The 144,179-nt window shown below is 40.9% G+C and overlaps 3 protein-coding genes across 3 annotated transcripts; 2 read left to right on the forward strand and 1 right to left on the reverse strand.

Annotated features, from left to right (window-relative positions):
- Positions 1 to 42,838: 42,838 nt before the first annotated feature.
- On the forward strand, positions 42,839 to 66,758 carry FAM180A (family with sequence similarity 180 member A). The gene is made up of 3 exons (XM_005144398.2): positions 42,839 to 43,015; positions 65,252 to 65,352; positions 66,342 to 66,758. Exons 1-3 carry the CDS (start codon positions 42,940 to 42,942, stop codon positions 66,681 to 66,683), a joined length of 519 nt encoding a protein of 172 aa, XP_005144455.1. The 5' UTR covers positions 42,839 to 42,939; the 3' UTR covers positions 66,684 to 66,758.
- Positions 66,759 to 70,989: 4,231 nt separating this feature from the next.
- SLC13A4 (solute carrier family 13 member 4) lies at positions 70,990 to 99,167 on the forward strand. The gene is made up of 16 exons (XM_005144397.3): positions 70,990 to 71,103; positions 76,970 to 77,098; positions 82,112 to 82,248; positions 82,793 to 82,971; positions 83,706 to 83,760; positions 85,412 to 85,451; positions 86,126 to 86,203; positions 87,746 to 87,936; positions 88,712 to 88,831; positions 91,701 to 91,802; positions 92,949 to 93,050; positions 94,022 to 94,119; positions 95,632 to 95,762; positions 96,559 to 96,720; positions 98,259 to 98,396; positions 99,030 to 99,167. The coding sequence occupies exons 1-16, from the start codon at positions 71,005 to 71,007 to the stop codon at positions 99,165 to 99,167; spliced, it is 1,899 nt and encodes a 632-aa protein (XP_005144454.2). The 5' UTR covers positions 70,990 to 71,004.
- Positions 99,168 to 113,098: 13,931 nt separating this feature from the next.
- STMP1 (short transmembrane mitochondrial protein 1) lies at positions 113,099 to 119,560 on the reverse strand. Its single transcript, XM_005144396.3, has 3 exons — positions 119,420 to 119,560; positions 115,912 to 115,965; positions 113,099 to 113,561 (listed from the first exon to the last, which is right to left on the reverse strand). Exons 1-3 carry the CDS (start codon positions 119,432 to 119,434, stop codon positions 113,481 to 113,483), a joined length of 150 nt encoding a protein of 49 aa, XP_005144453.1. The 5' UTR covers positions 119,435 to 119,560; the 3' UTR covers positions 113,099 to 113,480.
- Positions 119,561 to 144,179: the final 24,619 nt, after the last annotated feature.

The following is a 144,179-nucleotide window of genomic DNA, read 5'->3' on the forward strand; positions in this document are numbered from 1 at the left end:
TTCCCTTAGAAGGTCAGATTGCTTACACTTGGCATTCTCAAATATTAATGTAACACTACTACACAGCAAAGCTTATATATACCCAATTACTCAGAGAAGATGATAGCTGGGAAATGTGCCTTCTTTTTCTCTCTCTGGCCCTTAAATGGACAAAAGCAACAGGGACAGGTTGCAGCCTCCAGAGAGTGAGATAAACAGAAATCCCAGCTATACCCAAGGTCTTCTTAAGTATTTCTTAAGAAGGTGCTGGTACCCATACATGACTTTGAAGTCAAGTGCTGCTGCTGTCACAACTGGTGACTGACCAGCAGCCCTGGGTTGCATGGTGCTGGCTTGCAATTGGCTCAGGACAGTGACTGGAGCTACTGTGTCTTAACAAAGATGGCTGTGGTTCTCAGAGTCACTAGGACTCTCTCCTATCTTCTTCTGCTTAACACTCTGGACCACTATACCCCATCTTTCTCAGCTGCTTCCTCCAATCCCCTGTATGCCTAGGCCCAGAAACCTGCACCTCCATGAGTGAAAATGTTCTCCCATCTTGGTTTCTGTCCTAGATTCCTTCCCCTGGAGGTCCAGCAGCATTGAATCTGGCTCCCCCAGCTGTTCCTCTTCCCATTGGCCCCACATAAGCATTTTGCTTCTGGGAAGTTGGGAACTTTCAGTGTGGAGACAAGAGTGTGTAAAAGCACAGGCAATTTGGAAGTCCTTTGGAGCTCCATGCCTTCCTGCTCTGCAATGCCCAGGATGCATCTTGAACTGCTCTTCCTTTATATCTCTTGTGCCTGCTTGCTGACTTTACCATATTGATCCAGTCATCCAGCCCCCCTAATCAAACACTTCCAATCTCTTTAAAGGTAAGCTCCGTCAGGAAGCTGTCTTCCTCCAGATTGCCCACCACCAATGCCCATTAGATAGGTTTCCCCTGCCTTTTTGCTATTCCACTCTGACATACATCTTGCTGGACACTGGGTCCTGCTGTAAACGTGAAGTGATAAGGGGAAAAGATGAAAAAAATAATAGAGTTTTGAACTCCTTTTTAAAACAGTTTGGCCTCCCACTATCTCACAAGATAAATTCTGCAGGAATGCACTCAAGCTTCCTCCTAGCAAAACAACCCAGAGCAGCACAATACAGGCTACAGCAGAGAGTATTGCTGCATGCACATGCCTGTCTGTGGATTTCTCTGCAACTGCTTACTCCAGCAGGCTCTGGTTTTGTTTATCTCAGAGCAGGATGACTGGACAGATGTATGACTGAGAGATGCATTAACTTATGTAGTGTATACTGACTACTCTTTTCAAGGACCAGGCATTGTATGTAACAGTAAGCTATCACTCTGGTGTGAAAATACACTCATGGTTTTCACCCTTTGTAGAAGGAGTTTCCTTAACCAGGCTTGGAAATGACAAGTCCAATAAGGCAGTACTTTTTTGCTCTCCCAAAAGTAAGAATGAAAGAGTTATGACTGTGTATACTTCCCTTCTAATATAAGCCCATTTTATGAAATCACCATAACAACTTGGGTATGCTGGACTGTGCCTGCTGATTGTTTTCAATTCTACTGTCTTAGGTAACTGCATTGGTCTATGGCTCAGCTGTGTGTACATCTATTAAGAAGGCAAGTTGTATATGTTAGAGAGCAATCAAGCCAGTGGTTGGTGATAGACAGCCTCCCTGGTAGCTGAAACCACAGTGACTGCTGTTTTATGCTCTGCTCCCAGTCACTGCATTTGCTCCCTGCTCTCTTCCCTTTACATTTGTTTGTCCAGCACTCTTTTCTGAATGCTGTCAACTCCAATACAGCAAATGTTTAATGTACAGGAGCAGCAGGCTTGTTTCAGGAAAACTGTCCATCCTGGAAGTAATGACTACATCTTACCAGTTTAAGACCAAAATATTCAATACCTTTCAGGTTGTCACTGTCCTAATGTGATCCATGTGTTTGCTGATAAATTCAAGGGTCTATTACAACTACAATAAAGAATCAGATCTCTGATTTTTGCACAAAGAAAGGTAGGAGCTGAGCAAATATATAATAAGCAAGGAGGAGTCAGGAATTTGCCCTGGGATTAACTGTTAATTTCTAAGTATATCTTTGAAAATTCTGAGTTTCATTTCCAGATCATACATCTCCAGGAACTGCAACCACTGCCTGTCAGCACCACAGAGCCAGGAGAAATTCTATTTTCCCTCATATCTTATTACTCAGCAGAAAGCTAGTCATAGCTGCCCAAAATAAATGTGACTTCATAGTGTAAGGCCTTCACTATGCCTTGCAATCCATCTCTTTCTTTGGGTTATTTCATTATTTCCTTTTCTACCTCCCTTCTCCTTTTTCCAGCATACAGAATTTAAGTGACAGTGCCTAGGGCTACGCATTCATGTAAAATAAAAACCACTTTAGTCTCTTATTTTTAAGTGAATAAAAAAAAGCACAATTATAAAATTTAAAACAACTATCAGAAGCAAAAACCCTCACCAAGACAAAAAAAACCCATACACTGCTAATTTTCCTTCATTTACACCACCATTATTAATCTTTGACCATATTGGCAGAGAAAACCAAGGGGTAGAAACGCTCATTAAGGAAATAGAACAGGAAAAATACAGCCCTGGAGGTCAAAGCAAAGGTGCTCATTGACAGACACAGAACTGATCTGAATTTCAGGAATGAGAAGTACGCAGGCAAGACATTAATATATTTTGATATCCCACCTCGCAAGACGAGAGAGATAAATTGCTGCATTATCCTGGGTATTTCCAATATTGAAGAAAAGCATAAAAAGCAACAGTTTCAAAGCCCAAGCAACTTTACCTTCTTCAGTACATGAGATATTGTTCCTTACATGAGGTTTTTCACCATGGTTTCTGTATTGCTAAATTTTCCCCACCAGGACAGTAGAAGATTGAATTAGCATTTGGGCTGTAGTGTTGAGTACCACACAAGGGATGTTACAATGCAAACTATTTCCTGCTATACTATTATTTATTTTTTTTAGGGCTTTTTTTTCCCCTATTCATTTGGCTTTGTTCTAGAAAGATGATTTGAAAAACAAAACAAAACCAAAACAGAAAACTCAAAAAACCAAAACCCCAAAACCAAACACCCCCTCCCAAAAAAAAACCCAAAACCAAAAAAAAAAAGCCCACAAAAATAATCAAACAAAAAATATAAACCTCCCCTCCCACTCCATGGAATATGTTCTTGAATGTAAAACTTAATTTAACTTCACTATAACCCTAGTTAGAGCGGCTCTCAGACTGAGCATCCTACGGGAACAGTAAGAAACTGTATGGCAATGCACACTCCTCAGCTTATAGAGGGAAAGAGACATTGGAAATGCATACTCTTTAAAGGTAAAATCTACAGGGACAAGTATTAGCATTTACATTATTCCAGTGCCCTTTAGTTGAGATCCAAATGTATCTTACTAAATTACCACCTTTAGGCAATCTGTTCTCTCTGCAAGTCTGAAAATGCTGTTTCGTACACCCAATAAAATGTTGTTTAGCCATAAATGTTCACAACAATATCACAGTTATTATTTGACACAATTTTAGTTTTCTTTCCTCTCAAAGTTAGAGTCACACTGGGAAAATTAGGATGGCATTTGGGTATGATCTGTTTCACTCAGTATCCAAATAATAAACTCCATATAATATCAATCTTATGCGACTTAGAAATGTAGATTTTGCAAAAAAGTTTTTGAAGGTACATATCGACACATCTTCCTTCCAGAGGAACATTGCATCAATAATAATTAACAACCATCATTGGTATGATGCAGTACTCTAAAAGTGGATCAACATTTCAGTGCTCCAATGACTTCTGATTTGCCCCTGAGAAGCTGCCATGACAGTGTGGGTCTGGAGCTCTTCCTTTGGGACAGAAGTTCTTGTGCTGCCAAATGGCCACTCATCCACTATATCCATTCATCTTTGCCCAATGTGCCTACAAATAATTTGCCTGAGTGAATGGTGTTTGCACTTGAAAACTCAAATAAAATGAGATTATACAGTGAGGTCTTCCCTGTTGTAAAATGAGATAATTTCATTGTTATCTAAAAAATCACATTTCATACTCCTTTGTACCTCAAAAATATTAGTATTTAATTTAGTACTCTGGATGCTCTAACAACCTGACACTGCCAATGCATCATTCTTGCTCCAAGAGCCTCACTCAAGACTGCCTTATTTCTTCAGCTTGACAGAGCCTACTTGTTTCACCAGGTGCCTCCCAGTGATCAAAACTAGATTTCAGCATGGACCAAACTCTCCTCCCTGCGATCTGGCCTGAGGTCAAGAAGCCAATCACTATACATTTAAGCATTTTGTTTCTAAAAAAACTATCACCAAGAGATTTCCTTCTTATACTATGTTACTAAAAGCAGCAAAGTGATCTGGAGGCTGGCTTCCCCCAGCTGCAAGGAAATTGCTAGATGCAGTGTCATAGATAGAATTGATGGCTGCAAGAACTGAAATCCCTGCTAATCACCCAGCATGTTGGATGAAACCCTAAACTCTATGTTTGACATCCCTTAGGGCAGAAGTTAAGAGATGCTCCTTTCACCCCTCTCCTCCTCTGGAACTTACCGGTTTCTTTAGACCACCATTTTTTCTCCCACATGAGTTGGCATCAGCAATTCACCAGGAGAGCCCCTGCCCCAGTTCTGCTTCCCTGGCCCTGGTGGGAAGTAGTCCAGCAAACTGATACAGCTTCTCAAGTGGAATTAAGGAGCTGACACACCCACAGTCACCTTGGATGGCCAAGGGTTCCCTGGAAAGGCAGGCTTGTAACCAGGAGGAGTGTGCTATGAAAAAGGGCATTTCTTCACAGCACCAAGTGCTGCCTACTGCAAAGGCCAGTCTTGCTGCTGGTCCTCCTGTAGTATCATCTATGTCCTAGACAAGTCTTTGTTTCCTTGGGCTTAGTAGATACAGCAAAAAATCAGGAAGGTGAATGCAGTGCAGCAGAATTGGGGAAAGACAAGGACTAGCAATGTGGGCAGAGCTGGAGTCCAGGGGTTATGGGAACAGAGGGGCTTTCAGTGTGCCTGACAGGTACCCCATGCAAGAAAATTAAATATCTCCCTATCCTTCCACACCTTAAAAATAATAACCATGCTCAGGAGGAAGCTCACTTCTTGTCCTTGAGAAACAGGAGACATGATATTACAATCACATTCATTCTTTTATCTCTCCATGACTTGAATGCATTTAAATCCCAAGTGGTTAGAATGAAGAGCAGAAAGAAAAGATCATTTAAGGCAACTTAAAAAAAAAAAACAACAAAAAAAAAACCCAAAAAACAAATCCCCCAAATCTCTCTAAAATTCAGATGCTTTGAAGGAAAGTTAAAAATGGCATTTTATTCCCTCTGCAGCCACCATTCTCCTCGAGAGCTTCCTGGGTAGATCGTGTAGTAACAGGAAGTTAACTAGCTGTAGTGGGCTGACCCTAGCTGGACACCAAATGTCAACAAAAACCCTTCTATCAGTCCCCCTTGCTAACTGGGCAAGGGACAGAAAATATAACAAAAGGCTCATGAGTTAAGAACAGGGAGAGATCATTCACCAAGGACCATCAGGTACAAAACAAGCCCTGCTTGAGGAAATTATTTTAATACCAATCAGAGTTAAAAACACATTCCTGCCCAATTTATTAAGTCTTCTGTGGCTTAACTTCACCCCAGATTTCCCTACCTCCTCCCCCTAGCAGAACAGGGGAATAAGGGGTGCAGTCAGTTCATCACCTGCCGTTTTTGCTGCTCCTTCCTCCTCTTCCCCATCTCTAGCATGGGGTCCCTCCCACAGGAGACAGTTCATGAACTTCTACAGCATGGGTAATTCCCACAGGCTGCAGTTCTTCATGACCTACTCCACTGCAAGTCCCTTTCACATGGTGGAACCCTTCAGCAACAGACTGCTCCAGTGTGGGTTCCTACTGGATCACAGGGACAAACAAACCTGCTCCAGCATGGGCTTCTCTCTCCATGGTCCTACATAGAATCATAGAATAGTTAGGATTGGAAAGGACCTTAAGATCATCTAGTTCCAACCCCCTGCCATGGGCAGGGACACCTCACACTAAACCATGTCACCCAAGGCTTCATCCAACCTGGTCTTGAACACTGCAAGGGATGGAGCATTCACTACCTCCCTGGGCAATCCATTCCAGTGCCTCAACACCCTAACAATAAAGAATTTCTTCCTTATATCCAGTCTAAACCCCTGCTAAGTTTCAACCCATTACCCCTTGTCCTATCACTACAGTCCCTAATGAATAGTCCCTCACCAGCATGCCTACAGGCCCCCTTCAGACACTGGAAGGCTGCTATGAGGTCTCCATGCAGCCTTCTCTTCTCCAGGCTGAACAGACCCAACTTTCTCAGCCTGTCTTCATATGGGAGGTGCTCCAGTACCCTGATCATCCTCGTGGCCCTCCTCTGGACTTGTTCCAACAGTTCCATGTCCTTTCTATGTTGAGGACACCAGAACTGTACACAATACTCCAGGTGAGGTCTCATGAGAGCAGAGTAGAGGGGCAGGATCACCTCCTTCGACCTGCTGGTCACACTCCTTTTGATGCAGCCCAGGATACGGTTGGCTTTCTGGGCTGTGAGTGCACACTGCTGGCTCATGTTCATTTTCTCATTGATCAACACCCCCAAGTCCTTCTCCGCAGGGCTGCACTGAATTTCCTTTTTGCCCAACCTGTAGCTATGCCTGCGATTGCTCCCACCCAGCTGTAGGACCTTGCACTTGTCATGGTTGAACTTCATGAGGTTGGCATCAGCCCACCTCACAAGTGTGTCAAGGCCCCTCTGGATGGCATTCCTTCCCTCTAGCGTATCAACAGAACCACACAGCTTGGTGTCATCAGCAAACTTGCTGAGGGCACACTCAATTCCATTGTCCATGTCACTGACAAAGATATTAAACAAGACCAGTCCCAACACCAATCCCTGAAGGACACCACTCATTACTGATCTCCAGCCAGACATTGAGCCATTGACCACAACTCTTTGAGTGCGACCATCCAGCCAGTTCTTTATCCACTGAGTGGTCCACCTATCAAATTGATGACACTCCAATTTAGAGACAAGAATGTCATTTGGGGCAGTGTCGAACGCTTTGCACAAGTCCAGGTAGATGACATCAACTGCTCCACCCCTGTCCATCAGTTTTGTAGCCCCGTCATAGAAGGCCACCAAATTGGTCAGGCAGGATTTTCCCCTAGTAAAGCCATGCCGGCTGTCACCAAGCACCTTGTTTTTCATGTGCCCTAGTGTGCCTTCCAAGAGAATTTGCTCCCAGATGCCAGGCACAGAGGTGAGACTGACTGGTCTGTAATTCCCCGGGTCATCCATTTCCCCCTTCTTGAAAATGGGGGTTATATTTCCCTTTTTCCAGTCATCAGGAACTTCACCTGACTGCCATGATTTTTCCAGATATGATGGCCAGTGGCTTTGCAGCTTCATTCTCCAGCTCCTTCAGGACCCGCAGATAGATTTCATCAGGTCCCATGGACTTGTGTACATACAGGTCCTGCTGAGAGCCTGCTCCAGCTTGAGAATCTCACAGAGTCACAGCCTTCTTCAGGCATTCACCTGCTCCAGCATAGAATCCTCCATGTGCTGCAGGTAGTTGTCTGCTCCACCATTAACCTCCATAAGCTGCAGGTGGATGTCTGCTCCACTATTAACCTCCATGGGCTGCAGAAGTATAGCCTACCTCACTGTGTTTTTCATGTCAGGCTGCAGGGGAATCTCTGCTCTAGCACCTAGAGCACCTCCTCCTACTCTTTCTTCACCAATACTGGTGTCTGCAGAGCTGTTTCTCATACATTCTCGTTCTTCTTTTCATCTGCAGTTGCACAGCTCTCTCACCCTTCTTAAATATGTTGTCCCAGAGGTGTTATCACCATTGTTGATGGGCTTGACCTTGGTCAGCAGTAGGTTTGTCTTAGAGCTGGCTGGCAGTGACAGTATTGGATATAGGGGAAGCTTCTAGCAGCTTCTCACTAAGGAATGCTTTCCTCACTTTGGACACAGGACTGAAAGCTTACTTTCATACAAGGTCAACAGGGACACTGAACAGAGGGGCAGTGTAGACCAAGGTTTGGGAAGCATGTAAAAAACCAGTGTGCTCTAGAAGCTCTGAGCTGCTAGTCTTCAACAGCTGGGGCATAAGCCAGTGCAGTGCTGCTTAAGGGCTGGGGTTGTCCATGTCAATGGAGTGGAGTAGATAGGGCCCAGTCTGGTGAAGATCCTTTGTGAAGTTGGCCCAGCTCTCCTGAAGTAAAAAGTCTTCCCTGATCATACAAGTGAATGCATAAGTCAAAGCCTTGCAACAGAAGAAAGGCTGGAACAAAGGCAGACATGGAATAACTCTTGTCAGCTATAGTTATTCAAAGATTTAAGACAAAAGCACTAACAGGAAAACCTATAAAACCCCAAGAAAATGAAAGCAATGAGTCAGAAGATGGCAATTTAGCAAGACCAAGAATTGGACTACTCTAAGCAGCAATCAATAAAAGCCAACATCCCACTGGCTTCTTCCTGGGTGGCAGACTTGTGAGGATGAGATAGTGATGTTGCATACATGTCCAAAAAATATTCAGGGGGTTGTATGGTGACAGCTCATGCCTGTATAAGTGCCAGAGACTATTAAAACCTGGACTGCTGATATAATTTTATCATGTGGCATTATGCATAATTATTTGGTGGCTTTGGTACCGTTTTCCATATTTGACCCTCAGGGTTTGAACATCAGGGCTCTTTAACACCTCTTGATTTGGCTCAGAAGAGCTTTTCCTATCACATTCACACACTATGCCTATAGATAGACTGTGAATCATAATTTCCATTCTAGAAGGGTTGCTGATGTGTTATCTTTTTTTTTAATAATATTTTGGATAGTTGACGTATTTTGTTTTAACATTTTTTACTGAAATTAATATTGTTGATGTTCCCAAATTAGAGTGTTTGGTTTTCTGGACTCAGCTGAAATTTTATTTGAAGTCAATTCAAAATGAACATACCTCTGCCAATGCTGCTGCAGGCCCTTGGCTTGCCACTTGCTTTGAGATGAAGCTGCAGTGACCTAAGGGAAATACAGGGTAGAATAAAGGACCTTGGCCTGTAATGGAGCATGAGAAATAAGTCATGTGAATTCTGACATAATAGAACTTGAAATATTCAAGTAGAACATATTTCTGAATAGATAATTATGCCCTATGTCTAAGAGACAGGATGCACTGGCATGACAAAGGCAAAGAAATGGGACATTCTCACTCAGAGAGAAGCAGTGTCTGTAACAGCGAAACCTGTTGGAGCAGATTCACATGTGTTTTGTTCCAAAAGGCATCCACAGCAAATTTTAAGGAAGAAAAGACATGTTCATAGTATGCAAAAAAAAAAACCCCAATGCTACAAATAACGCTGATAGTGAGCCTGGTTTTCAGTATCTGTTATCAGTTCTGAGGGAACAAAAAAAGATTGTAAGACAGCAGGAGAGCAGTTGGGTAGCTTGTTCTCCTCCTCCTTCTCCAATAAGTACATTGAATGTATTGATTCAACATACTTATACATAGGGTAGGGTGCTGAAACATTAAATCCCTCTTTCTCATCTGATTTGGTTACAATAATCCTATGTAACAACTGCACAGATTCATTAGTATGCTTATGATGCTGCAAGGATATGATAGAAAATATTTCCACTAGGTTAATAAGGTAGGCTAGCAGCTTATTTTATGATTATTTCTATTAAATTGATCTCAGTGAGGTCTATCTTTATTTTCTCTGTACAACAGAATGAAACTTTAGTGCCATTTGCCACATATTAAAACCAGAGATATATGCCCAGCATATGAGGAGTGTGTACAGTAGAAGCATGCTTTGCATTATGTTTTATTACATAATATAGAGGCAGAGCTATGCAGGAAAAAGCATTTGAGGAATGTTGGCTGGCTACCAGTAACACATAAAAAACCCAAAGAAAGCAACCAAACCAACCCTCCACCTAAAGATATTAAAGACTTTGATTAAAATTTAAGATAGAACTATCTTAGGTCTGAAAACCTTTCTCACTCAATGTAATTGACTCTTTTTTTGTCAGGGAAAATTAAGTCTTTCTGGAGGCTAAAGGCAGGGAAAAATGGAGCAAACTATGGAAATGGATGATTTAATAGATCCTCTCTCTTGAATATTGATGCTACTGCAGGGTTCTGAATTTGCAGTAATAGGGCTACTCAATGTGTATGGTCAGTTAGTAACTCGCTCAGAAAAGTGTCAGACACTATTCTATGAAACATTCATGTTTTTCTCCCATTCCACAGGGAAAAACAGTTTCTGGAAGTTCCTGTGGGCATTTTCATGTCACCAGAACAATGCTTTTAAAAAAATTCTTAAAACTAAGCTGACCAAGGGATTTCATTCTGTGAAGTTCCTTCATAGACCACAACCCCTAGGACATCTAAGTTGTCTGTAGACGCAGGAGTCATGGAGAACGGTTCTCTAGCACCCAGTCCAAAAGTTTATCTATGATGATACACCAAAGTTTTATTTATGAGGTGGTTCAGAGTATTAAGCCAGAAAGAAGCAACTCCAATGGATGCTCAGTAACAGAAACCAAAAGTTATTTCAAACCTATTTTTGCTTTGAAGTAGAGCATACCACAAAAAAAAAAAACAACCAAAAAGCAACTAAACAAAAAAAAAACACCAAACCCAAAAAAATCCAGTTCTGTCGACCAAATTGTGCATTGATCATTGGAAAAAATACTGGATGCCAGCACCTTTCTGCGTAGACTGGAACTAGTCTGTCAGTAAGCCTGGAGTATGTCAAGTACATTGCCACAGATGGGAAATACTGGTGGCATGTTTTGCACTAAAAAAAAAAAAAAAAAAACCTCCAAGAAAAGCAAAACAAAACAAACAAACAAAAAAATCCCTCAGAAAATAATTCCAGATTTTCTAAACATATTTTGATGAAAGACACCCTTTTCTCTGCTCTTCTTCCTGGGCTCATCACGAAGCTCAAAGTACTTGCCTCATTGCACACCAGAAATGGTGTTTCCTTTACCTGCAAGATAAAGTAGCCCCAGGGTAAAGGGCACAGTTCCCAAAACGGGCTCTTCAGTCATCACTCAATAAAGTTCAATCCTGTGGGAAGCCTAACTTATGATGGCATGGGTACAGGTCCTCCGTGGCCTGAGAGAGGAAGCAATGGGAGGAGAACAGGAAGTAAAGAGGGAAGGCAAGATTCTCTGAGACAACTAGACAGGGTAAATCAACTAATTATGGGCAAAATAAAGCAATGGACTTCTATGGAGTAAATGCTCTATTACTGTCATATGCAGACAACATTACACTGTGTTTTAGCGTGCACTGTATAGCTATCATAAGTGTGCCATCTTGTGGGAAAATGTGGAAAATAGCAAACCAGGTCTTCACATACATTTTGCATTATTATGCAAAATAAAGGGCGGGTACCTCCACAAACAAACATTTGTGGGAATATTCAGGAGGTCACTATCCAAAGGAAAGACCCCAGCCTGAACACTGGTGGACCAAAACCTTCATAGACAAGTTCAACTTTCTAATCTAAAGAGTTATGTGAACTTTTAGTTCTAAGGTTGAGAAAATAAACTCAGCCAGATTTATTATTATTATTATTAAATAAAAAGTGCTTCTCCCAGCCAGCTGTGGACTTCCACAGCAGGCTAATACTTACCCAAAATCAGTCAGCACAGCCCAGCTAACTCATACCATACAAATCTGTGAGCTTTTCAAAGAAAAATTATCCAGGTTGATCAAAAGAGATGGAAATGAAAATTAATGGAAAAGAAGAAAATCAGAACTTGCAGAACAAATATCACAAGGGCTTCAGTCTATGTGATTCTTGGCAAAGAACAAGTCAGCAAGACTTTACATCCAAGAGAATGCATTTATATTAGCAGTACAAAATGAAAACTAGACAATAGCAACAAATGTCTTGGTCAGAGATCAAATACTCTACAGCTAATCCTTGGATTATTTATACAGTTCAGGATAGTGATGCTTTTCAAACACACATTTGATAGTATTATAGGGTTGCTGTTGCTCAGGAGTCCTGTTGTGAGAGAAATCCTGAGGCAGAGAAGATGAGAGAAGAGTAACATGCATCTGTGGGATCAAGACATAAAGAAGAAAGGTGGGAGAAGTTGTCCTTTACCGAAGAAAAGGAGAGGTACAAGAAATCTGATGTGCAAAAAGAAGGCTATGCTGCATTCTTTTCTTCCCCAGTGGCTGGAGTCAGTGCTTTCTCCTCTGTTGGAGCCTGCCCATGGCCCTGCTGTTGTGAAAGGGGGCTCAAAGCCACCTCTTAGCCTCTCTGCTCACACCAGCTTCAATAATTGTGGCACACAGCTTTTAAAGTAAGAGGTTAATCAGCTCTGTACAGCCCAAGCTGCTCAAGCTTCACAGCTGGGCTTACCCTTTGACAGGAAGGAGTGTCAGATGTGTCTCATTAGTCCCTCTGCTTTCCCACAGCCATTTAAATATTGCAAAATATGAAAGAAAATTCCACTGACAAGAATGCAAAACTAAAAACTGAACCAAAACAAAATCCCAAACACAGGTCAGGACAAGATGCATTGTTATAAAATCATATTTGAGACACACATGCTTTAAATTAAAAATGGCTGAGAGATGCTAGACAGTGGAAGAACAATGGATACTAAAAAAAAAATAAAAAGACTGTTAGAAGTCTTAATAAACAACAAAAAGGGAAATCTGAAAACTTTTTATATATGCTGCTTGGAAAGTTTCCTTTGTTACTAACAGTCCCTTCAGGTATAACAGTGTCTGGTGTAGCAGGGAGATAATTTTTAGTTCGGTTTGTTATTTTTGAAAGAAGAACATTAGTTACAAAATAAGAAGAAGGTCAAGACTCAAAACAAACAGCATGTTCATGTGATATGTCCATAGTGTTAGCAGAACCTATTTTGAATGAGAGTAGGTCTGTGGAGTAGGGCAAGATTCACATGACTGAATTGAAAGCTCAGATGATGAAGTGTGCAGCTTGATTTCATTCTATTCCCTTGAAGTCAATAAGGAGAGAAGGGCTCCAGATAGAGAAGTTAAGGACTCCTGTTCAATGCATGAAATGTGGCAGGTTAAATTAGGATTTTGCTGTGTCCATATTATGTTAGTGATGTTTAGCTCAGTACACCAGACTATATCTAGTGCAAAGTAAAATTGTATGCAGGATAGTTAGAGTGCCCACAGCAACGTATTCTTCAACCTATTGACCTGTCCTGATTGTGCCAAACTGTAGCTTCTGTAAACACTCGCATGTGTTTGCTCATGCAGCACTCAATGAAGTCAGCTTGGGCAGAGTGCTGAGTAAACACAGTTATACTGTCCCTATGCTAACTCATGCAGAGATAGCTCAGAAGGTATTTTTGCAGAGCATTTCCTTTACCTGCTAGAAAGATCAGGGAACGGCAAACATCAATCACACTGTCCAACACCCTGCCTTGTGCCATGCAGGTTTACATGCACATAGCTGCAGCCTTAACACTCAGGGCAACCATGAGGATGCTGTTTTGCTGATGAGAGAAAATGACAGCCTCTAGCAACAGTAAGGCCTCTGCAGCAGAGCGCTTCATGGCTTTGGTAAAGTGGACGGAAGGGAAAATGAGCCACAAAGTTGGGATATGGCCCTGATACTGAGAAGAGAGAGAGAGAAGTAGCAAGGAGTCAAGATCAGTATCATGTTACAGTAGGTTTTCATGCATGTGAGGGTGGATTATGTAAACCTGTGCTGATCACATCGTGCCACTGATAAGCTTCACTTGGGAAGGCTCAGACTTTCAGTTTCATTAAGTGAGGCTTCCTTTGAAGACAGCACCAGCTCCAGTGAAGGATAGGGGACTGGAGACTGTATTTTAATAAAAGCCAAATCAGGCCAGCAGCAGCTTCATGTTAGTACTGCTGAATGACCTCTTTGTCAGTTTAGTACAGATGTGTGATTGTATCCTGGTTTCTTGATATCTTTTTATACTCATACTAACTGCTGTAATAAAAAAAAAAATAAAAAAGCAATAACATTCTTCTTTCATATTTACTCTAAATTCCTCTCAGATGATTTTGACCTTTCTAAAAATAGGTCAAAATGTGATGTCACATGTGATTTTTGACTAAGGAACATTTTTATTTCTTCTCGTCCTTGACTAGAACATGACATTGTGATCACTCACTGAATTTATGGAGCCCATGAGAAGTTCTAGCAGTGCTGGGTAGCAAACAGAAAGCACTTTGGAGGAAAAAAGATGTTTACAGGATGGGAACCCCTCCTTCCTTCCATTAGCTAAGCAGTCATGGGCCAGAGGTGATATGTACTGGCTGCACCACATACCTCTTGTTCTTCTTTGTTTCTCCTGGCCTCTTTCCTGGTCCAAGTTACTGAATTTGAGATAGTTCCAAACTACCAAATTTGATCCAATTTTGATTTACCAAAGCTTGGGATAGGATTTTAGTCCCATATTTTGTTAGAAGGTTCCCTCTTGTAACAAAATAATTTCTTTCAAATATGTAGAATATATAAAAAGTTGTTGACAAATCTCCACATGACACTATTTCAATTATTTTTCTTCGGGCTTTTTGCAGCCTAGCCCAGACTGCCAAGAAGAACTAACATATATTTCCACTTACACTTGCTTCCTCTGACTTTCAGCTGGATTTATTGCTTAATTTCCTCTGGAGCCTTGAAAACTCTCAGCCATAAGATTTTTGATAGGATCACCTCTGAGGTAGATCATCTCTCCTCCCTGCCCCATCTCTCTAGGAAACCTCCCTTCTGCTCTTTCTAGTGACAAGTTCTGCCTGCATACCAGGGTGCCTAAACAAAATAAACACAACACAGCAACTGTATCTCTTTTACATGGGGTGGACAGTATCCCCCTTCCACAACCACACAGTGAGGTGGAGGAGGGAGGATATGAGGCCATCTTCATAGCCCATGCTCACAACGCAGGAGAGACAATTAAGGTCCCAGAGAGTGGGTAAAGGTGTGTTACTAATCACCTTGGGCCACTATGAACTTACGTCAGTGACCAGCAGATGGAGAGAAGTTGTTACTGCATGGTTTAAAACTAGTCCTTGGAGGTTTTAGGTCAGAATTCCAAAAACCCTGGATGACAATTTTTCATCATTTTTATTTTACAGAAAGAAGCAGTAGGTGACCTTATTTCAGCTCCTAAAAGTTTTCTCATGTTACAGTACATTGTGTAAAAAAGCTTTCCCCTGTTCTGCACTGGTGACGGCATCTGTTTTCTGAAACTGGATCTACTTGGTGCTAGGCTATGTTGTGGTTGAATTGCATAGACAGTTTTATGTCTCTGTCCTTTAAAACACATCATTTTTAAGAAGTAGCCCACAGTATTTTTTTTGGCTGGATCTTGCCAGACTCTTTTGAGATTTTAGTCTTGCCAGATACTGCTATCATGATCGGTGAAATTTTTCATTACACTCATTCCCCTCTGTAAATAAAAGAAGCCCTGGGCTGTCACTTTTCTAAAGATTGAATGTTATGTAGGATTTGCACTGAAAACTCTATGCTGGATTATATGTCATACGGACATTTTTATATTGTGTCATATCCACATTTAACCTTTGTGTTATTTGGTGCTGTTCTGTGCCATTCTCCAGACCACATAGTATTTCCTTGACATTCTCCTATCAAGACATACACTCCTATCAAGACATACCTGCCAAAATTTTTGCTTGCTGGTTAGACATTTTTCCTCTGGATCCCTGTTTCATCCACATGCCAGTTTATTGAGCCAAATCCGTCTGTACATAAGTAGAGGAAAAGGAAAAAGGCTGCACAGCAGTGCTGCAACTGTTCCCCTAAGAGGCCCTGAGATGATTAAAGCTAAAAGGAGAGCACTCTCTCTTTCTCTTATTACCTCAGTGAAAGTGAATGCTCTCAAGTGTCCCTTCTCCATTACCATAGCATTTGTCAGAGGCTGAGGTTTGTTCAGGAGCTGGCATGTCAGGTATGGTTATCTCTGAGGCTTTTGAGGGAGCCAGCAAAAAAACAGTAAAGGAGCAACTAAGAAGAAGCTACTAGTTGCATTGCCCTGAAGTATACATTATGAAACTTGAAGAAACAGGGACATAAACAGGGAAACTCTGTGACCAGACTCTTAGTAAAGTCACCAGTGGACAACTGTTCTTTAAAACCAGGCCAATTCCATTATAGCCCTTCATTCATTATTCTTACCATGCTTCATGAGTGTTCGGGTCAGCCTTACTTTTATAAATAAATGAATTCAACTGTGTCTTTGGTACCACATATTCAGGAAGGACAGAAGAAGTGTTGTAAGAATCCTCTTGCTAACTAATAACAAGTTGAGTCAGAATGACTGATCCTCAAAGCCAGTTCAGATCAGGAGCTGGGTTAAGAGAAGAATCTGACAGAAAGCTGCAAATAAGCACTGGAACTGCAGTGGGATTCTGGCCCAAGGAACAGCTTCTGGATTTGGTCCAAGCAATTTAAATAATGCAAGGCAGCTAAATCATTTTATCAACTTTTAGTTAGACAATCGCTTCACATTTAACCCAGCTTCATCAAAGATATTTTCTCAGGAAGGCCTGGAAATTGGGACAGCAAAATAAAACTTTAGAGATGTCCTCTCATCAAAATGATCAGTGATTGTGATTCTGATTAGCAAATCTCTAACAGACACTCGAAGAAGTGTCCATCCTTGTTTAGACAAGACCTTGAGCCACCTGCCCTTGTAATTGGTACTGCTTTGAACAGGTTGAACTATGCAATCTCAGAAAATCTTCAACCTTAATTTTTCTGCAATTCTGTGAATCTGGTGGTACAAGAAGGCTGTAGCACAATATTAGTCATTCTTTAAATGTTATTCATTAATTTTAAATGATGAGTACACCATTTCAGAGCCTGTTCCAGTATTCAGTACTTCTGTACTGAATTCCAGACTTCATGAATTTCTGGAGAATTACTGAGTACTATGAGGCAAGGTACATGGTGTACCAGCTCAGACTTTAGTGGGATGAAAGAGTAGGCCAAGTGTTTAAGACTGTAAATACTAGTTTCACATAAGCATTTTTAATTTAACTAACATGGCCATATAAAGCATGTGGTTTAAAGAATGTGGTCAAATTTAAAAAGGCCTTTCTGAGGTTTGCCTCAGAAAGAGAAGACATTTTGTCTTCTCATATATCTTCTTATCCTAAGACACCTCTGAGCAAGTGTCCTGATCTTAGAGATGTTCCTTAATATGTTTGCATATGCAATTTCCCTATTTAAGGTGCAATGACAACATGCTGAATGTTCAGTCTGCAGGATCAAAGACTGGACAATCATGAGTTGTGTGACAAATGTGAAAGTGTCAAAACCATTTACATGACTTCAGGCTGAACTTGCCAAGTTATTTAGATAAGAAAACATGCAGAGGTGGCCAAAGACAATTTTGAAAGCCCCTCTATTTGTTGGGAAAGTCAAAACTTATGGTCTCATCATCTGGTAACTGTTTGAAGAAGCCCCAACAGAGCTTTGTTAAAGGGGGCAAAGTGAATTCACTCAGGAAAAAAAAAACATAGTTCCCTCCTAAAAGAGTGAATGCTGAATCCTTTTGGTTACTTTATAGAGGAAGAAGTATGTCATCAAATTTGCCTTTGAACTATTATGGAAGTATAAGCACTCAGCTAAACGAGATGAGGCTTCAGTTCCTAACTCCAGGATTATTTCTGTTTACTTTAACAGGTTAAATTAATGATGTTTTAGGCTGAGTGAGCCAAAGGAAGGCTCTTCTGCCCATGTGATGAGGACACATGCTATCAATTTTCCTATATCACTGGACTGCTGTTGCGCCTGGGGCATGATGGGGTTTTGCACCCAGGCAATGAATAAGTGCCCAGCTCATATGCAATAGACCTGACTCTTCCCAGAAGTGTTGTTCTTTGACATGCATGCAATAAATCAACCGTCAGCTTTCAGGGTTTATTTATGAGAATGTTGACAAGCAGATTCTTATTGGATTTACAGTTTATGATTTATTGATTTTCTGTTTAGTTCATGAGGAGATGAAGTTTATTTTCTCATGGCTTAGTGTCACTGAGAAACTATCATTGAAAACTTTATTAGAAATCTTTTCATATCTTTCTGTCTATATTTATAACAATACAAACTGTAACAGTCAATAAGTCCATACCTACATAATATTAAGGGCTGCTTTTTACTGTTGCTTTTTAAGCTACAGCCAAGTTAGCAATCCACATTTAATAGCCAGTCTCTATTGTCCTGATCTCAGCAGGTAGGTAGAGTGAAACATTTGCCTCCGAGAACTCAGATCTTCACATTCGTTACAGACTTACACAGACTTTGTAATGAGCAATTGTAAAGTGAGGGGAAGCTGGTTTTTTTTTTTTTGTAATTGCTGGTGGGGTGCTATAGATAAAGGAGCAAGAGTTTATTATCAGTGAACATTCGCAAGGCAGGCTGCTGATGACTGTGTGTGGGTTGAGGATGCCTTGTTTGTTTTTAAGAGGAAGCAGATGCAGAGTTCAAATATTAATTTCCAGGCTAATCTGTGCATGGCAGAGAGCAGGCTCTTGGCCTGGCTTATTGCCCTGCTAGATGAAACCTCGTTGTTGCATTCCCCTGGCAGGGTGGTGCTGCTGTCCTGCATGGCTGACAGCATAGTAACTGGCACCAAGTGTGGCAACTTCAGAATGAGAAATTCTAGGGACAGGGATCACTGGAGGTGGCATATTAAACGCTGTAAATGCTACTTTTTGAAAAGCAAAGCTCTCTCTCATACTGCTGCAGTTTAGACCAGTAATCTTATCCCTCCCCAGGTGGGAGGGATGCTTTTGTAATCAATATGAATACCCAACAGTAGGAAGGGAAAATGTGACCAAGAATAATCCTCTGCTAAGGAGCTTGCAAATTAAATACAAGCACATTGTTTCAGGATTTAAAGAGATTAGTCCAATGTAACATGGACACTGGGCTGGCTAACTCCAGCTTTCCCAAGCTCACCCTTCTTAGCCATCACTTCACTTAAATGACCACATGTGGAGGTGAGGAACCACAATTTTCTTTTGCTCTCTGACAGGTCTGTGCATTGCACTCCTTGTATTAGCGGTTGCAGTTATCTCAGCAGGTACAGCACAGGCTGAGCAATGCCTTTGTCTTCCCTCCAATAGCACTTACAGGGTTTTTCAGTAGGCAAATTCCTTCCCTAAACCAAAATGTTCAGGTTGTATTCCTTAAAGCTCATCAGCCTGTATGCTTAGCTGACACCTGAGGACTTGCAGTTTCCTGTTTTTCCTTCAGGTTACCCCTGGGTGACACTGCAAATCCTATGCCCTCCTCACCCTTTTAATGAGATTCCTCAGTTTCATGGCCTTTTTGATGACTGATTACAGCACTGGTAGAGCAGATGTCTCACTGTAGTTTGGTAACTGAAAATAGACTATCATCCTGTAATTACATACACACACTCCCTCTGCCAAGCTGCTGAGAACTTTTCCATAGCATCACATTTTTCCAGCTTATACCTTTCTCATCCTCCATTAAAGCAGAACAGCATATTCACACAAATGTCTTTCAGTCTTTTATACCTTTATAAACCAAAACTGATGCACAGTATTAAAAATTGTCACACTTGGGTTGCTCCATATTGACTTCATGTCTATCATGGTAAAAGCAGCTACATTTACTTTTATAAATAGATTACTTCAGTCTGTTGACTACAAGTATTGCCCTATTTAAGGCTCTGCTTAAGTAACAGCTCTGTCAGTCATACTATCCAAGAAGCTATTCTTATGTGAAGCATCAAGTACCATTTCTGTGTGAAGAATATCAGTATTTTTTTCAGGATGTGAAAATGAGAATATTATGTGTTCAGTTACACTGACTGAACTCAATGGAAAAATCATATCTTGCCTCAGTCACTCTGTTCTACATCCCTCTCCTCAATGTACATCCTATTATTTGCTGTCTTTTCAGACGAAGCAGTTATAGGTTATGTTTTCTGTATTGGTTGATTCAGTAAAAATTAATAATCTTATTAAGTTCCTGTTCAAGGGTCTTTCCAGCACTATTTTTCCCCAGAAGCTGTGTTTTTAGAGTTCCTTTGCTCTGTAACAGGTGGAGTCTATGTTCTGTAGGTAACTCCCCATATAATTTAGTTGAGTTGAAGTGGCCACCCAGGAAAACACAGCAATATTTGTTAACAGTGCTTCAATTAAAAGAGTGTCTAGGTTGACTACTTAATTACCAGCATGGGTATCAGCAGCACTTGAATGACAGCTCACATCCTCAAGCAGGTGAGCAAGTCATAGGAAAAAGTCCTTCTGAAGTGATGTCCCTACCTGAGGTCCAGTGCAAATTAATGTTGCAGCAAAGACAAACTCTCCATGCGACAATGCAATGATGGTTGTCCAGCCCATTAATTTCAGTGTATTTATCTGTGACAGACTGGCTATAACATAATAAATAAATATTAAAGGAGTAAACAATTTAGTATATAGCAGTACATGCATACATAGCCATAGAACTATTTATGTAACAATTAATACATTGAATTACTTCTTTGTGTTTAAAAAAGTAACATTAGCTTCAGTTCTTCCATGCACATATTTCCATGAGATATTAAGACTAGTTTAATGTAAAAGGCTGATGTTGGACTTCCCAATGTAAAAATCAAAAGGTAATTGCAGAGCAGCACTCTGTTTATGTATAATTACTTGAAATCAAGGAGCTGTAAAAAACAGTTATTTCCAGCTTTGTACTGCCTTCATTTTCAGTACTGAAAGGACAGGCACAACATGTCAACAACATTTTGACAGCTGTTTCAAAATCACAAGAGGGGATGTCCTATGTTATTATTGTAATGGGTCTTACAGATCCTTGACTGAACATAACAGGTATTATATCTTCTTTCATTTCATTGCTTCATTTACTGAAACAAGAGTTTTATGAGAATTTGATATTGTTGTCATTGACCTTTCCTCCAGAAAACATTTACTACCACGTTCTCCATCACTAATCCTTTCAGTGGCACCTATGTATAAGGAAAAATAAGTCTTTTATTTACACTTTTTATCATACCAATCTTTTTTCCTGTTATATTATGACTTAATTAAAAGAAAAGTTATCAGTAAACCATAAAATGTACCATCTAGGAGCAGAAATAGACCTGGAATGAAGATGAATCTTAAAAGAGAGAAAAAAAGGGAAGTATTTTACATAATGAACCAACAAAACAAAAATAAAAATATTTCTTTATGTTTCTTCATTTTATCATATAAAATATGAAAACAGCAAGCCTGGGGCAGGGGTAGCTGCTTTCTATTAAATGGCAGAAAGAAGGGAGAACTGAAGAAGATACTACACTAGTGAAAGAAAAATAGTTACCTTCCTGTAACAGGAATGTAATTTTCAAATCCTTTGCTATACTGCATCTGTATTTTGTTCTTAATTTGTTGTGGAGTTTGTGCCAACAAAATTTTCACAGTAAGATACTTCTTTAAGACAGCACTGTCTAACTTGGGACTTGAATGTCTTCAAAAAGCAGTAAGATATTTTTCAATTAATGGTTTACAAATTAAAATGAGAGTGGGTTTGAGGATAAAATTACACTTAAGGCTTACGCTGATATAATGACTTCCTACCACTGAGATTAAAAGGTCTCCTTTCCTTTCCCCTGCCTCCAGAGCTGCACCTCTCAGCTGCATACTCTCAACCCCATACTACAACAGTAGGGACTGCATACCTGCTGACAATGTAGAGGACCAAAGATCTCATTTGGCTTACCAAAGGGTTCAGTACACACCAGAAGGATCAGAAGAAGGGAAGCAATACCATTCACTCAGAAGCAGTAGGACTGGGAGTCAGTCCTCCCCATGTTTCAGCCTGGAGTGAGCAGTTGGATGGACACAGCTACACATACTGTGTAACTTACATTCAGGGTTACGATGCAGGAAATACTTAGCTCTGCTGTGAAGCAAGGTTCATATGAAAACAAGCAAGCCCTCTAATTTAAAAATAAATAAATCACTTTAATCCCAGTTTATAAAGTGTGGCAGTGATGGGGACATGCTCTCTGTTTCTCCATGTATAATGGGTTTTTTACATCACTATAAAAGAACTGTTAGGCTATCAACAAGACAGTATGTGGCAGGCAACAAAAATAATCTTGGAACACAGAAGGACTATAGGGAAAAAATGGCCTCACATAAAACTGGCTATAGCATCCTGGATTTCTGTCTAATTCTGCAGCATCTGAGACACCCCTTAAGAGGTGTCTCATATTTAATGCTTTGCATAACCTAGTGCTATTACAGTCTGAGAGGTCTGAAAATGCTTTTCACTGTTATACATTCAGCAATTACTGCTATCACTAAAAAGCAACCATTCCTGACATGAAACACTAAGACCATTTTGTGCCATTAAGAAAAGCATCTGTTTAGTTGGAAGGGTTAATAAGGGTTTGCTGTCATGGAATAGTTCTGCACAGTGAAGTTAGCCTAGGAATTATTGTAATTAAAAGCAACCAATTGATCCTGTGGATAATTACTAACAACTTTTATGCTTACCATCAACCTTAAGAATGCTGTCGTGAACTGTCTTGAGAATCACAGAATCAGCTAGGTTGGAAAAGACCTCTAAGATCATCAAGTCCAACCATTACCCCAGGACTGCAGAGACCACCACTAAATCATGTCACTGAGGGACTCATCTACATGGTTTTTTAACACTTCCAAGGACAGTGACTCCACCACTGCCCTGGGCAGCCTGTTCCAATGCCTGATCACCCTTTTGGTGAAGAAATTCTTCCTCATATCCAATCTAAGCTTCCCCTGGTGCAGCTTGAGGCCATTACCTCTTGTACTACCGCTTGTTACCTGGGATAAGAGATCAAGCCCCCTTCACTCAATTTTCCTTTCGGACAGTTGTAGAGAGCAGTAAGATTCCCCCCCCCCCCCCCCCCTCCCCCCCCCCCCAAAGCCTTTTCTTCTCCAGACTAAAAGAATGACTTTAAATAGGTCATGAGACTTCCTGTGTTTGTGGCTATAATTCCCATGCTTCAGAGGCCCTGCATCCCATGTTTCAGAAGGATCCTTCTCAGAAATAGAATGTGAGGTATTTGAGGTGTACCTCGATAAAAGGGGTATTTCCCATGCAGGAAGCATTTTTCTAGGTCACAGTAATTTGCTCTTTGTGCTTATATGATTCCTCTATAATACAAAAGTGTGTGAAACCAAAAGATTTGCCAACTATATCAACAGCTAAAAAGTAAGAAAAAAGGATGTGTAACCTGACAGTTTAGACACTTAAGTCGGGTCTCCCCACACCTTTTGCCCAAGAAACTGAGGTCATTAGAATCATAGAAAAATTCAGGCTGGAAGGGACCTTGGGAGATTATCCAGACTGAACAAGTCCAGTTTCCTCAGCCTTTCTTCCTGTCTCATGTCCTTCAGGCCCCTTTACCTTCCTCTGGATGCTCTCCAGTTTACTGCTTTCTCTTGTACCAGTGTGCCCTAAAATTTGACACAGATTAGATATGGCTCCACCGGTACTGAGAAGGAAATAACCACTTCCCTCTACTTGCTAACAACTCTTCTGCTGATTCAAACCAATAAATAATTCAGTGTGTATCTCATGTTTTTCTTTCAAACCATCTAAACTGGAGATTCCTTATTTGTGTTGAAAGCTGGTATTTCAAGTTTTATATTCCCATTATGACTGCAGAAATGGTGTGAATTGGCTTTGGTTTATTTTCAGATTAAGGAAAGCTGGATCCTCAGGAGAACATTAGACTCTGAAAGCTTTTTTTAGGGGAAGGTATTAAACATCTCAGATATAACTACTGGAGCAGACACTAAGACACATCTGCTGCTATAGACCTCATAATAGGGAAAAACAAAAAGCACGTTGGAAGGAAAGTGAAACTATATATGTAGTTTGAAAGGTACCATTCACCTACTGGGGATGCCATTTGATCCAACATAGTATTCTCTCCTAGAATCATGGCCAGCCAAGTTGTTCTGTTCAGGGATGAGTCTCTAGATCCTGACACAAACCTTCTTGCTGGCAAACCAAAAAACATAGCAAGTCCCTAACTCAAAATTCCTCTTCACCCATTCTTTGCCCCATAAGTGATGTTTTCTTTACTGGGAACTGCATCAAAATGCCAGTACACACTAGGTAGAAAAAACTAAGAAATAGCCTTACATGAGGCTTGGCCTTCAGCCCAGCATAACAAAAGCTCTTCTCATCATTACAACGCCCCTTTTTCCTAGCTGAAAAGTGAAACATTTCAGTTTTTTTTACACAGACAGGTTTGCTGCTGCTTAGAAATTTTTTCAGAGCCTCAAAGGTAGTAGTAATGTAGCTTGATAATGACTCTTACAATGTAAATCAATACTGGAGTATCTGTTCAACTGAGGTACAAAAGGATTAAGCCTTGTCCTCCTCTTACCTACCAGCATTCCACCTTTCCTATGCTCTAGCATACCTGCAAACCTTCATGTCGAGGGGGTTTCCTGTTGTGGTTTTAGCTCTACCCTGTTGCTGTATTTTTCCTGTCTTGCTGAAGAGCCCCAGGATAATGATGTTTTAAAGGCAGGGCAATATGTCTGAAGTTATGTCTATGGTCCCGGTTCAGAGCCTTAACCACCACAAAATTACTATTCCTCCAAGCTGATAGGTAAGCTCAGTGTTAGATGTACACCTTCTTCAATGAAAATAGATTGCTTCTAAGTTCCTTAGCAAATTTTTTGGCTTTCGGTTAAACTTTTTACTTTTTGCTTATTGCAAATCACAGACTAAATTACCACAGATGTCCTAGTATACCAGAAATCCATGGGAAATTATCTCTCTAATTAAATGGTGTAATTACATAGTAAATTAAATAGTAATCACAATACAATAAGTAAATAGAAAATGCAGACTTTTTGTGTGCATCTACTCAATTATAAGAGCAGTTAATGAATTTGAGAGATTGAACATAAGGCATTAACAAATTAAATAGTGCATGTGGAAGGGAGAAAAACACCAAGTACAATGCTTGATGCCATTTTCAGCACTGAACCATTTCTAAGCTTAACTTGCCTGTATTTGGGTTAGCAAACAAAGCAAATATTAAAACACTGGACACCTAAGTAATTCAATAAACCAACATGAATACAGCTTTTTCTCACCTTCAGGAGTTTGTGATTAATACAAACCCCACAACAGTTTCTTCCTGAAACAGACCCGGGACTCTTTTATTTGGGCATTCTTTTTCTAGGAAACCTTAGGAAACCTAATATTGGGTTAAAGGTAATGGACAAAAGCGAGAATATTCTTTTTGAAAAGTATGTGATTTTTTAATCATTTTATTCTTTCCTGGGTGGCATCAAATTAAGGAACTGCAGTCTTGATAATGAGTTTGAGATTAACTAATTTCAGCTGCACTATCTGAGAGTACAGTAGTTGTGGTTAAGGCCCGGTTTGCTTTGCATAGCCATAAAACCAGTACAAAGCTGGCGTAATGTATTATTCATATGTAGAATCAGAGCCAAGGTTGTGGAGTATGAATTCCTGTGAACTCAGAGAGTATTATGGAACTGAGTTCTCCCTTTCACTGTACAACTGTGAAGGGCACCTTACCTGTGCCCATTTGCCAATATGACTGTCCTCTGCCTTTTGGTGTCCTCCTTAGCCTTTCATTTCAAATTAACACTCATAGGGCTATGTAATTTCCATTTAAGCAGTGATTTTCCTTATTTTCACAAAGGTTGAAAGCTTTGGCATGTATGAGATTAGATGTAGCCAGAGATATTCTGGTGGGTAATACATTCCTTTATCTTTAGCACTGCTTCATTTTGGTAAGAAATTCTGTTTACCTGGAGGATGTACAGGGTAGCTGGAACAATGAGAGCAATGAATTTTGGAAAAAATTCACAAGAGAAAGCAAATTCACCGTAAAGTTGCAGAATTTTACCAAGACAGGACAGCTTCCCAGACATATAAGTCAACAATCCCTTAGCTCAGTGGAGCAAATAAGCGATTGGATTCAAATTTGTGACTGGTGTTTTGCTATAGATCAGCTTTTATGACTTTCATAGTTCCTTTTGATGTTTTGATAGAATGGTTAAGTTCCAAACATGAAGATAGCCCCATCCAACCACTCAGCATCTGTGGAGAGGTACAGAGAGCAGTGGGGAGTACAGCAGTAACATTGTGTGGCTGTGTCAGCAGTGCTAGCACACTGGATTTCATAGAGCAGGCTGTACATAGAACACCCCCTATTTGGTTGTACAGCAGTGTGGAGGGCATCCTAGAATATGTAGTGATGCAGCAACAGGTATGTTTGAACCAGCTGCAAAATACCATTTTCCTTTTACTTCAGAACACATTAAAGCTTCAAAAACCTTAACAAATCTCACCTGTAGCCAAATCCACACTTTATGTTTTCTGTTTTCATCCAGCCACAAGGAATATAAGGTAAATTCTTGTATCCTTTAAGTGTTTATGAAAGAAATTGTATGAACTTGCAAACTTAGCAGAACAGATTTTTTATAGTCCAAGTGTCCAGAATATACTTGCATGACAGAGAAAGTATTTCAGATCAAATCATTCCATATTTAATGATGATATTTTTTTAGAAATACTTTTAAATATTTTTTTTCATGTTTTCAGAAAGCCTCTTTACAGCGGTAACCAAAAGAGTAATTCAAATATCTTCTTTTCCTCTTTTTCCTCAAAGCTTCAAACTGATCATAGAATTATAGAACCATAGAATCACAGAATGATTTGGGTTGGAAGGGACCTTAAAACTCATCCAGTTCCAACCCCACTCGCATGGGCAGGGACACCTTCCACTAGACCAGGTTGCTCAAAGCCGTGTCCAACCTGGCCTTGAACATTGCCAGGGATGGGGCAGCAACAGCTTCTCTGGGCAACCTGTGCCAGGGCCTCACCACCCTCACAGGGAAGAATTTCTTCTTAATATCTAATCTAAATCTCCCCTTTTTCAGCTTAAAGTCATTCCCCCTGTCCTATCACTACATGCCTTTGCAAAAGGCCCTCTCCTTATTTATTGTAGCCCCTTTTAGGTACTGGAAGCTGCTCTAAGGTCTCCCTGGAGCCTTCTATTCTCCAGGCTTAATAAGCCCAACTCTCTCAGCCTGTCTTCATAGGAGAGGTGCTCCAGCCCTCTGAGCATATTCATGGCCTCCTCTGGACCTGCTCTAATAGCTCCACATCCCTCTTGGATGTGCTTCATGGCCCTCTGCCCTGTGCGTGAAGACAAGAGCAGCCACAGCCCCAAGGCCAGCAGGCAGTCTCCAGGGCCAGCTGGTAGGTCTGCCCACGTGAGGGCAAGGCCCAGTCCCACTGTCTGTATCATTCCACGGATACAGGCATCACAAGCTTTGAAAGGGATGCGAAAAGTTTGCAAAGGCTGTGGGCTTCTACATGAGGTTTCCTCTTCCTCTAGTGTCACAAGATTCAGGTGTCTACTGACCAAGGTCACACCTGAAATCTTAGAAGCAGCTGCTGAAGGTAGAAACACCAGCATTTCACCCTTTTTTGGTAGCAGCCGTCCACCCCATCAAGGCATTAGAGATATTCCCAGTGCAGTGTCTGCTCACTCAAGATGTACTAATTTTATTCTACCAAATTGAGATTTGCTTTTATAATTTTTTTAGAGTGTATATGAATTTCTTAAACTTTTCCAGTGCTTCTCCAAACACTGATCTGTATTCAGGAAATACTTTCTTTATTCTGATTATATGTAGTCCTCACATATTTGCAGGTACTATTAGAAGGGCTTTTACATTGTTTTCATAGTTTTAGTCTTGCAATCTGTCATAAACTGAAATTTTCTTTCAGAAAATAGGAATTCTTTGCCTGCAATTGGGGAACAATACATTTTAAATATAAAAGTAACTCCAGGCTCAACCAAATGATCCATAAGGTACTAAAGAATATGATACTAATTTTCTCCAGACAATTTAAACCAAATCCAGTTCATATCAAACAGCAACATACCTTCCTAACTATTGCAGGTACCAGACATCGGTGGTGTCATTTTCTCACCAAGTTGTATTCCTTGCTTAATACAACTTTCCTCATTTTGAAGAAGGAGCCTATGAATTACAGTAGAGCTTCTTCCTGTGTTCTCCCAGTTGACCTGTCATGGTGACAGTGGGAACACATGCTATGGGTTCCCTTTCCAGGAGTTATTGTGGCGGCAGAGAACCTATGCACAGCTAGCTTCTTCAGAGAGCTTGTTTCTCCAGTGGAGACTATTTGTGCCACTGAAGGGTTACACCTCTCCTTCCATCATTCTTTACCCCAGTTACACCAGCTGAAATGTGAACCAGGACACAGCAAGCATTTGTTTTAACTCCTAGGTGTGCAGTTTTTTGTTAGCCTATTATGGGTATCAGCACCCCTCAGCAGCACCCATGGCCCTAACTCTATGTCTTTTACAGGGGAGTGGTCTAGAGCATTTTCCCAGATGGCTGCAGGAAAACTATTCTGCCTTTTTTTTGGGGACAAGAGCAGAGAGTGAGCTGCTGAGAAAAGGCTTGAGGGGCTGCAGATGGACTCATATAGGTTGGTCTGTCCCCTCAAAGCAAGGAGATGGGATGCCAGCCCAAGTTTAAGCAGATCCCAGGGTATGACCACCAGACATAGAAATCTGCTAATCCAGGTCAGAGGCTGCTTTAACTGTGCACAAAAAATTCAGGCTAAGGCATAGCCACAAGCTAAATAAAACACATTTTTCCTTTCCCTGTCACGATGGTGAAAACTAATTTTAAAAGTATGTGCTCATTATGAGGCTGACAAAGAGCCCTTTGGGCATCTTCCTAATTACTGCAATAGCCTTGGGTGGGGTCTTGGACATTTGGCTACCTTTTTCTGCCAATGGGGTCAGCTGCCTCCTCTGTGGTGATGTATGTGCATGTGGGAGAGAAAGACAGCATTGGGAAAGCATTGGCCTCTCCTTGAATTCAGTAACGCCTCAGCAGACTATTTGGCAAGCCACAGGGAACTACAGAGAGTAAGCACTTGTGGATATTATAATTGGGAGCAAACTAATGAGAGCAACTGGACAAAGAAGGAGGCAGACTAAACAACTACAGGTAAACTGCTTAAAAACACAAATTTGTCATTACAACGTTTGGCTTCCAGCTCTCCTCTCCTCCTGCCATTTCCCTACTCTAGAGGTTTACATCAAGAGGAAGCAAGAGACTGGGTCACTATAAGAGGATACTGTGAGACGGGGAGGTAGAGAGAGGCAAGAACAAGCAGAGCAACTGCAGCTGCTGGAGAAAATGTAAATCCTTCCTGCTTTGTGGATGATAGTGGGTCAACACAGTGGGGGAAGCAGTCTCTGCTTCAGCATCTGAATGTCCTATTTCCTTTCTGGCAGTCAAATACCAAACATAAAGTTCCTCCCCATTCAGCTATCCATAAAAATCTAATAGCTGTTGCAAATATTACCCTGTGGTTAAAATGGAACTCCTGAAATATGCACCCTCTCCTAGAGCGTGTTTCAGGACCAAGCCCTAATTTACTAGGAGAAAATTGGAATAACGTCAGAGCTATTATCTCCCCAGGACACATGCTTGAACCTATTTATCTGTTAAGTTTCTTTCTGCTTTACAGCTAAAGACAGCAGGACATGTGCATCCACAGAGGGAGGGAGTGAAGGGAATAAAAGAGGTTATTGTCACAGAAGCAGTAACCTGCAAGATGTGCAAAGCTGCCTTCATCTTTTCCCTTTGTTGTCCAGTGTTTCAGAAATGAAGCTCAGCTGTTGGTGTTTTTTATTAGGCTTACTGTCAAAATGAAAATAAGAAAGGAAGATACTGGTTGAAAGAGAGAGAGGGAGAAGAGATCAACCACCTTTATTTTATAATTTCAAAAATGATTATGTTAAATTCCTTTTTTTAATCTGCTTCTCCAGTTTGCTAACATTTACATTTAATCTCACTTTGATATTTACCAGCATCTGCTTCAGCATAATCTGTGTCTTTCCCTTATTCCCCCATTTTGACAAAACTGTGGCATAACCATTAGATCCAAGCTTTTAAAGGTAAAGGGTCACATTTTGCTTTTTCTTCAGTTATGCTGCCAACAGCCAACATTGTGTGAGGAGACAGAAGTACCATTTAAAAGGGAATTTTACATAATTTTGGAGCACTTCACTCATCTTGTTTGGTTGATCAAGAAGTTATACAGTTTATACAATGATCAAGAAGCTATACAGCTCACAAAGGGATTATCTAATAATGCTCTTAATAGTGATATAGATCCTAATTCAGAGATTACTGGGGCATAGAAGTGGTATCAAGAAGCCTCTGTCTGAACACTTTTTCTGCTCTTTTTTCCAAGTGTTGTTTGGTTCCTAACCAGCCTGCTAGCACACACTATGCACAATAATTACAGTGCTGTTGCCACTGTAGTTGATAAACAGCATCTACCTGTTTTCAGATAAAATCTGATACACATATTTTCCATATCCAACCAGCCTTCACCCCTTTGTTAGCACAAGGCATGAGATCTGTCCTAGAGGGGAACCAGCTCTAGGTGACTGAGACCAAGTAGATCCCAACTGCACCAATCTGACCAGCAAAATTGCTGGGAAGACAGATCAGTTAGGGGCCCAGAGTTGTAATAAGGTTTCAGGAGTGAACGAAGCCATGCTGGCCACAGCAAAGGAGCATGTCCTCATCCCCCAGCATTGAGTGCAGGCTTTCCCTGGTGTCTAAGAGAGATGGTGAAGTTCATGGCCCAAAAAGCCCCTCACTAAATCAGCTCCTGTCAGTGGAAACATGAGGCTGGGAATGCCCAGTATCCTGAGGCTATAAAACTCTTGAGTCATGTTGTGACTAAATCTTCAGAACACTGTGCTAAATTGAATTTTCTTTGTAGGTTTTTTTATCATCTCCAGAAATGCTCTGCAGTTTGGCTCAAACCTGTGCTTCCATGCTATAAATGCACATGCATTTGTCAGGACATTACCTCTACCACATTCTTTCTCTTGTGCTCTCTTCCTCCTTTTACTCTCTGCCCTGCAGCACTGTCCCAGTGGGGTTATTCCTTATCTCCGCATACTCTCCTGACCACCTTATTTCTGCATGAGAGCACTCTAAGAGCTTTCCAGCTCTGCCGCATCCGTTAATCCCAGCAAGCCTGTTGTGTTTTACAGCTGTCCTACTGTGGGTCCTATAAGTGTGACCCTTTACAAACCGTGAGGTGGGTGTGGTGTGGTTTTGCCCAACTCCTATCATACTTTCCTCTGACTCTGTCGATGGCACCTGGCCTCTGCAGCCTGAGGCCCAGATACATTTGCTCTTAACCACTCCAGATAGCAATGCCAATGCACCCTCTTGATGCTGAGCTCTTCCAGGCAGATCCTCATGATTAGAGATAGAAATTCTGCCTGATTAAACTTAATATCTAAAGCCTGGTTTAAAGACAGGATGTCACAGCTGTGTGAACACAGATATACAGAAGAGAGTTAGACAGATAGGCATCTTGTTTTGCATTATGCATTTGCATGTTTCTCCAAAGAGGATATTCATAAAACCTGTATCTGCAGATAAAAACCTACCACTGCTTTCTGTGGAGGCTCACACTATGATATGGCTCTGAGAGAAACCAAACTGGAAACATTTCTTCAACTCTTTGCATAATCCTTTTGAACTTTATGAGCTCAACTAAAAGTACTAAATTCAAGCCATTCTTGGTTTGGATTTTAGTACTCAAACCTCAGTTAATGAGGTTTGTTCTGCTTATCGTATCTCTTGTTACAAGGGCAAATTAATGCTGAGTGGAAACCTAGTTTCCTTCCCTGCAAAAGTTTTCTCCATTGTCAAAAATGTTCTGTCTGTGTTTAGACAAATCCAATGCTTCCCCTCTTTTGTTAAAATGGTTTCATGCTGTGTAAGTGATTAATCATTAAGAACAGTGAAGAAGGGTTAACCAGGGTCATAAAATGCCCGTGGGATGTGGAAGAGCCAGGCTGAAACCCTGCCTCAGTTGATGCTTGAAGAAAATGGAGCGCTTACAGCAGAGGAACCTGAAGAACTCTCTCCTCATGGAGGCAATAAACAGATACAGCTCTTGTCTCAAATGATGTGGGATTCACAAGGACTTGAATTCAACTTTTCCATTCTTTCTAGCAATGAACTGTAAGATTTCATATGCCTGCTGAGGACTGACCAACAGTACCCTCTGGGGTTTAGAGATGTTTCCTCCCAGAACTGGTACACACATTTTCCCCTACCTGCAAAAATTTCAGTTTCATCTAGCTATTGTTTCATCAATACAACTCTTGTATTCCAAGAAGACACACACTCCTACAGTTCCCTACCAACTCCACATTACCTGAATCTCATTGAGTATACTGTTTAGAAAAGGGGTACAGTGCTTTCTCCTTCTCTTCTGTAGTTTGGCTGTCTGTAAACACTTCTCTTGTTTTAGCCACAGGTAATGTACAAGAACTGGGGTCAGTCTGCCCTCCATGACAGTTTTTGCTGTTGCATGTGATAAAAGCAGTTGGGAACAACAGTTCAAGCCCCATTGAACTAAGGCAACTTAGCAATAGGTAATTGTTCAAGTTATAGATACGAGCTAGGACTCTCTCAGTGTGGCTGGTACCATTAGTACACTGTAAATTTGGTGCAAGTTGAGCTCATCAGACTGTTCTCTTGCCCTCTTGGCACTTGATAACATAGCCCAGGATGCAAGAAGCAGCTGACAGAGCTTCTGACAAAGAACAAGTACAAATGTCAGAGAGGTAATTTCACTTCAGTGGAAGAGATTCCTTACTACCATGCTTCACAGATATGAAAGACAGCTTTCCCTCTCACTGAGGGAGCTGCTCTAAGCTGTAACACTCCCTCCCTATGCATACACACACACATGCATATACTCTTATAGGCATAGCTCTTCAATGAAAAAGAAGTGAGAATTTGCTGGTTTTAACATTATATTTGCTTTCAGGCTTTTTTTGCCAAGCTAAGGAAGGAAGAAAGTGAGAGCACTTCAGAAAGAAACCAGCCCATACCGTTCTCAGCAATGAGAAAGGTAATTTGGTTGTGTTTTCACCCATTCACCGTGCCACACACAATGAAGAAATATTGGCAGATAATATGAACACTATGCTCTTAATTTTGACGGTTTGTGGGTGCTAGGCACAAAAGAGGAAGCCTGTTCTGGAAGGGGTCAGAGAAATGTAGCAGGCAGCAGCACCACAAGCTGAATTTTCCCTGAGGCAACACGTCTAACACAATTGGCAGCTCATTTCTCCTGCCCTTGGATGTGAGCTGCTTCTGAATGCCTCCCTTGTGCTAGCGCTGGTACTGAGCTAAATGTGGGCTTGGTTCCAATGATTACAATTCCCATTAGCTGGAATATACATTAACTTCAGAGGCTGTGGACTTCTCCAGCAAGGGAATAGGCTGCTGTATACAGACATTATTTTTCTGGAAGAGAAGGAACTCTGTTGTGTGCCTTTTATTCACTTACACAATCTGTTTGTTTAGTTTTCTTTTGTTTGGTTGGTTTTGATTTGGTTTCAGTTGGTTTTTTTTTGAAACTGGCACTATTGAAAAAGTCTTATAAGGGCCCTGGGCCAGATTCATCACTGCACTGTAGCATTTTAGGTTGTCAAGCAACGTGGCACTGGGCGTCTGCAGCCTGCTGGGGATGAGGACATACCCCAGCAACAGGCGGCTCCTCCAGCCTGGCAGAATGGCTGGGAAGTTTGCATCTGCCTCTGCCTCACCACGCACGTACACACAAGGCAAGAGGATGCCCTGCAAGCCTGAGCGGAAAGAGAGGGGTCACATCTGGGAAGAAAGTCTCTTGAAGATGCAATGTTTTAAAGCAGCTGTGAGAGCACTTTTGAATGGAGGGCATTTCCCATGGTTTACACTTACCTTTGCTCCTTTATCCTTGAATAAACTTGCTATCCTGGTCAGATTTTCACTGTAAGTATAAGTTGTTAATCAGCTGTCTCTCCTCCTGAACCCTAAGATACAGTCTCTGGCGTTAAGATTCACTTTACAGCTGTTTATCAAGAAAAATCCTGCTTCACAAGTGGGAAAAGTGTGTCTTGAACAACCATCCAACACTTCATTTGTTCAAGATATTGATTGTTACTTTAGTCTGTGCAGCCTGAGATTTAATTGGTCCTGCCCTCCTTTTCCTCTACAAAGAGTGTGTTATTTTCTGGGCTGTCAGTAAAACTGTGTTCCAGCTTGTACAATCAAGTTGCTGTTTCACAAAAGGGAGCCGAGGAAATACCTGGAAAACTGAGGAGCTAGCATCTGCTCTTGAGTGTCCTCAATCTCTCCCACCACTGAAACAGGTGTCTTGATTTGTAGCATTGAGGAGCTGGTCCTTTTTTCAATCTCTTAAGTCTACTAAGCAAATTTGTGTGATAAATGTCTCTGTTGGTTAGGTCCTTGGAGAACGAACCAAGATGTGACCTGTTTGAATTAAATAAAATCCAAATTCCTTTGTCTCTAGCTCACTTACAGAGGCACAGTATGGTGGATAGACAGAACACCTAAAGTACCCCAGGGCCTCAGCAGAGGTGAGGGCTCATATGTGCTGAATATGGCATAGACAGTCTCTGGCCAGAAGTTTTTACAGTCTAAAGTAATAAACAGATGAGGAACAAGAGCAGCATTGTCTTCTCCTTTCTGCACACCGGGAACCAAAGCAAAGTCTATGGTTTTGCCTGAAGCCTGCATCACACAGAGAAAGAACCAGAGGGATCCCCAGATTCCTCTTGAAGACCTTTGCTACAATGTTGTTCTCATATTTGAAAACTCCGATACTTCAGAAAATTATTATTTGCTTCCTGAACCTCTCACAGCCAGGCATACTGGTAGCATGGAAAAAGTAAGTCTTACATCTGTGAAGATCTGCACATTCTCAATAGATCCAAGGTGTCAGGCACACATCAGGCCTTCTGTTCTTTTGAGAATGTTTTGACTCCCTGCATCCTCCCTGCCTGCAAACTGGTTTAAGGGGCTTATTTAGGCAAGTAGAAACTGGCCCACACGGCTGCTCAAAGGGAAAGGAAGAGCTGAACCACTCTTCTGCTTCCATCTGAAGGGTATGGGCTGAGCTGTCCTCTCACCTTGCTCCTTTTTTAAATTACCTGCATTCCCCTGAAAGGCCCCACCAATGCTACACTGGGGTAAACAAGTGGGAATGTCAGCTAACCAGCAGAAGCTCTGAAAACTTCTTCAGGTTTTCAGAGCAGGAACAAATGGATCTAACTTTCACTCTGAACCTCTCATTGACTCAAATTTTATCTCAGGCCTTTTAAAAAAGAATCCAACTTTGTTCATTTCCTGTGCCAATATGCTTACACCATAACCCCATCTGTATCTGACACTCATTCTTAATCCCAACCCTCTTCTGTCATCCTCTTTGTATGATCCAGCCTCATCCGGCTCCCATTTGACTCTTTATGTAATGCCACTGCATTACACCCCTTCTCTAATACTATCACCACACAATCCATCTTTACTGTGTCTCTGATATCCTAGTTTTATAAATATTAGCCAGAGCCTTTGCTTTTTTTTACCCAAGACAATTTCCATCCACAGTTTCAACAAACTGATGAATCTAGGATTATATTCTAAACCATAAAATCTGTAGAAAGCTCTTCTCTGGCTCTTCTTGATAATAACGTGTGGTAACGAGCTTATGTTTATTGTTTAATATTTCTCTTTGCACCAGAGATGGTATCAGTTATTCTTGAGTTTGTATTTTAATGGTCTGGTTTTGTTTTGTATTATTTTGTTTTTTATTTAGCAATTCATGTCTTTATTTATTGAGGAGAATTTTTTTCCTGCTATTCTGATGATTTAATCATAAAACTCCCCCTGTGAATGTTTGCTACTGTCATTATTGACTTTCTAGGCTGAAAGACAGGAAATTCTCTGCATAGCTGACCTTCCTTTATGATATTAGCAGCAATTTGTGACAGAAAATTCTTGTCTGCTTCATTTCAGACCTTGTCCTGCAGTAGCAATACTAACAGCATTTTCTGTTGCTTAACTGCAAGTCATAGCCTTGATGTTCGCATTCGCTGTGTGCCACTTGAGCTTACATTGGCAGCCAACAGGTTGCAAAAAAGCAGAACTGATGAAACCTTTGAAAAGTTTAATTTTCCAAAAGGGTTATGCCCAGTATGAATTACATCCTTATAAGCTGGTATAAATCAATACAGATTCTCTAAGGTAGGCTACCTCTAGTGATTTACATCAGCAACTGCTCTAGCAGCTGCGAAGAAAATTAAGTCTGTATTGTATAAAGTGCAACAAGTCAGACTCCCATCAGTAACTTTCCATGCTAGCTTCTGCCGATCACTGTATCTCCATGCTCCTTCCTCTGTGAATAGGTGTGAGAAGCACCACCTTGACTGCTGCTTGAGGAACGAAACAAAAATACCCTTATATATTGTCTTCAAATCTTTTTTGGTTGGAAAAAGTGGCATCCTTAATTTGTAGCACAAGACACATTTGATCAAAACAGCCTTACTAGCACATCAGGCTTATGAAATCTTGAGTTAGGAGAAACCCTGGCTCAGCATTGCTGGGTTTAACTGTGAGCATGCTCAACTTTGCTGTGAGCCCCCAATTTCAGTATCTCAGCTATCTGTACAGTGCCTGGGGAGAAGGCCTGATGTCTGGGAATGATTCACATAATCCAGGCTGAAGCACAGAGACCATCTAAGCTAGTCAAGATGAAATACCAAGGAGAAAGGGAAATATTAAATATCTTTGGAGCTTAAAGCTAGTGGAAGTTATTTGTCTCTCCTCATGTTTTTATTGTAAACATGAACTCCCTCCAAACTTTTAATGTCTAAAACAGGAGAGGGTTCTCTTCTTAATTAGTGTACTTGACTAGGATCCAAGAACTTAGATTCAAATACTTCTTCTTGAGCTCTCATCTCTTATACAAGTCTGGTGAATAATGGAATATCAATGGAATGTATTCTGCTTCTAAATAAAAAAGATGGGTAAGTAAGTAGTAAGGCCTACATCTTATGTGTGAGTGTTGTGATCATGGTGAAGGGGTCATCCTTTCGTTCCTTCTCCCTGCCTTCTCTCTGCCAATGAATTTTTAATTACATTCCACAGATAGTAATAGGTTCAGCAACAGAGTTGAAAAGCTCCACCACAGAAGATCCTGTTATTCAGGTCTTAAAGTCACCACTTATGATATGTACTCACATCTCCTCAGGCAAAGAAATTATCTGGCCCAGGACACCATATAAAGCAGGCAACTTCTCAAAAGATTAAGTCAAAGTAAAATATGTGTCCCATCTGCTTCCTGATTATGTGGAAAAAATGTGAAATGGGCAACACGGGACTTGAGAAGGGGCACTTGCAGTCATATGTTTTTGTGAATATGAAGGCAAGTCTCAATATTTTGTTTGAAATATGAAATAGGATGTGAGCAGCTCAGTCTTTTCAAGGTAGATACAGTGATACAAGCATTTAAGGAGCCTCCCAGGTGAAGCTTAGGCACACAAGGAATTCAGATATCTGCAAAGCTGCATGGGCAGAATTTAAATGCTGGTTATTTAAATGCTGATCTGTAAAACATCAGCTCAGCATCTAAGTGCTTTTGTGACCACGAGCTCAGATAGCTGGATCAAGGCAGCAAGAGAACTCTGGGGCATAAGGACAAATAAAAGATACTTCAAAGTCCTTTCCAACTTACAACTCCATTGAACTATATGGCTATGTGAGGTTCATCCTGGCTGTTGTTACTTTGAGGCTTGGTGAGACTCTGACATCTAAATTGTTGCTGCAGAAAGATGTAATCTCAGCTGAGTGGCCAGCAAGAGTCACTATGGACAATGAGGTTCAAATGCCAGTAGTCCAGTTTCAAAAGAACTAATTTTCTTCTCCTGGGAGCTTGTGTACAGATATTGTTTCCCCTCTCTTTGTGCTCCTAGTTATAAGGGTATTTCTTGGCCTCTTGTGAAAGCTACTTTCTCTTTTTGGTAGATAGCACTGGTACTGTGTGAGCTGCTGCAGTGCCAGATTAGGGCCTTGTATCTGGGGCATAGGAGGGGATCAGCTTTTGGTTTCTATTCTCAGCTCTACCATCAATTCATTCAGTGCCTGAGTCACTTTGTGTGTATGTCTCCATTTATACATCTCTGTGGTGGGAAGGAGACCAATGTCTGTGTCATGAATCAATGTTGTTCCACTGTGCTGGCATACTAGCAGGCAGATGCTGTATTGCCTATGGTGCAAGGCAGGGCTCTGGCTGCAGAGAAGAGTTTCTGGTTCAGAGGAACTTCCTCCTCACACATGCTGTTTTCTAATTGAAACAAGACAAATCTAAGAAAATATCTATTTGACGGAAGATTTGCAAGGGACTCTCACAGATACTGAGGTGTCAGGGCAGAAACGGAACCCTGCCTTGGGTTTTGCAGAAGCTCATCAAAGCCAAAGCTGAACTGACATCATGAGCTGGTATTCTCCAGTGAAAATGAAATTATTTTTCTTGGAATACCCACAGGCTGCTGATCTTGGATCACCCTTTGCCTCTCTATTCTTTTTTTAGATTTTAAGTTATTTCACACAAGAGCTACTAAAGAGGACACGTAAGTGCACCTCCCCTGAAGCACTGGTTGCTCCAGAGCATCCCTTGGGAAATGCAGGGTTTCTAAACTCCCAGCCTGCTGAAGTTGTCCTATGACAGCACCTGTGATGAAAGCTTTGGAGTACCAGCTGTCTGCTGTCACTCTGCATGGGCTGCAAAAAGGCAGCTGGCAGCTTTCCTGTTCAGTCTTCACCCACTTCTTTCCTGCCTCCCCTATTTCCAGGTTCTTAAAAAGACCGTGTGGGAGTAGCAGTATCTACAGACACCAAGAGCATCAGGGTGGAGGAATCAAATGGAATAGCTGCTCCCCTAGTATCTAATCATATCACTGAGAGTGGCAGAGATGTCCATTTTCACCTCAAACAGCCTGCAGAGGCAGCCGTCAGTCACATCTTTCCTATGCCTAAAAGGTCTAGCAAGTACTGGGAGCACTGGAGGACTTGCAGCTTGGGTTGGAAAAGATCATGATCTGTAGATCAGCCTGGCCTTGAACACTGCCAGGGATGGGGCAGTTACAGCTTCCCTGGGCAACCTGTGCCTGTGTCTGACCACCCTCACAGTGAAGAAATTTTTCCTTAATCTAACCTAATTCTCCCCTCGTTCAGTCTGAAGCAGTTTCCCCTTGTCTGTCACTGCATGCTTTTGTGAAATGTCCCTCTCCATCTTTCTTGTAAGCCCCTTTAGGTACTGGAAGGCTGCTATAAGGTGTCCCCAGAGCCTTCTCTTCTCCAGGCTGAACAAGCCGAACTCTCTCAGCCTGTCTCCATAGGAGAGGTGCTCTAGCCCTTGAATCATCTTTGTGGTCTCCTCTAGACTTGCTCCAATAGGTCTATGTCCTCCTTGTGTTGAGGGCCTCAAAGCTGAATGCTGTACTCCAAGTGGGTAATTGAGTGAGAGCAGAATTGAAGGGCAGAATCACCTCCTTCAGTGTGTTGCTCCTGCTCCTTTTGAGGCAACCCAAGACATGGTTGGCTTTCTGAGGTGCAAGCACACACTGCCAGTTCATGTTGAGCTTCTTGTCAACCAAAGTAATCTGAAAGTGTTTAATATTTATAAATAGTGAGGATTTCTACCCTGCTTTAGCATTCATTATAGTTGAAATGATTCAAACCTCCGGCATAGGCAGAAAATGCCTTTAGCTTAAACTGAGCAACTATCTAGTAAAATATAATAATGAGATAAATAGAAACTGTATAGATGAAATGCCCTGAGCATGCTTGAAAGATTTATTTCCTGGTTTCAGCTGGAGGGCTTTCTACTAGGAAGTATATGATTTTCTGCGTATGCATCCATATGAGAGAGAAAAAGATCTGCAGGTTTAAGGGGTATTTACACTTCTCAGGGAGATGCCACAGGGAAACCATTTATCATTTTACATGGACCTGTTGTATTTACAGTTGCATTTCCTGAAAGAAAAAAGATGTGAGTGCATGATTCACAGTCTTAAAGTAAAATTTGCCCTTCAGTTGTGGTACATGCAGAGAGAAAGCCGGAATTCCTGAAGACTGTGCTGAGGACTGTAGCCTTGAACCACGGACTGGGAGAGTTTGTATTTGAGCTCAGATAAGGAAAGGATTCTGTAGGAGAGGATTCTGTAGCCAGACTCAGAAAAAGGAGAAATACATAATAACAATTAAAAAATCACATATAATGTAGCTTCTGAGCAATATTTCTAGGGTCTCAAAAAGGAGAGAGCAGTAGTAATTTTACACTCTCATATCCCTTTGAGCTGTATTGCCAGTATTCTCACACATCTCTTCTGTCTTTCTCAGTTGCTGTTCCTCTTTTGCTCCAAGGATGCTTGCTCCAGAGGCTGGATGTGGAAGGGAAGATTAGGGAAGGAAATACCTGGGATTTTTCTCCTCTCCATTTCTAGGCCAGATATTTTAAGCAGTGACAATGAACAAGCGGAGGAAGTGTCCTGTTGCTGACAGTCAGGAGGTAGAGCCATTCTGCAGAGCTGTTTCTGCAAAATAGTTCTGATTCTGGTTTAGAGGGTGATGGAGCCTCTCTATGCTCCTTCATTCTCTTCTATCAGCTGCTGTTTTCTTAGATGTAAGCAATTAAATGATATAGAATTTCAGAAGAGTTTTCAACCCTTCATCCCCAAATACCACTGAAAATGTGTTCCTTTGTTACACCACAGGATTTTAAGTTTTCTCATATTTTTCTTTCATTTCTCAAGCCTGCAATGTGCATCCCAAATGCTGCTTCTCCCTTGTCTCACTCTGAAACGTGTTGTTCACAGACCCTGCTGACATTATTTATTATACCAGTGTAGTTAGGCTGATGCATTTACATTAAGGAAGCCATTTATATCCACTGTGTTTGCTTGCTAAAGAACTTTTATTAAGGTAGTTTACTAAAATTAAGGGCTACTTCCTCAAGCCCTCCCTGCTGGTTGAAGTTTTTCCATTAGGAGTTACACCACAATGTTTTGTCCTCAGTGGTTAACAGATCATTATCCCCTTATTATGGTGTAAGTAAGTTGCCCTTTCTTGATGAAAATTGTCTTGATGTATATCACCTCAGTATTGGCCATGCTAATGAGTGGATCCACCTTCTCCAGACTCATCCTGTTCCAAGTGTCTTATCTGGGTTAAGTAGGAATAATCATCTTCTTATGTCATTGCCTTTCTTTCTCCCTTTCTCTAGGGAATGTTAAACTAGTTTACTCCAGCTCCGTAATTTCCGGACAGTATGAGTGAGCCTACTCTAAGCTTTAACTTTCATTCAGACCCATCCTAAATATGTAAAAAGAGTACATAGCAAAAGAGTTGGTTAACCACCTTCTGCTTGAATTACACCTTTGTCATCTCCTTGGCATATAAAATACTGTCTTACATTCATATGCTGTAATGTGGGAGTAACCTGAGGCAGCTTGAGCACAGGAAAATCTGTATATGTAGGAAAAGAAGGGGAGTTGCCTTAAGCAGGACAACCTTATTTGACCCTCCTCCTTCCTTTACAGCTGGTGTTACTTGAAGCTGGGACAGAGAAGAATGAGGGGAGTGAGGCTAAGGCCAGATGTTGGCATGAGGCATATAGGAGCTGAACAGGTTTTCTCCATGCCTTCCAGCCAATGCCCATTAATTCTGAGCCACAGTGCCCTCTGTCATTGCAGCTCTTGATCCTCTCCCTTAATTCTTCTATTTATACCTTCTGAGCTGGAGTCTCCTTTCTTATGTGCCAGTTTTACACCAGTGCAAATTCATTGTGGATTTGCTCCTGGCTTACCTAAAAAAGAAGAGAATTAAACTCATCACTTCTAGGCACCACATGGAGTATCCCCTGTCCCTCGATTCTGCTAAATATGCCTTATTCTTATTTTTTGTCATTCTGTTCTAACACACAGTAACATGCTGTTATTTATTTCAGTGCTGTATTCCCACAAAGCACCCCTCAATGCTGCTGCTAGAACTGTGCCAGGGACAGTACGTACCTGAAGTTTCCTACATGCTGGGCTGCTCTGGGGTAAACACTTCCAGTGGTGTCTTCTCTGGGGCCAAGGTCAACAAGGAGACCTCTATCAGTAGCCTTGTCAGCACTACCTCTCCACACTCAGACTGGCTACTGTAGATTGTCCTTAGGATTGCTTGGTGTTCTCTCTAGTATCATTGAAGAGCCAGTTAAGGATTTGAACCTTCCTGTTCTGTTCACTGGCCAAATGATCGAAAAGACCAATTGGTCTAAGTGTGGCATTTTATGTTCTTAATAAAGGAGTGATTATATGAATCACAGTAGCAAAATGTTCTTTCAGAGCACATACCCCACTCCCTGACTTTAGCATCCAAGGGAAGCTGTATATCATTCCAGATGAGGGTTTTATTTTATACGGACTAGCACATAGCCCCCTGCATTACAGAGCAGTAGGATCCAAAAGTGTCCTTAAATGAAGTTACTTGTGTCTCTTTATTGGACAAAAATAAATTCCAACTGGCCCATATAACAAATGAAACTCAACTACAAAAATGTAATGATATTTATTCACACAGTTGCCAGCAAACTCACATGCACTATGAGTCATTCCAGATGTGGATAAAAACAAAGTCTGTCTGTGAAAGTAAGTTTCCTGATCCCGAGGAGACTTGGTTTGGGAGTGGAGCTGCACACTGACTTCAGTTGTACTCAGAACAGACAGGTTCTCCTTCAAAGGGGGAGGGGGAGAGGAAAAGTCATTTATTTATTCCTGAAAAGAAAGGAACTAGGAAATTAAAAAAGCTACTATACAGCTAGACATACATATTTTAAAGAGAAGGATGCTTTGGAAGACTTTACTGCTGCTGCTGTTCTATTACAGTGCTCATGCCACTGTGACCCACAAATGGAACAGAGGTAAGATTTAAACATGAAAAACTATTTAGTAGAAAACTTTGAGTTTTTAAATTTGGTCTGAAATTATGTTACATTCTACATATACATACATATATTTATATATAGTATATATAAATATATATATATATAATTTGTCCATTCCAACTCTCAAATTCTTTTTCTGCTTTAGACAGGTCAGCTAAGTAATTATATAGACAAATAGAAAAATACACATGCATAACTGCATAAAGATAAAATGCTATATGTATTGTATTATAATATAAATAATATATATAAAATATCCCAAGAACCAAGCCAACATTATTTTCTCAATTTTTTCTTTTTCATTCTTCCTCCCTTTTCTCCTGCATTAATAAAAAATGTAAGTGATGAAAGCTTAAAGCAAAAGCCTTTGCAGTCACAGGTGGCATAATCTTCTGTTCTACTAGGCAGATACTTCGTAATAGTAAACACAACAATGCCTGGATTTTGAAAGGTGCTTAGAAATGCCTATGGTGTTACCCTGCCAGACTAGCACATAGAACATAAGGAAAGTTATTAGGCTTCAGCTGCCAATATGACAATATGTAGTTGTGACATATTTGTATTCAAGTGTGTGACAATAACGTATGAAATGTTTTGGGACTGTTGGATTGTATAGGAGATAGTTGCTTAAAAGCTAGGGATAATGTCCTTTCCCTTTTCTGTTTTATTCTTTCTTGGTATCTGGCATGGGTTCAGTAGTTGCTTGAAGTGGAAAAAGGAAACACCTCCCAAAAGATTTTTTTGGTTCTGATATTGAAAATTACAGATATTTAAAAGAAGTTGAGTCTGTTAAGAACTCAAGCATTCAGGTGCCCCTGTTCCCACCCCAGTCTCCCATGTCTTCCTCATTATAACTGTATAGCTGATTTCTTTTTAGTCTACTCTTTGGGTTTGGTTTTGATTTTACAGGGGAGGCAATGTCTGAATGAATCAATGAAGAAGTATGCAGTTCTGCTAGTGCTGTATGAATGCTTAGCTGTTCCTTGCAGTTAGTGGGGCTCACTGTCAGGGCAATGGCCTGGGACTCAGAATGGCAGATTCTTTTCCCAGCTCTTTCATCAGCCTTTTGCATGATCCTGAATGAGTCATTATACCTGCATATATCTTACTTTTACTGTATAATAGAGGGTAATGACACCAATTGTCATAATAAAATCTCTTCATTCTGTAGATAAGTGTTCATATTTTCAGAGGTAACACCTAAAAGGGTGATAAAATCAGAACTAAATCTGTATATATTAAAAAAAAAAACAACCCTACCTTTTGGAAGAATAAAGTCACCTTACCTCTGAAATGGAAAAAAAAGAGAATGAAAAAGGTTCATTTCCATGGAATAATCTCTATGCAATTTAAGGATATTCTTCAGTTTTGCTAACACACTTATTTTCATTAACAATACAACCCTCAAATGAATCCACGCAACTATTAAAGGCCAATTTAACTGCCATGAATATTTAAATAAAAACATCAGAATTCTATTATGCCTTTGGGGAAAGCAGATTGTTTTCAATTTGGAAACTCCAGAGTTTGTTTTTTGAGACTTCAGAGGGAAGAGAAGATTCATTCCCCTTTGTGATAAGGAATTCAGTTCTCACAAATAATGTATACAGACATTTGCTGAGGAGGAAACCACTTTTTTTTTCTCTACAGCTGTTGGGACTATTCAGCTCCAAATATGTTTTAAAGGCATGACTCCTTCAATAATAGCTACTTCAGAGAACCTCCACTCCCCTAAACTATCTATCTGTCAGCCCAATCAATGCCATTCTAATTTGCAGTATCCAGAGGGCCAGAGCACTGTCCTATTTTTTTATTTGCTTAGAAACTTCAGAGGAAATTTGAGTATTGAGGCACGACACACCCTTCTGCACACTCAGAGCTCTTCCCCCCCTCCACAAGTGACAACTGACTCTTGTCTGGGACCTATTCCTGATCTAAGTTTTGCAATGGAAAAGCAAAGACAGCACCTGGTCTGATGGAAATGAAAGACAGATCTGCATATAATCTCCTATTTTACTAGTAGTCCAGATTGTTTACAAACCAGTACAACAAAGGATCCTGCTTTAATTACCAACAGTGATTGTCTGCAGTAGAAACAGTCAATACCGGATAAAATAAGGTGCATCTTCCATTGTTTTTTCACTAGGGGGCACTGGGCCCAGCCCTTGTAGCTAAGTATTGAAGCTTTGGCTCAAGAAAAGTCAGACGTCAGGAAAGATGAACATACTTGTGCTGACTGGTGAGTGGGAGCTCCAGGCTGCCACCTCCCTTTTAACTTTGCTTTTACAAGTGTCAATGAATGAAAATTATATATATATATATGTATATATATATTTATGTATATTTGTTATATGTGTGTATATATATTATAGATATATAAGCATTTCTGGCAGGAAAATTGAGTGGTTTTGTTTTCCTTCTTTTTTTTTTTTTTTCCTCACTTTCCCATCCATTTGTGTTATAAATATCACACTCTTCAACCTGCCTAGATCCAGCTGTGGACATTGGTCCAGAAGTCATATGCAAAGCTTGGTTCCTAGGATGGACGTGTTCAGAGTAATAAGGAAAAGATCCTGAATGGTGATGAAATAATTTGCTTGTCATCATCTCAGGTTTCCTTGAAACTATTGTAGGATTAGCTGTGTGGCATTACACTCTCAGATTTTGTGGAGCACCTCTTTAAGGAGAAAAGAAATGTTAGGTCTCTGTCGTGGTTTAAAACCAAGTCCGCACAGCTCGTTCACTCACTCCCCCCCTTGCTCCCCCAACTCCTGGAGAGTTAGGAAGGAGAATCCAAAGAATGTAGCCCCCACAGGTTGAGATAAGAACAGTTTAATAACTAAGGTATAACACAAATCACTACTGCTACTACTACTACAAATAATAATGATAAAGCCAATAACAAGTGAAGAGAATACAACACCTCACCAGCCACCAACCCATAACTCACCCCACCCTGCCTGACCGAGCACCGACCGATACCTCCTCCATCCCCACTCTCCGTTACCTCCTGGGTATGACGTGCTATGGTATGGAATACCTCTTTGGCTAGCCTGGGTCAGGTGTCCTGTCTCTCCTTCCTCCCAGCCTCCCCTCCTCCCTGGCAGAGCATGAGGCTCCGGAAAGGCCTTGGACAAACCAAACATTTGAGCAGTAACTCAAAACATGCTTGCTATCAGCAACCGTTCCCAGCCCGAAAGTCAAAACACAGCACTTGCCCAGCTACCAAGCAGGATCAAAAATGACTGCTACTGCTCAAACTAGGACAGTCTCTAATGAGTGATATTCCCTATGCGGTGGTAAAAGTGAGGACAGATTCATTTCTGAAGGTCACAAATAAGAATCACAGATATTAAGAGATGTTTCTGCTGGAGAAACCAAGGAACAAATCCTGTTCTTTGTCAACAAAAGTAAACAAAAATCTCCCAAGCAGCTGTGGTAACTAGACAAAGTATCACTGATTGACACTCAGTTGCATTCATCAAACTAGTCTGATGAGCACTGGTACATTGGAAAGCAGAAGTTAGCTTCAGATCTGCAATGTAAGAATTGCCTGCTTCCTCAGGAAAAACCTCTAAGGCAATCCTTATTAGCATGTTTCACATTAGCTGACTGTAATTTATTTGCTGTAAGGGCTTCCTGATCCAAATAAATGGCATATAAACAGTACCACACTTAATGTGGTTGTTCAGGGAGCGAAGATGCATTTTGATTTTCTGGGTTGAAGACATGAAATAAGAAAGTAAAAGTTTTGATCCTCGAGTGAGAAAATGATGTAATAGCTATGTTAGCACACTGAGGTTTCATGCTTTTGGGGAATGGTTGTGCTGTGCCTTTGAGTCCTCAAAAGCAGTTACTACAGTAGCATCCAGCCCTATCTGGTCCAAGTGCATTATTTTGTCTGTAGAGCTCTGTGAAAGTCAAATGGTTGTTCTACAACATCAGAGGAACAGTTTGCTCTTCTTAGAGTCTTTCTGCAGAAGGAATTACTTGAAAGAACAGAAGGCCCATCCTCATAATTTCCCCACAGCAGTGCAAACTTTTAGTATTTGCTCTAGTGTTGTGGCAACTGAGTTTGTAAGTCTGATGGAGCAGCTGCTATATGAGCAGCTTTTGCAGGGTGCTTCTGCTTGTGGGCTTAGCTACAGCAGGCTGGTACATCTCTGGTGCCAGGAGAGGGAGGACTATGTAGAAAAGAGAGTTAGGCTGTTGCTAGAAAGCTAGACAGTCCTTTTATAAGGAAGCTGTATTTAACCTATTCTGTATTCTGTAATCATTTGCTATATAGCAGATCGCTGGTGATCTTGGTGTGTGGGCAAAGGATGAATGCCTTGAAGACTAAGGCAAGTGGTGCATCCCCACACTTTGTGACCTTATTTGCCTCTCTTCCTTCTTCATTTCACATTGCATCCTTACAGCCAGGCACTCCCTTATTGAGCAACTTTGGGATTCCACTGCTTACAATAACACTTGGTTTGGCATTTTTGGCTTGGACAGACAAGCAAAAGGAATATGGCCTGAACACACCACAAATGGTCAAACACACATATACATGTATGTCCAGAGGGCCATGAGTATACCAGGTTATGGTCTTGTTAAAAAAAAAACTTGTCCTACACTGTAAGTCATAGGAAGAAGGTATTAGAAGAGTATTTTCTGCCCTTTAAGCAATCAGAAGAAAGCAAGGACAAAGCTACATTTTCAAGCAGATCTGGAAGATATGTGAGAAGTAATGAACGAAGGAGGTAACTGGGATATCTGCATGTCACAATGTCATGCGGAGTAGAGATCACAGACCCAGGGCCGAGACAAGCTGCCTGCCTTGCACTTCACACGACAGTGTAAGGACTCCAGCTGGTCCCTGCAGCAGGATAGTCACGTGCATAGGGTGTGCCCAAGAGAATGAGCTCTGCTTTTCAGCAGGGATCATTTGGTTGGACCCACTACCACACTGATACGCTTACACTTCTTCTGGCTCTGACACCTCTGTCCTAAGCTTTACTGTGTGGTACGGATGTGGCCCTCCTATTCCTTGTAGCAAATTCCTTGGGCATCAGCTGCGGTGACAGTTTGAAACTATTGCGTAAAGAACTATTGCAGAAAGATCACAGACAGAGGACTGAAGAAGGGGCTGAAAAGGGATTACTTATTAGTACCTGGGAAAGCTGCTTGGTGTAAAGAAAGGTAGCTAGAATGTAAGAGTCTCTTAAAGGATTTAACCTGTGTAGGATAAATATCCAACAGGGTAAGGCTGTAACTGTAATCAAAATCCTTTTTAGCATGTCCTGATTCCCAAAATACTTCTTTGAGGGCAGATTTAATTAATCTAACCTGCATGGAGGATGATCCCTAAATCAGAATTCACAGTGGACACCTGAAACTGAAAGACATAAACGATGCTTCAAAAAAAAAAAATCAAAGTTTCTAATCTCTTCTAGGGCAATGATGTCAAACTGTGATGAGATCAGAAAGAGGATAGATTATAGAAGCTTCTACAGTTTAGTTTAGATCACAATGGGTATTGTACTTTATAAAAGCAGTCATGCTGTTAGCAAGGAAGGCTCTAAGTGATTCTGAGCCTCTTTCTCCCCAGGAAGCAGCCAAAAATGGCTAAAGATTACAGCTCATACAGTCATAAACTAGATAACAGAATCAAAAGTTAGAAAGGAGCTAGACAATTTTGAAGGAAATTGGGTAAGCAACAAGTGGAAGACACATAAGGCAAAGCTGTTTTCTGTTTGATATGTGCTAGACTAAGTGAGAACTATGAGCTAAAAGTAGCACCAGTAGAATCTTTCCAGTAACTCCTGTTCCATTGTAGTACTGAGGACTGGCAAGTCAGTAAGGCATTTGTTGCCATTTTGCTCATTTTTTTATTTTTCAGGATTCTTGCATTTGAGGACACTACATTCTGTAGTGTCCCATTTATTTGCCTCAGTCCCAGGTATAGAACTGCCATGGGATCTGGATCATTTTGTACAAGAGTCCTCATGTCCCAGCCAAAGTTCAGCTCAGAAGCACCTCCTGCCATTCAAATCCCTCCTCACACTTTCATATGGAAATAGCTCCCTTCACCTGACCTTTAACAACCACCTCACCACTCTTAATGTATGCTGTTAAGAAAATGTTCCTTTCCACAGGTGAAGTAGCTCTGTTAAAATGAAATAACTCATGTACATATGCAAAGATGTAGAGCGCACTGTGAGTCCCCTCCTGATTATCTTACACTTGACTGATGGGCCTAGAGACCCCATTGGTACCTGGCATTATGCGAATGCACAGAGTGAAAAAAATCTTTCCTTCTCCAAAGAACTTTCAGTGTACTTAAGGAGAGGAAATGCTAGCATCCCTTTTCATTGTGATGCACAGAGTAATTAAATCAGTTGCTCCAGACCTCTTCAGGATGGCTCTGTGTGTATGGTCCTGTATGTGGTGATTTTTTAAAATCTGTTTATGAAGCATAAAATGCTTTTCTTGTTGGGTAAATCATACCAGATTCATCAGGAGCGAATGACTTCTCAGGCAGAAGAAATTTTATCAAAAGCACTGAATAGTACAATGTCATTGAAAGGAAAGTCAGCAGGTCTTAATGAACATCACCAGGCTGCAGAGACTGATTATTCAAATAGTGACAGTAAGATGTAAATTGCTGAGGTAAAGCACTGAGTGGTGAAGCAATTAACTTAGCATGCAGTGCCTGGGCCTGGGTTCAAGGCAGGGCAGGACCCACAGGGCCAGCCTAGGTTCCTGGAGATGAACACTGGTGCTTGCCTGCAGGCACAGCCTGCACACACCTTCAACCAGGCTCTGGAAAATCTAACCCTAACCTTGGTTCTGCTGCAGGGAGCAGAGTCTGTCCAAGATGAAGTGAAGCTAACTGGGTACGTGGACCCAGCTGCAGCAAAACAGGGAGCTGTGCGAGTGTCTTCGTTTGAAGTGGGCAAAATAGTCTGCTCCTTGCTTTAACTGAAAGCACCTAAATGTGCAAACCAGCACCACTGAAGTCAACGGGAGTTTTGCCATTCACAGGAGTGAGGCCACAATCTTGGTCATTCTCTGGAATTTGATTTCCTGTAGTAACCCTGGTTCTTAAAAGCTTCCAGCCCAAAGGCGTTATTTGTTGGTTAAAGTGGTTTTCAGTAAAATGGCACTGTCACAGGTGAAGTTGGTGCAGGTCTACTACTAGTTGGTGGTGGGAAGCAGAGGAAATGTATCAAAACATCATAAAAAGATAAAAAAAAAGGCAACTTGAGGATGAGCTTCAAATAACACTTTTGGAGAGACACACAGAAAACTGCCTCCAAGGAGACAGTCACCTATGGGGTATTCTCTTCCCCTTGAAGGAAATAAAGACAAGGAAGGGATCCTCTATGCCTCTATTGCTCCTGTGTTTCTCATTACTGTGAAATCCTGTTTTATTTGGCTGTTTCTGTTGCAGCTTTACAATATATCCCCCACAGCATACATGCTCATTCAGGGACATTAAACTAGACTGTCTTCACCGCAAGCCACGGGGCTCCCTTGCCTACTCAGTGGCTAACCATTAGCCACTAACTCTTTTTATCCCCACTGTGGGGCTCCAGGCTGCAGCAATAACCTGGCTCCTCTTTTCTCACTGTCATGGTGCTTGTGGAAGCACAAGTTCAGTGCTGGGCTTGTAAGTAAAAAGAATGTGAGGAGGAAAAGAGTAGAGTTAAATAAGCTTCACTATTCCCAGTTTCCACAAACATTCCTTTCCTCTGGTGAAAGCTGATGTGTGGCCTTTCCTGGCCCAGTTTGCTGGTTAGGCTTGGCAACACCCCTACTCCCCTGAGATCGGCACACATACCACTCATCCTCTGGAAATTCCTTCCCAGCCACAGGGAAACAGGTCACCAGCCAGGAGCCAAGCTCCAAACTTGCTGAGTTCTCTGCTCAGGAGGAGCCAGGTGGGTAGCTGAAAAACGTTGCTGAGGAAGGGAAAAATAAGTTGTTCAAAGCTCAGAGGTTACTTGGGAGGAAGCGGGACAGTGGAAGGGCAATGCTGCACTGCAGTCTCTTGTTGGAGACCCAAATGCGCAAGGTCTGCTGCAATGCTTGCGGTTACCCCACCCTCTGGCATGGCGCGGGGGGAGCAGAACATTCTGGTTAGTTTTTGCATAATCGTGAAGAGAGCAAACTGCACTGGACTATATGCAGACATCTGCTGTGAGCCGGAACATCAGGATGTCATCATCTCCACCTCTTTGGCACATGGTGGCATGCCCAAAACAGCACTGATGCTTCTAATCTCTGTCTTGGAAAGAGTACAGACTTTTCAATCTGGCGGGCTTATTAGAGCCACTGAGAGTCAGAAAAGAAAGGCAAAGGTGAAAGGCAGACATGCTGTGAAAAACTAGAGAAAAAGCTGAAGGTGAAAATGTCAATAGAAGGAGGTAGCATGAATGAGAGGAAGAAAAAGGTAAATTGTGGATAGACAGAAAATGTGATAAACTTGGATGGGAAAGACTAAAGCACACAGACGTTTAACATTAGGGTAGCTGACCTTTGTCAGCATGGTATGTATCCCCATCTGAACCCACCCTTCAGAAGGTTCCCATCTGTCACAGCTGGTCTTCATCTTACCCATCTGCTTGTCAGGCTTATGTCAAGCTTATGTTCAGTTTCTCTGGAGCTGGCACTGCATTTTTCTCATGTAAGCAGGACTTGCGCTTGCTTCTGGTCTGACCAGCCTCTCGGTGCTCTAGGATGGTGAGATAAGCTAGTCTGGGCAATTCAACACTGGTCATAGTATACAAGTTAAAGTTACTGCTACTGAATCAGCAATACGCCAAGGTGCCTGCACAGTTTGTTTTTTTTTCATGTGTGTCTTTTTGGGCTTTCTAAACTATGTAGGTATGAGAAAAAAGACTTCCGACAGCCCAAGAAACAACCTGTTTTATTCCATGGAAGCTTTAAGAAACTTTCTGGTTTATGGGGCTGTTGGGCTACAACATTTCCCATTAATGCCAGTCATAGTCATAATGCCACAGCTGCACAAGTCCCTCTTTCCCCCTGTCAGACCCTTGAGGGATGGATCAAGTTCTACAAGCTCTCACTTTCCTCCCTGGTTTTCATAACAGCTATGACATTAAGTTTCTGTTTATGCCTGGCACTGAAGAAACACAAAGTAATTGTTTGTTCAATTTAGTTATTAAAAGCAGATTTTATGTCTGAGGGAACTGTTCATATCTTAAGGCCCCTCCTGAAATAAGATACATTTAAGGCATGCCTCATTTTTATTTACTGCAATTGTTCATAGCTTGGCACTGAACAAACTCCATTTTCAATTAAATACTACTTGTAGACATCCTAATATAGCACAGCCTGTGTTAAATGAAATCATTCATTTGTCACAGTTGCAGCAGCTTCTGGTTTTCTGGATTGCCATGCCAATTTGGCAGAAAACTTTGGAAAGCAGTAAGTCTAATGACAAAAACATATATACTGCTTGTTTTGTTCTTTTCTACCACTGGGGTTTTTAATAAACAGTACTCAAAGGGGTTGACCTATCCTGACTCATACTTAACAAACCAAAAGCTCAATTGGGCTCCCTCAAAGACAGAAGAATAGAAAAGTACCCAAAGGTATTTCCGCCCTGGGTTATCCCATAACAGGAATCAGATTTAGTCATCAAAGATCAGATACAATCAGACTCACTTAGGCTCAAGTGGCAAAGGACAGTGTGTGACTGCCATGTGTTGGGCTCTGCAGCAGAAGGATGAAGATGATGTGGCCCTGCTTTCACATAGGATGCCTGGGAGAAGTCAGGGTGAAATGATCAGGCAGCACAGTGTCTGAGCTCAGCTCAGAGGATCCCAGTTTTGATGAATTGAGTACTCATACAAGGTGTCCTCTGTCAACCATCAGGAACAGCTAAAACCTTCTTTCTGGCCCAGGCTCGGGGCTTTTAGCTTCATTATCTAACCTTCCTGCCTTTCTGTATGAGGTACCTCTCTCACTGTACCCTACCTCTCCCTAAAAACAGCCCTGCTGCAGAGAGTGGGAAGACAGCCACCACTTGGCTGAGCTCTGGACAATGCTGCATGCTGTGGATGGAGGGAATCCTCCAGTTATACCGAGAGGGGATTTGAATGTTTAATAATGCGACTGAGAAAGATGAGGCAGTCACAAGCTGGCAATTGCACAGGCTGGGGCTTGTCTTGCTATGGTGCTGTATTTCTCATGTTCACAGCAGGGAAATGTGGGCTCCAGCTGATGAAAAAATCTCTTTTAAAGAGTCTGCCTGGTAAACAGCTAAGTGTTAGGGTTACTGTAAGCAATTGTATATCCCTAGAAAGACACTCCTTTTCTAGCCAGAAATGGTATTCAGGGAACAGGCTGTTGGACATTTGCTGGAATTTCTGGATGCCCTTCAAACCCTGAATGACTAACTATGTGCCACAGACCAGCAATCTATCAGTCCAGCACACACCCAGTTATGTCAGCCCTAATCTCTGTGCATGCTGCTCACAGCCAGCATGGTCCAGCTGAGGTGAACTCCAAAGCTGAACATATGCTCGTATATGCTCCAAAGGAACATATGAGGGCTCCTCGGTGAAATGTCACCTTCAAGGCAAAGAGCTCAGTTTCTACTTGCACACATTTGTCACTGAGATAAATGTGATCAATTTGTCACATGTCCTAAATAATTGGTACCTCTCCTTCCTCTCTATTTACATGACTGAAGATGGAAGTGTGTATCATGTCCAGCTGATTATTCAGATCCATCTATGATGTCCCCTTGGAGCTTCTAACTTTTGGTTGAATTTGTGCTGCCAAACAAGGCATTAACTGTTAAAGAAGCAAATGTTTCTCCACTGATGCCTCTGTATATGAATGCTGCTGAAACAGAGGCTGGACCTCAGCACCCCCTGAATGTCTGCTCACTGAGGTGGAAAAGAGGGATAGTCCTTCTCACTGCAACTCAGCTGAGAGCAGCTACTTGGACATATTGTGATTTACTTGTCTGTTTTCAAAGCCCATTTCATTTCCTTATGGGTGCTTTTGCTGACAAAGTAGCCCATGCATTATTTAAACAAAGTTATAATCAACTCCTGAGAGTCCTTTTCACAGCAAACTGGAGAGCTCAAGTAAGCATCTCTCTGTAACCCAATGTGATGGGTAACAGCTACTAATCCAGCATGTCCAAGGAGCTCAGCCATGACAAGTTATTTTGCATTTTGTTTCATCCTTAATATCTGTTCACTGCTCAGAGGTAGAACTTAAAGATTACTGCGGATAGTATTTAGAAGTATAAATATGGGGACAATCAGTCCGTGCCTTATTTTATGGCCATGCAAAATGTCAATCTACTCTTATAAATTATTAGTTTGCTGTATTAGTGTGCGCCAGGATCTCAGACAATGATCACCTCTTACCTATACGCCAAAGACCAGTAATAAAATTGCCCTAATATGACAAAAGACTGTCATATGAATATGATGTAAGACAAATATCAATCCCAGGTTCATAATCAGATGATCTCTGCAAACTCATCTGGAAGATCATCACCACCACCAAGCTGAGGATAACTGTCATGCAGTATTATCACACGATTAAATCTAGTTTTTGCAAGGATTGATTCTCTAGGGACAACTGATGTCAGATTGACAAAAGATTTTTGATTCTTAGCTTATAACAACAACTTATGGAGTGTATACATGCTGGCAAAAACTTTTCTATGTGAGCAGCTTTCATTATGCAATCTTCAGTGTCTGAATTAGTAACAAGAAAGCATAAATCCAGGGAAAGACAGGTTGAAATTTACAGTGTCAGCATCACAAGAGCTTAACCACTTCCCCACAGTAATAATATCTTCTTTAGCAGTCACCATGCACAGAGGAGTTAAATCAAATAATAAATTCCAGCTGGTTTCAGGCAACAGTATACTAGATGTTTTTGCTGGAAATTAAGTCTTCCTCCCTTACTCCAAATTTATTTTTCCTAAGTTAAAGCATGAGGTTATTAACATTTTTTCCTTAAACATTTTCTCAGCCTATTTTCCTGTAAGCAAAAATCTACTTTACAAGTTCACCTCAAAAGACTCTAGGAGAAGAGAATATATGGTAAGGAAGAGTAGCACTAAATCAAACATGTGGGAAAAATTGGCAGGGTCATCTTGGGCTGGGAGCCATTGAGGGATGGCATCCATAGGAGCAGGAACTGCAGCAGCAGAAGATGTTGAGTTTTGAATTTTCATGAATTTCAGAAGCAACTGTCAGCATTTTTGTGTCTTTCAAGTCCTGCTCCTCAGAAAACAAGATATTTGGGTTATTTTGTTGGCTATAAGATTTAGGTAGGCCTGAATCTAAACTTCTTCTCTTCCCTCAGATCCCAGTCATGTCTTTCACAGCCCAGGACTCCCTGTGACTTGGTTACCCATAAAGCAGCATCACAGGGCTGATAGTGCTAGCTCAGGCCATCTGAGTGCTAGCTCAGGTCATCTGAGGACCTTGTCCACAGTGTACACTGCCTTTAGCAATACTGGCAGATCTTTATGTATTTAATGGTGAATTCAGTTGTATGCCAGTCTCAGCTTTATTCCAGGAGATTGAGAAACCTGAAAGATCTAGGAATAGTCAGATTTCAGGAGAGCATGAGATAACAAGGAAACAGTGAAAAAGCAACAGCTCTGTAGAATGGAAATCCCATATTTCCATGGAGTGTGGGGAAGGCAGCTATAAAAATAATTTTTGCATTGATCTTTCAGATTTCTTTGCTATGCTTCTGGCAGTATCACAAAGATTGTCTTGGCCCACCGTTGATCTGCACACATTGAAATTCACTGATTAGATATCGTGGATGATTATATTTGAGTGTCATTATTTTTTTGATACTATTTTCATGCAGATGTAGAAATTAACGTAGTGGGACCCAGACATTCATGCAGGTGTGAATTTGACAGAATAGATGCCTTCTTACAGTGCCCCTCACTCACTGCTGCAGGAGGGGTTCCCCTGCCTATTACCCAGGGATACAACACAGCTTTTCACCCTTCATGTTCTGCTCAGGTGGCAAAACAGCTGTACTGGTCCAGTTCAGAAACATACCTGAATCAGTATTCAGCTCTTAGTAACTTTCTCAGATGTCTTTATCATCACTACTAGAAAATAAGCAATGGTTACAAAAGGAATTGTCTCAAGAAATAATTTATCTCCTCACAGAAACAGCCAAGTATGCCCCTACTTTTTCTTTATTGGGCAAGGCTGATTTACACCCTTTCTCTATTTCGCACATATTCATGTCATTAAGAAAACCAGCAGCAGGTGCACTGACATTTGGAGCTCAATAAACAGCTGGAAAGGCAGCTGGGATTTCCCTGTTTTTAAAGAACAAGTGAAATCCCAGAGCAGAGGAAGCAGAAAACTAGGATTTATGTATTCTCCTCCTAACAATTTATGTCTTTTGGATGGGGATTTGAAGGAAAATGGAAGACAATTCTTACTCTTTCTAATCTAAGGAAGAAGAGTCAACATAATGTTTCTTCCTTCTCAGTTTTGAGCTGCACTATTGATAGTGAGTTTGAGGAGTAGCTTGTTTTGCATGTGTGCTAGTATATGTGGATGAGCAGTTCATACACAGATAAAATAATAAATAGTTTGTTATCAGTTCAGTAATAGCTCCTAACCCCACCAACAAATACTTGAATTTACTTGCTGGTTGAAACAATTCACAGACTGCTTAAGTGAATAATTCCAGGATCCCCATAATTTCTTCTGTTTTTCTATACCTCAGCTAACAACCCCATGATCTCAGGTAGGACAGTTCCCATACAATAATTCAGCACAGTTCCCATACAATAATTCAGTCATCAATAACAAGAAATCTTCATCATTTTTCTTAATCTGCAGATCATAAATTTTAAAGTCAGAATAGCCATATATTTTTTCAATTTGGCCACCTGCAAAGAATTTCAGGTAGTGTCCCTTTCAACATATCCAATGCATTGTACTTCATTAACACACATTTCTGAAAAGGCAGACACTTCAAACTGGAAGCCATCATGGAATGGAAATCTGCTAGTTCTGATGTTAACATTTTTAACATGTTGTTAACAATTCTGCCAGATACAAAGGCAAGATAATTTCAGAGAGAGCTCTTAAATCTACATAGTACTGGTCATTTAGATAAAGCACATGATATTGTTTCTACTCTGAACAGACATTTTATGGAACTAGTCAATGACAGCAGTTGATATATAAACTGAAGAATCTGAGCTGTCATTTGTGATAATAAAAAGTTCATACTGCTCCCTGTTTATGTGTGGTTCAAACTGGATCTTTGATTCCTTTCTCACTATCCAGCCTGTGAATAAATTTTAGATATTCTTTGTGCTGGTTGTATTTACTCTGTTAAAAGTTCTGGGGGATATAAGCATAAAGGGAAGATTTTGGCAGCTAGTGGTCCTGCAGCCAATCCTCACCTCTAGCAGGAGCAATGAGTATACTAGCTGAGGTGGCCATTCACAGAAAGGAGCCCATTAGTTTGGTGGTCAGATCAAGGGTGTGCAGGCATGAGAAAGGGCAGGGCTGATATCCATCCTTATGCATCTGAGAACTGGACTGTCCTAAAAGCAGTTGGACCACACTTGCACTGGGAGTTTCTCACAACTAGGAATGCTGATGGCATAGTAACTGTGATAACGAGTGAGACAGCTAAAATCTACCACTCTTTTATTGGTTTGCTTTTCCCCTTCATTCATGACCAGACAGAATGCTGGATTGACTCATGGTGTGGCTGTGCAAAGCAGTGTCAGCACAAAGAGAAGGAGGGAGAGCCTCACTGCAGGTCCCACGTGCCAGACTGGCCTTGCAGCTGCAGCTGTGATGAGGTCAGCCTCAGCAAAACCCTAGCTTCTCAGTTGCCTTCGCCTGCCAGGAAACCAAGGAAGCCTGACTGAAAAAGTAAAACAAAATGTAAAAAAGTCCTTCTAAGCTACTGGACACCTCTCCTCTGTGGGGTGTCTCAGCTGTGTGTAAATATATACCTGGGAGGAGGTGGTGTGAGGCTTGAACCCTCCCCTTTGGGCTCTGATGGTAGTACAAAAAGAGAGCAGAGAACTGGAAAGAAATAATTTGTTTTGAAGGGCTTTCTTTTCAGAGCAGCAATAGCATGATGCATAGAGCTCTTGGAGCTGCTGCAGCTCTGTCTTTTCCCATGAAGCAGAGCTTTGATTTTGAGTGCTCTCACTCCATTAACAGGAGTTCACACTTCACTCTGCTATGGTCCTTCCCTATGGCTCAGCACATAAACGCCAACATCCAGCTGCATTTCCTCCCTCCCTTCTCCGCTTCTTCCTGAATAAATGGAAGTAGATTGGATCATCATCAGATACCTTCACTTGCTCATTTGTAACAAACATTTTCAAATCTGTTTCATTAAGATTGCTTTGTGTCTTTCCCTTGTATAAGAGATGCTGTGAGCAACACAGATTGGGAAGGAGAACTTGCAATGAAGACAGAAATATAAAGCACTGGTTCCTTTTCCAACTCTGCATGAAATTTCCTGTGTTGCCAAAATTGCTTATTGCATCTGTGTATATACAGAGTTAGTATTTCCTTTATTATTTCCTTTCACTCATACAGTGTTCACCATAGTTTATCCCTAGTTCCTGGTAATATGGCAGCAAACGGAAGTATTACAATATATTTCACGTGCTTTCAGTTTCTTTGTGTTCATTTTTTTCTCTCCACACCTTCTGTGGTAACTTTACTCCAGCACATTAAAGGCCTCTCTTGGCTGACTGCATCTTTTTTTTGTGTGTGTGAGATTTATAATTCCAGGTGGGAACACTCTTCTTATGACCAAGGGAAGAATAAACAACACAGTGTATATTGCTACAGGCTGGTACAGATGAAAATGCTGCATAATGGAAATTTCATCTGAGGGAATAAATTCTAGATCATTCTAGTTGGTTGATGCCAGTCACGTCTTTGAAACCATTTTACTTAAATAATAAGAAAAAAAATCCTCCATCTCTCACAAACACAGTCTCAGACGCATCATTTCCTTCTCCAGCAATGCACACTTCTGTAATCAAAAGGCGTTTTCTGGTCTTTCTAATACACCTTCACATTTCTAATTCATGCCAAGTAGCTAGAAAGGCTATTATCCCTCTAGGTTTTATATAGAAATTCTATTACACGTTAATCTAAAATAACACATCTTGGGACATTTATGAAGAGCAGAAGTTAGGTTCGAGTGGGTTCTGTTTTAGGAAACTGGGAAACCCTTTCAGAATATATTTGTTTCTTAAAAAAATTAAAAAAAAAGATAAATTTGAAAAAACTTGCTTTGTGATGATCTAAGGATTTGAATAGAGTCTGATATTCATTCTAAGTGTTTTAAATGGTGGGGCGTGGGAGGACGTGACAACTTTTGTAGGGAGACTACTTCCTACATCCTTATTGACAAAACTTAGACTTTTGAGATAGAACTTTTTGCTCTTAACCACTCTTTTTATAACCAAAGAAGAAACAAATTACTCTGCACTTTTAGCCAACCAGTAGAAATAAAGAGAGACCACTGACACTATTAATTTTAGTCTCAGGAGCCAAGATAGCAAGGATGTGGAGCTGAAAGTAAAAAAAGAAAAAAAAAACCAGCAAATTTTCTTGGTAGCTGCTTTTAAAAACATGCTAGTTCATGTTGGTTTGTAATTAAAATGCCTTCTCCATCTCAAGCTGTGCTCTCCTAAGGGTCATTGGGATTTAATCTCCCAGTAATGGAGATATAAATGTATTAAAGTTGGAATGCAGAAGCTTTTGCATTGAACTTGTCATGGGAGGTACTTGCAATTCCAGATACAAGTTTCAGAAGCTAGCCTACAGCACTGAAATGTTTTCCCCTGTCTTTCTAGGTTTTTGTGTCTGTTTTCTTTATTTTATTCCTCTTATTCTTCCTGCAGCTTCCCACTCTTTCAATTTCTCCTATGCTAAGGCAAATTGTTCAATGACTTGTAATACAGCAGTTTTGATACAGAAAAACAAAAACTCAGGAAGCATAGAGAAACTATGTCTGAGCATGCTCTGCTGCAGGTCTAGCCAGCCAAAGCTCAATTTCGACCCTGGCAGCTATTGCAGGCCCAGGCAGTATAAACACCTTTCAGGTGGTGCACACACATCCTTCTGGGAATGAGGAAAGTGCAAGACAAGAAGCAGAGGATGGGGTTGCTATGCATGAAACTTGTTCATCACTTATTAACACTGCATTTTTTTGTGATTTATTCTACTGTTCTCACTGCCTACCACACATCTCCTATAGGTCAACACCACTTCGCCCTGAAGTTTCACCATTGTTTCTGTTACCAACACCTGCTACAGACACAAAGCAGCAATCACTTCTAGGAACTTCCCAGCAGTCGCTACAACAGAATAGGTTCAACCAGCCTAGATCACTCATAATTTTTGCATGGCATTTTAATGGCTGCTGTTTCTGCCTACACAATCACCCTGCAGACAGTGCTGATTTCATGTGCTCTGGGAAATGCTTGAATTCATCTTGAAGAATCATCTTCATCTTTCAAAGAAGTCAAGGCTAGTGAGAAAATCTCCAATCAGGTTATCAACAAATATCTTCTTTTGACAGGAGACTCCGGGTGTGCTAAGACCCTTTTAGAGCAAGTTCCAGGCAGGTTAGAGAAAAATGTGGTGACACAAGGAAAATTTCCAGCTCGCTAGTGGAACCAGCAATGCTCCAAGCTGACTAAGAGCAAGCTTAAAAAGGGAAATGCATCTGGCCCAGGAGATGGCTTTTTCGGCTCTTGCAGAAACTCACATGAAAAGAAATCTCAGCAGGGCCATATTTTATATTTTATTAATCTTTCTAGCTATGTGATGTTTAGGCTAGGGAAAAACTCACACCAGTGGAGCATAATTCAAATGCTTTGCTCCTCTGGGCTTGTCGTGGGGCAGAACAAAATGACAGTAGCTAATAAATGTGTATAGATATTTTTTACCAAATTTACCATGCCTTCATGAACAATAACCTAGAAAATTTTGCATTTTCCCTTCATTTAGGAGGCAGTATGCATGTTTGTTTCCACACACTAATGCACTCCAGTGCTGAACAACTGTTTTGCAGTAAATACTTTTATTCCCTGCTTTACCGATAAGATAAAGCCAAATAGGGAGAATTTCCTGTCATTATAATTTGGGATGCATTAAATTCTTCTTGTTGAGATCTTGGAGTCTGGACTTCAAAAGCTTTGAGAAGGAAAGGAAATCTTTTGCTGTGAGGGATCAAGCTGGATGTACTGCTGAGCTTGTAGCTGTTCCTCACTACTAAGGGGTTCTTTTGAGCTTGCAGTAAAAAGACAGTTGTGGTGGTCTGAGGATATGGTCTTGCAGAGCCCTGTTAACCCCTGTTACAACTGCTGGTGAAGACATAAAGGAGGCATCACTTTTCCTTTTTAGGTCTGTCACTGTACAGGAACTGCTGTCTGTACAACTGCTTCCTGCTTTGCACTCTCAGAAATAGGGACTGGTCCCAGGAAGTCTGTGATACCCATATAAATGATTTTCATGAGTTACTTTGAGTCAGACTCTAGTAATCTAAGGCAGGAGGACACAATTGGAAGCCTGCTGACTGAATCTGGCTTATAGGACAACTCTAGCTGGGCCACTGCCTTTCACCACATCAACAGACAACTCTGCTTTGCTTTGCTTGCAGGGAGATAAGAGTTTATGGTCCACAGGTCCTTCTTGTGCTTCTTCTGTCCTTCATAAAAGGGGTCCCACTGAAGCATTGAGATAGCCCTTTTCCATGCCTCTGAAGTAAATAAAAATAATTCCTACTGAGTTGTGACCTCGGTTAATCCGTGTTCATGGAGCCCTGGGGAGCTGTACGTGCTTTGGAGCAATTGGCCTGATTCATGCTTTTGGCTTCATACCTTTTCATAGAAAAAAAAGGGCATGGATGGTGCACAAATAATTGAGCACTCCTGCAACTATGCTCTGTACTTACTGAGCAAGCACATCACAGGCAGCAGTTGGGAAATGGTGAACTGGAAAGCAAAACTAAACATCGATAACATCACCAGTAAAACTACACGGAAAACCTGTGACCATCACAAATGTTTATTATGAGGTTAATGAGGTACAGAAAATTCTGGCATGGCTCTTAAAACAGATGAAAGCATCTTTAAAATAAAACTATTGTCAGCCTCAGATGTCATAGTATGCTTAAACTGTAAAGAAATCTCTAAGTTGTCATGAGCTAAATAATTAGAAGCAGACCAATGAGTTGGCAAACACAGCTGCAGCTTTTGTTTAAAAACCTGGGTAGCTCTGAAGGAGAGGTGGAGTTGGGTCAACAGAGCTGTGGGAGACTGGATAGGCTCCTGCAGTCAACAATGCAGAAAACGGGCTCCTGCACCACATTTTGACAGGCAGTTTTAACCACTCTTAGGAGTAGATTTGTTGCTGCCCACTGTCTTCAGGCACAAGCAGTGATGTACTCCAGGATAAGGCTGTTCAGAGCTGGGCAGGTAGGTTGGGGTGCATGTCTGTGCCCAACCCAGTACTCCTATCCACCTCCAGCCCTGAGACCTCAATGGGCACAAGGGAGGTCAGATCAGGGAGCTCTCCTAAGGCCCCTCTGAAGAAGGGATACACAGATACACAATAGAAAATGTTTTCAGTAAGGATAATAAAAAACCCTTATTTTTCTTACTTCATCTCTGGCAATCATAAGCTTTTTATTATGTGACTGTTCAGCCCTCAGGACATAAGCACCCACATCCCCATTGAGACATTGTGACACATTTGTAAGAGAAATAAAATCAATAAATCACTAGGAATCTCTACACTGACTTCAGAGATCACTGGGTTGGGCTTTCTCTTGCTAATACTGATCTCTGCTCAGACGTTCACAGCTACTGTAATTGAAATGAATTAGATGCAACATCAACATAAAGTGGCGCACATTTCTCTGCATCTTCCTATGGAAGATCTGCTTGGTAGATTTACATGGAACACCATTAGGGAAAAAAACACTAAAGAGATGGTAAGTCACAGTAATAGCCTTTTGCTGTTCTTTGATAGTGTGCCAGTAGCTCACGTCAGATATGGAAGTAACTGCAGGAAGAAATAAAGCCATCAGAGAAGCTTCAAGTAGAATTTTCAATCCCTAAATGCAGAAACTGGCTTCAATTTCTCTGTCTCAGCTTTTGTGATAAATTTACATGTGTGTTTAGTGAGTGTAATGAAAATCAGAGAATGCTTACTCTGAATATTTACACAGTCTAAGAGGAGCTCGTGAATTTATGGAAAGGACTGTGTAGGGAGTGATGGTGGAAGGATTTGACTATTGTCAAAGAGAGGAAAGACATGAAATAAAACGTATATCAGGAAAATCTCATCATTGTGACAAAAACAAATGAGCTCTGAAAGAGTTTCTAAGTAGATTCACCAAGAACTGTAACAAAGTTTGATATGTTTTGGGAACAAGATAATGAGATCAGGGAGTCAGTGCTAGCCTGGTCTCTGCAGAGGATGGCATGCTTCTGGTACGCATACAAAGTTCTTTCTCACAACTTAGCAGTTCACACTCTTGTCCCTTTGAATCTTCTAACCTAATCCATGTTCTCCTGGGAACACCTGGGTAGGAAAACTCAGCTGCTTTCTGAGATTCTGTGATTCAGCAAGTAGGTCAGTACTAAATTGCTAATATGGTATTCATTTTTGTGTGAGTCCTTCACTGGGGTTTTTCTGTCTGAGTGGTGATGGGCTGAATCTGATGACTCAGCTCAGCTCCATGGTGGAAATCTGCACTTGGCTTAAAAGCAAAAAGTGACAATAAGCAGGAGAGCACTGAAGAAAGATGCCACAGGCACCTTTTCCATGACTCAAAGTGTATTTGAGATGTAAACCATCTGCATATGTAAAAGGCTGTTTCCACTGAAAGAGGATCTAAAAGAGATAAAAATGAATTGTCATCATTATGGACTGGATTTCTGCCAGCTGCTTAGCAATTAGAGTTTTAATTGCTCAGTAATAAAAGTTCTAATTATTCAGCAATTAGTGTTTGAAGTTTCAAGTGATTCACATGCACTTAATATCACTCTCAAACTGCCAAAAGCAGAAGATGGAATAACTTCAGTGTGTCTCAGCAAAACTGTGAGCGAATGGGGTGAACATCAGAGATTGAGTAGCAGCAGAAAATGGGTATAGTCCAGTTGCCAGTGGTCAGCCAGGCAAACATTCTTGCAGAGTAGAACCTGCAGGCAGCTTGTGACCTTTCCGAAACTCACCACCTCCTCAGCTGTGCCAGACAAGATGGTTGGGGTTAAAGGCATCATGCTGGAGACCAAGTCCTTTCAAATATGTCTTTTTTTTTGCTTGACACACTCATGATCTGTAATATAGAATTAGATGTTTTCTATACTCTGAACTGTACAGGTCACTGATTCCACAAGTGCTCTACCTCACTGGGATGCTGAATTTAGGGGCTATACATATGTTTTGTCTCATTTCCATGAACTGATATCTGTAGTACACTTTGCAGTACAGAATAAGTATCTGATCATAGCAGACTTTGTTGTTTCTAGCTATAACATTGTGAAATATTAAAGTCATAATAAATGGGATTCACCTCATTGAATGTACCTATCTTGTCTAAGCTGGTAACAGGCTCGATGAATAAAGATAGGCATCTCCAAAGGATGAGTCACTCTTTCCAGGCATATATGCCCAGGACAGATAAGATGATCTACTCTGAAGGAATTGTTTTTGTCGGCTAAGGAGAGACTAACATTTAGGCAGCTGAAACCAGGAGAAATATACGGTCTTAGAAGTGTGATGGTAGGAGAATGGCCTGAAGAAAGAACTTTGTTGAGGGTGATTATTAATTTCCCCTTGCAGAGCCAGGAGAAGAATATGTATTCCAGGCAATGCTGATATTTCCATTATCATTATTGCTTACACCATGGCTGCACCTCAGAGTCCCAGGTTTGGATTATAAATCACTTTGTATTAGACTGTACAGATGCAAGACAAACCAGCTAGACTCCATCCTTAGTAGATTAGAGTCAAAGCAGACCATGTCAGCCATTTTATTTATAGTGAGAAGTTTCAATGTAGAGTAAGTCTTTGGAACAAGAAGTTCTTTGGTTGAATTATTGTTGAAAAGTACTTCCTCTTTTCAGTGTTTGCCACCCTATGGAACCTCTCTTTTCCCATTATTATTTTCCAGCTATGCTTTTCCCAGCTGCTCAGCGATTCAAGAGGTCCTCAGCTGCCTTCCTTAACCCAGTGCTACAAAACTCGCTGGAAGATGTGGTCCTGCTTTATGAGGTTCAGTATACGAGACCAGATAGTACCTTAAACCTTAACCAAGACTGGGGTTATTTTACACACTGGGGTTATCCATTATCTGTCTTCATGGCACTTTTACTCATTCCTGCAGTAAAACCATCCCTGACTATGTAACAGCTCACCAGAAGGGAAGGAACAGACATATATATGACAACCTCAGTTTTTTCAACACTTAAGCAGGCAGCAGTTGCCTACAGTACCGCAGACTAGTGGGTTCTAGTTCACTGACAGGCAAAATGTAAACCAAAGCAAACGTCTTTCTGCTGAAAGCAACTTTCTTCCAGAACAGTTATGTATTAACAACATAATGCATTAAAATTCTTTGGTTTAAATCTTAGTCCCAAGAGCACATTGCAAAGTAATCCCAAGGGCATGAGTGTTTCACTCCAAAATAATTCAGGTCCCCTCTTCCACAGCAGTGGAGACTGCAGGGATAATGCACAGTCTACAGTGTCATATGGTCAGCTAGGAACACTGGCCCACCTGAAGAAGGTACATGGGTCAAATCTGTCTGTCCCACACCTTGATAAACTGGGACTGAAGTCCAAACAGGGGAGATGGGCAGGGAAGACGGGCAGGGAAGACATTGCTGTGCTCTCTCAGAGAGCTAGGCCATTGCTGCTATCCCTGACAGGGTAAATGGCCTTTTCCCAGCTCTGCTGCTGTCTCTCTAATACCCATGTAGCACCAGCAGCAACTCATGCCTGTTTTGAACAATGGAAGACTATCTAGATTTCCTTTTCCTCCCTCCTTTCTCCATAGCCTGTCTCTAATTTTCCCAGGTAGGTAACACAAAAGTCTAACATTTACATAGAGTCTTTCTGCACCACCCCCAGCCAGTGCAATGAAAGTTTTGTCTCTATTTGACCTAAAGTAAAGACCTAAGGACATGTTTTTAATTCACATTTACTGTGCATAGAGTCTCTTGCAGAAGATATATAGCTTTCTGTGTTCTGATTTTGTACCAGTTTCTCTTAGCTGAGCTTGACATTGACCAAAGTCAGAGGATCTCCATCAAAGATGAGGAGCTTGCTTCACTGAGGAAGGCTGCTAAGTTTGACACCATCTGCAATGAGATTATCCCCAAGAGCATCACAGAGATCCGCAGGCTGAGTAGCATGCTGTCTTCCTACCCAAGGGTCCTCAAGAAAGAAGACTTTGAAAGGACAGTGTTGACCATGGTCTACACAGCTTACAGGGCCGCTCAGTCCCAGGGGCACCAGAAAGACGCTTGGGCTGAATCCTTTGTCAGTCTTTATAAAGCCCTGAAGCACGACTTGATGTTTCCATACAACAAAGACACATCATAGTGGGAGACTTGATGCAACGGTAATTCAGCCACCTCTTGTGGTTGATAAGGGACACATATAGCACGTCCATCACTTTATGCTGTAAAGAGTTTAATAGTCTGCTTCAAGAAAGATTAATTGTTTTCTAGCTCCCTCTTGTGGAATCCACTTTGTAGTTCCATGTTAAATGGAGAAAAATGTTATCTTCAGTCCTGGGAATTTGATTTTTGTGCTGGCTTTGGAGGCACATTCTGTGACAGGCAAAGAAATTTTGGTGTATGCCCCAGACAGACATGCCCTTGCTACATCTTGTGGGTTTTCTGCAATACAGAAGTATACTATGCTTATGCTTACAAACCTATGCGTACGAGCTGGAGAATGCTGATTTCTTAGCTAAGGAAGCAAATTCATATTTTGGCTGGCCAGAAAAAGTATATTATAAAGACATGCAAAGGCCTTCTGAAAAAGGAAGAGGTTTCATAACTGTCAGTCTAAGAAATTATGCCACATATTATTCATCCCAAATATTCTTCTAAATAAGCACTGGCTGATTCACTTCATTCAGCTGAGCCAGTTTTTAATTGCAATAACATTTGCAGAAGACAAAGGGCATTGTGGATACCAGCAGCAAACAATGCCTGTGAACATACTCTCTGCTTCCTAGAGCTGCCCTCCCAAACAGTCTGCAATGATTCCTTCATTATTTGCACATGACTTTGCTTCTGCTCCTTGTTTTTTGAAGGGAACATGTCCTAGCAGAGTCAAAGGCCCTGTTTAATTTAATGATGACACATTTTTCCTGGTTCTATCACTTGAAAGTAGGTCATCTAAACCCATGCTTCAGAACCCTCCTGAGGCAAGGGAGGAAGGTGCATTAAAACATGGTGCTGAATTTAGCGATGTGGCTCAGTTTTGGTAGTAAATTATATATTTACTTGCGTGTAAATGTGTGTGTATGTGTGTGTGTGTTCATGCGTAGGTGTGCATGTAAGTGCTGAGTACATGGAGAATCCTAAATTGTTCAGTCAAGGGACAATTGTATCCAGTCACTTAGCAGGAAAGGACATTCATCAGTCCAGTGATGGGAATTATGAGTCTAGGAGCAGTGGAGAAACAGTACTTGTTTCAGCAGCAAAAACTGTCTGTAAAAATAGTGCAACTAATTTTTATGAACTATAAAATTCATGGACAGAAAATGGACAGAAAAAGGAAATAAATCTTGTCAGACAGATGACTAGCGTCAAAAAATGCAAACTCTTTTAAAGCAAAACCCCTAAATTTTATGAACAAATTACACAGACTGTTTCTCTATTGATATTAAAGGTTCTTCTACTTCCAGAGCATGGGAAAACAGCTGAACATTTATTTCATCCTTTCGTACCAGCACTCCCTGTTTCTCTATCTGCATAATATTTTAAGGATAAAATCACAAATCACTGTGGCTGTAAAAACAAACTCAGGATTCCAGCCTCTGTTCTAAATCACATTTAACTGCTTTTGCATCACCTGAGCAAAAGGAATAAACCCTTCTGTGTCCCTTAACAGGGGTACTCCAAGGACTGAAGCTGAAATCTCCATCCAACACTGCCTTGTTGCAGCAAACAGCAGCCAGAGCTCACTGGGTTTGGCAATTACTCATGGGAATGTGGATCCACAGCAGCCTTAGGGACATGCAGCTGGACAAAGGCCTTATAAAAGACCGTTCTGTTTCTCCCAGTGGTTTCTGTATGTGTATCCATAACTGTACAGGTTTGCATTTAGATGCACTTATGTGTAGGTGCACTTTTATATCTGAAGATGTTTGTTGGCCATCTTCAAAGCCTGGCTGGCATATGGCAAAGAAAACTGAAAACCTCAACCACAAAGACATGAGCCATGAGCATCTTTGTTTTCTCTGCTTGCGTACACAGCTCAGGGCCCACAGAACAGCCTTCCGCTACAGCCCACATGCTCTTTAAGCCTTGAGAATTAACACTGATCATGTGTTTGTGTTTTCTTCCCATACTATGCTTTATAAACACATGGAGGGGAAGTACCTTAAAGTGCACTCCTGCCTTTCCAGCTCTGTTTCTTGGCTCCCTGAAGCATCACTTGCTGGAAAAGCCTGGAAACAGAGAGGTTCATAAATCTCTTACAGCCAGTGGCTCCAAGTCTGCAAAGATAACAAGAGTGAGCACCACAGCAAGCATGCTAGCAGTTACCATCCAAAAAATACGTTCCAGACATGCTTTTCACTGCATAGCAAGACTGTCCAGTGGTCAAAATTTACTCATCAGCAATTACTCCATAGAAAAGAATTATAGATAATTTTGGATATCCAAACGTTCCCTATAGCATACATACCTTTGAAATCGATAATTGAAATCTTTACCTCCTCAACAGAAAATAAAGTTTTTTTCTGAGTTTGTGTCCCTCTTGCCATTACTGTGTGTAATGTAAAAAAGATTTATTCCTTGGGTATGTGCTTGGAGTGCCCAAGTTAATTTAACAGAGACTATCAATGTAATAATAAAAATATTCTACCTAAAACTAATTGGGTTTGCATTGTATTGATTCCAGTGGCAGGTTTACTATTTAGTAACTTACAGTTTGTGCAATTGGCTATCTCAGACTGTGAAACTCTTCATGGGAGTAATGGTATGAAAGAAGAAGGAACATTCTTCCTTTTGATGGGCAGGAGGAGGTAATAAATAGGAATTAGTATGCTTTGTTTTCCAGAGTTCAAGTGAGAAGGAGAAACAGATACGAATTCCCTACCTGGTACTGGCCAGCTCCAAATTTCCACATTAACTATATACTTATTTCCAGTACTAATTGCTAATTTTCCCTCAAAGGTCTCAAGGTTCTGTTGCTTGACAGAAGTTTCAAGGTTTAGAAACATTACACAGACTTAGATATAATTACTAATTCCAGGAAGAATGCACCCTGCAGATCAAACTCCTCTGCAGGTCCGTCTGCCAGTTTGCCAAGACTCTGTCAGAGTCATTTCAGTTCAATCTGGGGAGCTCAGTTTGTGTCTGACTAGCGGAGTGTAAGTAGTAGACAGGCAAGCAAGGTTTGAGACTGTGGAAAATCTCAGCTTGTGGCTTTCTAGGAGATACAGGACAAATGGATACCTTTCTACAGGTCCTAGATTCAACCAGCCAATGGATTCACTCCTAAATCTCCAGTACTTTCTGCCCCACAAAAAGCATTAATAATGGCAGAGTTGTAGAAATGTTTCTCCACTAGAAGAATACAGTAAAAAATCTAAAAATCCTCAGTTTGAGTCTGAATCCTATGGTTACTGAGGGCATGTGAATCAGTACAGAGATTAGCCCATGCCTTATGAATATGTGACATTCATGGATCAGGACGAAAGAAACATGAAATACAAAAGATACTGTTTAGAAAACAATGATTATTTATTTCTCATCAGTGCTGGGATCTTGAAACAATAACAAACTGTTCAGCAACTTAAAAAAGGTCTTTTTGTATGTTTGTGTGCATGTCAGAAAGAGGAGGCTACTGCTTTTCTCAAAAGTTTTTACTGGTGTTTGGATAATGGGTGGAGCAACTACTACCTTCTACAGTCCTCATTGGTGAGTTAGAGTTGAATGAAGCTTTTTAGCAAGTTTTTGTCTTGCAACCAAGTATAATCTGTATTGGAATTGCTACGCTGCGAATTCTAAGCTCGAGGCAAAAGTAGGGTAAAGGTAGATACAAAGTAGAAGCCAAAACTATAGCAGAGACAAAACCTGGAGAAGTTTTCAGATGCAGGTTTAATTTTTATTTTTTTTTTAAGAAAGAATACTTGTATATTTGCTTCTGTGCAATAAATTGTTGGTTTTGATAATTTTCTAGCAGAAGAGAAACCTGTATTTCAGACATTCAGACTACCAAACAGGAGGAAAAGCAGCCCAAACCATATCTTTCCTGGTTTATGAAAACAGGAATTACACTGCTAGATGATGGAAGAAAAAAGCTTTGCAAAACATGGGGATAAGGATTCAACACAGCTATACCTGTCATTTTGAATTAAAAAGAAAAATTGTCAGAAGATCACTATGTTCCAACTTGCAAGCCTCTGCATGTTATGGTGTGAAAATAATTTGGATCTGCTGGTGAGCCCTACATAAACTGAATGTCTTTTTAGTTGAAAAATCTTTTCAAAACAACAGATTGAAGAATAAATAAATTAAGAAAGATATTTTAGGCGATTGGGTGGGGATAGGAAATGAGGCAGTGAGACACCTTTCAGGGTAACCCAGGCACAGGTGAAAGAAAACGTGGAGTGGAAGTTGGATTATCTGAGGAATCAAAGAAACCCAAGGACAAGAAAGCCACCAGAAAGTAAAAGAATATGGGAATGATGAAGGAGATTCTTCGATCCAGAAATCTCTTGCTCGTTGTTCTAATTCCACTTCTGCTGCTTCCTCTGCCACTCTTACACCCCAGTAGCGTGAGTACATTTTAATTTTCTTTTTTAACTAAACCTCTGAGTGCAGTAGGTAGTCATGCTGAATAAATCTGCAGTGTGAAAAAGAAAAGCAAAGACCTAAACAAGTGTCGTTCTTAGAAAAATCAAGGACTTAAATTTAAAGGATTGGGAATGTCACTGAGAAGTCATCATAGTAAAAACCAGAGCTGCCTTTAGTCATGTCACAAGCGGGCTGAAAAACCAGGTGAAGATAGTAAAACATTACTGTAAGGGAGAAATATTGTGTCTTTTCTTTTTCTACAATAATGTGTGTGTGGAAGGGGAACAGAACAAACGTATCCATAAAATTTCCTTTAAGGAGAGGTCTTTAAAAGGAATACATCCCACGCATTTAGTTTTTAGTAATAAGTATGCAAGGAGGGACTTTCAATTTAGTGTGGGTTTATAGGGCAGCAACTCAAGTGAGGCAGGAGCTAGGACTCAGTGACAGACATGTAGGACCATACATGGCACTATCTATTCTAAAGCACATGTAGGTACCTCTGCTGAAACATTGCAGATCTGGCAGTAGCTAATAAATGATGTCTCATAGGCATACACAACAATGCAAAGGAGGGAACAGTTTGTGCTTAACACACAGACAAGGGAATAGGAGTAAATGCAGCTACATTCCTGATACGATTTTGAAGCTACCGAGTGCCGTTGGCCATGTGGTTAACTCCTCTCTACGCACGTCTCTGAAGTCATAAACCATAAAATGAGAATGTTTTCCTGCCTTATAGAGATGGTGATGTTTAACTTATTAAAATGTGCAGTGCATTAGAAATTTTGCAGCTGGTGCTTCCACATAGTCCTAGACATAAATCTGGCCAAATGGTGCAGCAATTCCAGTTCTGTCCTCTACACTGCTACAGATTAATTCTTCCAGTACCAGAGAATTTGTGAATACTTCTGCTTTATCAAATAGAAAGGCAAAAGGCTAGAAATTGTATAGCAGCTTTCAAAAATAAAACTGTAGTATTTTGTATTGAAAGGAAAACAGGATTCATGGAAACAAAACGTTTCTATACTGCTGAACTGTATGCTGCACTTTGAATGGGTTTTCCTTCCCTGAACTTTGATGTGTGTCTCGGCTGACCTCTTATAGTAGGTTTCCACCTCTTACCTCTCAAGATAGAATGAATGACAGATAATCATGCTCTTCTTCAGAAAACAGCAGGACTCAACATTTTATAGAGGTTTGTTTTTAAAAAGAGTTTAATTCTCCCCCAACGTCATTGGAAGGGCAACAGAAGAATAGATACTCCTGACATGTCTATATGACATTATAACTGCAATATGTTTTTTGTCCCTTGAGAGCCTCTCCTAGAAAACATGAGATTTACTGCATTAATATTTGTTACTTTTGTTTGCTCCCTGATGGACACAGAGACACACGATGCAACAAGGAAACTCTTAATAACCAAGGGAACTGTAATATCATCATATGAGCGCTGAGAGAGAAGTTAACTAACACTACTGTTGCAAGAATTGCTACTATACGCTACAAGCTCCTCTATGCTATTACTCAGCACCTCATGGTGTTGCTTTACTGACAAATGTTATGAAAAGACACCAGATGATGTTTTACATCCATTTTATATATACCTGAATGATCACAGATGGTAAATTATAGCTGTAAATCTGACCCAGGTTAAACAAATGTTTATAATTCTATTAAGAAAACATTACACCAAATGAACTCAGTTGACAATACACTATTTAAGTGGTTTAGTGTAGTATTTACTTCATGACAACCCTTTGACTATGATTACTTCTTAAACCTGAAGATCAAATTTGTCTCCTGCTCACTTACTTATGTTTTAATTCATCATACAATTCTATTAGTTTTCTTTCTTCTAGCAGTCAGAATTACCAGGTGGTTTATATTTCCATTTCTGCAGGGAATCAGCTTGCAGTTTCTTTGATCAGCACAACTCTGGGAACTTCAAAGGAACATTACATGTGTAGTGGCAAAAGAAATAACAGCGAGCACTAGAATTCAGAGCTGTTTGCAGATACGGCTAATGGGAATACTGTCCACAGTTTCTTTTGTTTTATGAAAAAGAATGGTTGGGCCAAAAATAAACCTGAGAAAACTTGCTTGAATTCTTTTTCCCTTTCCAAAGGGAACAGATGACATAGGTTCAGTCACCTTTGTTTTTGCTTACACAAGCTGAAGGAAGAGATTGATAGTGTGATCCCATAAGCTCAGAGAAGGTAGTCCAGAGGCTAGACTACCTCTTCTTTGCACAGCTTAACCACATGCCTGCATGCTAGATACGCAATGCACATCATTAAGTGGTCAAGACCAAGAAACAGAATTTGTTCTTATTTTAAGCACTGAGATCTTCAGATGTTTTAGTTCGAACAGTTTTATGCATGACCCTTATTGTGATATTTTTTAGCTATGCCTTCCTTTCAGCTCCTTTCCTTTCATGTAAGGGACTAATTGAAGATAGGTGGTAGTCCCTCCAGCCATCATGTTTTCCTGTTCTTTGCTTCAAGTCCTGAGATGAGCTTAACAGTAATTTTCAACTGTACAGCAAGAAGTGAAAACAGTGAAACAGTTAAAATTATACAGCCACTGCTTTATTCCAGTACTTAGTAGCTCTGGTAACCATTGATTAAATATATAAATCCAGTTCAATTAAATAGAAGAGATTTGTATGGTTTTCTTGGAAACGAGTTGTTTTAAAGCACTGCAAAAACAGAGAAAGTTGCTAGACAAGCTGCTTAAGTTTTTAGTGGAGATTATAAAACTTGGCTTTCCTAGTACTTCCTACTCAGTTTTATACCATTTTAAAATATGCATTATTTTAGTTTGTAAATCGATTACAGCCTAGGGTATAGGAAACAAAAAGACCAGTGCCCTGAGCTAGGTTTTGATAGAGATCCAACCTCCCTATCTCCTATTCTGTTCCCATTACAAGTCTAATTTATGGCTACACACAGAGGGGCAATAGAAGATAACAAGCTATGCTCAAAGAAATTAAAGAGAAGTTATTTTTGGAGTAAGAAAATAGTTTGGAATGCAGTTAGGATGAAATTAATTTTATACATTTTTGCAAGGTATCTCTTGGATCTTATGTCTGGACTGCTTTAAAATAAAAATCAATTTTTTTCGTTAAGAAGCATTTTTTTCCTCTGGGTGTATGACATCCAGACAACTGCTGGATGTCATACAGAGCCCATGCAAACATAGTAACATGTTAGCAGAAATTAATGAGCTAAAAAATAGTAAAATGTGTCAAATAGTTACTAAGTCACAAAAATGACCCTATGCTCTGCTCTTTGTGGAATATTAACCATGAAGTACAATGTAGTTAAAGCTGACTGAGTAGCAAGTTGGCTAATATTTACAAGCTAATCCACCAACTCTGTGACTCTCATTTAAAATAGTTCAGTCTTCCTAGTAGAAATAACTACAAACCTCTGATGCCTGTCATGTCACCTTTAAAATTATTTCAATTTTTAAGTAATTTTTTTTGTTTGTTTTGTAAAGAGTGATCACTCAAAGTTGTTACAAACTGAACATCAATCTTTGGAGTTTCAAAAGGCATGGCAATTCCATTTTGTAAAATGCATGCTTCACAATCCATGGACATTAAAAAAAACCCTCTAATCTCATCCATTCTAAACCAACATTCTCTAAGCTCTTTTATATTATTTCTTGGTAGTAATGAAGCTATAACTTAGGGTTAATTTCAATTTTTAATTTCAATATTTTCCTGAAAGACCTGATTATAGAGGGCTAGTGAAACATCTACGGAGAGTTAAAACCTAAACTACTCTAATAGTTAAGCAACAGAAACAGATATTTCTGTGTGGTTCAGAGTTCTTATCCATTCATAAAGAAGCAATCCAGAGCTACATTTCTTCGATAGCTTTTCAGATACTTTTTCTCTAAACTAATTGGAGGTTATCTGATTCAAGGAAATTATGTTTCCTGATAACCTTATTTCAGCTATTTTAATGGTCCTGCCTGCTTGTATTAGAGCTGTTTAATGTCACACTTTTCTGAAATAGGAGTCAGAAAAGGAGGTCTGTCAGCTTCTGGATAAGTTTGGCTTCAATCTTTAAGCAAGTAAATGAAATGCCACATAGCAATCTATCTTAACTTTTTTTCTGGACTTTGTTCTGCCTCTTGTTGCTATAAGCAGTACTAAAAAAAGAGGAGTAACTGATTGTGACTCTTGGTTAGAGGTAATGTAAAAAGGACGTGCAAATACAAGCTATTGATTCATTCCATTGAACCCACATCCGTGTATAGTTTTGCTTCAAACTTTACTACCTTGTTCATAAGACTGATGGGGAAAAAAAAAAAGCGTAATACACACTCATTGATTTGCACAAGATTCTGTGGGAGTTGCCTGTGTGACTTCTTGAAAGCTGCTTAATTTGGGAGTCATCCAGTCAGGAAACAAAAGTAATGAAATTGCTTTTTAACACATTCAAATAGCATTTGTGAACAGTGAATTTTCTAAAAAATACCCATTGTGAACTATAGAACCATACAGCTCAATAAGTTCATATTCAGTGAATAATGAAGAATGTTTAGATTTATAGGTGGTGTAAATCAGTGCTGACCTAATTCCACAGAACTGCCAGTTAGCCCTAGTAATTTTTGTAATTATTAGCAGGAAATGTCCCCAGGTTTCTAAATATGACAAATTGAGCCTAAGAACCCCACTGCATGCCATAAGCGCATACTTATTAACAAAAAATTGACTAGAAGACTTCTGCAGAGTAGTTGTGTTTCCCTGTTAAAATATTCAGCAGATGGTACCTTTCTCCATCATATACCAACTCTCCATGAACACTCAGCATGATGTTGTCATGGCTTTCTCTATCAGAACCTTTGACAGCCGCAAATTTTTTTTATTAACTCTGTTAATCCACTGCCTCTAAACCCTTCAGGTCTGTGGTCTTCTTCCACGGGTGTGTGGAAATTACTTGAGAAAATAAAATCAACTGACGAAAACCTTAGGTTTGCACACTGTTAAAAAAAAAACAAAACAATTTTTCAGAGTATTTCCCCAAAAAAAGCCAAACTGTAGCTGTGGAGACAGTGTTCTCACAGGAGAATGAATAACTCCAAGGAATGCAGCAAGGCCGTGGAAGGCCCAAGGAAGCCTAAGCAAGCAAGATAAGAAGAAGCTTTAATTCACTGACTTATGAGAATTGTGGACTGTTGGCAAGCGTTCAAGGTCAAGTTCTCACACCTGTGCTTAACCAATTATATATTAGTCACTAAGAGTCTTCAAGACAAGTATCCAATCATGATATGCCAAATTGCTGTAGGTGTGTGTAAGCAATAGTATATAAGGAGTTAATGCTTTGCAATAAATGGCTTTTTGTCTGATCATATTGGTCTCTGACTGAGTCCTTTCCGCGGCATGTAGCTTTATCCATGCTATAGCAAATACAAATGTTCTCATCTTATTTTGAAAACTACAAGTTCCTGTTCTTGTCCAGTATTGGAGAGAAATACCAGCTCCACAGGACCAATCTGAGGAGTTGAACACATGGTAAGTATTGGACTACTGCAATCAAACAAATCTGTAAATGCACATGGAACCATTATCCTGCTGATAAATATGTTTATTCCAATGTTTTTCCCTAGCCATTGCATGAAAACTTTCATTAGCACCATCTTCTGGAACTGGCCTTCAGATGATAGACTAGATTTCACACCCAAACAACTGCGCCCTAGAAGGTCCTTATGTAGTCCTTGTTCAGTTTATGTCCAGGCACCTGCAGTCTAATGAATCTTACGAACATGTCCACAAGGTTTCCACAGCATGTCGTGAGGCAGTCATGTAACCTCTGTGCTTTCTCTCTGCAGGAAGCTTCATGTGCCTATGTGCTGATTGTGACAGCTGTATACTGGGTTTCTGAAGCGGTACCTCTTGGTGCAGCAGCCTTAGTTCCTGCTTTCCTATACCCACTTTTTGGAGTCATGAAGTCCAGTGAGGTCAGACCAGTATGCTCTATTTTATCATTTAATATTCTTACTCACAATTATTTGAATAAAACTAATCTTAATAGATTAACAAGACTAAGAGCTGTAGGAGGAAAAAAAGGTGCATCTTGTAATGTGTAACTTGGGCTGACCAGCTCTTTCTTCTACTGAAGATAGATATAGGAAAGGATATATAAGTCAAGAGGTATGTCCATCCTGTCAGCTACTGCATCAGGAACAATTTCTAAAACCTATTGCATCAAAGGATCACACCTTTCCACTTCTCCAAAACCATGTAAAGAGAAGTTATTAATTATGTATAAGGCAAGAGATTACATGTGCTAAACACAGTTACCATTTACCGGTTAACACTAGGTAATTTTGTTATCCAGGTGAATGTCTAGTCATTTTTCCAAACTGTAACCTTAGTGCTGTCTTGTAGCCATAAGTTCTAAGGCAGAATAGCCATACAAAACAGTCTCCATGATCAGTTCTGAATTTGCTTACTTGAGTTATTTTTGAATTTTTTGAATCTTTCATGATACGCCAAAAATTTATTTTATTTCAGCTACACCTTTCCTCCTCTACATTTTTCTCTCTCTTTTTTGAGGGTGAGGAGGCATCACTCTTGATTTACAAGGACTAGAAATATGGATAAGAACACAGAAGAATATATAGCAACCATTAAATTGTTGAATTTCTAACACAGTCTAGCTCTGGGAATACCCATAAATGGGTCAGGCATGAACCAAGAGTTTTATGACCTGTCTTATTCTTCCCAGTGTTGTGACAACTCTGTAATATAATCAGATACATTTCCATACCAACACAGTTAAATATTTTCAGGATTTTTTTTTTTTAACGTAAAGGTAAAGTAGTTATATATTTTCATTACAAGAATCTGCAGCGTATTGGAGAAGGAAAATTTAAAGGCAGCCTGACAGAAATTCAATGTAATATCAAATTATATGACAGCAAGACTACCACAGAGAATGTATTATTTGCTTTAGGAACATTAAAAAACCTCTGTATTTTAATATAATCAACTCTGGCGATGCTGCAGTATTTCCCATATGCTGTTTTGTAATGCAAAAAAAAACCCCAGGGTTTTTGCATCGCAGTTTAAGGTACAGATAACTCACAGGAGCTTAAGAACATGACTTAGTGTGTTGTATATATGTGTGTATATATACAATCATAGAATCATAGAATAGTTAGGATTGGAAAGGACCTCAAGATCATCTAGTTCCAACCCCCTGCCATGGGCAGGGACACCTCACACTAAACCATATCACCCAAGGCTTTGTCCAACCTGGTCTTGAACACTGCCAGGGATGGAGCATTCATGACCTCCCTGGGCAACCCATTCCAGTGCCTCACCACCCTCACAGTAAAGAATTTCTTCCTTATATCCAGTCTAAACCTCTGCTGTTTAAGTTTGAACCCATTACCCCTTGCCCTATCACTAGAGCCCCTAATGAATAGTCCCTCCCCAGCATCCCTGTAGGCCCCCTTCAGATACTGGAAGGCTGCTATGAGGTCTCCACGCAGCCTTCTCTTCTCCAGGATGAACAGCCCCAACTTTCTCAGCCTGTCTTCATATGGGAGGTGCTCCAGTCCCCTGATCATCCTCGTGGCCCTCCTCTGGACTTGTTCTAACAGTACCATGTCCTTTTTATGTTGAGGACACCAGAACTGAACACAATACTCCAAGTGAGGTCTCAGGAGAGCAGAGTAGAGGTGCAGGATCACCTCCTTCGACCTGCTGGTCACACTCCTTTTGATGCAGCCCAGGATACAGTTGGCTTTCTGGGCTGCGAGCACACACTGAAGCTGGCTCATGTTCATTTTCTCATTGACCAACACCCACAAGTCCTTCTCCGCAGGACTACCATGAATTTCCTTTTTGCCCAACCTGTAGCTGTGCCTGCGATTGCTCCCACCCAGGTGTAGGACCTTGCACTTGGCATGGTTAAACTTCATGAGGTTGGCATCAGCCCACCTGACAAGTGTGTCAAGATCCCTCTGCATGCTATTCCTTCCCTCTAGCGTATCAACAGAACCACACAGCTTGGTGTCATCAGCAAACTTGCTGAGGGTGCACTCAATTCCATTGTCCATGTCAGCGACAAAGACATTAAACAAGACCAATCCCAACACCGATCCCTGTGGGACACCACTCATTACTGATCTCCAACCGGACATTGAACCGTTGACCACAACTCTTTGAGTGCAACCATCCAGCCAGTTCTTTACGCACCGAGTGGTCCACCTATCAAATTGATGACACTCCAATTTAGAGACAAGGATGTCATGTGGGACAGTGTCGAACGCTTTGCACAAGTCCAGGTAGATAACATCAACTGCTCCACCCCTGTCCATCACTTTTGTAGCCCCATCATAGAAGGCCACCAAATTGGTCAGGCAGGATTTTCCCCTAGTAAAGCCATGCTGGCTGTCACCAAGCACATTGTTGTTTTTCATGTGCCCTAGCATGCCTTCCAGGAGAATCTGCTCCCAGATTTTGCCAGGCACAGAGGTGAGACTGACTGGTCTGTAATTCCCCGGGTCATCCATTCTCCCCTTCTTGAAAATGGGGGTTATATTTCCCTTTTTCCAGTCATCAGGAACTTCACCTGACTGCCATGGTTTTTCAAATATGATGGCCAGTGGCTTTGCAACTTCATTCTCCAGCTCCTTCAGGACCCGCAGATAGATTTCATCAGGTACCATGGACTTGTGTACATTCAGGTTCTTAAGATGGTCTCGAGCCAGGTCCTCTTGTACAATGGGCCCAAGGTCTATGTTTTCACAGTCCCTGCGTCCACCTTCCAAGACTTGGGTTCTGCGGTCAGAGCCTTTGCCAGTAAAGACCATGGCAAAGAAGCCATTCAGAACCTCAGCCTTCTCCAAGTCCTGTGTAGGTTCTCCCAAAAGCTTCCGGAGGGGGCCTACATTGTACTTAGTCTGTTTTTTAGCCGCTACATACCTATAAAATCCCTTCCTATTATCTTTAACATCCCTTGCCAAGTTTAGTTCCAATTGGGCCTTAGCTTTCCTAACTTGGTCCCTAACTACCCTGACAACATCCCTGTATTCATCCCAGGCCACCTGTCCTTGTTTCCACCTTTTTTATAAGCCTCTTCTTTTCCTGTGAATTTTCCTCAGCAGCTCCTTATCCATCCAAGGAGGTCTCCTGGCCCTCCTGCTGCACTTCCTTCTAGTCGGGATGCAACACTCCTGAGCTTGTAGCAGGTGATCCTTGAATGTTAACCATGAGTCTTGGACCCCCTTGCCCTCTAGGGCTATATCCCATGGAACCTTGCTAAGCAGGTTCCTGAAGAGCCTAAAATCTGCTCTCTTGAAGTCCAGGGCAGTGAGCTTACTGCACGCTCTTCTCACTGTCTTGAGGACCTCAAATTCAACCATCTCATGATCACTGCATCCAAGACTTCCCTGGAGAGTCACATTTCCAATGAGCCCTTCCCTGTTGGTGAGCACGAGGTCAAGCAGGGCACCTCTCCTCTTCGGCTCCTTTATTGCTTGCAGAAGGAAGTTGTCTTCCACACAATTGAGAAACCTCCTGGATTGCTTGTGCCAGTCCGTACCGTTGCCCCAACAGATGTCAGGGTGGTTGAAGTCCCCCATGAGAACAAGGGCCTATGTGTGTGCTAATAAGAATATTAATATTTGCTTGTTTCTCAAAAATGGTTGTGAAAGAAATACAGGAAAGCAACAGCTTCTTTATGCTGCTGGCTTGAAGGATTTCTTTCTTTGAGTTCAAGATCTTTTTTTAACAAGATAGAAAATAAAGAAAGTTAATGGGAAAGGAACCAGTGAAAGGAAGCCAAAAAAAAAATATTTAAAAGTTCTGGCACACATCTATGATGGCCAAGTCTATTTAGGTCATGATGGGGATTTGTTGAATAATTAAATACTTAATAAGCTGCCACTTTCACAAAATAATGTTAATGTCATTCTTGCACTTTTATGGAGGAGCACCAGTATAACAGAAGACAATGGAAAAAATACTGCTTCTACTGAATTTAATTGTTTTAAAATCCTGGCACCTACGTTTTGTTAGAGGTATAGTTTTAAAGGGAAGAAAGGACGTTATTGCAAAAATATCGCAGTTAAAACTTGGATAGGATTATGTTGGAAAAAAACGAAAAATTTGGCTAGACTCCAAGCATCTGTTTGTAACTTTTGTTTTCTCACATTTTATTTGTTTTTGCAAAAGAGAGTGTGTCTGTGTGAGCATTTTGGCTTGTTTTATTTGTTATTTTTTCAGTCACTTCACAGAATATCTTCTTAGCAAGCCCCAGATTCAAGAATGCTGTTTCAGAGGAGCATGCACAATTTCTGATATTTTTCCTGAGCCAGTTGATGTTTTTGCTCAACCTCTTTAAATTAAAGTTTTCTTTTTCGAAAATTTCCCCTATTTTCTTGGTAGAATGGAGATGGATTTCCATGTGAAAAACTCTGGCACAGGGTTTGTGAATCATCACAATAATATCCCTTTATTGCATTCAGAGAGCATGTCCCAAAGGACATTTTTCCTGAACTGTAGGTACTAGGGATGACACATCTTGCCCAACGTTTGAACATGACATAAAAAATATAAACAAGATGGACAACGACATCTCCAACATCAAAAAGCAGATAAAGCACATGAATAAACTGCTTTCAGAGTCTGTGGCTTTTTCAGTTTGGTCCTATCTGAGTATGACTGATTGTCTGCAGGCAGTGAACATCCTGCTCAAAGAAGTAAAATTTCCCTTGATTTCTTCAAAGCTGAGAAACCTATCAAGTGCTTATTGAGCCAACAAGCAGAAGCCAACAAGTGCAACATAAAATAATAAAGAGAACATTTTGACTTATGAATTCTTCATTTTTTTCAGCTCCCTGTCATTTTTTCTCTAGAGGGAAATAACATGATACCATATTTCTTCTCATTCAGCATGCTCTCTGTGTAGGGTAATTATTGCTTTTTAAATGACTGTTTCCTCTTTACCCTTAATTCAGGTGGCTGCTGAATATTTCAAAAACACAACTTTGCTCCTCATGGGCGTGATTTGTGTTGCAGCTTCTGTAGAAAAGTGGAATCTTCACAAGAGAATTGCCCTGCGCATGGTCATGATGGCTGGAGCAAAGCCAGGCATGTGAGTGAATCTTTGACTTCAGGATAGCATGAGCATGATAGCAGCAGCTTGAAAGATCAAATAACAGCTCTGACTTTTCTATCCATGGGCAAAAGCTAGTTTGGTCTGGGGCTCTTTTTTATACCCATCTTGCCTTTCAGAGCTGGAAAGCTTCCAGTTGTTTTCATCCCCTTTCTGCCAGCTCCTACTCCTTGGCTTGTTGTCCCTTTGATTTGTATTTTTTACTGATACTGGTTTTAGTCTCTCTGTTCCTTCTCTGCCTGTTGTTAAAGAAGCACAAAAGGCTGCTTAAATCCTGAATATGTTGAAACCCGCTGTTTCTCACACCCCATCATGATTTCCATGTGGCAAAAGTTTTCCAATGGTACGTTGTCTTACAACAGTCATCAGCACAAGGCAGCATTTTATCTGCACACAGCATAATATTTTGGCACCTGTAAAAAGACCCAATTTAATTATCAGTTAACTAATGAAACTGTTAGGCAAGGAGGCCTTTAACTTTTCTGAAAGTGCCTCAAAAAGTTTTCCCTGTGTTGCACTCCAGGTTGCTTCTTTGCTTCATGTGTTGCACCACAGTGCTCTCCATGTGGCTTTCTAACACATCCACCACAGCCATGGTGATGCCAATTGTGGAGGCAGTTCTCCAGGAGCTAGTGAATGCTGAGGAGGAGCAAGAGGTCATCAGTACTGCAGGCAGCACCACTGAAGAAAACAAGCCAACAGGTATTTGTCAATATTGGCCATTCTTTTCTCATTTGTTTATCAGTGACCAGACTTGTTGATATGCATTATCCAAATTCTATCAAGGTCAGAGCTGTCTGACTTGTACTGACAAAGATACTGGTCCACACTCTTTCTTTTGTACTCTGACACTTCTTTAAAAAGTTAGTTTCAAGATGTGATGGGAGAATTGGAGCCAGGAAACTATAATGCATTAGGGCATGTGCTGGATTTTGTGTGTCATAAACTTAGGATTTTACAGTGTTGGAAGGATCTCTGAGAAGAAAGTCAAAGAAAGGTAGAATAGACCCAAAAAGTGTGCTCTGTGACAATCTAACACTTGCCCATTTACCCCTCTCCTTCCAGGCTGCCTAGGTCAGAGCAGGTGTCACAGAAAAAAACGGATAAGAGCTCCAAGGTTCATTTTGTTCTTTCCTTCCCAGAAAGAAAGGATTTGGGAAAAAGGGAACCCCTCTTTTCTTTCAATTCATAGATTCCAGACTGGAAATATTTTCATCTAACCTTGCTTATCATATGTAGGTATGATACTATTTTAATTGCCATAGGTACATGATCAGGATGATATGACACAATAAAATGCTGCATAATGGTCATAGAGTACCTGAGATGGCTTGGACAAGGTTTTTTTTGCTGTAGCTTATCCAGGTTCAGTGGTATGGCCCAGGGGCTCAGCTCAGTTCTTACCCTAAGGGCTGCTTTCTCTTCATTCATTGCAGATCTCAGCGAAAAAGATGGCCAACCTTCACTGGAGCTTATCTTCATCAATGAAGAGTAAGAATGAACCCTGTACATCACGACTGGAGATTTGAGCCCTATGCATGTTGAAAAGAGATGAACCCAGGAGTAGAGCCAGGAAGGGCAAGCAGAAGCTTACAAGTGAATGTTTCACATGTGACTGACAAGGAAGGCTTGTATGAGAAATGGGATTAATATAATGCTTTGGATTTAACTAAAACTTCCCAGTATTCATTTGGGATTTTTAACTCTATGGCCATTTTAGAGAGAAGAAAAATATTTTTCAGGGTTTAAACAATCTTTTTTTGAAGTCTGTGTTTTGTACTGTATAAAAGAATGGCATCTACATATTCTTATTTCTGCTCCCCTGAAGGAACAGTGATGAGGAGGACCCAAGCACAGTATTGAGTACCCACAGGACATATCCAATGGGAAAGCACAGAGAATTCCTGAGGAAAGCCTGAACTGTCTGCATTCAAGAGAAAGATGAGAGCAGGGGAACGGGGGGGGAGGAACTAACAAAACTTATCCCTCTTCTCCACCAAAAACCTGTAAAATATTTCTTTCAATATAAACAAAGTTCTTCAGAAGTTTGAGACACTAACAGTTTCAACCAGGTCTCTTGGATAAGATCTAGTAAGGTTAAAAGGGCAAATCAAGAAAATTACTAATTTTTGTCAGATTATCAAGTTAACCAACAGTTCAAGATATGTGAGAGAATATTCAAAGTTACCATCTTAAAATTATCTTATTGGCTAAATCCTGAAGAGCATTTTCTTACAAGGTGTGAGAATAAATTGCACAGTCCCTTCTTGAGCTCCTTCTATATTGTTAACTAGCATTTAAGATAAATGAGAAACAAGTTCTTGCTACACCTTTAAATATTTACTTTAAAACAAACACTATAATTCAAACCCCACATATTGATTACTTTCAGTTAACTTGCAAGTTCTGAATAGTTTTGTCATTAGTCTGGAGACTAATGGGTTCTCCAGTATTCCCTCTGCTATCTCTTTTCATCCCAGACATATTTTTTGTGAGGTATAGAATCAAGCTTTCTGTTTGTCATTGTGCCATTAATCATTTTAAGTCCTACTGAAGAGTATGTGTAGGATGTTTCATGACAGAACTATTTTTAAAAAGTATTACTTGAAAAAGAGCTTGAAATTTGGTAGGAGAAGAAAAGTAGCGAATCTTCTGGAATTAAATCTGGTTTCAGTGTCAAAATAAAAGTTCAGTGGATTGTTTGCATAGTCCACATGCTACACAGGAAAGATTTTTGTGAAGACTTTAATGTGATACAGGTAGGTGCTCAGAAAGCATTGGAGGTTGGCAGGGGAAAAATTTGAGTAGAACAAGTCAGCAGTAGCACTGTATTGCTCAGAGATTCACTTTACTGTGAAGGAGTCATTTCCTAGACTGGGGTATATACTCCCTAGAATATGTATTTTTTTCTTGCATGGAGGTGGAGCCCCACTACTATACAGCTAGAGACAGAGCTCTGAAACATAAAAATAAGTCTGGCCAAGTCACCACATAAGAGGTGCTAATTAATAGAGTTCTTCACCATTTCTGTAGGTGCTAGTTCTCCAGCAGATGTTGTCCCTCCTACCCATGATGTGTGCCTTTTAAGGGATCTGGGTGAACAAGCATTTTTAAAGTATTATTTTCCTTTCTTTGTTTTTAGTGCTACTACTACTGACTTCAACTCCTTGATGCACTCAAAGGTATTGTCGTAGGTAGTATCTTCTGAGTTATGCTGTCTTCTAATACAGGAACCATCAAAGTGCACACAGCTCTGCAACAAGCTGCTGTTTCCTTTATTTCAGACAGGTAGTGGTTTTTCACAGAGAGTACATAATACAGAATGTCCTGCTTTGCATTTAACCTACCAACCTGCTTGCACAAATCAAATTGGGGAACATTAGCTCTACAGTGTTTGTTGTACTTACTGCTGGAGATCCTGAGATCGAGTCAGTAAACTAGCAATTCCATACAGTTTATAGCAAGTTCAGGTTCAGATATAATCTTCTGTTGTCCGGGTATTGCCAGCTTCTGCAGCTGAGACACCTCAGTTACTAGAACAACCCACACATATCACCAAGTCTTAACCTCTAACAAGGGACCTGTTAGATTCACCTACATAGCAGAGGGAGAAGACCTAAACTTATTATGATCTTACCTTTAAGATCACTTTAAAATAAAATCAGTTTGGGTTTTAATTTTCTTTTTTCTCAGTCAAATTTTAGTCGTGTTTTTTGTTTGGTTGTTTTCTGTTTTTGTTTTGTTTCATTTTTCCTTCACTACCCATGGCCTTCACAAAACATCAGAAATCCTGATTTAAGTGCCCCTAGCAAGAGAAGAAAGGCTAATCCAAAGGCATTTATTTGCCTCCCTACAGAATATGAATGGTGTGCACATGATAACCAACCCTATTGGAACGATGAATTCTAAGAACAATAGGCAGCACCTACCTCAGGTAAGGTAGACATTAGATCTGGGGTTGAGGTAAAAGATAGCTGTGACCATCACCTGCTCCCACTCTTTCATATTTGTTCCTTGAAAGCTGTGTTACATGAAATCGTTCTCCACCATCCTACAGCAGCCATGGCTTGTTCTTGCTCCCATTTAGATGTCCCCAGCACAGGTATGTTCAGAAGACCTTCCCCAGTGGCAACTACAATGCATTTTAGCTTTACATTCAGTAATGTGATCACAAGTTTCCCTTCTAATTTCGCTGTTTTACCCACTTTATTTCTGCAAAGCCTCCTTGGGAAAAACGAACAGACGAACAATGAAACAAACAAACCCCTCCAAGCCCCACCCCCCAAATCCCAAACAAAACAAAGCTCAACACAAAAATAATAGCCCTGACTCAAAAAACCCTACTCAGAACTAAACCAGCAACAAGCATGGACCATTTAACTTCTCAGTCGATTAGTCTCAGTATCCACTTTTTGTCTTGCCAAACCTCCACCACCAAAATCCTTCATTACATCAGCCCATTGCCGAATTTCTACTTTTCCTGAGTGGATCCAAGGAATGATTGCTGTTTGGACTACAATTATGTAGTATCTTGATGGTATAAGATGATGTCCAGGAAAGACTGGGCTAAAATCTACACACAAATTTGCATTCACAGTTCAAAAGAATCTGAGTGTATGCTTCAAAAAAAAATGTAAATGTGCTGCTCCCGATACTTAATTATCTCTTATACCCATTTCCAATACATAATCAGTCATTATTTTGTAACTAATATATTCACTTCACTTTTAACCTACAGAGATTTTAGCCAGGGTCCCCTCACCATGATGATGAGCCATAGCATGACTGATTTTACTACATAAACCCAAATTCAAATTATTAAAATTAGCAATCTATCTGAACCATTTGCTGCATTTTTCCTGATTCTAAATTACAAACTTGGGATGCATGTCAAGTGCCTTGAAATACTGTTCCTTTTTTTCAAGCTGATTTTTCAATATAGAAACTTTCCTGTCACTGCTAAAAAAGCTTCTTTTGGAGCAGTATTTTCCTGCATTTTTTTCTTCCCTTTACCCATTGCACAGCCTTTTTATGCTGTTTCTGAGACACCTAGCACTCTATTCCTAATTAGAGGTGCTGAGTCAGTACAAGTGCAAAAAGACCACCAAGCATATGTCTGGTGGCTGCTCATAAGCCTCAAGGATTATGAATTCCTACTGCTGCAGTTCTAGCATCCTGCCCCTGCAGCCCACAGAGGGTTTTGGTATCCCTCTGAGATTCCAGTCAGAACTGGAGCTGGCCCAAGCCATAGCCAGAAGTCTGATTATTGTTTGTCTTACATTTCTGCCACAGAACAGGCAATTTCATGCCCCTGGATGGGTTTCAAGCTCTGACCGCAGTTAATCCCTGTGAAGAAAGAACTGCCCCCTCTCAAGCAAACCTGTTGTTACTCTGGGACCAATATTGCCGTGGCATTAGAGCCAGTGGGCTGCTGTTCTGATCACCTGCTTTCTTTGGTTAATCTATTCCCTCACAGGCTCAGATACTGGTCCTGCCTCCTAAGCCCTCAGAACTGCATCTGACCACCAAGTACCGGTATCAGACCAGACATGACCACATGGTCTGTAAATGCCTCTCACTGAGTATCTCATATGCAGCAACCATTGGAGGACTGACAACCATCATAGGGACCTCGACTAGTCTCATATTCTTAGAGCACTTCAACAAGTAAGTGATATTCTGGTTGTGTGAGAATGATGGTTGGGTCATTATTGTCTCTGTGCCTTTCCCCAGAGGTTATCTACCACCTCAATGAGCCCTTGTAAGACAGTCTTTCTAAAGGCAATTTTGTTTCCTTCTCTGATGGAGGAAGTGTAACTTTTCTTCATGCACAGAGCTGATTCTGAGTATCTACTGCTGCCACTGTTGTCATGGTATCCTTCATTTCTCTCTCTGAAATGGTGATAGCAAAGAAAACTAATTTTGGCAGCCATCCTTAACCCAAGGATTCAGATTTTACTTTATTTTCAAAGATCTTGCTGTTATAACAATTGCACCAAATGCACATCAGACATTTTTGTCAGAGCCCAGCAGACTACAGTCATTATTTGTCTGATTGACAGTAAGACATAAATAGAGATTCCAGGTGAAATAATTCCTTAGTCTGTCATCATTAAAAAGCTTTAACAAAATCAACAAGGCCAGAATTTCACTCCTACTAACCCTAAGGGGTTTTGTGTGTGGCTAGACAATCCAGACCATCTGGTCTTAAAGAAGTACTATATGGCTCATCTCTTGATCAGGCACGGTCAATGTCTGACATTCTATGGCAATTGATCTCCCTATGCACATATAATGCAGCTGTTGAAAACACATAGTGACACAATTTTTCTATCATGCCATGACATATATACGCATTGGGGTGCATGTGCATCTATGTATACTGGAGGTGCCTGTCCTTTTACTGTTCTAACTTCTTGTTCACCCTTTATTTCCTCTACAGCCACTACCCAAAGGCTGAAGTGGTGAATTTTGGAACCTGGTTTTTGTTCAGTTTCCCCATCTCCCTCATCATGTTGGTCCTGACTTGGTTCTGGATGCATTGGCTGTTCTTGGGTTGCAAGTAAGTTCAGATTGTTCAAGATGCATGGATTAGAAAAGCAGGGAATCTGTGTCTTTTCTAGAAAATCTCTCATAATGAAGTTTCCAGTTGCAAATGGCAAAATCTAAGCCATAACTTCCTTCTATTTGACAGAACAATTACTGGAGGAAATCTTATTGCTTAACTGCACTGCATAGACAGCAGTGTACAGTATTGCTGCTTGAGAGTGAAGTGCCTAGGTATTGCTGATAGAAATCTTTACTATGCATTCAACTGGTTTTTTTGACTCTTATGATCAAGAAGATCCTATTGTGGACCAAAAAAACTTGTTAAAAGTCCTGTCAGAAAAGTACAGCTTAAAAGATGAATAGAAAATCAACTACAAGTGAACAAGTTACTTTTCAGGTCTGCCTGCAGCTCAATGAGATTAATGTAAGACCAGCTAAAATTAAAAGTAAACAGATTCCATATGTATTTCTCTAATAGCCTAAGAGATGCATACCTTTTGATACCAGTAAGTCCCTCAGCCCTAAAATAAGAAAAAGTTTCAGTCTCCCAGTTCACTTGTACCACTTATGTGCTTTGCAGTACTCAGCAATAGCAAAGTTAGTGAAAATTGCCTAAATGTGTGCATTTAGAGTGGATTAGTTAACATGTATTAAATTTTGGTGCAGACACATTTACTCAGAATTAAAGTGATCTTAATTTGATTTAGTTTACTCTTCAAACTGACATTACTAATTTATTTCACCTAAGATAATGAATACATTGATAATGACTTCTGCTTGCTGCTGACCTTGACTAGATTTGAAGAGATAATTTAGAGATGAATAGCCCCATGCCCTTCTTTCAGTCAGTCTCCTGAGCCTTGTAGTTCCAAATTAAATAGCTAAAGTAAGTTTTTTGGGGTTTTGGTGGTTTGGGGATATTTTATGGTGGTTTTTTTTTTTTGGTTGGTTAGTTTGTTTGGGTTTTTTTGGTTTTGAACAGAAACAGGCCTTAACATGACCCTCAATTACTTTTTTTTTTTTTATAAATATAATTGAAATTCCACATTGCATCCAAGACCTCCTGCTGTTTAATGATGTTCTAAATAATACTGGCGACTGATGCATTATTGACTTTTTGAGAAGTACTGGTTGATTCCAGGCCTCCTTAATCTCTGACTCCTGTTCACTGCAGTTCATTAAACAACATGTTATGTTAGGATCTGGGCTACAATACTCTGCCCTCACATCCACCTAAGCCTAGAAACACTTATATTTTTATAACAAGCTGCCTAATGTCTGTGAATAAACATTTACTGAATTTCTGTAATGTTAATGTTCTTTCACTAGGAAGCCTATTGTCATCAATGGGTTCTTACCTGGCCCAGTAAGACCTTGCTTTTTAGGCTCTAGACTAGGTCAAAGAGGAAGGATAGTGGACCCATCGAATGATTTTTGCCAGCAAAGCAGAGCTAAGGGTAGAATCATTACTATAGAACTGGCCATTATTTAGTTCTTCTCTTCAGCTGCAATTTACTGGAGTGTAACAGCAAGGTTTGAGAGGAAATTTAAATACTTAGAGATGCAGTGCTAAAAACACTAAAACCAAGTGTCACATAAGTGCCCATTTACAAGTGAAATGAAAAGACTGTGCAAAACGTTTTGTTAACCAGACATGGTCTGCCTGCATCTTGACCTATGCAAATTCCTTAGAGAATCTTTCCTTAACCAGATACGTAGAAGGTCATAGTCCATAGTATGGCCAGTGCTACAGCATGGATTTCTATTTGGGTACCAAATAAGATACTGAATAGCAGGAACCAGAAAAGCAGGCCATTGTGCTGCCATGGTATTTCATACACTGACATCCATGTTTCTGCAGCCTATTTTAGACTGTCTTAGCTGCAGATGTTTCTCAACCTACCCAACACACCTTGTGACAGAGGGCACAGTTGGAGTGAAAAAGCAGAGAACTGTGCCTCAAACCACAGCAGAGTAACGCTACTGGAAGGAGGAAAAGTAAAAGGTTGTAATGAGCCTACAAGTATATGAATTCAAATCAGGGAAGTCCAGGCTTTGTTATAATATGAAGGCAATCTGAATAAACTAAGGATTTCACCTAATTTTCATACAAATGTGAAGCAGGTTTAAATATATTTAGCTATGAAATGTGTTTGCACTTGTATGTCCCTGGCAGAAGTACAGGGATTTTTCACTAGGACAAAACACTAGGCTGTTTGCCTTGGTCTCTGTGGCAGAGGCAATTTGGTGCCACAGTGATTGTGCCTGCTTTAGAAACAGCTAATATTAGTAGAAACAGACAGGTCATGAAGTTATTTGGATCCTCAGCTCAGTTTTCCCACATTGCCTAATGTGAATCCTGAATGTTCAAGTCAAACCTGGGCACAAAAGCCAGACCAGGCTCCATAATGTGCTGGGTACTCCTGATCCAACTGGGAAGCAGTCCCCTATTAAATATCTATTGACAGCTGGCCTCTTGTCACAGTCTGTCAATGTGGTGACACAAATTATCCATTGGAGGCTTCTGGCACCAGAAAAAATCTAGCCAATGCCAGCTGTTTGAGGAAGCCTAAGCAAAGGGAGCCCAGCCACAGCCAGAGATGGCTCAGAGTTATCAGTCAGGATTAGTCAGACCACCTGGGGGTACCTTCCTACTATGTCTAGGATTGAATCTCAGAAGACCTTGAAACTAGACAATGCAAAGATCTCATGCAGTAATTTCCTTTGCCATTGCCATCAAGCCTTGCCCCAGTCACATCTTCTCCCAACAGCCCCTGGCAAATGGAATTTTCAGTTTGCCTCATTACTGTTATTTCTTATGAGGGTTTGATTTTTTTTTCACTTGATGCCCTTGTCTAATTTTACTTTGTGCTCTACCTCAGTTTTAAAGAGACCTGTTCTGTGAGCAAGAAGAAGAAGACCAAGAGGGAAGAAATGTCAGAGAGAAGAATTCAAGAAGAATATAAGAAACTGGGAAATCTTAGGTAAACCAGACCTGTCTTCCTCAGGAATTAGCCTCTCTAGGGAGGAGCATCCTTTCATATTGCCCTCCATGTTGCTTTTGGCTCATGTAGTTTATTCTTAAACTGTCAGCTCTTTCATCTGCTTTCCAGGATAGAAGCAGAACTAAATGTAAAAATGAACTAATATTAAAGACTGTTAAAAGCATGCATTTATATAGTTGTTTACTTCTAAAGAAAAAAGAAATAAAGTAAAAGATTCGGGTTGATACCAGGATCCAAAGGTCACCTGAGTCAAAGTTTGTCTCTGCCTTTGAACTAACACTCAAATTCTTAAGAGAATCCCACTTCGCAATTCAGGCACATACTTATTTTAGTGGATAGAAGTTCACTGTTTAGCTAAGGCTTTGCAGCAGTCTCCCACGCCATGAGATGTCCAGCCTTCCCAGTCGCCATCATCTTTTTTCATGGTGGCAAGAAATATCTCTTGAAAAGATTATTTTGCAGTATTTTATTTTTTCAAAAGGGGTGATACCTCATAAAACCATTATTCTCAAAATATACTTGTGGTGTTCAACTGAAATGTTGGCAGATCAACTTGCTGAATATGATCAGCTCTGAATCTAGACTGTTGTTCAGACTGTGCCTACATATGAAACCATACTTAATTTAAATCGACCCTACATTAATTAAAACTCAGTATCCTCAAATCATCTTGTATTTGTTCCATGTGTTTAAAATATCTGTGCTAATCTATATTGCAATTTTTTCGTACTCTTTCTACACTTAAAAAATTCAATAAAAAGTGTTTACAGTGGAATATTAACATAAGCTTTAACTTGTTAACACATCTAATTAGATAATAAGCCAAATACAAAGCAATTATAGATATTTTCCCTTAGATCTTTCCCCATGAAAGTTTGAATTGCAAATACAGATATTTTTAGCTTAATTTTTTACTAGGTTTAGACAGTTTTCAGATGGGAGCCAAATGTAAAATTCTTTAACTCAGACTAGTCTCCCTTTCTATTTCATGCATTTTCTGGGTTTTAGCCTTTTTTTGGAACTAATTTCTACTTTTTCACTTCTGTAACTTGCTCTTGGGTTTTCAGGACCATGGATTTAATTAATAGGATTTTTTCTTAATTATTATTTTTTTTTTACTTCTAGCTATCCTGAGATGGTGACTGGATTTTTCTTCATTCTGATGACCTTGCTTTGGTTTACTCGTGAGCCTGGCTTTGTACCAGGATGGTCATCTCTTTTTGAGAAGTAAGTGAAATTACCTAAACAATCACAGGAATATAGCCTTGCTTCTTTGAAATGTGTGCATTATCAGCCACTTTTACTAAGGTGGTGAAAAATGAAGTCTTGTTAATCTACATCTGTTCACACGATGGAAAACTGTATTCCTTCTTAATAAGCAGAGTGAATTAAACTGAGAAAGTAAAATAAACATATTTCAGGAGTAAAAAAATAGGAGGGTCAGATTCTGAAGTTAAAACATTTTAGTACATCCATAGAGAAGCTGTCAATGGAATAGATTGCAACTTAAAATTGTTTATTTCAACTGAATACTGCATATATGATGATTGAAACAAATAATTGCTATTTTATTTTAAATAATGTTGAATCAAATTTTATTAAAAGTAAGTATAACACACAATAAGCATATAAAAGAACAAGTGATCTAAAGTTAAATTTTCTTTACTTTTCTAATGCATAATTATATTTTTTTAATCCTAATTTTGATAGAAAACTAATTTCTGACATTGGGATTTCCTGAGGCTCTCTGGAGTATGGCAGTCCTCAAAATAGTTTCTCAGGATGATTTTTAAGCATTTAATTTAACAGCAATCTAAAGTTCATTTCTAAAGGATCACTTGGGTGTGGCTTTTCCCCAGAATGTGTTTAGAGTTTCTTGCTTTTGGTAAACACACTGTTTTTTTCTACTTCCAAGTTAATAGTTTTGTAAGCCAAAAAGGATTCCTTTGTTTTATCGACTGGAATATTAAAATTTGTTGAACAGTGGTTGAAGTTGGCTATAGGAGTTAGTTTAATAAATAGGAAAAAAATCCAGTTTAAACCTCTAATATGTAGACATTTATTTCCAGTGTGCTGTTAGTAAGACTTCAGATGTGGAAATACAACTTCACCTGTAACAATTACTTGGAACCATGTTCCTTGTTTGGAAAGGTTTCTTTTAGTGTACTTTTATGATAACCCTACTGTTTCTTTCCTAGGAAAGGTTACAGGACTGATGCCACTGTCTCTGTATTTCTTGGTTTTCTCCTTTTCCTGATTCCAGCAAAAAAGCCTTGTTTTGGAAAACGGGAAAAAGGTGAGGAGGATGCAGCAAGAAAGAGATCTGGCACATTTTCCACTGCCCTTCATGGCATATTTCTATTCTCTGTAAAATGTTCCAAGAAGAGATTTTTATTGTGGTGGATCAGGGTTCAGCTGATGCAGTATCAGCCCTTTGTACATCAAACCCCCATTTTTGTTGCTTTAACTCATACTGTCTCATCCAAAAAATGGCAAATAGATCTCTTGCCTGAGGCCACTATCTCTTCTTAACAGAGTTAACAAAATTTAGGACTGAGTTTTAGGAAAGTTTCAGATGGATTTCCATATAGAGAAATATAATGTAGATGCTTGCAAAATTGGCTGAAGATAAGCTCTAATAAATAATTTGGTCATCACTTAATAGAGCAGAAATCATTGATAATGTCATAAAATAAGAATAAAAGAGGTCACTAACTGTCAAAGTGTTAATTTTGTGTAATGCTTCCCTTACAGTTTTCTTAACAATAATTTCCCATTCACATTTGGTTAGCACCAAATTGGTTAGCACCATGTCAGGTGTTGACAAGTTTGCTATTCCAGGCTTTCAGCAGTCCTGGGTAAAAGTCATATTGCCTGCATAGAGACCTATGTAGAGCTACAAATGTATGTAGATATGCTTATTTTTTTATACTGACATATATTATGCAGCATTTAGGAAAAAAAAACCGCTAAGAAAATACTCAGGCATCTAAAAATAATGTCCTCACATAAAACCTAGGGACATAAATACACTTTATCAAGTTTCATGGCCTACTGGAAAGAGGAAGTGACCTTCTTGGAGAAAATAATCCCATTGTAATTTCATTTCTCCATTTTTGCATTCTACATATATTTTACATATGTATAAACACAACAGAGCACATAGTCCCTCAAAAAGCTATAGAATGAAACACATGGGCTTGTAACTGCTAGCATCAACAGATTAGCCAGGGGGAAGGCAGGGTATTTGGAATTAATAAACTGCATTTTCTGAGGCCAAGCTAACCAGAGAAATAGGCTACATGCTTATTCACCTCTTTCACAGATAGTTCTCAAGATAACTCCCATTATTCAGCCTGGAGAAGAGAAAGCTGTGTGGATACCTCTTAGCAGCCTTCCAGTATCTGAAGGGGGCTTACAGGGATGCTGGTGAGGGACTATTCATTAGGGACTGTAGTGATAGGACAAGGGGTAACTGGTTGAAACTTAAACAGCAGAGGTCTAGATTGGATATAAGGAAGAAATTCTTTACTGTTAGGGTGGTGAGGTACTGGAATGGGTTGCCCAGGGAGGTTGTGAATGCTTCATCCCTGGCAGTGTTCAAGTCCAGGTTGGACAAAGCCTTGGGTGATATGGTTTAGTGTGAGGTGTCCCTGCCCATGGCAGGGGGTTTGGAACTAGATGATCTCAAGGTCCTTTCCAACCCTAACTATTCTATGATTCTATTCCTATTAGAATGAAATATGCAAAGAACTTTACAAAAGGGCCGATATAACACTGGTCACACATTTCCTTTATTTTGATACAGGAGATGATGAAAAGTCAACAGACATTAAAACACTGGATCCTATTATCACCTGGAAGGACTTCCAGACGACCATGCCCTGGGAGATTGTAGTGTTGGTTGGAGGAGGTTATGCCTTAGCAGCTGGATGCAAGGTATTGATTTAGATTTTTATCATCCTTCCTAACAAAATTATAAACCTGGACTTTTATCCCCCTGTATGCTCCCCAGTTTTGATTTACAATGTGGATGCTTTCAAGTTGGTACACAACCTACTCCCTACTCCTTACACACAATGGACAGCTATCTAGCTGTCATTAGGACTTGTTAGTTGTGTGAACATCTGCCATTTCAGATGCTATTTCTACAGCATCTTAATATCTAGACAGGACACAGGATCTGAGGGAGATGTCGCACTTTCTCAACTAGCAACTAACCAGATAGAGGGGGAACATCTCAGTTGCCACTGGATGCTCTTCTTTAGGCAGCTGAGTCAAGTTCCTAGTGCTGACTGGACAAAAAATACTCTAGGCTTTACTGACTATAACTACACTCAGTATAATTCATGAATACACATCTACATCTCCTATAGACTTTTACATGTAGACAACTAAATCTGTGTATTTTAATCTCAAAATGAATTCTACCCAGATTGTGTAATCCTTCACCACCAATTTGCAATACTCTGGATGCACAAGAGTGAAGATCAGTATAATACTAAAAATACCTTTTTAGTTTTATTATCTGCCAACTGTAAATCTTTGTTACTAGGAGCAACTATTTATGAGGCACTCCAGTAAAATTCAGTTTACTAAACAAAAGAAAGTGCATAACACACTGACCTGAACTTTGTTTATTTGCTGGTGGCATTCTCTGATGCAAACTGCTCCAAAGAAGTTTTAAAAATATACTAAGTATTCAATAATTCTTGCGCTTCTCACCTTTCTCCAGACCTCTGGCCTCTCTACATGGATTGGAAGCCAAATGCTTTCCCTCAGCAGCCTTCCCTACTGGGCTGTAACTCTGCTGGCCTGCATTTTGGTGTCACTAGTAACAGAGTTTGTCAGTAATCCAGCAACTATAACCATCTTTCTACCTATTTTATGCAACATGGTGAGTAAGAACAACATTTTCAGTCTGTTGTTTCCTGATAGGCTCCTGGGAATGTTTCAGGATATCAGGGTATTGGCACTCCATTTGCCCAGCCCCAGATCCCAGTTGGATGCATTCTTTAGCTTAGGAAAAATAATAAATTCAGGAAACCAAAAGCATATTTTAGCACCAAGGAATTTATACAATACCTTTCGAAGTGAAAACAGCTGCTGTGCAGACAGGTTCATAGTCTGTGTACAAGAAAAGATGATGACACAATGAACAACGTAGGTGAAGCCCACATGAGGCTTCAGATACTTTTATCAATATTATTGTAAATGTGATGTTCATTAGCAATTAGTTACACACTCACTACTTGTAAGAAAAGACTGTAGTACTGAATTTTATATCAGATTTAAATGTATTCAAGAGTACCATCATCCAACATGGAAAGCAGCAATGTTTGTAAGAGACAGGAATAAAACAGGAGGTTGGTGATGAAGGCAGAGGAAAGGAACACAGATTTTATTTTATACTGGAATAGCAGTTACAGAAAATTCTCTGATTTATTTTCTTTCTTTGTAATATGATGCTTTTCTCACCAAGAATGTGGGTCATTAATCGTGTTTCCCTATTATAACAATTTTATGGGATGATCTCAAAGTATATTATGTGAACAGCTCTGAGTTAATATGAAAATATGGTCAGATGAAAATAAGTAATTATGTTTGTATGGCTTATGAGTTCAGATTTATTTCTGCTCCATGCAGGAAGAGACTCTCCTGAAAAAAATTCAGAGCAGTAATATACCTTTAGTAGTCTGAATTGTCATCTTAAGGCAGTGTCTCTTTTTTTGACTGCAAAAGTAACCTGGAAACACTTCCCTCCCCAAAATGAAGTTTGCCTTGTGAGTAACCTTCACTTTCCCTAGTGAAGGCCACCACTAGGCCACCAAACTAGGCCACCACAGTGTAAACAAAAATGCAACATTTCACCAATACTGAAGGCTGCAGTGGAAGAACAATTCTCTAGACCACCTTAAAGTGGCATGTGTGTTTAGACAACAAACAACTAGTTTTCTCAACCACCGTTTAGTAGGACTTTACATAATGGTCTCAGTATATTAGCAATTAAAAGAATTACATTCTTCATGTCAACTCGCTGTGACTTCTGTTTGGCTATGACTGAAGTAGCAGTCAATGTTAAGAGCCAGAAGACACAACACAGAATGTCAGGGAAAACAAGTGGGAGAATGAACAAAGGTGGTCTAATAGTACCAGTATCCACTCTCCCTCACTGTGAAATGTCTCAAGAGAAATCCCTGGATCATGATCAACTCCAAATTTCTGCACTTCTTAAAAAAAAAACCAACAACCAACCAAACAAAAAACCTCCAAAACAAATGAAAAAAAATGCTTCCATACTTAAGTTTAGAAACTAGGGAAATGAGATCCACAGAATCTTGTCTTCACATAAAGCAGAGAGGGTGTTTTCATCCTAATTGTGAGCACTGGTTTTACTTGGTTAAATGAAACACCTCTCTCCCTCTCTCTTTCCAGTCAGAAACCTTACTTATCAACCCTTTGTACACCTTGATTCCTGTCACCATGTGTATCTCATTTGCGATGATGCTACCAGTGGGTAACCCTCCAAATGCCATTGTCTTCAGTTATGGGCACTGTCAGATTAAGGATATGGTGAGTGTTGAGATCAGATATATCCTCCCATGCTTCATGAAACCCCAACACCTTGTCCCCATATCAAACAGCAATGATAATAACTGTGATCTTGGTGCTAGTATGAAGCCTGCATATTAGAGAATGCACTGCTGCTTTGCAATTGAGCTGTCAGGTTTAGAGCATTCATACATCTGCTGTATGATATGTATATTTCTCAACTTTAATTTTCATGAATGGAATGGTCTAAAGAGGTACTCGTGAACAGGAGTACACAATCTTTTGCATTGACCTGCTAAGAAAAGCACAGGAGAGCATAAAAAATTAGATTTATCACATAGCTCTACAGTAAGTCATGTAGTTATCACCCTGCTATAAGTTATATAACTCCCCGTTCTGATTATCAAATTGAGAAGTACAAGTGACAAACTGAGCAGTTTTCCAGTGTACTGCATCAGCTCCTGACTACCACTCCTGAATACTCCCCACAATGGACAGTCTGATACATAATACTCACTGTGCGTTTCTGGCTCCAGAATACGCAATTAATCACACTATATATAAGTCATCATACATACAGACACTCTACTACTTTCTTCTTTACATGTTCACAAGTTGCCATTGATCATGCTCTGATGCATTTTGCTTTTGTAGGTGAAAGCTGGCCTGGGTGTAAATCTAATTGGCCTAGCTGTGGTCATGGTGGCAATCAACACTTGGGGAATTAGACTCTTCCAGCTGAATACTTTCCCAGAATGGGCAGCGGTCAGCAACATCACTAACCAAACATAATTTCCAACGAACAAAAATTAAAAATTGCAAGACCAAAGTGAGCTGGGACAAAATATTAAACCTACAGTGCACATATGAAGACAAGAGAAAACTTGTGGATACACAGAACTAGAATCCATAGGAAAACCATGAAGAAAATCCACAGGGAGGTCTTCTGCATAAGCTTTTCAGTTCTGAAAATCTGTGTGAGTGAAAAGGAGAGATTAGCTTTGCTCTGTTATTGCTTTCCTTATGATACATAACTCTGGAAAAAACCTCTCCTCCAAGTTGTCAGCCAATGGCTTTTTCATGCCTGAGAACAATTGTGTAGGACTTGTAAACAGGGGATAGAGGACTCCAGTGACAGAAGACACTGTACTCAGTAGTAGGGTGTAATCCTACCATTAATTCCTTTAATTCTTTATTAATCCTACCATTAATAAAGAGAATGGAGAGTTTTATTCCCAAACCCAAAGTTTTATAAGTCTACTTCTTTTAAAGGCAAATTATTATTCTTCTTTTGAGGTGATTCATCACCATGTTGGAAAATATGCAACACTTTCTCACCTCACCCATATGGTCTGGACAGAAACACAGATACCAACTATCAGCTACAGCATTTCAAAGGGATAATAGAAGACATTAATCAGATAGGAAGTCACCTCCTCCGAAGGAGAATGTTTTTTTCCCACAGCACTATTATAGTTTTCAATATTAAAGTAATTGCAATCTATGCTTTGGAAGGAAGAGCTTCATAAACAGAAAGATTTTTTCAATACCTACTTTCTTTGCCATTGTACTGAAGCTTGAACTCTTTCAGCAGGAGAAGCTATGACCAGTAAAACCTTACCAGGCCAACAGACCCATTGCTCTCCTCTCTCTTTGGATGCTGTTTAGATAGTTATGATTCCTTTGACAGAGAGAGTACAATAACATCCAAGCACTCAGTACTGCTCCATGAAGGGAGAGGGCTGAAGTGGAGTGGTGCTGATGTATCTCCTCATCGTGTGCATTCACTTGAACATCACACCCACCTGCTCTCTAGCAGCCCAGAGAACAGGCACTTCAAATGTAGGAAACTGTGACATAGAGCAGATAACTACCAAATCAAAAATCTTTTTATCATCTTCAAAGTGAATGCCCTGCTTTTCTGATTGGATCCTTGTAATACTCAGTAAACCTTTTCTTGTATTTATGTCTTGCTTTAGTAATTTGTTTAATGTCAATACATGGAAGCTGTATATTAGGATGATTGGATCTCATGTAATCATACTATACTTATACTTTAATGAATTTTTATGCTTTCCACTTATAATCTAGGCTCTCTACGTCTTAGTGTGAATGTCTATTCTGCAAAAATAAAATGTCAATAAAATTAACTATTCATGACTGCACATTCTGGTGCTCTATGAGAATATAAATAAGTTATATTTCACCTCGTAATTTACTAAGCCCTTAGTGTAATACTTTTGAGACAGCAGGAGGTGTTCGTTTACTGCTTCTGTCAAAACAGGTGGATCCCACAGGCTTGTCTTGGAAATAAACAGGTACGGTAAAAGGTCATATATTGACAGACAGGGAAGCAAAATGGGAAAAATCACAAAGTGTATCTTAGCCCTTGTACCAAAAGCAGGAGACAGCATCTTTTACCAAAAAATTGCAATTCATAATAGCTCCTATAAATTTGGTTTTGAAAAACAAAGTGTTTCATTGAATTAAGAGTTCAGTGCCTCTCCATGTGCTCCTAATCCATGAAACCAGACCTCAACTCTTCCTGTGTTCCCCCTGTCTTGAGCCTGATTCTTTGCTGCACCCCGGCATACAAAGCTCACACCTGCCTTTGGGATCCAGATCCTCCACACCACTCTGGCTCCTCTCCCTGGCTGTCTTCCTGCCCCCCACCAAGCAGCTGCTGCTGGGCACTGATGCTGACATGGTACTCAAAGCAAAAGCACCCTGGCTGACCTCACAAAACAAGCTGTAGTCCCTCAGCAAGCTGTACACAGTACCAAAGACGCTGAAGCTTTCTCCAGGAACGAGCACTTCAGTGGGTGAGGATGTCTGCAGTACCAAGGATCCTGCCCACACAGACAAACAGAACATATCTTTGCTCACAGTCCCCAGAATTACTCTCAGCCATTCTGCCCCTGACAAGAAACTATTCTGGCTTGCTCCCTTCCTCAGCCTTTAGTTGCTCTGTGTCTTTTACTGATCCCTCATCTTCTACTCCTTTTCACTTTATACTTCACCCACAGCCATCTTCAAACTGCTTATCTTCTCAACAACAAATCACTCTCCACCCTCCTAATATTAGTGCTCAGCTCAGATCCTACCGGGCCTTGCAATCCCACAGCTTTTCTAGAGGGTGTGAACACAGGATATTCTCATTTGCAAGAGATCAGCAGGTGGTAAGCCAATCAGTTTTAGAGAGATTCAGGATTACCTACAAATTAAACAGGGTGGCCAACAGCACTCTTCCATAATAATACCAACTGAAGTAGGTAAATCGTAGAAGCCTAGAATGGTTTGGGTTGGAAGGCACCTTAAGGATTGTCTAGTTCCAAACCTCCTGTCATGGGCAGGGACACCTTCCATTAGACCAGCTTGCTCAAAACCCTGTCCAACCTGCCTTGGGCACTGCCAGGGGAAGCCACAAGTTCTCTGGGTTTGGTGCTGGGATCTGTGTTGCACATCTCAAGCAATATTTCTTCAGAAACATTTTCATGAGTCTCTGGCATAATTTGTGTCTCACAAGACTGCTGTAGAAAAATTTGCAGTGGGCTGGGGAAAAGAATTTCCCCAGCAGCTTTTCCTCCTGTTTTAGTGTTCTCAGCACACTTCCATGTCGACATGGCACTTCTCACTACCATGTTTCACTAGGCATTTGCAGGAAGGCAGTGCACTGTACTGGCCCTTTTTCCATATCACATCAGTCAGTATGTGCACCACACAAGATTCTGCCCTAGGACATACATGTGTAATACCCTTCATTTCACTTAATCATAGAATCATAGAATCAAAGACTAGTTAGGGTTGCAAAGGAACTTCAGATCATCTAGTTCCAAAACCCTTGCCATGGGCAAGGACACCTCACACTAAACCGTATCACCCAAGGCTTTGTCCAACCTGGTCTTGAACACTGCCAGGGATGGAGCATTCACTACCTCCCTGGGCAATCCATTCCAGTGCCTCACCACCCTAACAGTAAAGAATTACTTCCTTATATCCAATCTAAACTTCCCTTGTTTAAGTTTTAACCCGTTACCCCTTCTCCTGTCACTACAGTCCCTAATGAATAGTCCCTCCCGAGCATCTCTATATTCCCCCTTCAGATACTGGAAGGCTGCTATGAGGTCTCCATGCAGCCTTCTCTTCTCCAGGATGAACAGCCCCAACTTTCTCAGCCTGTCTTCATATGGGAGGTGCTCCAGTCTCCTGATCATCCTCGTGGCCCTCCTCTGGACTTGTTCCAACAGTTCCATGTCCTTTTTATATTGAGGACACTAGAACTGTACATAATACTCCAAGTAGGTCTCATGAGAGCAGAGTAGAGGGGCAGGATCACCTCCTTTGACCTACTCGTCTAAAGTGAATGCTAGCATGTACCGCACAGAAGTGTAACAAATAGGACTAAGTATCTCTTTCTTGTCCATCTGAGGCAAAGATTAAAAGAGCTGTACAGGGAATTTCTCTATGGTGTTTGCTAGTAATGTATGCACTCCAATACCCACCTGTCATGGTTTAAACCCAAATCGCACAGCTCATTCACCCTGTTATAAAAATTTACCGCAAACCAGATTTTGTCCAAATGATTTTATTCACAATTGATTAGAAATTTAAGAGAGGCAATAAGCAAGCAACGCTGGGTTTGCCTGGGAGTCTCTGCTCCACCAGCAACGCACACCGGGATCTTTGGAGTACAGTCTCTTATACTTCTCAGTCTTGGGTTTTAGCCAATCCGTTGTCTTCTTTACCCGAATGCCGGCGTGGCCCCTTCCCTTTGTTCTTTTCTTGTTTGCTGGGGTCTTTCTCCGGTGAAGACGTTGTTGAATTTTCTTAGTAATGTATTAACAGAAAAACGCTTACAAGCTTAACCGTAGTCTGAACATTTTGTTCTATACCTCATGTGGTTATTGGCCTAGTACCCAAGTTTGCAACATCCTGTAACAAAATGTATCTCTTGGTTATCTAACCTCCTTAGGCCAGTCAAACCGTTAAACGGAAGCCTCCTTTGAAAAACAAAGCGATTGATTAGGAGAGATTATCCCCTTTGTTTCTCCTTATTGACAGGAGCACTTATGATAATCACGGTCACAAAGGAGGGCTGGTTTCACACAAAGTGCAATGGCGACAAGGACGCCTAAATTCCTGACACAAATCATTCCTGTATATTTCACAACTCACTCACCCCCTTGCTCCCCCAACTCCCGGAGAGTTAGGAAGGAGAATCCAAAGAATGTAGCCCCCACTGGTTGAGATAAGAACAGTTTAATAACTAAGGTATAACACAAATCACTACTGCTACTACTACTACAAATAATAATGATAAAGGAAATAACAAGGGAAGAGAATACAACACCTCACCAGCCACCGACCCATAACTCACCCCACCCTGCCCGACCGACCACCAACCAATACCTCCTCCAACCCCCAGAGTCCCTAGCCCTTCCGGGTAACTCTCAGTTACATCCTGGGCATGACAAGCTATGGTATGGAATACCTCTTTGGGTAGCTCGGGTCAGGTGCCCTGTCTCTCCTTCCTCCCCTCCTTCCCTGGCAGAGCATGAGCTCAGAAAAGGCCTTGGACAAACCAAACATTTGAGCAGTAACTCAAAACATACTTGCTATCAGAAACCGTTCCCAGCCCGAAAGTCAAACCACAGCACTGCACCAGCTACCAAGAAGGAGAAAAAATGACTGCTACTGCTGAACTCAGGACATCACCATAAGTTCCTAATATTCAAAATAATTCTTCATTACACACAGCAGATACTGTTTTTTACATATGAATGCCAATTTCTGCAAACACAGATATAATCTAGGTTTATGAAATGAACTCCTTATTAATTCTGAAAATTCCCATTTATTCCTTTGCAACATTTCAATTTCACCAGCAATCTAATTGCTGTAATTTTGGCAGCCAGTAGTCTGGCCCCTTCGAAGCATGTTTCCGGATGCTCAGCAGGTGTAACAAATCTCTCCAAGAACTTACACATAAAGAAGTCATAACAGCTGTTGGTGCAAACAGCTGTCAGCACCACAGGACAAAGCAGAAACACAAAGAAGAATCATAGTGGGAAAACTTCTGCCTTCACAAAGGCAATAAATGTTCTGAGTGATATCACAACTCCCCATGGCATCACCACTGAGAAATGTCCTGTGCTGCCAGATCAGCTACATCTTAGAAATCATTGTGAACAGTGATACTCTACATTAACTGGAGCATGCATCTTTACCTGAAGTAATAATAGAAGTTTCTGATGTAGATTATGCTATCTAATGTAAAAACATCAATCAGTAGGTTCATTAAACTCTTCCCTGTCGTCCAATAATTCCTCTTAATTATAACCCATTTATAAAGAAGGTGGCTGGAGGTATTTGTGACAGGTACATCAACCCTGACAAAAGTCCTGACAAAGAACTGGCCAAAGTCATCACAAAGACCTGATACAGACAAAAAAAGACCAGACAAAACAAAGCACTGGCAAAGGCCCTGTCAAAATCACTGCCAAAATACCCGCAAAACAAATGAGAAAAGCCTTTGCAAAAACCCTGGAAAAATCCCTGACAAAAGCCTTGAAAAAGCCCTTTCAAAAGCCCTGACAAAGTCCTTTACAAAAGCCATGCCAAAGGCCCAGGAAAAATCCATGAAAAAATCTCTGCCAAAATCCCTTGCAAAAGCCTTGGCAAAATCCCTGGCAAAACCCTTGGGAGAAAAAAAACAAAACAAAACAAAACAAAAAAAACCTGGAAAAAGCCTTGGCAAAGGTCCTGTCAAAGGACCTAGGAAAAGACTTGGCAAAAGCCCTGCCAAAATCCCTACCAATGACCCTGGCAAAATCCATGACAAAAGCCTCGGCTAAATCCCTGGCAAAAGCCTTGGAAAAGCCTTGACAAAGCCTCTTTCAAAAGCCTTGGGAAAATCCATGACAAAAATCCTGGGGAAAGACTTGGCAAAATCCTTGGCAAAAACGATAGCAAAAGCCATGGCAAAAGCCCTGAGAAAAGCCTTGGCAAAAACCCTGTCAAAAGCCTTGGCAAAAGCCTTACCAAAATCCATGGGAAAAGCTTTGACAAAAGCCCTGGCAAAATTCATTACAAGGGACTTGGAAATGCCCTGGCAAAGACCCTGGAAAATCCATGAGAAAAGCGTTGGTAAAAGCCATTGCAAAATCCCTGGTAAAAACCGTGAAAAAGCCGTGGTAAAAGCTCTTGCTAAAGCCTTGGCAAAAGCCATGCCGATGTCCCTGGCAACATTCATGGCAAAATCCCTGGAAAAATTCCTGGCAAAAGCCTTGGCAAAAGACCTGCCACAATCACTGCCAAACGCACTGCAAAAGACATGAAAAAGTCCCTGTCAAAATCCATGCAAAATCCTTGGAAATGCCTTGCAATATTCCTGTAAAAAGCCCTGGGAAAAGCCTTGGGAAAAGCTCTGGTAAAAGCCCTGACAACAGCCTTGGGAAAAGCTCTTGTAAAAGCCCTGACAACAGCCTTGGCAAAATCCATGGCTAAAACCTTGGCCAAATCTCTGACAAAAACTATGGGAAAAGCTGTGGAAAAGACCAGAGAAAAATCCCTGGGAAAAACCCTTGGAAAATCCCTGGGAAAAGCACTGGCAAAATCCCTGGCAAAATCTGTGACAAAAGCCTCAGTAAAAGCCCTTGCAAAATCCCTGGCAAAAGCATTGACAAAAGCCATGGAAAAAGCCCTGCCACAATCACTGCCAAAAGTGCTGAAAAAGACATGAGAAAATCCCTGGCAAAATCCATGACAAAAGCCTTGAAAAAGCACTTGCTATAGCCCTGGGAAAATCCCTAGCAAAATCCCTAGCAAAAGCCTTGTCAAAAGCTCTGGCAAAAACCGTGACAAAATGGGAAAAGCCTTGGCAAATCCACGACAAAAAAAAAACTGAAAAAAGCCTTGGCAAAATCACTTCTAAAAACTATGGTAAAAGACTTTGCAAAAGTTCTGGAGAAATCCCTGGGAAAAGCCTTTGCAAAATACATTGGAAATATCTGGGAAAAGCCCTGACAACGTCACCGTGAAAAGCCTTGGCAAAATCTTTGGCAAAAACCCCAGCAAAATCGTTGGAAAAGAAAACCTGGAAAAAGCCTTGGCAAAAACCTTGGCAAAGGACCTAGGGAAATCTACGTCTAAAGCCCTATCAAGATCCCTACTAATGGCCCAGGCAAAATCCATGGCAAAATTCATGGCAAAATCCATGGGAAAAGTCTTTGGAAAAGCTGTGGAAAAAGACCAGGCAAAATCCATGGCAAAACCCCTGGCAAAACCCATGGAAGCCTTAGGAAAAGCCCAGGCAAAAGGTCTTTCAAAAGGCCTTCAAAAGCCTTGGCAAAGGCTCTGGCAAAAAAACTGGCAAAATCCATGAGAAAAGCCTCCCTAAAAGCTCTCCCAAAATCCCTAATAAAAACCTGTGAAAATGCCGTGAAAATATGCCTGTGAAAATACCTCTGAAAGGCCGTGGCTGTGAAATATACAGGAATGATTCGTGTCAGGAATTTAGGCGTCCTTGTCGCCATTGCACTTTGTGTGAAACCAGCCCTCCTTTGTGACCGTGATTATCATAAGTGCTCCTGTCAATAAGGAGAAACAAAGGGGATAATCTCTCCTAATCAATCGCTTTGTTTTTCAAAGGAGGCTTCCGTTTAACGGTTTGACTGGCCTAAGGAGGTTAGATAACCAAGAGATACATTTTGTTACAGGATGTTGCAAACTTGGGTACTAGGCCAATAACCACATGAGGTATAGAACAAAATGTTCAGACTACGGTTAAGCTTGTAAGCGTTTTTCTGTTAATACATTACTAAGAAAATTCAGCAACGTCTTCACCGGAGAAAGACCCCAGCAAACAAGAAAAGAACAAAGGAAAGGGGCCACGCCGGCATTCGGGTAAAGAAGACAACAGGATTGGCTAAAACCCAAGACTGAGAAGTATAAGAGACTGTACTCCAAAGATCCCGGTGTGCATCCTTGGTGGAGTGGAGACTCCCAGGCACACCCAACGCTGTTTGCTTATTGCCTCTCGATATGAATCAATTGTAAATAAAAATAATTGGATTAGATCATGGCTAAGACGAAATTTTTATAACATGGCTAAAGCCTTGGCAAAAGCCCTGGCAAAAAAGCCCTGGGAATGTGTCTGGCAACGTTTATGGCAAAAGGTTTGGCAAGAGCCTACTAAAAGCCTTGGCAAAATCCTTGGCAAAAACTTAGCAAAATCCCCGGAAAAAGCCTTGCAAAAACCTCTACCAAAAACTCTGGAAAAGCATGGATTTTGCTAGGGCTTTCGCCAGTGATTTTGCAAAGGCCTTTCCCAGGTCTTTTCCCAAAGATGTTGCCAGGGCTTTTGCCAGAGCCTTTTCCAAGGCTTTTCTGAGGGATTTTGCTAAGGCTTTTGCCAGATTTCACCAGGGATTTTGTCAAAGATTTTGCCAGGCTTTTTCTTTAGGCTTTTCCCAGGGCTTATGCCAGAGATTTTGCCAAGATTTATACGATGGCTTTTGTCAAGGCTTTTGTCAGGGTGGTTTTCCAGGGATTTTGCCAGAATTTTCCTCATGACTTTGCCAGTGATTTTTCCAGTATTTTTTCCAAGACTTTTGCCATGGACTTTACCAGGTCTTTTCCCAAGCTTTTTTTCATGGATTTTGCCAGGGATTTTGACAAAGACTTTGCCAGAGACTTTATTAAGGCTTTATCCAGGGTTTTTGCCTCACAGGGGCTATCAGGTCTACCCAGACCCATCATGAGATCATTATATAATCACTATGGGGTCTCTATGGGCCTCTATTGATTGCTATGTGTCTCTAAGGGATTTCTATAGGGTCTGTGAGTTTTTCTGGATTGCTATCGAGCATCTTAAAAAAAATTTACAAAAAGGAACAAAAAACCAAAGAAATCTGAAGAAAAAAAAGCCCCGACAGGTTCTAGACCATCAAGGGCTACGTGCCCCCTCAATGCATTCTAGACCATCAATGGGTACACACACACTCCTTCCCTCCATGGGTTCTAGACCATTAATGGGTACTCCCTCCCCTCCCCCCCCACGGGTTCTAGATCATCGACAGCTACATGTTCCCTCCCCTGATAGCCAGGGCTTTAGCCACAGGTTTTGCCATGGATTTGGCAGAGATTTTGCCAAGGATTTTATTAGATCTTTTCTCAAGGCTTTTGCCAGTGTTTTTGGCTGTGCTTTTTGCCAAGGCTTTTGCCCCCAATTTTGCTGAGGCTTCTGCCATGGATTTTGGCAGGAATTTTCGACGAAAGTTTGGCATGGCTTTTGCCAGAGTTTTTGCCAGGGCTTTTTCCATGGATTTTGCCAGGGCTTTTGCTAAGTCCTTTGCCAAGGAATTTGCCACGGATTTTGCCATGGATTTTGCCAGGGCTTTACCTTAGGTTTTTGCCAGGGCTTTTCCAAGACTTCTGTCTGCACTTTTGGCAGAGATTTTGGCATAACTTTTTCAAGAACTTTTGCCAGGGATTCTGCCAAGAGTTTTTTTTCATTGATTTTCCTAAGGCTTTTGCCAGGGACGTTACCAAGGCTTGTGTCAGGGCTTTTCTCAAGGCTTTTGATGCGCTTTTGTTGCACTTTTGTTGTGCTTTTGTCAAGGATTTTGGCAGGGCTTTTGCCACTAATTTTGCCAAGGGTTTTCCCAGTTACTCTGCTAAAGCTTTAGCCAGAGATTTTCACAAGTCTTTTGATAGGGCTTTTGCGAAGTCTTTTCCTGGGTATTTTGCCAGGGCTTTTGCCAGTGATTTCGCCAAGGTATTATCTGAGACTTTTGCCAGGGCTTTTGCCATGATTTTTTTGAAAGGAGTTTCCTATGGTTTTTGCCAGAAAATTTACCAGAGCTTTTGGAATGGATTTTGCCAGAGCTTTTGCCAAGGCTTTTTTCAGTGCTTTTGCAAAGGCTTTTGCCAATGATACTGGCAGGGCTCTACCAAGGCTTTTGCTATGGATTTGGCCAGAGATTTTGGCATGATGTTTTCCAGAGTTTTTGTCAGTGATTTTGCCAGGGGTTTTCACTGTGTTTTTACAAGGGATTTTTCCAAGGCTTTTGACAGCTTTTTCCAGAGACTTTGCCAAGATTTTAGCCAAGGATTTTGGAAGGGACCTTGCAAGGTTTATTCCTAAGGCTTTTTCCAAAGTTTTTTCCAGGGTTTCTGGCATGGATATTGCCATGGATATTGCCTGGGATTTATCCAGGGATTTTCCAAGGCTTTTGCCAGATTTTGGCAAGGCTTTTGACATGTATTTTTTCAGGGAAAATTGTAGGTCTTTCATCTGGGCTTGTGGCAAGGCTTTTGACAAAGCTTTTTCTAGGCTTTTTCCAGTGTTTTTGTCAAGGGATTTTCCCAGAGCTTTTACCATGTGTTCTCCCAAGGCTTCTGCTAGGGATTTTGCCACAGCTATTATGAAGGCTTTACAACTTTTTCAAGGCTTTTGCTAGTGATATTGGCAGGGCTTTTGCAAAGGCTCTTGTCATGAATTTTGCAAAGGCTTTTCCCAGGGGTTTTGGCAGAGATTTTAGCTTGACATTTTCCAGAGCTTTTGGCAGTTATTTTGCCAAGGCTTTTTGTCATGGATTTTACCAGGGCTTTAGCCAAAGAATTTCACAAGGCTTTTGGCAGTGCTTTTTACACGTTTTTTGCCAAGTCTGTTGTCAGGGCATTTGCCAAGGCTATTGCCAAGGATTTTGCCAATGATTTTTCCAAGGCTTTTCCCAGGCATTTTACCAAGGCTTTTGCCAGGGATTTTGTCAAGCTTTTTGCAAGGCTTTTGCCATGTATTTTTCCAGTTATTTTGTCGGGTCTTTAGCGAGGGTTCTTGTGGGGTCTTTTGTCAAAGCTTTTGCCAGGTATTTAGCTGGGGCTTTTACCAGGACTTTTATAAATGCTTCTGCCAGGGGTTTTGCCAGAGGTTTTCCCAAGTGTTTTCCCATGGATTTTGCCAGGGTCTTTGCAAAGGCGTTTTCCCAGTCTTTTTCCCGGGTTTTTTATGGGTTTTTTTACCAGCACTTTTTCCAAGGAATTTTCCAGGGTTTTTGCCAAGACTTCTGCCAGAGATTTTGCCAGGGTTTTTCATAGTGATTTTCCAAGGGCTTTTGCCAGGAGTTTTGCCACGGCTTTAGCCACTGATTTTGCCAGGGCTTTTCAGAAATGTTTTGCCAAGCTTTTGGCTGTTATTTTGGCAAGGCTTTTGCTATGGAATTTTCAAAGGCTTCTTCCAGTGATTTTGCCAAGGCTTATTTGAAGGCTTTTGATGTGGCTTTTTCCATTGATTTTGACTCTTCTTTTTCCATGATTTTTGCCACAGCTTTTCCCAAGGCTTTTGCCAGGGCTTTTATCAAGATTTTACAATGTTTTTGAAAAGTCTTTTGTCAAGGATTTTATCTGGGATTTTGCCAGGGCTTTTGCCCCATTATCCTAGAGTCCAGGGATGTGTACCCTGGTGCCTTGGATGGTTTATTTGTTCTAAACCTTTCAAAAGCACCAACATTCCTAACAACTAATGCCATATGTTCGTTTTTACTCTTGAGCAGTGTATCTTGAAAATAGTGGAGAACTAATGACCCACAGTGAACATTAAGACTCAATGAGACTGAGCTCTCTTTTAACTTTGGAGGCAACAGGTGACTGTACCACCACTCCAAGGAAACCGGTCAACTCCTGACTGTGGTTGCAGGGTGGATGGTGCGGCAGATACACCCGCCCTGAAAACATCCTTGACAAAAGCTCCTGTAAAAGCCTTTGCAAAAGCTCTGGCATACAGAGTGGAGCTGTGCGTTTTCAAGGAATGTCTATACCCCACAATTGCTTTGACTGCATCCTGTGAAGACAGTGGATTGACTAATCCATGTTGCACTGAATATGTGTCACTGATGTTGGTAGATCTTTAATTGTATTAGAACAATAAATTTTCTTTATCTTTAATGTATTGATTCCATGCCATTTAATTGTACCACTGGGTTTATTGAGTCTTATGGGTTTAGGCAAGTCAATGCAAGGGCCATGAATGTCTTTATTGCATTGGTCAGCCTCTCCTGAGACTCCCATTGATCTCTTCTTACCTTAAGTTCAGAGCCTCCCTTAAGAACAGATATTGAGCTCCCACCTCCTTTGTTCATTTGGCCTCATCTTTTGCATAGTTGTTACACTGTAGTCTCACCTCCAGTCAACTCCCTGACTCCATCTCCTTTTGCTTAACAGGCTTCTTGAGATGTATCTTAGGACTGGTTCACCTCCTTGCTGTACCTGGGGCTTATAATGGACCCCACTACCAGCCACTGATTCTTAGCTGCCATGTGTCGTGGTGCCCCACTGATGAGGACACTGTCTGCAAGGAGATCACCCTTGGCTCCTGATTTTGTAATAAGAAGTGCCTCTATAGGCATACCAACTGAAAGGGAAACCTAACAGAATGCAGAGAGAGTTGGCTGATGTTATTTTGAGGCCACTCTGTATTGTCTTTGCAAGGTTATGTTGAACTAGGGAGTCCCCAGAGGACTAAAAGCAAGCAAATGTCACTCCTGTCTTCAGGGAGGAAGACTATGGGACTACAGGCTGGTCAGTCACAGTTCAAACCTTGGGAAGGTGATGGAACAAATCCTCCTGGAAGCTGGTTCCAAACATAGTAAATACAAGAATGTGATTGGGAGTAATCAGCATGAATTTATGAAGGGGATATGATGCCTGATCAGCCTAGCAATTGTACAACAGGACTACTAGTTTGGTGGATGACAAGAGAGCAACTGATGATGTTTTACAAGGCTTTTGACAAGACCTTCCCCCACAAATTGAGGAAGCATGGACTGGATAACTGAACGGCAAGATGGATGGAAAACTGAAATGCTGGTCTTGAAGCGTTGTGGTCAGCACCACAGAGTCCAGCTGCAGCCAGTCTCCAGTGGGGTACCCAGGGAAAAATACCAGGGCCAATACTGAATTAATGGACACTGGCATATTTATTAATGGCCTCCACAACAGAGCAGAGTGCACTTCTGGCAAGTCTGTATACAGTACAAAACTGGGAGGAGTGGCTGGTGCACAACATGGCCATGCTGTCATTCAGAAGGACATTCATAGGCCAGAGAATGCAAAGTCCCATATTTGAGGAGGAGTAATCCCACACACCAGTACAAGCTGGAGCTGACTAGCTGGAAAGCAACTTTGTAGAAAAGGACCTGGGGGTCCTGGTAGACAACTTGAATATGAGTCAGCAGTGTGCCCTTTGAGGCAAAGAAGGCCAACAGCATCCTGAGCTGCATTAGGCAGAGCATCCTCCACAGGTTGAGGGAGGAGGTAGTCCTTCTCTTCTTCTTAGCCCCAGTGAAACACATCTGGAGTGATTCATCTAAAACTGCATATTTTACCTGGCAATTCCAGCTACCCACATAGGCATTTTGAACTTGCAGAAGTTCACAGTACCCATGTTAAGCGAGAAACTTGCTCCCAGGTATTCTTGAAGCAATGAATTTGAAGTGTAGGTTAAATTCCATGGTCTTTTGGATTTTTTTAAATCAGTCGTGTTGGTGCAAAGACACTGCTGGATGTGATCATTTAACACTAAAAAAAAGCAGGAAAAAGCAGGAGCTTCCACCCCCCACCCCAGGTTAAATTTTGACAAATGAACCTTCCCATCTCCAATAGAATGCAGATCTTAACAACAGTGAATTACTGCTGCTCACAACAAATGTCAAGAAACCCTGAAAGTTACTTCATAATGTATTTAATTTCTCTTGCAATGTTCCAAGAACTAGGGCACTACAAAGTGTGAGGTACACAAAGTAACAAGACTAACAGGACTCCAGCTGGATCAGGTAAAAATGGGTTACAAAATATTAGGAAAAGCAAGAACAAAAAAACCAAATGATCTTATCCAGTCACATATCACCTGGTAATCCAGATTCTGAAACCCTTGAAACTCAGTCTCAGGAAAAGTTCAAGGCTACTCTTTTCAAAAGGACAGTCCAGTTCTAGGAGACAGGAAGGGGAGTAGCCTCCCATGCCAACCCTTTACGTGATCTTTGTTGCCTGATAGGTAAATTGCATCCTTGATATGTGCACAGAAGTGACCTGGGTAATATTGCTCTGTTAGGACTTGTCACTGGGAGGTTTCTTCTTGGCTTCCACATCTTTCTTAAAATCTTCAAGCTTCTTTGCAATGTTAGGAATCTTTAAAGACAAAAAAAACAACAAAACCCACACAAATTAAAAAAACAATCCCAAGCTATATGAGCCTCAGCAGGAAAGACAATACCATAAGGACAGCAAGAAATTCTATTTCTAAGTTTAAACTGGTTTCTAAAAGATACTTGCTTCCAGGATCTGCTACCTTCCACAGAGGTTAAAAACAAAGCAACATGAAGCAAAAAGCAGCTGAAAGTACCTCAACATGAGGCTTCAAGACTAAGATTCAGCCAGTGGTGATGGGAACAGCAGGGAGGAAACAAGATCACTTTTTGCAGTAAAATTAGTAAGACCGACCTGGCTCCCTCACTGAAAGGACAAGCTGCCAATAATAAGCAGATTTAAACACTGATGCACAGACTTTAATAATAATTGCTAGATTGCACTACACTGGTCACAAACTGAAAGAAAAGAGATGTTCAAGAGCAGCAAATATGTTCAAGAAATTTATGAAGAAATATTTCCCCATGGGAGCCAAAATTGCCCACTGGAGATTCTTATTGCATTGCAAACTGGTAACCTTTTGCAGTTTCACACTTTAATGAAGATTCAGTTTACTGCTTGTGAATTTCAAAACTTCAGCTTTGTCTTGCAAATAAAAGCATTTTGAGAAAATAATCTACAAGTAAATTTTGACAACTTTAATAATTAAAAAAAAAAAACCCAAGCAAACCCAAAACAAAGCAGCAACTTTTAACGGCAAGGAATAATTTATCTCATGATTCTATCTAAAACTGTGAATTGACAACACAGGATTTTACAAGCTGATTAAAATGAAAGTACAGCAAAGTTACACTGGTAGTTGAGGAGGAAGAGGAGGGAGAGGGAGGGCTTTTACTTCATATGTAAATTGACTAAACAGACTGCCTCTCGTTGGATGTTTTGAGGATGATAGCACAAGTAATATTAGTTTCGCTCTTGCTTTCCCTTTTAAAGTTAAGCTGTTAAATTAAGAACCCCACCTGTACCACACCTACATTTAAGCTAAACCAAGAGAGCTCCACTGCTATCAGCAGAACCTTCCATGGACTTATAACTAAGGACATCCACATACAGCTGCAGAATTAGGACCTCAGTATGACAGGTTTATCCTAGATGTCATCTAAATCAAATAGTCTTCAATACCAGCAATAAAATTAGCATGTTCATCCTGCAAATCAGTGTTACATTCTCAAGGCACCATTTCCTTCAAATCAAAGGCATGAGGCCCCCTCTTGTGGCAATACTTTATTAATGCTGAGAGAAAAGCATCATGCCGTGCTTACAAACATATTGATAAACCCAAATATGTTCTTATGACTACATCTTCATAACACTGTAGAACATACATAAAGCAGCCTTTTATGAGTACCCTTACTGGAGTGACTGGACAGGAAACATTCCAAAAATATGTGCATGAGCAAGGAGCAAAAAAATAAGAAACCTGCCAGCAAGATTACTTCAAATACTGAAGGTGAGATGGAAGTAAAACATAAAAACCTAAATGTCAGCGATCTTAGCCTCAACAGCTTTGGGGTTTGTGTTTGGTTGGTTTTTTTTCTTTTTTTTTTTTTTTTTGACAGTTAATACAGATTGCAAAAGAAAGGAGAATAATTTATGTTAAATTTCATTAACTGCTCTAGCCTGTCAACAGCTAAGTGACATTGCTGTTACAAGAAATTCTGCTGACTCTGCAGAAATTAAAAGCTTGTATTGAAGACTCAGTTCTAAATCTTCAGCTCTAACTCTCACAGTGAAAAATCTCCACTGATGGGAGAACTGAGGATAGAAATTTAATTTTCTTTATTTTCTCATTGTCATTGTGAGGAAAGGAAAGAAAGATTGATGGTCAATACACTGAAGTAGGAGCAGGTGCTGAATTTAAAAAAAAAAGCTGGCAAACTTATTTTCATTATTGGTACAGAAGAGGGAAATTTCAGATGCTCTGAAGGATTTTTAAGTAATAAACAGGTGGACTGAGTGTATAACACTGTAAGCACACAGGCTATCAGAGTCAGAAACTGGTATTTTAGTGCCTGTACAGCTCATGAGCAGATGCTAAACGTTTTCTGTTTCTCCATCTCTACCTATGTAGAGACCTGATTACCATACCTGTGCTCTAGGGCCCCAAGACCATTTAAGTCTTTAAGCATTCCTTTATCACAGAGATGTCAGAGGTGGGTGTTTTGGTTCAATTTACATTCAAGTTCATCTGTAACTACAGTCAGTACGTCTGCAGTCTGTTTAAATAAAATAAACCATCTAAATAAAGACTGATTCAGTTCTGATTGAGAGAAAACAGCCTTATATTTTAGGTTCAGAATAGGTTTAACTTTGATAATATAATGATACTCACATCATAGTTCTGAGCCAGATACATCCCAACCACGTTGCCAAGAGTAAAACCAAGCTAAAAAGGAAGAAAAGGAGAAAATAGCAGTCAACATTCTTCCATCAAAAGCATATTTGTTAAAATTTTATAAATAAATAAATACGACTATTGTAAGTCACGTAAAGACTGAAGAACTTCGATTTCACTCTTACTGAATTTCTCACTTTTCTTCCAGAAAAGGTAAAACCTTGCCATCTTTTCCAAAACAGTACCATTGGGTTTTCAATACACATTTCCAAGACTACTTGGATCAGGCTATGATCATCTTTGTAAAATTCTCTGCACACCCACAAATGCAGTAACTTCTATAAAAATGGGAGAGACAGCAGCAGGGACCTTCATAACAGAGCTCTTGGTCCATGCCTGGATATACAAAAAAGATGCTTGGTGCTGGAAAGGGACATACATTTACAAAGACGTAACACAGTAATATACAAAGAAAAAAGGTTCACAGGCTTGAACGCCAGAAGTTCTGAGTGCAGAAAGACCCAATCTCTTTTTAAAAGTTTTAATAGTAGAGCTTCTCCATCAACTTAAACTGATGCTACTCCTCTTCTGCAACAACTAACAACTGTGCACTTTCCAGACCCCTTCAACCCCAAGAGATTAATTTTGAGCCAAATCCATTCTGATCAAGGGCCTTCCCTAATGAAGGAAAGCACTGCTGGTTGGAAGTGGGGCACAACCTCTTTTGACAACTGTGCCGACTTGTAGCTGCTGAAGGGTGCCTATGAAAATGTCTATGAAAATACACCCTGGAAGGAGAGCGAGAACAAAATAAGCACGGTTCCTGGCCCAGACCCTGTTTGCCCAATAAGGAAAATCCTCAACTGTAACAATGCTTCTGCAGTAGGAGAAATTATTCTCTTCAAAGACAGGTGATGAGATCTTAATTCAGCAGCTCCACAAGATCCTAGATTTTATTTTTATTGTTACATTTCACAATAAGTATGTCTTATATTATGAAAGCTATTTTGGAAGGGCACACTACAAACACCGTGCCTTCATTCACTGACAGTAGGCAAATCACTGTACAACAGCTGAAGCCAGTTCTGTTTAAGAAAATTGTTATTACTCATGGTCATTGCTTCAAAATAAGACTACTTCAAGAAAAATAAAACCACTGTCCACAGTAACAACTTTGCCATCACATCCTGACTTGACATCTTTTCCATGCCCAAAGCAGGGTACAGTACAGATCATCTTTTCAGTGATCCAGACTCTGGTGAAAACCTAGCTACAGAAAACTAAAACTGGTCGACAACTGTCAAATGACTGCAAGTTACTTCAGTATTTTCTTAAACAATTCTTTTGGTCTTATTCTTTATTATTATTTTTTAAGGAGCTTAACTTTAACAATTTGAGAAAAAGTAGAGTTCTTTTTGTGAGTACTTCACTGGTCATTTGCTCTTGTAGTTTCAATTACCAGTTAAAGAAGTACTCTGGGAGATATTAACAAATATGGCACTGACATAAACTAGATGGAGCACCATTCTAGCAGAGGATAATTACCTATGTCTGAGAACTCACTTGAAAACACAAGCCAGGTCTTTGTTTATTAGCAGTTTTCTAGGTTTTCATCCTAGAAGACTTTCAAAGAAGTGATAACTATCATATTCTGCTTATTTGGTACAGCCAGTACTGAGATCAGTACTCCTTTTAAGTGTACTCCTTTACTGAAAAGTCTAGCACTGCATTCAAGAGCAATCCACCCAGTTACATTTACTTTAGTAGTTGACAATTCAATCAGAGGGGAAAACAAAACAAACAACAACAAAACCCCTCCACTATTTAATTTCAATTATGTGAAAAGCAAAAGATACAGACAATTAAAATGTGCATGTTACCAAAAGACCACAGGGCTGATGAGAGTTCAGGGTCTTTCTGTTTCTGCCCAGCATTTCAAGGTGCATTTTAAACAAATGTTTATTTAATGCTTAACTCTGGACAGCAAAACTCTAAGGTTTGCAAGATTATCCCTTTATCTCCCTGCTACAGGCATAAAAAGAGCTCAACACCCAGTCTACACCCAAAGAAAGGGAAGAGAAATACAGAATTTGTATGTATTTTGCTAACTACCAGGTGCTAATGAGAAAATCAAAATTAGTAAGATATTTTTATTTAGGAACAATAAATAACAACCAAAAAAAAAAGAAATTAAAAATAGCAGCAAGCAGTAGAATTGATAAACACAGAAACTTGGATTTCTCTCCATCGGAGTGGAGAGAGACTATAAACAGCTACAGGAATGACTGAGGCTTTCATATGTGTTATTATGAAGGTAAGAAATAGGTCTTATTTATTAATCTCATAAAAACATACAAGACTCTCCCAACTTACAGTAGGCCATCTGTTCTTGCTCTGTATCAACACTTGGCATGAAGGCAGTATGAAACTTATTATTCAGCAACTAAATTACTCTTCCCCAACAGAAAATGAGAATATCCCTTATTGGTTGTACTTACTGGGACATACCTGAACACAACTAAAACACTAAGGCATCCCTCACCATCACCGGAATGAAAACCATGAGGTTATTTCCATGCTTTGCTACAGGAGAAACCAGAAGCTTTTTGGTCAGGTAAATTATTTCAGCACTTGGCGGTAAAACTACCAGCATTGATCTAATACTTAATGAACAGTGGCCAGGCACCTAACTTAAGACACTCAGAATAGTTTAGGTGAAAGACAGAAATGCATGTTAAAATAAGAAAAGTCCAAAAACATTCAGCCTTTAATTCTGGCGTTCTTAAGGGGGATTTAACAAAAAGCAGTAACGGGACACGATCCTTTGCCTTAACTTCTATATATAAAAATGTACATCTTCAGATATTAATTGTTCAGGGTGCCCAGGATAACAGGAACTGAAAACCTGCTCTCACAAGAGGAAGGTATATATGCTAATACAAAGACATTTGAGCACCAGGAGGGCATCACCGTGAGCAAGCAAAATCTGCTGTGTCTCCAGTGCAAATTAAGGGTACGACTCGGAAGAAAACCAAACCAAAACAAGGCAGGAACTTAATTTCCACAGCAGTTAAAAGGCACCGTTCTGCGGGACACGGAGATAAGCCCGGCGGGTACCGAAAGCGGGGCGAGGCGGCTCCAAGGGCCAGGGCAGGTCTGAAAGAGCCGGAGGAGCTAACCCGCCCGAAGAAGCAGGCACAGGGATGCTGCGCTGCCGGGAGCCAACGCCGAGTGCAGCCCCCGCGTTGAAGCGGCCTTAGGGCCACGGGGGCGAGTCACGCCACGGACTAGGAACGCCGAGGACCCGACTGAGAGGAGAAGCCGCAGACAGCACCCCAGACAGGGGAGCGTAGCAGAGGGGAAGCCACCCGCCCTCCGCTGGGTCACCCCGGAGCCGTCCGCAGGTGCGGGCGGTGACCGCACACAGCCAACTTCCTCCCTCAGCCGAGGAGCGGCCCCCGCTCTCTCCGCTCCGCCGTGAAATGGCGGCACCGCGGAGCCTTACCAGGAACTGCAGCATGGCGCCCGCCTGCCTGCGTCCCTACTCGCCGGGGAAGTCAGGCGGGCGGCGGCGCCGGCTCCCCTTCCGGATGCAGGCCCGCCCTCGCCACCACCGCCGAGGGGAGGGCTGCGCTGGGCGCCGCCCGCTCTCGGCCTTTGGGCAGCCCTGGGTTTGGGGCCCGCCGTAGGGTGGCACTCGGGGAGGCGGCTCCCGACTGGTTTCGGGGATAAGGAACCTCGCAAAGAGGGCGGCTGGCCGCCTTTTAAAGTGCTGCTGTCGCCGCACAGGGCAGCGTCTGGTGGCCGTCATGGAGCCTGTTGCCGCCGAGAAGTTGCCGAGCTGTTAGATCAGAGTCCGAGGTTTTGCACCTCAGGTGATTTCAGGCTGCAGAAAAAGATCAAGGGAACCGCGCATCTAGATGTGCGTGAAATACTGTATGATTTGGGTGTCCCCTGCCTCAGCGCTTGGGAAATCTTAGCCTCACATGCCAGTAAAAGCCAAACGAAAGGCTTTTATCGTTTTGTTGCCTCTTCCTTAGGAAGTACTTACTACATCACATGTGGGGTACCCATGGCCAGGTTTGGCTCCCCAGTGCAGGATAGACTTGCACAGACTGCAGCGAGATCAGCAGAAGGCCCCAGAGCTGATCAGGGCTGGAGACCTCCCTGCCGGGAGACGCCAAAGGAGTGTGATCTGTGGAGCCTTGCTGGGGTCCTAACAGCAAGTCTCAGGGTTTAGGAGGTGGGTATTGGTCAGTCATGCTCTGCACCTAATGGGAGCATGAGATACAGGAGTAAGATGAAACGAGAGGACTGGGCTGGATTTAGACAGGCAGCTTTGTCACTTACAGAAGGCAGGCAAGCAATTGGCACAGACTGCCCAGAGAAATTGTGCTATCTCCACCTTTGGAGGTTTGAAAAACCCATCTGAGTTAAACTCTGAAAAACCAGCTGTAAGCTCAGAGATGATCCTTCCCTGAGTAAGAGGTTGGACTAGGGGCTTCTCGAGGCCTCTCTTCCATGTGAATCATCCTTAGTCACTATACTTAATCGAGATTTGGACAATAAATATCAGGGAGACTTCTGCTGAAAATCAGCAGGAGACCAGAGACTTTGTTTCACTGTATTAAAAATATTTTTCACATACCATTTCACATTAAAAAAAAAAAAAAAAAAAAAAAAAACACCCAAAAAAAACCCCAAGCAAACAACAAAGAAACAAAAAAAAACCACAAAAAGCCCCAACAAATTACAAAAAAAACCAAACCCAAAACCCCCAAAGCAAAAAAAAAACCCAACCCAAGCCGACCCTCCCTCCCTCAAGCCCACTCTCCCCCCCCGCCAAAAAAAAGGAACAAAAAAAAAAAAACCCAAAACCAATCCCCACCCCCAAAAAGTTCCAAAAACCCAAACCAACAAACAGAAAAAACACAAACAAAAACCCCACAAAACAAACAAACCAAACTCATGTCCCCCAACCCCTCCCCCCCCCCAAAAAAAAACCCCAAACAACCTCATGTGGCTATTTTGGGACTATTAGGCAACTCCACCCTGAAACCAAGTTAACACAGACTAAGCCTCCATTCCCAGAAAACTCAAATGTTCCATCTAGTGGAAAACACATAGCTTCCTGCCTTCTGGGTCAGGTACCTTACTGAGAGGTGAAGATGTATCTTCTACTGATTTTAGGAAAGCAAGCACAGAAAGATAGTAAGTAACTTTTGGGCCTGGTGATACTGTAGCGAGGAGCTGGACTTAGGCAACTTTCTCCTGAGTTTCAGGCTATCCCAAAGCAGCTGTCTTGTGCTTCCCACCCTGGGCCAGAGCTGACATATGGAAATGGCATGCAGAAGTTTGGATGGATGTGGCACAAAAGCCAAGGTTGGGATTCCTTTCTTTCTGGAATTGCTCTCCCACGAGCCTTGAAAATGAGCTTGATTCTGGAAACAGGAACAGATTGCCTGGTAATAACTTTGTTCCTGATGATGAGGCCTTATACATGTGTGCAGGAGGCAGTATTAACAGACTCCATGCACACATCAGAAATTAGAAGGAGCAAGGCTTTCAGTAATAATGTCTCCACAGTACCACTGCAGAATGACAAGGTTTCCCCTGTTATTTGCTCATTAAAAATGCTGTTGTTGTGCTTAAACTGCGATGAGTGCAATAGCTGTTAGACACTCTTGGCTCAGCAGTACTGTACACAGTTGTTTTCCTACATGCTATGAATTTCTGCTGTGACGTTTAACGGGCAGCCAAAAATATTTCTTTCCTCTAAAGTAAATCCATTCCATTTGCATCAGCCAACACTGAATCATTTTGAGTTAGAGACTGTAGAGGGTGGGTATGGTGGATGGCATATGTTATTGGAAGGAAGAACTCAGTCTAGCAGCTATAAATACAGCTATCATGCTTTTATAGCTGGGAAAAACAAAAAAGAGAACAAGAAAAAAAGAAACAGAAACAGCCCTTCTTTTTTTTTTGAGCTCCCCCAAATATGTCTTCACCTCAGACCAGAGACTCAATAAGCAGGGAGCACTTACTCCAGCCTGGGCATTGGCTGTAGCTTGGTTAGAGTGCTTTTATTTAATCTTGAAGAAGAGGCTGACAGGACTCCCCATCTTCCAGCACCACTGTTGCTATTCTGGGCAATGTTCAGGAGGCAAAAGGAGTCCATTGTGCTATGTGGCACCCATTTTGTTTTTCTTGTTTGGGGATGGGTGGGTTACATGGCCTGCTTGTCATTTGCTTTGCTTTTCTCCTTCCCTCTTGTCCTTCCAGAGGGTGGTACAAGTCATGATCTTTCTCAGACCAGGGGCTTGATGCTGCATGAGCTTTCTTTAAGGTAGCTCTTGCAGCTTCTCTTGCAGGTACCAGCTCTTACGACAGAGATTGGTTACAGCATGTGGAAAACGAGGGTGGGATGTGTAGTAGCAGCTCAAAGTGGAGTGCATTCAGCTTGTGTGATACTGAGCTGTCTGCACTCAGCTGACTACCGCAGAAAAACTGGGGCTTCGTGAGACTGATAGCTGATTTGCAGCTTTAACCTCTTCCACCTTCTGTTACACACACACAGTTAGGAAATGGAGTCTTCTGTGTGGGAAAACAACAGATCTGAATCTGCAAATGTGAATATCTGCAGTGTAAAGAAGAATGTAAAACTCATGGAGCACCAGTGAGATCTCAGGAGCCTCTGCATGCATTCAGTCAAAACCAAAGCTGAAATGCTGATTATCAAGTAGCGAGTTCTTCAGTCGCCTGCAGACAAAACATATAGATAGTCTGATAATTTTGAATAATAACTGTGCATGGAAGTTATAAAGACTGCAGTAATACCCATACATATAATGAACAACATTTCTGAAGACCAGTTGTCCCTGATAACCAAGAATCTTGAAGAATAAGTTACCTAAAAAAAAAAAACCCAACCCAAACAAAACCAAACAAAACAACATAAAACCCCCAAAACAACAACAAAAAAAACCCAACCCAAAAGAAAGAAAGAAAGAAACAAACAAACAAAAAACAATCAGCCAAACCCCACTGCAACAACTAAAGAAAACCAACTCATATTTTCAAATGAAATAAGGACAATAAAAGGTATATAAAAGGCATAATTTTGTATACATTTGTTGATGGTTAAGACTTTCTCAATGTTATCTGTATTATTTAGGTGCTCTACAAGTATAGTCAAGCTCATGAGGCATTCAGAAAGCCTGTTTGTCAGGAACTACTGGCAATTCTACATTATTCTCTATTCCTAAATACATTTTAACATGCATGTGCAAGTATATATATACTCCAATCTATGGAAACTGAAGATGCCTTTCTTAAAGTATTATATTTAATTCACCATGTTTTTTACAATGTTTGCTGATATATGAACATACCAGGCAGTTTTGTATATGATTTCTTTGAACTAGAAATTCTGTAATATAAACACCAGATGGGGCCAGAAAACCACATATTAAAATATCTGTTTACATTTTGTTATGCTTAATCCTTAGATTTTGTTTTCTGCCCATTTTCTTTTCTTCGCCTTAGTAAAATATCTTCATTATCTGTGAGTTTCTCTGAGGAGATGTAATTAATTATCCAGGACTTATTTGTCTTGCTGTGGAGACATGCACCATTTTAGTACATAATAGATACAGTGTATTATACACATAATATGTGTAGAGAACAATTTGAAATAAGAAAACAGAATTTCAGGACAATCAGCTTATCAAAAACTCATCAGATCTTACCAACTTTAAATATACAAAGTATAATTGCCTACCTGAAAAAAAAAAACAAACAACTAATTAGACTTTTAGTTTGCATGTCCTCATATCTTTTTTAGTGGAAGAGTAGTTTATTGTTAATTTAAACTTGCTGAAAAGGTCTTTTTCAAAATAACTTCCTTTTCTTCCTATCTCCTCTTAAATGCTGTATCCCAAAGATCCTCCAGAGTTCTCAGATCAATAGCCTCGTATATTTTCTACAGAAAAACAGAAAACATCACTGACTCACCATACAAGCCTGAAGTTGTTTAAGGAGAAGTTTTCAAACATGGTTACCGACTAGAAGAGACAGTTGTGTTATGGTGGTTCATACTGACCCTTTTAAAGTCAGAGCATATATTCAAAGTTAGTTTGTGACATGGCCTAGTTCTGTACAGAAAAAAAAAAAAAGTAAAAAACAGAAAAAAAGTCAAACTGCTTACTTTATAAAAATGTCTGTATTTTAAAAAAAAATACATTTTCCTCATAATGTACATGAAAGAGTTAAGACTTCCTCATGTTAGCTGCACACTTGAGTCTGCCCAGCTCTGTATAAATGATTTGTCCAGGGCAGAGAGAACAGCTTAGCTCTTCCTAGCACCCTCAGGCAACCTGCAAGTGTTTGCTCCCCTGCTGCCCCAGGGGCAAGGGGCTATCACCAGCTTTTACCCTGAAGCTACAAGATCCAGAAATGTTCTTTAAACAACTCCTCCTTCAGCCAAGTGAGATATTGCCCGCGGGACAACGAACTCCAGAGCACTGAAGCCTGACTCAAGCAAGAAATTACTGAGCAATTGTAACTTTCTGATGGACTATAGCTTGACAAGGGCAGTAGTATAAAAAGGACCTTAACTCTTCTGTGGCTCACAGAGAGGCATAATTTCATGAGCAGATAATGCATGCACAATTCCTCTCTCTACCAGAGCTACAGAGGGTATGAGTTCCAGCCATGGAGATCTGGCTGGCAGTTTCCAGCTGTACCTGTGCATGCAGCTGGAGGAACTCTTGGTTTAGCTTCTCACGTTCTGGTTTAGAGACAATAATCACAATCACATCAGATGTCAGACACTGGGTAAATAGCCCCATCACTCATAGTATGACAGCAGTCACCAGCACACCAATTTTCTGAAATCGCTTTTCAGAACAGCACTAGAGCTTTTTAAGTATCCAAGTCCTATCAAATGTGCAGGAAAATGAGCAAAGAAATAAATGTTATTTATAGCTAAGCCTGCTCGCTTTAAGCCTGCTTGCTGCTGCTAGGGCCCTGAGGGCAACCTCAGGCTCTACAGTCCCTACTGCTAGCCCTGGATTGTGAGACAGAGCTGGAAGAAACTTCACCCAGAGCCTCTGTGGCTTAGGTATTAGGGTGTGCTGATGCTCCAGTCCTCAGTTCTGTCCAAAGTAAAGTGCTGCTGTCACATCCCAGCTGCCTGGTCAGCCAGATCTCTGCCCCACAAAGGCTTGCTGGGCTACCACCTTCAGTGACCAGTGTCTTCCCCACATACACAGGGTAATCCACCCTACTGCTCTTGGGGCACTACTTTGTTCTCACTAGCCAGAGTGAAATCACTTATTATTCCTAAGAGGAAAAGAAAATAGAGGAGGTTGGCTGAGCAACCTTTGTGGAAGAAAAGTCCGTGCCTTCAGAACAGCTACCAGAAAAGGCCATGTGTGATATGATTGAAAGAATATAATTAGACTGTGTTTGGCAGAACACCTGAGTCATAACCTAAGATTTAAGTATAACTATGTCTTCTGGTTGTGAGTGTGGAGACTATTTATGGCATTGGATGACTGTTGCTGTCTCTGGTCCATACTCCTCAGTGTGACTTTTGCTGTCACAGCTGGCTCTCTGTCAGAAAAACAAGCTCAAAAAAAGCTTTGGAGGTGAACTCAAGAACTCACTATTCTCTGAAGAGCAGATGAGCTGCATGTTTTTCAAGGCAATGTTAAATAATTCTATAACAAGACATAAATCTGTGCTGCAACTGGAAAGTGCAGTCCTTGTCCCCTCCCCCTTGCGGACAGCTGAAAACCAGGTCCTACTTAAAAACCCCCGACCTTTTCCTGCTTGGGTTAGTTCTTAACATGACTAAAAATGGCCAGAAAGAATCAGGCATCTGTAGCAAGCAACTGTGCTAGGAAACCGTGTACCATCCTTTTAGTGGTAGTGTGAGTTTATTTAATATCACCATGGGTTCTGAACATCTTAAGCATGTTTTCTACTGCTAAGGTGTTGCTAGCTACTAAAACAATAAAACATCACAGTGGTATTAGTTCATAGCTGAAGATATGTAAGCCTTCTTCCACATGTGTTCCAGAGTCATTCAGAGCTTCTCGAGTTAAGATTATGATGTTGTATGCAAGTAAAAACCATGTAACAAAACAGCATACTGGAATTTCGGTGATGGTCAATAGATGGTGCTCTTTTCCTGAGTAGGAATTACAGAACTATTTTCAATTATAAAAATATTATCAGCCTCTCAATCTTTTATCCCACAAATAATATTTATTAAAAGTTAAGTTTCAAACACTTTTTTCCTCCCAAAAGTCACTCCAGATTTTCATTGTATTTCATAACAGAGAGAGAGACACTGGTTTAACTGACCCACTTCATTAAATTTGGTGGAATAACCTTTGCATTTTACCAAAGAGCTCTTCAAAAAGAATAAGAGTTTCTGTCCATATTTTATTTAGCTCTCCTCTTTCTATCATATGGTTGGTTTTTCTGCTTTTTACGAAAAATAAAACAAAACAAAGCAAAACACCCCAAACAAAACCAACTGCTCCCCTCTCTCTCCCCCCCCCCCCCAAAAAAAAAAATAAAAACAAAAAAAACCCCTTATCCTGGCTAATATTATTTTCTGACAGCTGCCCTTACAGAATATAATATTTAAAAGAATTTAATAAAAATGAAATGAAAAGTCTGGAAATGATAATATGTACAAAATTTTTCCTACAGTATTTTTTAATCATTTGAATGTTTCTTCTGTTTAGGCTAACGTGATGCTACAGGGAGTGTACAAATTGCTGTGGTTTCAGACAGCTAAAGTCAATTATATTGTAGGATATGTGGCTCTAGCTTAAGTAAAAATACTCTTTTTTTTGACCAGATTGGTCAATATAAGATCAGTGTGCTCTATACTTGCCTGCAATATGTCATTTAGAACAGGCTCTGCTGTTAGTTCTGCTCCAGTAACAGAGAGCTCTTGCTTTCATAGATTCATTGAGATGTGGAGAATGAGATCCTTCACTTCAATAACATAGTTTTCAAGATGGACTGATAGATATGTCTTTGTTATGCTTGAGAGCATTGTGGCTGTATAGGTTGTAAACTCTGTGTGTGAGGACATGTGATAGACTTAAAGGCCTAACTCCACATTATGAAAAGCATTGGGCATTTAGGGTCAGCTTTACAAAGGGACCTATGGTACTCCTTGCTTCTGAAAGATTACTGAAGTAATGAACTGAGATGATCTAGCTGACCCTAGCTTCTCTGTGGTAGTGTTTCAAGAAAAAGCAAGGCAATCTCATGCTTCCATGAACATTGTTAGTCACACTCTCATATCTGTACACTATTAAAATAACATGGCATGTTCATGTATAAATGAGTGTCATGTAAGCTTTATATAAAATCACATGTATTTTAACATGCTGTAAAAATTTAAATGAAATTAAATGACATACTGTGATGATTCTGAATAGGAAGAATTTTCACTCTCAAAGCATTTTAAATATATTTTTTGTTTCACATTGAAGCATATGTTGCTATTGATGTTTAATTTCTGAATGGGAGAGGAATGAGTAAGCTCAGGGATTAATTGCTATGTGTATTTGAGTCTGCATTCTTGTGGGAGGCTATATAAAGTTGTCCTAAGAGCTTTGTGAAGTGCTATTGTGTCATACAATATGTACTAGTTCTTTCAAGTCCTCATCATAATGTTCCTGACCTGTGCAAAATATTGGTAGGCCAAAACTAGCCTAGAAAATCTATTTTCTGAAAAAAATATTCTTATTTACCACAGGAAAAAGAAAAATAGGGAGACACAAGTACTTCAGTTTCACCTAAAGCACTGTATTGGTCATGGTTTTCAACATCACATACAGTTGCATGCTCTTAGTGTGACCCTGCATGGCAATTCTTACATATTGGTGCTTAAGCAGCTAAGTGGGTATTTTGGCCTGACTTTATTTGCTAATTTTGTACTGCTTGTTTCAGGGTAACATGATAGGTCCTTCTGTTTCCTGGGCAGAACTTCCTTCAGAATTCTGTTTACAAATGTTTTTTTGATTTTATATTACATGAAAGCAAGAGTTGTTCTTCAGATACAAGGATCTCTGCTTCTCAAGAGGAATCTTAATATACTGATAGTAGTTGCGAGTTCTTTTCACATTAATTCATGTCTTGCTACTCAGGTCAAAGCAAAGACGTTCAGGCACCATTCATTTTAAAGAGAATACTAATAAACAATGTGATAGTTAATGAGCATGAGGATATAGACTTGAATAGCAGGTATCAAAAGCATGCTCCCGTTGCCTTAGTAACCATTCGTTCCCCACTGAGGATTTAACTCAATATTCAACATAAGTTTAGCCCTCCACTATTCAGATTTCTCTATTGTAGTAAACAGCAACATTCCTAGAGCCTGAATAAAATTGTTGGAAGAAATGGTAACTAATTTGTAATTATAGCAGATCTTTGTCTCCATTCACTGTTCACCTGTTAAATATCCTAAGGACAGGACACCTTCCCCTACCCTTTTTGTTTAAGAAGCCTGCACATAATGGTCAAAAGCCTCCTTAAACATCACTTTATATCTGAGGATGAGTTTCTGTGGAAACCCACAAGTAAATAAATATTGTTCTAAGGATTGATTGCTTGGAAAAGTGGTTATCAAAAAAGAAAGAGAATATATTTTCCATTTCCTGTCCCTTGCACCAGATAGCTACTTGCACATGTAATCCACCTAATCATCATGATGGATGGCTAGATATATATTTTTTCCACTTTTTGCAATCTTTTTTTAGTGTAATCTTGAACAAACACCAGCTGTAGAAGAACAGAAACCTGCACTTAACTACTGGCAAAAAAAAAAAAAACAAAGGCAGTCTTAGTGTTATGGTGTGAAAGCAACTCATGGATCTCTTTTCTGATATTTCCATATGATGACTGTGGAACTAGGAACATTTTCAGTTTATGCAAGAGCTCCCCCTCTCACTCTCCTCTCAGCTAGCTTTCTAGGGAAAGAAAATCCCACCATAGAGACCAAAAAGGGTCATGCCAGGGGTGGAAAGATGGGAGACTGGGAGCCCAAGGCTGCAGTAGATACCATGCAACATACCAGCATCTCAGTGCAGGCATAGCCCAAGATAACTAAATGGTCCCTCTGTCATCTCTCCATACACAGGGTGCCCAGGCAATTATCCTTGCAGCTCATTCCAAAACCTAGCTCTAATTATTATGATTCACATCTGCTGAAGTATGAAGAGAATTGAGGAAAAGCTAAAAGTAAGAAACAAAGAAAGAATCAAAGTGTTAAGCTTCAGTTGGAACTGCTTCTGTACTTAGGGAATTTTTCACACTACACTGTCATATCTTAAAGATATAAAGGGAAAAAGGGAATTAAACTGGTCTCCCTTCATGTCTCCTTGAACTAGCCCCTAAAAGACCTAATATCAAATGAGCTCCACAGACATCAAATCTATGCTAAAAAATTGTGCTGGCATTGCTGAGGGATATGAAGAGGTGTGATCTCTGAGTGACAGACCTGCGCTAGCAGAGAAACCCTGGTAAGAAGCAGTCATAGACAGGAAAGACACACTTCAGTGGGTAGCAGGTTGCACTGTATGAGGTGCATCTGGTGAGTTGTATTACCAATCAGAGCAGTTTGCATTAGTATACCTCAGAATCAGTGAAGCCTCACTAGACACTGGCCTCTTATATAGATTTTACCAGAACAGTATCTTTTTTTCCTTTCAGAACCTTGTTTTGGTGTTTCAAAAGTTTCATTTTCATTCTATCTAAAACACTCAGAAGAGTACAGCTGTGTCATGCCACATGACCCTGTTAAGGCTGTTGATGTGTAGCAACATATAAAACAAGTTCATTTTGAATGGTCTATTGAGTTGATGGCCTGAACCCCAGGCAGCAAAGCTTAAACACAGTCTCCAGAGAGCCTTCTTTATAGGGGGAAGGGTGCCTGCTGAGAAAAGCAGTATGTAAGCATGAAATGAAAACTCACATGACCATGCAGAAGCAGAACTGAACAAAGGGAAGAAGCGCAGTTGAAATCCTAGTACTCCCTAATTTTTCAGTATAATGTGTAATTATTTTGCATGCAGTATATTATTTATGATGTGGATGCCTCAGGACAAGCTAAATGATTTTCAAAGTCCCATTCCATCTCAAATAAAAAGAACCATAGAAACAGCAGAAAAACAAGTGACTTATGCAAATAAGCCTTATTTGGAGAAACTATTTTGTTGCTGTTGTTTATAGATTATCGTTGACTTCCATTCCAATTAGGTGTTTTTATCCCACCACTATCTACATTATTCCCTCTTCCCAAGGAGCTCAGATTTTTCTGTGACCTTTCTACCTCAGTGTTTCCACCTCCTTTACTCCTTGGCAAGGTTAAAGTCTAAAGCCCAGAAACCTTGAGAAAAGCCTTTGCTGAAAAGTCCAGTCTGCAGACTAGCCAAAATAAGTACATTCTTCCCTAGTATTTAAATATGTTTCTTCAAAGGAAGACAGTAAACTAGACACAACAGCCAAGGTGCCAGTATAATGTTTTCCTTGTACAGATGACAGTAATGGCTATGATGATGTTTGTTCTTTTTGTGGTACTTCGTTTCTTTCCTCAACCAGACCTATGTAACATTGCACTTGAAGAGGAAGCATTAAAAAAGATTCTGAGGAACCCACATGGCTACAGCTGTGAGCTCTGCAGTCTAACAAAGCTCTTCAACACACATTAAAGTTCAAGATGTGAGCTTGAGAGCTTGCTGTGATAGCTTCTCAGTAGCCTATGAGTTTACACAGAGAGGAGCTGCAAGTTTTGAACGTTTGGCTTTAGAAGCAACCTGCTCATGCTGTGGAGTGTCATGGATCAGGGTGCTGATGGTTTGCATCCTTTCCTTTGCTGTAGTGTCATCATCCATTTGGTCTTGCAGTGAACTGGTTCAAAAATTAAACAAGATGAGGCCAAGTCAGGCTTTCCTTCCAGGGTTAGTTTTCATTTGGTTTCCTTCCCTGAACTATTTGGTTTCATTCTGATCATAGAACCAGAAAGGTGGCCTTGTGCAGCATGCAGCAGGGAGAGATGGCACCACACTGACATGGCTTAAAACTATTGTGGAACTGCATGTTAGGTACAGTTAGAATCATAGAATAATTAGGGTTAGAAAGGACCATAAGATCATCTAGTTCCAAACCCCCTGCCATGGGCAGGGACACCTCACACTAAACCATGTAACCCAAAGCTTCATCCAACCTGGACTAGAACACCACCAGAGATGGAGCATTCACAATTTCCTTGGGCAACCCATTCCAGTACCTCACCACCCTAACAGTAAAGAATTTCTTCCTTATATCCAAACTAAACCTCCTGTTTAATTTTCAACCCATTACCCATTGTCTTGTCACTACAGTCCTTAATGAATAGTCCCTCACCAGCACCCCTATAGGCCCCCTTCAGATACTGGAAGGCTGCTATGAGGTCTCCATGCAGCCTTCTCTTCTCCAGGATGAACAGCCCCAGCTTTCTCAGCCTGTCTTCATATGGGAGGTGCTCCAGTTCCCTGATCATCCTCGTGGCCCTCCTCTGGACTTGTTCCAACAGTTCCATGTCCTTTTTATGTTGAGGACACCAGAACTGCACACAATACTCCAAGTGAGGTCTCACGAGAGCAGAGTAGAGGGGCAGGATCACCTCCTTTGACCTGCTAGTCACACTCCTTTTGATGCAGCCCAGGATACGGTTGGCTTCCTGGGCTGCAAGCACACACTGAAGTGGGCTCATGTTCATTTTCTTATGGACCAACACCCCCAAGTCTTTCTCTGCAGGACTTCACTGAATCTCTTCTCTGCCCAACCCGTAGCTGTGCCTGGGATTGCTCCAACCCAGGTGCAGGACCTTGTACTTGTCCTGGTTAAACTTCATGAGGTTGACATCAGCCCACCTCACAAGTGTGTCAAGGTCCCTCTGGATGGCATTCCTTCCCTCCAGCATATCAACCCAACCACACAGCTTGGTGTCATCGGCAAACTTGCTGAGGGTGCACTCAATCCCACTGTCCATGTCACCAACAAAAATATTAAACAAACCGGTCCCAACACTGATCCCTGAGGGACACCACTTGTTACTGGTCTCCAGCTGGACATTGAGCCATTAACCAAAACACTTTGCGTGCAGCCATTCAACCAGTTCTTTATCCACCAAGTGCTCCACCTATCAACTGATGTCTTTCCAATTTAGAGACAAAGATGTTGTGTGGGACAGTGTCAAACACTTTGCACAAGTCCAGGCAGATGACATCAACTGCTCCACCCCTGTCCATCAGTTCTGTTGCCCCATCAAGGAAGGCCACCAAATTGGTCAGGCAGGATTTCCCCCTAGTAAAGCCATGCTGGCTGTCACCAAGCACCTTGTTTTTCATGTGCCTTAGCATGCCTTCCAAGAGAATCTGTTCCCAGATTTTACCAGGCACAGAGGTGAGACTGACTGGTCTGTAATTCCCCTGGCCGTCCATTTTCCCCTTCTTGAAAATGGGGGTTATATTTCCCTTTTTCCAGTCATCAGGAACTTCACCTGACTGCCATGGTTTTTCAAATATGAAGGCCAGTGGTTTAGCAACTTAATTCACCAGCTCCTTCAGGACCCATGGATGGATTTCATCAGGTCCCATGGACTTGTGTACATTCAGGTTCTTAAGATGGTCTCGAACGAGATCCTCTCCTACAGTGGGCCAAGGTCTTCATTCTCACAGTCCCTGCATCCGCCTTCCAAGACTTGGGTGATGTGGTCAGAGCATTGGCCAGTGAAGACCAAGACAAAGAAGTCATTCAGAACCTCAGCCTTCTCCAAATCCTGTGTAGCCAATTCTCCTGAAAGTTTCCGGAGGGGGCCTACATTGTCCCTAGTCTGTCTTTATTCACTGTGTACCTATAGAATCCCTTTGTGTTATCTTTCACATCCCTAGCCAAGTTTAATTGTACCTGAGCCTTAGCTTTCCTAATGTGGTCCCTAGTTTCCCGGACAACATCCTTTTATACTTCCCAGAGCCCCTGTCCTGGCTTCCACCTTTTATAAGCATCTTTTTTTCACTTTAAATTTCCTCAGCAGCTCCTTATCCATCCAAGGAGGTCTCCTGGCCTTCCTGCTGCACTTCCTTTTAGTTGGGATGCAATACTTCTGAGCTTGCAGTAGGTGATTCTTGAATATCTACCAGCAGTCTTGTGCTCCCCTGCCCTCTAGGGCTGTATCCTGTGGAACCTTGCTAAGCAGGTTCCTGAAGAGGCCAAAGTTTGCTCTCACCCTTTATAAAAATCCCATCTATGGCCTGTTCCTTTGATTCTTTGGTAAAATAAGGGGAAAATTTGAAAAAAAGTCCAGAACATTTCATGCATGTGTTCTCATCTCACTCTGTTTGCTTTTCATATCTTGCAACAAGGAGAAGTTCTGCACTTGTTAGGTTAGTAATAGCAGAATTTCAAAACATTTTTATGTGTAAAGACTACACAACTGTTGGCTGTGAGGTACTGTTCATATTCCTTTTTGTTTTGAGAAAGATGTATGGCAACACGTAAAAAGATACCAAATAACAATCCTGCAATAAAGCTTTTGATAAGCATGAAAATCATTAGGCCAGACAGGCAAGTAGCTGTTCAGGGCCTGCTAGAGTTGGAGTGTGGAAAGGAACTCGTGAACAGTCTCTTAGATCTAGATGGATAGTTTATCTTCTTTTTCCTGTTGTATTTCTGAGCCTTAGAAGGAAAAACACTAGCAGCATGAAAGTTAGCAATACTGGAAATGTTGTGGATAAAGCAATGCTGAAGGGTACAAATGCAGCTGACAGGAATGCATTGAAGACTCCCATGATAGATCCCTGAGTTCTTTGGGGTAATAAAACCTTTCTGAGCTCTCTGTGTGAGTGCTGTGACCTGATAAGACTTCTAAATTGTCTTACAATGCCAATGGAAAGAAAAGTGGAGTGAAGAGCAGCATGTTGACTATGAGGTAAAAACACTGCCACTGACAGAGGTTTTTCTTTTGAAATTGAGATCCTGGCTGTTAATTTAACTAACTCATACTAGTGAGAAATAGCTATAAACAATTTCCAGTCCATTAATCTGAAATATTTTTCATCAGCAGATGTCAATACATTTTATGACGAAGTCAGTATCATTAGCATCATTCTGCAAATGGGGAAATTGTGCCATAGAGAAATAACAGTTTGTTTCAAGGTCACTCATCTCTCTGATGTGAGTGACCTGACACAGTGAATACAATCCAGGAATGTGGAGACTGACTCCAACATTTTCTGCAACATTATCATTTCATGATTATCATGATCATTTGCTGAGGTGAGTATTTGGAGAGAGGACGCCTGCAACACCGGAGTGGAGCGGGGAGACATCAGCATCCAGGAGCCTCACCTCAGAGCAACAAGAGCCACTGAGGAGGGAGCCCCAAGTCCTCAACAGGACTTGCCCAGGAGCCGGCTGCTCAGCCTACATGAGGGGCTGACTCACCGGGGGCGGAGCCAGGAGGAGTGGCACCAGCTGTGAGTGGTTAAAACCTACACAAGGAGCACAGCAGCCAGGAGTAAGGCGAACAGAGCGGGCAAACAGAGCGGGTGGAGGCAGTTTGCACAGCAGTTCGCACAGCAGTTCGCGTGGGCAGGCAAGGGGGCTGGCAAGCGGGCTGGCAAGCGGGCTAACTGCCTTATCAACAGGACTTGCCTGGAGCTCAGGAGGGGAAGGAGTGCTTGCTTGTGTGGAGAGACGTAGATGGATCGATCGACCAGATAGGTCATGGTTACAACACGATCAAAAGCTGTAGTGAGGAATAATGTGAGTATGCAGACTGAGCCTTCCTGCAGACATGCGGCCGTGCAGGTCTCTGGCTGCAGTGAATGCCTGAGCCCAGCACTTGTATTGCAGGGAGCCAGTGACACTGCTTGTGTTTGCTGTGAGCAAATAAATGATCTGCTCAGGCAGGTGGTTGAACTGAGGGAGGAGGTAGAAAGGTTGAGAGCCATCAGAGAATGCAAAAGTGAAATAGATTGGTGGAGCCACACCCTAAGGCAAGGGCAGAGGGAAGTGGTTGAACAAGTGATGGATCCCCTTCCCTCCTACCATCAGAGAGAAGGAGCAAACTTAAGGGACAAGGATGTATGGAGGGAGGTCCCTCCTTGGAGAGGTAAGCGAAAACCCTCGCAATCCCTTCCTCCCTCCCAGTTGCCCTTGAACAACAGGTATGAGGTCTTGGAACTAGAGGGCCAGGTAAATGGAGATGGAGAGGTACATCTATCTAGTGAGTCACCTAGGGCTTGTCACTCACCCCCATGCCTTAGAACTTCCCCAGTCAAGAAGAAAAGAAGAGTAATTGTGGTGGGTGACTCCCTTCTGAGGGGAACAGAAGGGCCCATTTGTCGACCGGATCCATCCCACAGGGAAGTCTGCTGCCTACCTGGGACTCAGATTAAAGATGTTAAAAAGAAACTCTCTGATCTGGTGAAGCCCTCTGACTACTATCCGCTGCTGGTTTTTCAGGTTGGCAGTGGTGAAATTATTACAAGGAGGGCAAGGGCAATGAAGAGAGACTTCAGGGCCCTGGGATGGCTAGTTAAAGGGTCTGGAGCGCAAGTGGTGTTTGCCTCTGTACCTGTTACAAGCAAGGGTGAAGAGATAAATAGGAAGATTCTGCAGATTAAGGTATGGCTACGTGACTGGTGCCATAGGCAGGGTTTTGGATTTTTCAATCATGGACTGCTGTATGAGACACCTGGTTTGCTGGTGGCAGGTGGGATACACCAGTCCCAGAGGGGGGAAAGGGTTTTGGGGCAGGGGTTAGCAAGGCTTATTGACAGGGCTTTAGACTAGATATGAAGGGGGGAGGGGATTTAACTGGGCCTGTTAGGGACAAGCCCAAGAGAAACATGCTAGGGCTTGAAGGATGGCGGACTAGGGAGGCCTATCAATCTATTGTTTCATTTGTGGGAAAGGATAGTTTAGACCCTGTCCCACAGGTGAAAAAGGGTACTAGGACAAGAGTTAGCAGAGCTCACTCACAGAGCTTCAGGTTAGATTCAAAGTGCGAGGGGGTCGTAGCTGAACTAGTGGGGCATTGTTCTACTATTAATGAAGACCAAAAGGCCTCCCACCTCCCAAGGGTGCCATCAGCTTGCTCTGCTCGCTCCCTGAAATGCCTGTACACCAATGCACGCAGCATGGGGAATAAACAGGAGGAGTTAGAAGTTTGTGTGAGGTCTAAAGGTTGTGATCTAGTGGCAATTACAGAGGCATGGTGGGACAGCTCACATGACTGGAATGTTGTCATGGATGGCTATGTCCTTTTTAGGAAAGATAGGCCAGCAAAGCGAGGTGGTGGAGTTGCTCTGTATGTGAGAGAGCGACTAGAATGTATTGAGTTCTGTCCAGGGGCAGATGAGGAGAAAGTGGAATGTCTGTGAGTACGAATTAAGGGACAGACTGGTACGGGTGATAGAGTTGTGGGAGCCTATTATAGACCTCCTGATCAGGATGAAGGAGTTGATGAGGCTTTCTACAGGCAACTGGAAGTAGCCTCGCGACTACATGCCTTAGTCCTCATGGGGGATTTTAACTACCCTGATATTTGCTGGAAGACTCACACAGCCAATCATTTACAGTCTAGGAGGTTCCTCCAGTGCATTGATGATAACTTCTTAATGCAAATGTGGACAAACCAACTAGGAGAGGAGCACTGCTAGATTTAGTACTCACCAACAAGGAGGGTTTGGTTGAAGTGGTGATAGTCAATGGCAACCTTGGCTGCAGTGACCATGAGATGGTAGAGTTTAGGATCCTGTGTGGGAGGAATAGAATACCTAGCAAGGCCACAGTTCTGGATTTCTGAAGGGCCAACTTTGGCCTGTTCAATCAACTGCTAAGGGAAGCCCCATGGGAAAGGGTACTAGGCGGTAAAGGGGCTCATGATAGTTGCTCAGCATTCAAGGACCACTTCTTCCAAGCTACTCCCAATGAGTAGGAAATCAAGTAAGGGATCTAGGAGACCAGCGTGGTTAAACAAGGAGCTGCTGGGCAAACTCAAGTGGAAAAGGGGAATCTATGGATTATGGAAAGAGGGGCTGGCCACTTGGGAGGAATATAGGACAGTTGTTAGAGGATGTAGGGAGGCAATTAGGACAGCTAAGGCCTCCTTGGAAATTAATCTTGCTAGTCGGATTAAGGACAATAGAAAGGGCTTCTTCAAATACATAGCAAATAAAACTAACACAAGAGGCAATATAGACCCACTGTTGAACGAGGTGGGTGCCCTGGAGACAGAGGATACAAAGAAGGCAGAGGTGCTGAATGCTTTCTTTGCCTTTGTCTTTACTCCTGCAGACTCTCCCAGGGGCCCCAGAATCCTATAGCCCCAGAAGGAGTCAGGACAAAGGAGGAGTTTGCTTTGGTAGATGAGGATTGGGTTAGGGATCAGCTATGCAATCTGGACATCTCTAAATCAATGAGTCCGGATGGAATGCACCCACGGGTGCTGAGGGAGCTGGTGGAGGTCATTGTTAGGCCACTCTCCATCGTCTTTGGTAAATCGTGGGAAACGGGAGGGGTGCCTGAGGATTGGAGGATGGCAAATGTCACACCAGTCTATAAGAATGGCAAGGAGGACCCGGGTAATTATAGACCTGTCAGCCTTACCTCCGTCCCTGGAAAGGTAATGGAACAACTTATTCTTGACTCCATCTCTAGGCATATCAAGGATGAGGGGGTTATTAAGAACAGCCAACATGGTTTTATGAAGGGGAAGTCATGTTTGACCAACCTTACAGCCTTCTATGAGGAACTGACTAGGTGGAGGGATGATGGTAGAGCAGTAGATGTGGTTTTTCTTGATTTCAGTAAGGCATTTGATACTGTCTCCCACAGCATTCTCATAGATAAGCTAAGGAAGTGTGGGCTTGACGATCAGGTAGTGAGGTGGATCAAGAACTGGTTGAAAGGAAGAAGGCAGAGAGTTGTGGTCAATGGTGCAGAATCTAGCTGGAGGTCTGTGACTAGTGGAGTCCCTCAGGGGTCGGTGCTGGGACCAGTGCTATTTAATATTTTCATCAACGACCTGGATGAGGGAACTGAGTGTACCCTCAGCAAGTTCGCTGATGACACTAAACTGGGAGGAGTGGCTGACACACCAGAAGGCTGTGTTGCCATTCAGTGAGACCTGGACAGGCTGGAGAGTTGGGCAGGGAGAAACTTGATGAAATTCAACAAGGGCAAGTGTAGAGTCTTGCATCTGGGGAAGAACAACCCCATGTACCAGTACAGGCTGGGGGTTGACCTGCTGGAAAGGAGTGAAGGGGAAAGGGACCTTGGCATCCTGGTGGATAGGAGGATGACCATGAGCCAGCAATGTGCCCTTGTGGCCAAGAAGGCAAATGGCATCCTAGGGTGCATTAGAAAGGCTGTGGTTAGTAGGGCAAGAGAGGTTCTCCTCCCCCCTACTCTGCCTTGGTGAGGCCGCATCTGGAATATTGCATCCAATTCTGGGCCACTCAGTTCAAGGGCAGGGAATTGCTTGAAAGAGTCCAGCGGAGAGCCACAAAGATGATGAAGGGAGTGGAACACCTCCCTTATGAGGAGAGGCTGAGGGAGCTGGGTCTCTTTAGCTTGGAGAAGAGGAGATTGAGGGGTGACCTCATCAGTGTTTACAAATATGTAAAGGGTGGGTGTCAGGATGATGGAGCTAGGCTTTTTTTCAGTGATATCCAGTGGTAGGACAAGGGGCAATGGGTGTAAACTGGAGCATAGGAAGTTCCATGTGAACATCAGGAAGAACTTCTTTACTGTAAGAGTGACAGAGCACTGGAACAGGTTGCCCAGGGGGGCTGTGGAGTCTCCTATGTTGGAGATATTCAAGGCCCGCCTGGACAAATTCCTGTGTGATGTACTCTAGGTTACCCTGCTCTTGCAAGGGGGTTGGACTAGATGATCTTTTGAGGTCCCTTCCAACCCTCGGGATTCTGTGATTCTGTGATTATCTTAAATAATGTAAGAAACATTAATACTTAATGTTTCTGCAACATTATCTTACTTAAAATTACATATAGATGCACAAACATACATGCACAAAAACATATACTAACAGATATTCAGGAAATATTTGGAAGTGTAATTCTATGCAATTCTATACTAGTAATCAGCTTTCCGGGAAGGCATTGAATTAAATTTATCAAGGAGGGTTCAGAATAATCTTATCTCTAGTCACTTTCACCTTTGTAATTCATTAAAAGATGTATCTCTGTTGTGCCTTCCATTTTTTTTCAAGAGACTCTACTGATCTGACATTTATTGATCCAATCTTGTCTTCCAAATTGCTAATTTGTTTATATGCTCCTAAATGGCTCAAACTGGGTTTCTGCCAGGATTCTGCTAGAATCTTAAGTAGGTTTTTTTTAGGTAAATGAACATGCAACTTGTATAGTTTTTATAAAAATATTTGATTACTGCTCCTCGTGTTTTTACAAAATACTTCAATATAGTAAAGAACAACATCAGCCCGTAGGCACAGCGACTACTTTTGTAAGTGCTGTAATTTCAAATAAGCTGGAGTTAGCCTGCCTAATATCGTCCCAAGGGAACAATGTGATCTATTCTTTTGTTCTTTAAAAGGCACATTTCTATTAGCACAGATTCTGAAAATTAAAGTCATATTGGCTATGATAAAGGAATAATAACTAGTTAAATATTGAATGCAAGCTACCAAGCTACTTTTTTCCTTCAAGATGATCACATCTGTTCCAGTCATACAGGAATACATTCAAGTATGAAGCAGTGGATCAGAAGGTAGCAAGAATGATGTAATGGGACCAAGTGTTTTGTGCCAGCACTGCAAACTCACTTATTAATTGGGAGAACAACAAATAATATTTGTTTTACTTTTCCTGTTATACTTGTCAGGTACTTCATCTGTTGTGATGCTGTTCCAAACCTCTGTTATTTTAAGAGGCAGAACTGGTTAGGAATTTACTTCCACTTCATAGTACTTCCACTTGAAATCACTTTTTAATCCACTTTCTTTAGATAGTTGTTTATGATTTCAGTAGAAATGGCAGTATAATGGTTCCATACTACTGGGGGAGTCATTCTCAACCTAGCTTCTCAGGAATTACTTTCTTCCCAAGAAGACCACTGTTAATCTACAAGAGACTTTTCTAGATGAAATATTACAAAAAGATGCACTGAAATGAAACAGATGATAAATTTGATCCTAACATCTACAGGGGGTAGTGCAAAGTCAGATAATCAGAAACACTCTTTTCTAAAGCCACCACTGGGCTATCAGAGGCAGATCAAAGACTTTTAGCCAAGTAATGTCTGTCGGCTCCTGGTGGAAGATGTGTTGGAGGTGGTATTCTTCCTTTTGCAACTAATGACTAAGTAAGCCTGGAGTAGGATATAGGTGCAGGCCTTGCAGTAAAAGGCTGAGCCCACTTGAAGCTACTCAGTTTGCTCTCCTTGGCAGCTTGCATTTCTTAGAAAAAATATCAATTCAGTTTGTTGCAGTTTGCCTGTCTGTACTCCCAAGACAAAAACAACCTCTGCATTTCCATTCTGAAGCAGTAACTATTGCACACTTAGTGTCTGTCTGGCTACAATGCATTTCAATGGCCTTATTACTATCTAGTGGCCAACATGAGTCTGCCTCCAAGTGTCATGTTTTTAACTCTGAAAAACCAGAATAAAAGATCTAGCTCCAGAGCGAGATATGAGTGCATTACCAGCAACTTTAATGGACCGAATTTCCTCTCTCATCAGTGCCATCTTTGGATCTGATTGATCACCTCTCTTTGTAACACACTGTAATGTTATTCCCTGGCATATGCTTTGGATGATTCAGAAGCAGAAACAGGAGATATGGAAAACTTTTTAACCACGTAAGTGAAATTCTTCTCTTACTAGGAGAGCAGAAAGTTATTAAAGAAAGCATTAGAGCATCTAAAACACCCAGGAACAGAAGTGTTCTCTTTTTAAGGCATAAAGCTGCATTTGTGAGAACTGGAGAAGAATGATGTCTCTGTGTAGAACCTAGGCACAGTAGGAAAAGTTAACAGGTGCCTATATACTACAGCACTGGCTTTCTGAAGTTAGGTAACAAAATATAAGTTATAAAATATAAGAGATACTTATGGTATTGATAAAATTGCATTTTTTAAATTATTTAAATACTTTCTCTCCCACTGTAGTGTTGCACTTACTGAACAAAACTAGAAAATTAATTTTGTAACTCTCACCATGAAGAGAAATATGGACATGGGATTCATACACAAGATGCTTCTCATTTGCAGGTAACTCAGAACACCCCCAGGAGTTGTAATAATTCAAAGGACATCTCAGGGTCAGAAAAACAAAGAACATAAAGGTATCACCTCCTGTGTACATAGAAATATCTTTTTATCAAGCCTTTGGTTGTGACAGACTGATGTTTTGCCAGATTTCACTATGGTAAAAATTTGCTAGATAATGCTTCATTTGTCCTTAATGATAATCTCAGTATTTACTGAGGCTCCTGGGTGTCCAAATGTGTATACACATGCTTGCTTACCTCCTGCCGATAATAGTTCATCTATAAAACACACACTACCAGTAAATGGATAAAAACAACTACAGCCAAGAGCCTTGACCACAGAAGACTTCTCCTCATTGCAACAAACTGGATGAAGCCCCCGATTTCATTTAATATAAATCTCACCAGTGCAGGCAGACCTTAAGTTTATTCTATCAGCCTTTGTTGATCCACTCAGAACAGAAACTGTGGAGCAGTAGGTATCTTGAACTTTTCATTCAGAGTTGTTTTTCTTTCATGTTTTTCCTCTAGGTTTTCTCTTAAGACAAAAAAAGCACATTTCAATCAAGGGGGCTGATGTTGTCAAGCTTATGCACTGAATTCCCATGGGGTAAAAAAAAAGCCCAACAAAACTTTCTACCAAAAAGTGAAAACCAAAACTCTGTACTCCAGTTATGTTAATCAGAAATCTGGAGAATGGGAGTAAAGGGCTGAGTAGAATTAATGGAGGAGAAAAAACAATTTAATTATTTATATTTGAGTCAATGAATCTGACATCTTGCACTTCAGGGCCTTGCTGTCAATAAAAATACATCACCAAATACTGTTAAAGAAACTGTATAGCAGCATTTCCTCTTTCATTAGAAACAGAAAATACGTTAGAGTAATTATCAGAATTATACAGTCATAGAAAATAGGGCTGGAAAGGACCTCAGTTAATCATCAGGATCATGTTGGCATCTCATGCCTAAAATATATCGGGCAGACATCTGGAAAACCTTGAGCAATAGACATCATACAACTTCTTTAGACTGTCTATTCACTCTCCTTAGTAGTGGTCTCTTGTGAGAAATCACAGGCTTTTTTTAAAAAAGCTTATATCCCTGTCCTGGTCTACCAAAACCCAGCTGTTTACAGTACAGCTGGAAGCTCATGTAAACTACTGGAGCTTGTCCTGTCAGTCTCTCTCTTTCCTTTATATGGAATATTAGCCTAGTCATAAATGCTTGGTGACAGCTGCTGCTAAGCATGGCCTAAAGAATAAGGTATTTTGTCAAATATTTGTCTCAGCTAGGTCTAGATTCTTCCCATTCACAAATGCTGGTGCAAAAAGGAGGAACAGAAAATGAAGCTGAGAGAAGAGCAAATATAACACCTGTAAGATGTCAGCGTGGCTTTGTATTGGCTGCACAAGTTGTGTCAATTTTCATATAAATTGCATGGCAGGACTAATGAGAAGTGGTGGCAAGTGGCATGAGAGTAAATGGAGTTGATCAAGTGTGATAGGCCATGAAGATTTCATGAACTATTAAACAGAAATTTGGTTAAATGCCTGTTTTCCCCTCCTTCTCAGTACAGCAGTTACCACCATGTGCTCTTACCACCAGGACAACAGGGAGAAGTAGGACTCGCCTAAGTGTACAGACCTTCAGCTGTGCTCTGAGCAATTTGTTTTCAAACACAATCAGAAATACCTGGAATTGTGGGGTTTCAGTGGTTTTGTCTTTTTTTTTTTTTTTAATTCTGTTTTCCATTACTCGCCGAGTACCCTGTCAAGATGCAGTACATACTTCATACTGCATTGTTTCCTCCATTTCATCTGGAACCTGAAGCTTTGTAGCTGTGAGCTAGACTAATCCAGACACTCTCCTTTTGCTGCTTAGTTTCACATCATCTTGAAATGATCTTTATTGAAATTGAATATCTAGCAGCTTCTCCTATTCAAGTGTGATTTGCACAAACAATGGAATTACTTCTATAATTCTGATCTTGGTTCCTGAAAAATGTATAAATGTATCTACTGTGTATTTTTAGGACAAATTTACTTTCACACCAAATCAGATTAAAATATGTTACTGATGAATTATAATATTGATATGGTAAATTTCTTTTTAGCAGAAAATGAACCTATTTCTAATATAAATTTTGTAGACTTTCCAGCAAGCTGATCTCTTTCTATAATGTTGAGAAAACCTACCATTTTATCTAACAGAAAATTCAGCCACAACTGGTAAAATAATTAATAATTCAATTTTCTGCATAATGTGCAGCAGGATACAAGAGACTCCAAACTGTTTGTTTGCTTGACTGAGTACACAGTTTTGAAAAATGGCATTGGCATCTATGAGCACAGAATCACATCCAGATCCAGTGCCCTTCCAAATGCAATCTCTTCTCGGCAAACATGCCCCTTGATAAAGACCCACCTCATGTCAAAATCATCAGGCAAGTCACAGTGCACCCCTAGCATCATGAGAAGCACTCGGTTTTGTTCTCTTTGTTTACGCAAAATTTGCATGAGAGCAGAAGTGGTTTGGTTGTGTTTTCTGCTTTACACAGTAGGTAGGTTTGCTGGGGGAAGGGATTAAGCCTGCTGTGAGAGCTGCTCCGTACAGGATGAAAGCAATAGTTTGGCTGTGTCTTTGTGCACCACCCTCCTCACTTCTGTCCCCAGCCTTTACAGGCCAGCTGCAGCCTGTTTTATTATCCAGCGAGGCTCATTGCCCAGGATGGTGATGCTATCACCATATAAATAAAGCAATAATAAGTAAAACCAACAGGTTGAGGGATGGAGAATGTCCCCCCTCCCTTTAAAGAGCATCCACAGCTCTCACCTCAGCATCAGTCACCAGGAAAGCATCTCCCCTCCTGCTTCAATCTGCTTTTAAACACACTGAATCAGTCAAGAGGAGTTTGGCTTCTTTAAAGGACAGAG

Source organism: Melopsittacus undulatus, chromosome 5 (assembly GCF_012275295.1).
Source record: "Melopsittacus undulatus isolate bMelUnd1 chromosome 5, bMelUnd1.mat.Z, whole genome shotgun sequence".
NCBI classification, from domain to species: domain Eukaryota; kingdom Metazoa; phylum Chordata; class Aves; order Psittaciformes; family Psittaculidae; genus Melopsittacus; species Melopsittacus undulatus.

Excerpts from the sequence above, each read along its gene's own strand:
- FAM180A (XM_005144398.2), top strand. The coding sequence starts at position 42,940 with ATGCTTTGGAAGACTTTACTGCTGCTGCTGTTCTATTACAGTGCTCAT. Across the intron at positions 43,016-65,251 it reads GACCCACAAATGGAACAGAG|CTATGCTTTTCCCAGCTGCT; the intron begins GTAAGATTTAAA and ends ATTATTTTCCAG. Across the intron at positions 65,353-66,341 it reads ATGTGGTCCTGCTTTATGAG|TTTCTCTTAGCTGAGCTTGA; the intron begins GTTCAGTATACG and ends ATTTTGTACCAG.
- SLC13A4 (XM_005144397.3), top strand. The coding sequence starts at position 71,005 with ATGGGAATGATGAAGGAGATTCTTCGATCCAGAAATCTCTTGCTCGTT. Across the intron at positions 77,099-82,111 it reads GAGTCATGAAGTCCAGTGAG|GTGGCTGCTGAATATTTCAA; the intron begins GTCAGACCAGTA and ends CCCTTAATTCAG. Across the intron at positions 96,721-98,258 it reads TACCTATTTTATGCAACATG|TCAGAAACCTTACTTATCAA; the intron begins GTGAGTAAGAAC and ends CTCTCTTTCCAG.
- STMP1 (XM_005144396.3), bottom strand. Across the intron at positions 113,562-115,911 it reads ATCTGGCTCAGAACTATGAT|ATTCCTAACATTGCAAAGAA; the intron begins GTGAGTATCATT and ends TTGTCTTTAAAG.